Source organism: Pseudonaja textilis, chromosome 3, assembly GCF_049901715.1.
Source record: "Pseudonaja textilis isolate UNSWEBS1 chromosome 3, rPseTex1.2, whole genome shotgun sequence".
In the NCBI taxonomy this organism is placed as follows: domain Eukaryota; kingdom Metazoa; phylum Chordata; class Lepidosauria; order Squamata; family Elapidae; genus Pseudonaja; species Pseudonaja textilis.
In genome coordinates, this window is record NC_141992.1 from 131,343,850 (window position 1) to 131,453,328 (window position 109,479).

Sequence of the window (109,479 nt, forward strand, 5' to 3'; positions counted from 1 at the left end):
TACTCTATACATAAAGAAAAGGTACATTCATTAAGAATCAAGAATCATAACGTACAACACTTAATGATAGTCATAGGGTACAATCAACAATCAAATCATACTAGGAAACAGTCAATATAAATCGTAAGGATACAAGCAACAAAGTTACAGTCCTACAATCACAAGTGAGAGGGGATGGGTGATAAGGAGTGATGAGAAGATTAACAGTAATAGTAGTGTACACTTTGTAAATAGTTGAACAATGTTGAGGGAATTATTTGTTTAGCAGAATGATGGCTTTCGAGAAAAAAACTGTCCTTGTGTCTAGTTGTTCTGGTGTGCAGTGATCTATAGCATTGCTTTGAGGGAAGGAGTTGAAACAGTTTATGTCTGGGATGTGACCAGTGGGGTAATTGAAGATTTCCATGTGTGTGGCACAAATATGGATCTATCCTGGCTTAAATTGTGGGCCTTGTGCAAGTGAAAGACCGGAGGCCTGCCTGCCTCTGCTTTCTATTTAGCATTGTGATTATGGTGTTGGACTAGGAGTAGGGAAATTCGGGTTCCTCTCTTTATCAACAATAAAGCTCACAGATGCAGTTGCTTTTTCTCTGCCTATTCTTCCTCACAGGCTGATTCTGGGGACCCTCTAGAAGTGCCCTTGAGGTGCTTCAAGAAAAGACAAGAGCTGCAATGTTGAAAGTCACCGGCTTAAACTATGTTATGGTTGATCAACCTTTAGTAGGCTACATTTGATGTAAGAGTATAGATTAGGGGTGCCATATGTGTGTGAGGAGGATGTGTGTGTGTGTGTGTGTGTGTGTGTGTTCACACAAGTTTTCTCTTGCAAGGTTGAAAAGGACAACAGCTTCTTTATTCCAACTAGTTGAGAGTATGCCTCCCAATCTCACCAAACTGCTATCAAGAAGGCTCAGATGAATGTGATAGGCCTGGGAGGCATCAAGATTGTGGCTGGAGAAATTTAAAGCTTCTCTGTTTCAGAAATTCTGACTGAAATAGTTCTTCTCTCCTGTGAACTTGGCTATAGAATGCAACTGAGGTTATTGGGAAAGAGCCCGAATCCACCCTAACTCTACATGGACCAAGATTATTGACCACTGATCTTGAAGAAACATTTATTTATTTGTTTGTTTATAATGAGCAGTATCTAGCTGACCTAAGCTGAACTTTAAAAAGCTAAGCGAGATTCAACCTGGTTGGCACATTAATAAGAGACAAACATCCAAGGTATTCCAAAGCATTAGGGAAGAAGAAGAAGAAGAAGAAGAAGAAGAAGAAGAAGAAGAAGAAGAAGAAGAGGAGAAGAAGAGGAGGAGGAGAGGAGGAGGAGGAGGAGAGGAGGAGGGGAGAGGAGAGGAGAGGAGGAAGAAGAAGAAGAAGAAGAAGAAGAAGAAGAAGAAGAAGAAGAAGAAGAAGAAGAAGAAGAAGAAGAAGAAGAAGAAGAAGAATGCATCCCAGAAAGTCAGTGGCAAACCACTTTTGTACTGTTGCCAAGAAAATTATGTGCCTATATCCTTGTAGTCATTAGGAGTTGAGTTCAACTTAAGACTGTTTTTCTCTCTCCTTTTTTTCAATAAGGCACTGGCAACATCCCATTGTAGAAGCAATCTTATCCCAGTTAGAATTCTTGCTTCTCATTTATCTGAACAAACAATATTCATTTATCTTAAATCAGACTATCTGGTCCCTATTCCCAACTGTATCAACTTTCAAAGATCTACAGCTTTCCCATCCTGCTATGTGAGGTCAAGGAGTGTTTGTGTGAGACAGTGTGTCACCAGCATCTAATCAAAAATTCCTTAGCTTGATATGTATTAAAACTGCTGTTTGTACTGGGTTCCAGCTCCTTACACAGAAAATCCATCTCTACTTCTGAATCCTTCTGTTACAAGACTTTGCTTCTAAAATAAAGTGGATGGAATAGTATGTATTTGTATGTGCAGCAGGAATGAACAAGTTGTGAATCCGAGTGGACTTCTCTGAAGGAGTTAGAGTAACCAGACAAAAGTGTATAATTCCCAATTGTGCAATGGCAATACACCACCCACTTCCCAAATTATTCTTCTGAAGTGAAGAAAAGTTTGTGGGATGACAAGGATTAGAAGATGTTAAGTCTGGTGTGGAAGGACAATGACCTCCGTTCCTATTTGTTTCTCCAAACAAATTCCTGAGCTCAGATATATTCGGAATATATTCAAAATGTATGCATGTTGTATAATATTCTGATCAGTGGATCTCAGGATTCTAAGAAAAGCCAAGTCAATCCTGAAATCCTTAACCTTTGGCTTTTTTGATGTAGAATTTATTACAAGAGTCTTTTGACTGTCCTCATCCATCTTCTCTCAAATTTATCAAACTCCCATTCAAGTTAATGGCCATCGTATAAGTCACGTAGCATTGAATTCTGCAAGTCAGTTATGAACTATGCTTCATCTTTTCTGTTTTAAGTCTCTTCTTAGTCAACTCCAGAGGATTGCCCTGCTTCTTGTGTTTTGAGACGGTGGGGGGATGGGGGACGGGACAGTTTCTCCATGACTTTTTCACACTTTAATCATGTCTCCCCATAGTTGTCTTTTTCCAAACTAGAGAACTAATCATTCTAGCTTTCTCAACCTTAAAGGGTTTAGTATCATTTGAAAATCTGGTCAGTCAATTTGACTAATTATTTGACTGATGCATGCACGTAATTATTTAGTACTATGGGTTTGCAATTGTTTATACATTGATTGATTGCACCGATTTTAACATAAAAGACAGGGGTGGGATTTTACCAGTTCTGTCCACTTCTGTAGAACGGGTTGCTCTGAAAAGCAGCAAACAGAGAGCATACATAGAACTGATTCTATGTCTGCTGCTCTTTTGGCCCACCTGCCTGCCTGGGCTCTTACCTGACCTTTATTTCCTGCGTTTTCAACCGCAGCTGCTTTGCACGACACAGCTGCGGTTGAAAAAGCAGGAAAAAAGTGCCTTTTCAAACGCTGCGTACCCGCGCACAGCACTGCTCAGCTGTCCAGGCAGCTAGATGATGATATACACACGCACACAGCGCAAAATGTAAAATCACCGAACCGGTAGTTACACCGGTTGGATCCCACCCCTGATAAAAGATAAATAAATGACATTTAAACTAGAGTTGCCTCCTTACATTTTTGGACTAGCCTAAAGTTGGTTAAATTGCCTTTTCAACTTCAGGGTTTTTTTTTTTAACTGAGAAAACGCTGATAACATTCTTGACACCTTCATGATTTTTAATAAAGGCTGCGGTTTCATTTGCTAACAAGTGGTGTGTGTGTGTGTGTGTGTACAGTGGTGGGATTCAAAAAATGTAACTACCGGTTCTGTGGCCGTGGCTTGATGGGCATGGCAGGGGAACGATACTGTGAAATCTCCATTCCTACCCCACTCTTGGGGGAAGGTTACTGCAAAATCCCATTCCCTCCCCACCCCACTAACCTACTTTCCAGCTCTGTTCTCCTGTGCAGCTGAGACTCGGGAGGCAGAGAATAAAAGGGGGCGGGGACAAACAGAAGTGGCATTTGCTGGTTCTCCAGAACTGGTCAGAACCTGCTGAATACCACCTCTGTATATGTATTTATGGTATAATGCTGTATTGTGGTTAATCATTTTCATAAATGTTTTTCATACTTCCAAGTCTGCTTACACTATTTTGAGTTCGCACATGTGAAATAACAAGTACAGCTTGCCAAAAAATATATTCACCAAATGGGGTGCAAACAGTAGCTTAATCTGCACAGTTTTCCTAAATCCCTTGCATAGAATAAATGGCAGCACATGGCCAGAATATGCATATTATGTAAACTCATCTCTCCATGGTTCTGTTAGAAAAAAACTGGTTCATCTAGTCTGCTTGTCCAAGAAGGTATAATTCACAAATCAAATGGTGATTATTCATGCACATCTTTCGTGGAAGACTTGTGCTAATAAGGCTTGTTGCTTGCTTGAATTTACATCATTGATTGATCTAAATTAGAACAAAGCCTTATGAATTCAGGGGGCTTGACTTATAAAAGAAATGCTTGCTATTTGAATGGGAGGAGCAGATCATATTTCTAGTAGCTCAGTTCATTGTCACTCTCACTGGTGAAGGAGATCGAGAGTGGAGAACCTGTTCCAATTGGGTAGGATCCTGTGCATGGGATTTAAATCTGTTTTATGGACTCTTCTTTGAGGGATAGAATGTAGTATGATGAGACTGGAATACAACAAAATAACAGGGGAAATAAGACAGATTACAGCCTAGGTATGATTAAATTTGATAGTCAACATATACATATAGTTCCTTGATTAAACTCATCAGGAACTCGTACCACACAATGTTGTGTTGAATAAAATTGTCATGGCAGAAGAAAAAGCAATATTCATAGACAAATATAGACATCTTCCAGTCTTGCAAGTTGCTACTACATCTTTTCAAATAATCTTCTGCCTTGTAATGCTACTCAAATAGCCAACCACTAATGGAACATTCATGCAAATAAAGGCGAATTCATTATATGCGAGTACTGTAAGTGGCACATCCAGACAACTGGTTTAATGTACTTCCCTTCTGTAGTCCACGTCATTACGTACAGTAAACCAGTACTAAGGACCTATCTAGGGATAGAATTCAAATTTTTTAACAACCGGTTCTGTAGGTGTGGCTTAGTTGGTGGGTGTGGCTTGGTGGTCATGTGACTGGGTGGACATGGCTTGGTTATTGGCTGGGTATGGCCCACTCAATATCACTCACATCGAGGCACGGATCTCCTCGCCTGGCCTCTCATGACTATGGGGATGCTGCAACAGTCGTAAGTGTGAAAAATGGTCATAAGTCACTTTTTTCAGTGCCATTGTAACTTTGAATGGTCACTCCACACAAGCAAAGTACCAGCAAAGGAGGGGGAAAAAAACTCCAGAGAAGTTCCTGAGACAGGAAGTCTAGTCCTGCCAAAAATGTAATAACGGTTAACAGAGAGGCAGTTTCTGTAAGCAATACCAGAATGTTTCCTTCCTGCCTTCTTTACAGGATTGGGCCAGTAATTTCTTCTAACAACTGGTTCTCCGAACTGCTTAGAAAGTTAACAACCGGTTCTAGCAAATAGGTGCAAACTGGCAGAATCCCACCCCTGGACCTACCCCCACATATCTACTCCGCCTTGTTACTCAGGTGAGCAAGTTCTGCTTTCCTGATTGTTTAATGCAGCAGGCCAAGCTAAGGTGCAGCGACTGATGGATGCATTTCCTCTCTCACCTGCCAAACTGGGAGGTGGGGGGAGATGAGAGGAAGCAAGTTTGGACAGATTGCTAGGCTCATGGGTTTTTAGGCAACTGTCAGCATCTAATCCACAGGTTGGATAAGGAATTTCTGCCTCTCCTGCTTTACCAAGAAGTCTCCACTCAACTGGTGAATCAGATGCTGGAGTCCTCACCACACCACACCACACCCCATGGATGAACCTTTGGCTTTCTACTGCAGTCTTGTCCTTCCTCTCTCATTCTTTCTTGCTCATTCTTTCTTTCTCCTGCTCCCTTTCTTTCTTTTTTTTCTCACTCACACATCCGTCTTTTGAGTTAGTGCTTTGAGTTAACCTTAACCACAGCTCATCTATCACTCTCTTACTTGCCTGCTCTGTCTTGCTGGTCTCTCTGCATCATGGTGTCCTCGTGGTCCTGTGATCAAAACTCAGGCACAAAGTCATCAGCATATATGGTTGCAGTGTCCCAGGTTATAAAATCAGGCATGACTGCTCAATAAATGTACCACTTAGCACTAGAGATTCTGGTCCCAATTGTGATTCTAAGTCAATGACTACCTGTATATAAGGTTTTTCTTTGAAATATTGATTTCCCAATTATGTTGCCCAGAGAATAACTTTGAGAAGAACGGATCTCTCATAGGCTCATTATTGATAAACGTCCTCTTATAAATATTACTATCTTGTTCATTTTGGATTTTCCTTCCAAGACAGGGTTTTCCCAGCTATATCACTGAGGGAGTAAAGTTGAGAAGAATGGATTTCTAAGATCCACCAACCTCTTCTATAATTACGATAACTGTGGTTTGTTTTTAAACCTGATTTCAAGGAAGCCTCACCCTAACTCTAATCCTAGCTGGGTTTTCCTTCCAGATACTGGTTTCCCATTCATAATTCCCAGGATGTCAATTTGAAATGACTTATCAGTGGCTCATTATCCCTAAACTTCCTTTACAAATCTTTCTGTGGGGTTCATTTTTGGCCCTGACTTCAAAGAAGCCTAACTCTAACCCTAGCCCTAACCCTAACCCTAGCTAAGGTTTTTTATTCTGGATAGAGGTTTCCTGTTCACAGTGCCCAGGATATTAATTTGGAAAGAAGTTACTTCTCAGAGGCTCAGTGTCCATAAAAACTATCCATGAATCCTTCTGTGTTGTTTTTTTCATTTTAGGCCCTGACTTCAAGGTAGCTTAACCCTAGCCTTTGATGGAGTTTTCTTTCCAAATGTGATTTTTCCCTGTACAGGACCTAAGTTTGAGCAGAATGAAAATTAAGAAGCAACTATTGATAAACACTCAACCCAGATGTAACCATGAAGTTGATTTTTTTTGACCCTGACCCTAAATCCCCTCACAATAGGATTTCCCCATGCATTTTCTCTAAACTTTAAACTTCAAAAATATTTGGCAGGGTGACTCAAGGTATTCTAGACAAAACAGCACAACTTGGGCTGTGTAATTATCTGGAAGTGTTAAAACAGAAGAAAAAAAAAGACCTTTGTTACAGTTTCAATGAGGGAAATGCAAATTTATTTTAAGATTACATCAAGCATTCAACTAGCATTTTTATGACTAAACGGTCATTAGATTAGAACTGGAGAATTGCCATACCCCCCAAAATGCCATTGCATAGACGTAAAGAATGCAAAGGATAATCACAAGACACCTCTGGAAATAGATGCATTCAGTGTATTTTCATTGTGCCCTTTTTTAGTTGTTTCCTGCACAGATTCTGCCATAGTTAAAACTATATGCTAATACTATATTCTAATACTAATTTTTTAAATTCAACATTTCAGGAGATAATTAAAGATGATACCTTGCACCAGTTTGGACGTATGCGTTTTTGAAAGATGTCAATTTTACTCCTTTATTTACTAAAAGATAAAAATAAAATGAACTTTTTTAAAAGGCACTATCAAAGTTTTGGAATCAAACTAAGATAATGTCAATACAGTTGCATCATTGATCTCCATATTTATTCAGAAGTAACGATTGCTATGTGAAGGTTAACAGCAAGCCAGGGCAACTTTCAATTCTCAGCCTAATTTCCTGTTCTAATGTCAAAAGCCTTCTGCAAGCCATTTCTCTGTAAAGCACAGTCTTTTCTTCTACAGTTTAAAGCAACCTAAGAAGGCAATCCCATAGATGTTGCTCTTTTGCAAAGTCTGTCAGTTTACAAAGCATTATAGAAATATGGTAAGAATTAAGCCAGTGGTATTCAAAGTATTGTTTTCAAAACAAAGGGCAAAGATAATGCACATCATGTTGCTCCATACATCATTTTCAAATCAGTAAAATTGCATGTTTTTCTCCCTTACCTTTTTTTCCGTATTGCTCTGTAAGCTTTCTCCCCCTGTTCTTAAAATCACCAGAGGGCTGTGCTATAATAATGTAACATAAACAAATGTTGCTTTTGACATTTGGAGATCGTTTGTCTTTTATAGTCTGTCTTTTACACTTTGTTTGTATCCGATGATACTTCAAATACATTATTGCAACGATTTAGCTATGTAGGACCTCTGCATGGAAAGGTCCTTTCAAAGACTTTAAACATGGCCACAAATGGGGAACCTTCATCCTTTATGCAATTTAACAAAAATGAAAGTTTTAAAAGTGCAATTACTATTCTGAACTTCTATGCTACTTCTTGAAATGCCACTTGGCATAACTGATGGCCGCTATGAAACTTTCACTACCCTAACAAAACAAAACAAACCTTTTTAATACGTCTCTGTGAATTCTGTTCATTTACAGCAAAGAGTCGTTAAAACTAATTGCCCCAGATAAGAGCAAGCCCTTTGAAGGTTGTGAAAGGCTGCCAAGAACACAAGGTTAATTGCAGGGAAACCAAAAGTCTCCCAAAACAAACCAGAATAGACAGGACTTCCACAAGAACTTGGAGTTGATTTGCTTCCTGCAAAGAACCCAACCCCTGAGGGCTGGCTTTTATCCCTTATGGGAGGGGCCATCACCTTGCAGCCTTACTCTAGAGTTGCCTGTGCTGCTGCAGCTGCTCTTTCCTTCGAGCATGCACTGGGTACAGGCTCCTCAGGGTCCTCTGCATCACTGCTGCCAGACTCCACAAGCTCCGAAGGCAGCACTCCACTCTCTGATAATCCTGGCCCCATCCCTGAATCACACGCAGGCCCCTCCTCTGAGTCATCACTCTCAGAGACCTCAGCCATCCACACCTGCTGCCAGCGAACCACAACATCTTTGCATAATTGATATATTTTACACCATTTCAATGGTTCCTCAGATTAATTAATATGTCATTTTAGGTAACAGTCAGTGCCTTTCTAAAGAATCTAGAAATACACATCCAAATATTCTCTGTTCTATAATGGAGGTGTAATACTAAGGAGATCTCCTTGAGTTTGCAGTCCTAAACCTAGGAGCCACTTCTATGGAACTTATTTCTGCTGAGAGTACAAAAAATGGAGGCCTACTTACAGAATTACAGAATAACAAGAGTTGTAAGGGAGCTTGGAGGTCTTCTAGCCCAACCCCCTGCTCAGGTAGGGACCCTTATACTATTTCAGACAAATGGTTGTCCAATCTCTTCTTTAACGACTCCAGTGTCGAAGCACCCACATTTTCTGGAGGCAAGTTTTTCCACCGATCAATTGTTCTCACTGTCAGGAAATTTCTCCTTAGTTCTAAGTTGCTTCTCTCTTTGATTAGTTTCCATCCGTTGCTTCTTGTCCTGCCTTCAGGTGCTTTGGAAAACAGGTTGACCCCGCCTCCCCCCTTCTTTGTAGCGGCTCTTAGATATTTGAAGACTGCTATCATCTCATCCCTTGTCCTTCTTTTTATTAAACTAGACATACCCAATTCCTGCAACCATTCTTCATGTTTTAGCCTTTGGTTCTCCAACCATCTTTGTTGCTCTTCTCTGCAGTCTTTCTAGAGTCTCAACCTGTTTTTTTACATTGTGAGGAAAACTGGATGCAAATGTGGTCTTACCAAGTCATTATAAAGTGGTATTAACACTTCACGTGATCTTGATTCTATCCCTGTATGAATGCAGCCTAGGACTGCACATAAATAACTTAAGAATGACCTAAATATAAAAAAAAATGGATAATTTATTTCCTTTTTTTTAAACTTCATATTATGATGCTTGCAGTGGAGGGCAAAGAACTCATTGTAATACATTTGGAGATGATATGAATCAACTGGGAAAAGATCCATTCAAAACTAAGAACATACAATTTAATGTTGGCATGGAGGAATAAATACAGGAAAATATGCAGTACTCTGCACTCCACAAAAATAGTGCTGTCCCTTGTGACTTTCTCCATTGTGTGTAGAATAACCTAAAATGGTGTGTGTGTATGCATATGTATGTATGTATGTATGTATGTATGTATGTATGGCATTCGGCTTTGTTCAGGTATTTTCCCATGTCATTGTAGTTCTGCTTTTAATGTTGTAGCAACGTTTCAGCAGAATCTCATCTGCCACCATCAGGCTTCAGAATATTTTTATATAGATATAGATATAGATATAGATATAGATATAGATATAGATATAGATATAGATATAGATATAGATATATAAAACAAGAGTTGGAAGGGAGTTGGATTTCTCTTATATGCATATACATATATATAAAGCTACAACTTTAAAAGCACAACTATAATGACGTGGGAAAATACCCAAACAAAGCTGAATACCACACAGACACACAGACACACAGACACACACACATTTTCCCCTGAAGGGCTGAAGGAGGTGACACCAGGAGGTCTCCAATCAATCCTGAAATGTTACATTGGCCTTTCTTGTTCACAACCTTGTCCAATTATTGCTGTTTCAGGTGGCCAAAAATATGTTCCTGGTTTTTAACTTTGGAAAGTTTAGGAGGCTTAGAGCTGTACAACCTAGAATGCAGTTTGAACTCTTCAGTGTTATTCTATCATCAGAAAGGCACCGTCTTTGAGGCTTGGCCTTTTCAGAAAGTAAATTCCAGCTTGTAATACCCAGGCTGTATGTTTCAGGAAATCAGCATTAACCTATTAGTATGCCGTTTTCCTTGGAGAAGGGCCATCTTCACACTGAGCCTCTATTCCTTGCTGCAAGCTTTCCTGTCACTGTTCCGTGTCCACGACCCAGCCTGAGGCAGCCTTTGACGGCTCTCAAGCCACTTCCTGCATTCTGTTCAAGCACTAATTGAAAATTTGGGTGGCCTTGCTTATTTATTTTCATGGAATGTAGTAGGTTATATTTTCATGGCACTTTCTCAGCAGTGCAACGTTTCAATTTCAAAATCACTGCAGCATGAAGGAAAGCATACACCGAGGGTCCTATACTCACACACACACAAAAAGAGACAGCGTATCTCTGATTAGGCTTTGCAAATCTTTTTTTCATCAGTTGGGGTGGTTTTCAGAAGCCACGTTGTTTCAATGGACATTAGTGTGAACATTAATCTGAATTTTAGTTTAAAAGAAGCAGATGCCTAGAACATAGTTAAGATTGGATCCAGATGATCGATTTTTAAGTTTTTGGAGCGCTTGAAGTTTTGGTCAATATATTTTTCCATCTTGGTGAAAACAAGCAAATGTAAGTGAAAAGAATATTAGTGGTAGATTAGGAACAGTCAAAAACCTTTGTTAAATTCCATGATTTTATAAATTTTACTGAACAAACTATTTTATTACTCTTGTTTTTCATAAATTCAACGCCGACAATAACTTTAGAAGTGGATTATCAGCATACTCATTTTCTAAAAATTGATATCACTAAATGTTTGTGTTACTCCATGGGGGGGTAACTGAATTTGAAATCAGGATGTCCAGAACAACGTAAACATGTTTATCTTGTATAGAAATCACATTGCTTTTTTTCAGTGTAGCTAATTCTGCCATTTTATATTGAAATGTGGGATAATTCTAAGTTATCAAGAGTTAAATCCAATGAAGCATCACTGTTAGTTAATTATGTTTTGTGTTCCATTATTTCTTAAAAGCAACACTTCTTTCTTTTGACCACAATAATTTACAATTAAAGCAGCTTTACTGGACATTGTGGGTTAAAAACAAAAACAACTCTCTAAAAATACCCCGAATCTTCAAATTTATCGGCACATTTTTAGGAGAATGCCAGTGTTTCCAGAAGCACCAAGAATAGAATGCATTTAAGGTGGAAAAACCATCCATTCCAAACTGTCACAGAAAAGATTGAAGTTGCTCCGCAGCAGCAGAATACTAACTGTTGTTGGAAGCAAAATGAAACGAAATCCTTTAGAACAGGGGTGTCAAACTCACGGCATCATGTGACTTTTTTCCCTTTTGCTAAACCAGGCAGGGGCGGGGCCAGGGCCAGTGTCAGGGCTCCAACAAATCCACCCTCATTCAAATCAAGTCTCCAGCCGCATCTCAGAAAAAGTAAATTGGTTTTTTAGAAGTTCCCATGTTGGCGCATGGCTGGGTGCAGCCAATATTAAATTACATCATACATTTCCCCCTTGACCCTGGTCTTTCCCCCGTTCCCTGGATGTGACTTCTCCAGTGGGACACATCCATCTCCAAGAGTCATCCATCATGCTCTCTGATAACCTTCTTATGCTCGGACAACTTTGGGCTACCAAGGTGATTATCTAGGCATTTCAAGAATGTTTTGTTTTCCCCCACTTTTTCTGGCAGCTAAAAAGACAAAGGGAGTATCTTTTTAGTTGGCAGATAGCACGTGATGCACCCGCGGGCTGTGAGTTTGACACCCCTGCTGTAGAAGAACTTTGCAGCAGATTCTAGTGATGCAATAATTGTTTTAATTACAATATATCATGCTTTATGTGTGCTCTGTAGACCAAAGGCAGAATTTATACTGTTCAGTGTATGGACATCAATTTAACAAATGTTCATTGTCAACAGCCAATCATGTGTTGGGTTTCCACAGACTTCAAAGAATACCACAGTGCATTTCAACAACTGGATTTACAGAATACTTGAGGCTGTAGTTTACTTAACTTATTTTTTCTTTCGAATGAGATGCAATTAGTTGTATTTACACAATACATTAAGCCACAAATCCTAGTTTATATCCAGAATGGCTGTGAAGCCCAAGCTCCAAAACTACATTTGGTTTACTCCTAAGTATGAACCCACGAACTATCACGTGACTGTGCACATGAAAGCAATATTAACTTAAATCTGTTTACTACTTGGAAGCTCCCCAGAGTAAGTAAAGGCTCTATACTCTGGATAATAAATTAATTATAAAGAACAGTAAAAAGAAAAAGTTAAGAATCATGTTTTCTTCAAACTATCCTGAAATTAGAATATGCAAAATAATTATCAACAGGATTTTCAAGTCAGGTTTCTAGCTGCTGAACACAGATATTATACCCATTAATCTATTCCTTCTAGATACGTTTCGGTTACATTCACATTACCTTGGTTTGTTTGATTTATATGCACTGAGCCAATTGTGATTTATTCAGTTTCGTAAAATGGGCAAAATTCACTTAACAACTGTCTCGTTTAGCAACAGAACTTTTAGGCTTAATTGTGGTTGTAAGTCAAGGAGCTACTGTATCTATAGTATTATTATTACCTTTACATAGTAAGGCATAGTACATGGTGCTCTATTGCTTTAAGTTACGCAGTAAAAAATTCTCCAATAAAAAGTTTTAGCTGTTCTAATGCAGTAATTGTAATGCTATAAACCCCACAGCTGTAAGGCAGAGTGGTGGGATAGAAACAGTAAAAACACATTTTACTTAGCAACTTTCTCTTTTGAAAGTTAAGCTAAACAAATTTAAAACTAAAAAAAAAAAGTATTGGGAGTTTCATTGGGGCACTCCACTAACAGAACCCTGTAAAAATTGCAGTCTGGAAGAGAATCCTAGATATATTAATTTTTCAGGAGACTGTCTAGGTTCTTAATCTCATTTGTGTTTGCCAAACTAGTCACTGTAGGAATATGAAAGAAGCCATTTTTGCATGTGTAGCTCTTACTCCTTTGGGTCTGACTTAGACCACTGTGTTTTAAAAAAAGCTTTCAATGGGGAAAATGGGGGGGGGGGGGGTTCTGCAAAGAAAAAATTTCTACAGGAGCCAAACTACATAGGTACAAAAGCACATCGGTTTTCAATGCAATGTGTAAACGGAGGCAATATTTCCATTAGGGTTAGAAATATATGTGATTCTCAACTCTATAATATATATTGCATCACAAGCATTTTTTTCCCAAAATAATGTTTAAATTGACCCAGAAGAATTGCACGATACAGACAAACAACATTCTTACCTAATCTCTACAGTATTTAGTATTTTTAGCAGTACAAAGTAATATGAACAATTTTGCGAGATTTGTTTGGCTTCCAAAAACAATGCCTCTAGGTCAGGAGTGCAGGTTCTCCACATAAGCCTTTCAAGGGGAAAAGAGAACTGCTCTGCAGCTGACAGATAAAACAGTTGACTGGTGGATGCTCTAGATTGCAAATAGATCTAATGTCAGCAGATGCGGCAGGAAGGAAAGTGGCAGAGATTGTGTTCACTACACAATCCTCAAATATCACAAAATCTACCCACTTTGGGCTCTGGTTCACCCACCAGCAACTGTAGCCTTAATTCCCTTTTCCTGTGGTTTAATGACCTGTCATTGGAAAAATGTTCCCCTAACCTGCTGTAATCCTTTAAAATGTTTTCTCAAGTGGTTTTGATGGTTAGAATGTATTTAATGAACAATCATTAATTATCTATGATACTATCCACTACACACATTAATAGTGCAATTCTATAAATATTTATCTGGAAGGTAGTCCCGCTCCCTAAGAATGGGGCACTTCTTAATATATATTTAGGATTATGCGCTAAGACTGCTCACGCCACATATGCTAATTCAACCCCAGGCCTAGGCTCAAGCCAAATGTTATTCAATATAAATAATTCAACATGGAAGAAAAGAATCCTAATTTAAAACAATTTTGCATGCACGTTGGTGGGGTTTGAGTTGATGGAGTTTGATCAAGAAAGATATCCTGGCATCTGTGGAGTACATATCAACTGGGGTAAGACATCTGATAGCCCTGAAATCTAGTGAAGCTAAATTGCCCAGGGATGTCCTGCTTCCACCTGAGGACCGCTCAGTGGAGACAGTGGAAGGTTCCCAGGATTGTATCACTGACTATGGAAGGTGAGGAAGTAGTCTTTCAGAGATATGTCCAGCTGGGTTTCAGATGTGGCATGATGAACCAAGGCTCCCTGGAGTGGAGGTATGGCAAATGGCATTTGGATTTCTCTTATGATTTTCAAGAGTGTTGCACCACAGATCACCAGACTGGCTTGCCCCTGGCAACTGATGAACCTCAATGGGTTTCAGAGAACGTTGAGAACCATTCCTGCGGGTTGGCTGCACAGTTCGTCTGAAGGCTTGGCTGCCACCTGGTGGCTGAGGGGTTGGATCTGATCACGCCCTTGCAATCTCTCCCTTTTGTAGGATCCCATCACCCCCTGGTTCACGGAGGAGTTGAAGAAGATGAAAAGTGAAAAGAGAGCTCTAGGGTGTTGCTGGAATTCAACAAGGGACGAATCCATCCAAACATCTCATCTTCTGCAATAGTTTGAATTCAATTTATGGAATACAAATTAAAGAACCCTTTTCCAACAGTGACCACAACATGATTGACTTTTGTCTCAACATATGTCCACACAAACATCATCACAACGACAAAATCCCCAATTATAACTTCAAAAAAGGCAACTATGATCTTATAATCAACTATCTCTCTTCCCTTGATTGGCAATATCTATTCACTGGATGCAATACTGTTGAAGACCATTACAACATATTCTTACTAGAAATCAAAAGAGCCATCAATTTATATGTACCAATAACAACTCCCCAAACCTGGAAAAACAAATTACCCATAACAATAAGGAAGCTTCAATCCAAAAAGAGATCATTTTGGCGAAAAAACAAATCTGGTCACGTTGCCAACTTCAAAAGCTGATACAAAAATCTATGCCACCAGATAAAAACCGAACGCACTAATTATCACATTAAACAAGAAGAAAACCTTCTATGCACAAATTCCACCTGTGCTTTCTACAATTGCGTAAACAACAAACTAAAAGACTCAAGGTCCATCCCACCCCTGAAAGGACATAATGGTAAAGACTGCAACGACGACACCATTAAAGCCAACCTCTTTAACACATTCTTTGGCTCAATATTTGTAAACAGCAATGGATCATGCCCAGTATTTCCTAGTTGAACTACAGACAACTACAATGATCTAATACATATCGATTTTACAATAGACAATGTTCAAAAAGCACTATGCAATCTAAAACCATCTCTATCTATTGGACCAGATGGAATATGTGCCTACTTCTTAGAAAAGCTATCCACTGCCATAGCTGAACCTCTAAGCATAATCTTTGAAAAATCTTTCAGGACCAGCTCCTTGCCAAAACTATGATCACAAGCCACAGTCATCTCCATCTTCAAAAAGGGAGACCCCAGCCTAGTTGAAAATTACAGACCAATCTCCTTATGCTGCGTCACCTGTAAAGTCATGGAATCAATTATTAACCAATCCATTATCCTCCACTTAGAGACAAACAACCTACTCTCCAATAAACAATTTGGTTTCAGAAAAAAAACTATCCTGTAATCTGTAACCCTTACACTGCAAAAACATATGGACTACACAACTCAATCAGGGCAAAGCAATAGACACAATCTACATAGACTTCTGTAAAGCCTTTGATTCAGTGGTACACGACAAACTACTACTAAAACTAAAATCTTATGGTATCTCTGGACACCTACATAACTGGATAGAAGCATTCCTGTCAAACAGACAACAAATGGTCAAAATTGGGAGCGTCCTATCAAATTCTGTACCTGTCAACAGTGGTGTCCCCCAAGGCAGTGTTTTAGGACCAAATTCTTTGATACTCTACATAAATGACCTCTGTGATTATATTAAGAGCAACTTCATTCTCTTCGCTGATGATGTAAAGCTATTCAACACCACAGAAAATACTACTACCCTCCAAAAACTTGACTATGTATCAGAATGGTCAATCAAATGGCAACTTCAAATCTCAACAAATAAATGCTCTGTCTTACATATTGGCAAAAAAATCAGAAAATAAAATACAAGCTAAATAATCAAGGCCTTGTTGAGGATCCAAACTTTGTCAAGGACCTTGGAGTACTCATCTCAAATGATCTAAGTGCTAGAGTCAACTGTAACTACATAGCCAAAAAGGCATTAAGAGTTGTTAACCTAATCCTACGTAGCTTCTTCTCTGGTAATATCACACTACTAACTAGAGCATACAAAACATTTGCTAGACCTGTACTTGAATACAGCTCATCAGTCTGGAACCCATATCATGTATCTGATATTAACACAACTGAAAAAGTCCAGAAATATTTCACAAGAAGAGTTCTCCGTTCCTCTACTCATTGTGGAATACCTTATTCCACCAGACTTGAAATTCTAGACCTAGAAAACCTAGAACTATGCCCCCTCCGGTCTGATCTAAATATAGTATATAAAATCATACATTGCAATGTCCTACCTGCAAATGAATACTTCAGCTTCAATCATAACAATACAAGAGCACACAATAGATACAAACTCTAGGTTAACCACACCAAACTTGACTGCAGAAAATATGACTTCAGCAACAGAGTGGTCAATGTTTGGAATACTCTACCTGACTCTGTGGTTTCTTCCCCTAACCCCCAAAAACTTTAACCTTAGACTGTCTACTATTGACCTCACCCCCTTCCTAAGAGGCCTGTAGGGGGCGTGCATAAGCACACCCATCATGCCTACCGTCCCTGTCCTATTGTTTCTTTTTATTTTTCTTGTACATATCCATCTCATGTATTCAAAACAATGTTTATTCTTATACCTGTATCTTGTAAGCGATTGACAAATCAAATAAATACTAAAAAATACTAAATACATAGGTTAAAGTCACTATTAAGGTCTACTTTATTTCCCAGAAGACTGATAAAATTTTAAAATGGCTCCATTACTGTGATTAATATTCACTCTTGTGCTTTGTGGTTTTATATTTTAACGATGAACATTTTTTATTTTTCATAACAATAAAAATTATACAAACAATAAAATTATAAATAATTATATTTTATATATTTATTGTTTTAATTTTCATATGCTGCCCAGTCACTTTATGTGAGATGGGTGGCCAATTGTACTGAACAAACAAACAAATAAATTAAGTTTATTTAGATATATCACACAACCAAAGCTGAAATATTACATACAATCTTAGTCGCTGCACTGTAAAACCAATACTGAATGACTAGAAAAGGAAAAGGAAAGGGAAACATTATCAGGCAACTTAAGCAATTCCTATACTGAGATAATACTATGTTTTGGAAAAAGTTACATATAAGGACAGGACTTCAACATGTGGCAGCATCTGGGTTGACCTTATCTGGACTAAGGAGGTTAGGACCATTTAGTACTCAGATGGGGGATTCTCAGGGAATACTAGGGCTAAAGACTAGAGGAAGAAGTAAAAGAAATCCACAAAGTGGTAATGGCAAATATTTTCCACATTGTTGGCATAAAAAACTTCAAAGATACTTCACTAGCAATTGAGCTTGATTTGAAGGAAATCATTCCCTTAAAATAAAATAAAAAAACTAATAGAATAAAACATCTCTTCAAAAGATTGCCAAATCTGGAATTGGAGATGCTTTAGTATGAATTCTTATACAAATGGTTCCTCAAAAAACAAATCTTGAGAAAATAGTCCTGATTGGTTGCAAATCAATTATCATGCAAAAGTCATGATAATTTTCCAGGAAAAGAAAACAGAAAATGCTGCTAGAACCTTTTTGGCTGGAAAGATGAATTTCTGGATCATAACCATGTGTGGCAATGTGTTGAGGTAATTCCCCATTAGGAGAATGAGCGCATACAGGCAGACTTATCTGAGAGGAGTGTTTGAATAATACACATACAGCACACAGATACACTGTACAGTAAATGTAGGTTTTTACTTCCAGAAACGATAAGCAAAGTCCAAAATAGGCAGTCCAAAGTCATTCACAGGTAAAATCAGTCAGTTTTCATCCAGGGGTAATCTAAATATCAAATTCCAGTGTCAAAAACAGTTCAATATCAGACTTACATTAAATCCAGTAATGTCAGTCAATTAGAAGAAATGGAGCAATGGCAATACTTTCCAACAGAAGGAAACAGAGATACACTCACACTCTCTTCTGAGACTCAGACTAAGACTAAAACAACCCAGGTTTCTGGCTCCATCTTATGGCCGTTTGAGTAACCACACCCAATTGCAGTTTTTGGCATGCTCTTAAAGAGACAGTATTAAAATGTCTATCCTGGTTTATATATTTCTAACCCAAATACCTGTTAGGTGACTTATATTCCTAACACAATGTAATAAAATAGACCACCTCTGATAGATCATTCCTTTCATCACAGCATAACCACAAATTGATCTATCCATCTGGATTTAAGCAGGAGGATGTAAAAAGTGTTCATTGGTTTTACTTCTCATTCTAGCTTAACTTTGTTTTAAAGTTTTTTGCATTTTGTACAGCATTTAAATCATTCACTGTTAGACATCTTTAGCATTCCCTTGAGTTGAAAGGCGGGATATAAATCAACTAAATAATAATAATAAACTTAATTTGTCTTTCTGGTTTCTGTCATGTTCCATTAATGAGAACAATGATACTGACATAGTTTTTAACAGAATTGGTTAGCCATTGGAAATAAACAAGGTAAGTTTTAAAAAGCCCCTTTGCGCTGAACAAATAATATTTTTGAGATCCTATTAACAAAACAATGATTTTATTGTATGAAAGCCACCCATTAGACTTGGTATTTTTTTAACAACTCCCTGGATTTAATTATTTTCAGTTCTGATTAGTTTATTTTGCAGTACCCAATTCTAACCATCCTGATTTTTGCAGTTCTGTGAAAAATTATTTATATCTTCACCAAGACATATCCTTAATATTGTATTCAATATATTTCTCTTTATATGTAAGAGGATGACTTCCTTACCAAAAACTAATTAAAACTTATTTTAATCACAATAAAAATAACTGGGTTAAAATAGTTTAAAAAGTAAATATAATATTGTGACTAATTGTTTTATATAGCTTAAGGCTACTTTGCATTCATTTTTCTTTATCTTTTAATCAAAACATTCTAAGTAAACAAATACTGGCCTGTAATCAAAACTAGCCATGTTATATTTATACATTATATTGAAATGTAATTTCTTGTTGTCCAATGCATATCTATAGGTATGTTCCATGGTATTTACTTCCACATACATGCAGAGAACCCAACTGCACAAATCATTTTATGAACCCAAGAACATCTATCAATTCAGTTAATTACTGCTTAAGTACCAATCAACACTGATTTGAAAAGTAGTAAGAATAAAAGGCTAGATAAAGTAAGAATTCTACATTTGCTATATCCACAACAAAGAGGATATCTGCTAAGTGGAATAAATTGTACGTTTAAAAAATTCATTCATATATTATGGCAGAGACTTAGCAAGCTTTTTAATAACAACCACAGCTCCCCAAACAACTGGGAAGGGACTCAATTCTACACAAGCTAACCCATGGCTGAAGTACCACCTATGAATTTAATATGTGTAGGAAAGATCTTCATGGATATATTGATACAAGGATATGACTTGTTTGGAAGCTCTGTTTGTATGCGTAAATGAAGCACAAATAGTAGTTTTCACTCATGTAAAATACACAGACAATAGGACCAACACACATTGTTCTGGAGCCACCTCAGTATACAATGATTTTTGACTCAATACCTCTACAGCTAATCCTTGACTTGCAACCATTTGTTTAGCAACTATATGAAGTTACAATAACACTGAAAAAAGTGACTGACAACCGGTTGTCGCATCTACAACCGTTGCAGCATTGATCAAAATTTGGGCTTGGCAACTGGCATGTATTTACAACGGTTGTAGTGCCTTGGGTTCATGCGACCACCATTGGTGATGTCCCCAGCCAGCTTCTGACAAGCAAAGTCAATGGGGGGAAATGGAGTCACTTAACAACCTCAGGAGTCACACAACAACTGTAGTGATTGAGTGAGCATGGAAACCCTGAGAAAGAAAGGTTGTAAAATCAAGTGTAATTCACTTAACAACTGCCTTACTTAGCAACAGAAATTCTACTCCCAATTGTGATTCTAAGTCAAGTACTACTTATACTGATGTGCTCCCACAAATCCGGACTCTGAATTTTTTTCCTTATTGTTAAATATACGTGGGCATACACATATACTGGGATTTATTCCAACATGCATCCTAGGGTCAGAAAAGGTTAACTTAGTTCTTCTCTCTGAATTTCACTGGCTATGAATCTCGTCACTCCTTCTCTGTCATCACTCTGATCTTACCACCTCCATTTTTCACACCTCAATTCTCAGGAGCAGATTGAAGCAAGTTTCTGTTTGTCTTGACAACTCATGCCTTGAATCGCCAAGGAAATAACGAGCCAGCCAGTCCTCCAACTAATCTACATTTATTTATAGGTTCTGTACATTTCATTGATGATTTCCAAAACCTGAGCAGTTGCTATTGGGGCAGGTAGATGAATGCAAAGAGAGTAAGGCATGATTCCTCTGCTGCACTTTAAACTCCTATGCAATCTTGGTACAAGTACTCCCCGATTTACGACCGTAATTAAGTCCAAAATTTCTATAGTTAAGTGAACAATTTTTAGTGAATTTTGCCCCCGTTTATGACCATCTTTGCTACAGTTGTTAAATGAATCGCTGAAGTTGTTTAGTTAGTAACACAGTTGTTAAGTGGCTTCCCCGTTGACTTTGCTTGTCAGAAGGTGGCAAAAAGAGACCACATGACCTCGGGACACTGCAACTGCAATTGCTTATTGTACCCTATGACTATTCTCAAGTGTTGTACCTGATGATACTTGACTCTTGACAAACGTACCTTTTCTTTTATGTATACCGAGAACATTTGCACCAAGACAAATTCCTTGTGTGTCCAATCACACTTGTCCAATAAAAGAATTCTAATTCTAATTTTAAACTGTCATAGATATGAACTACTTGCCAAGTGCCTGAATTTGGATTACGTGACCGTGTGGATGCTACCAGGTCATAAGTCACTTTTTTCAGTGCCATTAATTTCGAACGGTCACTAAATGAACAGTTGTAAGTTGAGGATGACCTGTATCTTGGCAAGATACCACAATAGTTGAACCTCTGTAAAGGAATGAGTTTCAGCAAAGTGAAATTTTTTGGGTATGGTTTGAGTTGCACCAGGCCTGAATTAAAATAAATGGACTCAGTTAAGAAAGAGAGACAACAACATGAGGTCAATATATGCAAGTTAAGTTTAGGAGCAGTAGAAAGCCCACACACGAGGCTGTAACCCAGTGACTGTGAGGTTGTTTTTTTTTAATGAATTGGCAAGTATTGTTTTAAAATGTTATGGATTGGGGGTTGGATGTTATTTTTTATTGTTTTCATGTTATGACTGTTGCTGTGAACCGTCCAGAGTTAAAGCACGTAACATGGGTAGCTATACACATCTCTTAAATAAATAAGCATAAATAAGGAGGTCTCTCTTTAAAGTATTTATTTCATAGTTAACACCAGCATAATTCTGGTTAGTACTCAAAGGATTTTGCCCAAACTAATCACTGTCCAGGGTGGGGTGAGAATGGGGGTTTACAGGTAATCCTGATCAACTTCTCCAGCGGCTTGTCTGTGGTCTCAGGCAGGACCAGAGACCCCTAGTTTCTTCTGCAAGCCACACAGAACTCCAGCCAGCTGCAAAGATTGGAGGGGAAGGCGACAAGCAGCTTTCTTAAATACACACACACTTTCCCACCCCCCATCATCCCAATAACTCAGCTGAGTGACAGCAGCTCCATGTTGCGTGCGACTGAGTTCAGCTGGCGCTGTGTGGTCTGGGTGTGTGGTCTCCAGCTTGGCCGAGAGGCTGCTAACAGGGTGGATGAGAGAGAGCAACATTGTTTACTTTAATTTATTTCGGATGCCGGAACTGTGCCCAGGGTTTCTCCTGAGCTTGATTCCACAGTTAGTGGCAGCAATCCTTCACAGCTGCAGCACAGTCAAAAAATATGCCCTGAACTTCTTGATCAAGTGCTTTTATAGCATCTGCTTCAAGTCCAGACTGCTAATCCCCTGTGACTCAAAAATCTTAATGGCACTGCTGAGTGCTGTGATTATTTTGGTTTTCCTATGTCAAAATAGGCTCCCTCTATATCCTGGATGATGAACTTGGGGGCAGGGGATTATTTAAAGGGGAAATTAAGACATTCGCTTTATGGGAATTATACATATTTGTTACAGTGTTTAAGATTTTAAATATCTCCTTTGGAGCCAAAGACATTTCAATTTAGATGCTATCTCTCTTTGGATCACATAATGGAACAAGGGTTGTATTAGAGCACGATATTAAATTGGGTGACCTCAAATCCTTATTCTTTTTTTTTTTACCAATTTTTCTGTTTTTGTGGTCATGTATTCAACTTCCATAAATTGGTTCATGAGATCTTGATTGTTTCTTTGAACTCAAATGTTAGAAAAAAAATGTAGTAATATACAATTGTGTTATATTTTATAATATATTTGGGGAATCTATTATATTATTGTTGATAATATTCTTGAGAACTGATTAGAAATTAGAAGGATTGCACTGTTAAAAAAAAGGTACTGAAACCAACACGTCAGTCATTTGCAGCTATTACCTTGACACAAATGTAGCTTATAAGAAGAGAAATTAATTCCAATCATGTCTTTTCCTGTACTATAATTTACCTTGTACTTTATCTTTTCATTTCAAGTAGCTTAAGGCTATATAGAGGGTTTAAGTGAAATTTAAGATTCATCACCAATTCTTGTTCAAAATGACAACTTTCCTTACTTTTTAAACAAACATGCAACTTCATAAAATGATTTGGAAATCAATCATTGTTTAGCTTATTCATTCCAAGCTTCTGCTGGACAACCTGTAGAAATAAATTTATTATGCAACAAGATTTATAATATTCATAACATCAAGGAAAGCTGTTATGAATCTGGCTCTACAATTCTTTAGAGGGATTAAAATTAGATTTTTCAGATAACTAGAATTGCAGACTACCTTAATTTACAACAATTGGTTTAATGGCCATTCAAAGTTACAACAGCACTGAAAAAAGTAACTTACAAGCAGTCCTTGGACTTATGACCATCATAGCATTCCCAGAGTCACATGATCAAATTTTGAATGCTTGGCAACTCATATGTATTTATGATGGTCGCAGTGTCCTGGAATCATGCGACCATCATTTTCAACCTTCCCAGCCAGGTACTGACAAAGTCAATGGAAGAGACTGGATTTGCTTAACAACCAAGGTTTCAGTTAAACAACTGCAGGATTAGAATGTTTTCCCTTTTAGGGAATTTAATGCATGTAATTTTTAATTCATTTTCTTTGAAAATTCCAGAACGTTATATGTTCTCTTCAGGTTTGCATCTGATTTTTGGTAGCATGATCTTGGAGGCCTGGGAGGTATGCCCATACATAGATTTAAATTACTATGTCTTGTTTTTGTCTCCTAACAGGGGACTATTAATGCCTGGTCATTAATTATTAATTGGATGAATTAAGGAAATTACCTAATTTAAATTTTAATTAATTAATTTCATACGATAGCATCTTCTTTTACCCCATTTTCTTCATCTCAATAAAATATTTTTAATCCAGCTTTTTGGAATTCAATTGCTAAGCAAACCTATCTAGGAAAGAAAGCTGCAACCTGGGTGGCATTGCTAGGAATTTCTGCTGGAAATATCCAAGTTCCTGTTACAAGTCTCTGCTTCCTGCACAGTTAAGGAAAGGGTACACTGATAATAGAAGCAGCAAAAAAGAAACTTTGTGATGCAGGAGAGAGGACAAGACAATCAAAATGAGCAGACATAATCAACGGGTATAAGAAATTCATTGCAGGCAAAAAGCTTGTGGCAGCTTTTGACACCACAAATAATTATAGGTGGCGGTGGGGAGAATCAAAATCTATATGAAGACTTTTGTAGACAAAGGTTGTCCAAGCTTTTCATGTTTATTTTTTAAAAATACCAATCCTGTTAGCTTATCTGTTTCAAACAGTGGTCAAACAAAAAACCTTAATGCTTTAAGTCTGCTTCATGCTCATCATTCCAGTGAGGATTTTTTTCAAGTGTTCTGCAATAAGCATGAAAACAGTTAATTAGAAAAAGACTTTATGAAGCTCAACATTTTTATTACATGTATCCATATCATAATGGAAAGACATACAGTGTGCCAATTTTTAAAATCCTCTAAAGTGTACTGCTATTAGCTCTAATGTTATTATGTAGTTCCATCTTAATTCCACTGATTATCTGTCCTAAATACTTTGCCACCACAGACTAGAGCATGAAAAAAGAATGGAGTGAATAACACACACACACAGCCACATACATATGTTTTTTCTTCTTGTTATTTATTTTAACCCACCAGATTTGTAGTCTTGTATTTGTTTTATGGTACTATAACTTCATTCCAAATGTGCGAATAATCTTCAGTTGGGCACCTGTTTTGATGTAATTAATGTCTATAGTGTATTGTATTGCTGTATTCTCAGTAACATTCCTTGCTTTATAGATATCAGAAATATATAGATGTTTTCTTGTAATATTGTTCCATTCTTTTCTTATACATAGGTCTACTAATTTTAAACACAAATTTTGTTGAAGCATTTTTCAATCAGCACGTCTGAAAAATGTATCACTTTCCTACCCAAACTATCAATTCAATGTCAAATATCTGAGTAATTTAACTTTAGTTGAATTCTGTTTTACTGTGTAAATCCTTTATTATTCTGTGCATCTATTTTCATAATGCCATTTTTAAAAAGAAGCATTAAGATATTTGCCAAGCAAATCAAATGGGGATGTCTTGCGTGAGATTTTTGAACTCTTCTTCTAATTCGATTTTTGAACTCTTCTTCTAATTCGGAAAAAGCAGCTGAGGGAATGAACAGCACTTCACCATCACCACCATTAATTAACAATCTAAAAGTTCATCTATTGCTAAATATTGTTTACAGGCCACTCTTTTGGTAATTCAGTACTAACTGCTCTCATCAGCATACAAAACGATGACAAATGAATTATTCTCCCAGAGATCCAAATTCCAATTTATCCTAAGTCATGGAAGTATACTGGGTGACTTTAAGCAAGTCATCCTCTGTCATCCAAATGTATCTCATTGGATTGTGTTAGACATACAGCACAGATACAAAGAGGAATATTACGTATGCAGCCTCGAGCACCTTGAACATAGGATGTGAGTTTAAGCGCTACATTTTTAGTCCTTTAAAAAAAAAAACATCTGCCAAAATCAATGTGCACTTTTTCCACCTCATTTTTTCCAGTCTGTTTTTCGGAAGCATAGAGCAACATCATGTGTGATGTTTTGTTTTTTTTAACTACATGAAAAATTTCTATGGAGATGCTCAGTCATCCAGATCATGGTTATCCTAAAGGTGCTTTTTCAAGGGGCAACTGGATTTTCTTGTTTTTCTTTGAAGACGTTTCACTTCTCATCCAAGAAGCTTCTTCAACTCAGAGCTGAAGAAGCTTCTTGGATGAGAAGTGAAACGTCTTCAAAGGAAAACAAGAAAATCCAGTTGCTTGTTGAGACAACCATGATCTGAATGACTTGAGAATCTCCTTAGATCAGAGGTCTCCAAACTTTCAGCATAGGGCTGAGGAATTCTGGAAGTTGAAGTCCACAAGTCTTAAGGTTGCCAAGTTTGGAGACCTCTGCCTTAGATCTTTGGCTGTACAGAATTGAAGAAGCTTCTTGGATGAAAAGAAAAACAAGAAAGTCCAGTTGCCTCTGAAGAAGCACCTTTGGCACATAAAAAAATCTTTTGTATTTTATGTTTTACTCTTTAAATGGCAATAAAGAAAAAAAAATAGCATCCATTTTGGTCCTGTGGATTATGGTTAACGAACTGACAGCTTTCTGAAATAAAATACTACGATTCCAACCACCTCCCCTCACAGACAGCAACTCCCACCTTTTCTTACCCCCCTCCCTCCCTCTTCCTTTTGCCCTCTCCGTCCCTAACTAGAAGAATAGGAACGTCCGCTCACTTTCCCGCCCCCTTCTGCCAAGCCACTGGCTGGAAGTCACCGAGTGACAGCTCGGCCTCAGCCAGCTACAACACTTCCCTTTGAGTCTCGTCACGTGCGCTCTCCTGGTTTACGCGCAGGCTTCGCCGTCTTTGGCTGTCACGTGCCTTTCCTGCTCCGCTCGGCGGATTGGGCCAATCGGAAGTCTCCGCCCCTTCCGAACGCTGGGGGCGGGCGGGGGAGGGAGTCAGGCTGCCTCCTTCGCTAACCGGTAGGTCGGCTTAGGTGGGAATGCGGGGCGGGGTGGGGGAGCTGGGGAGGCGGGTGGCGTGAAGGGAGAGGCTGGGATTGTGTGGCGGTGTTGTGTGGCGTTGCGGTGTCTTTTTTTTTTTTAATGGTGAGCCTCTTGTCAGCGAAGCGAGAATGGGCGTCGACTGAGCCTTATTTTGCCTTAAACGACGCGGAGGGTGCCTTATTTTGCTTTAAAAAGGAGGCAAGGAACGCTTTTGTACCTACCGTAGTAAACGATGAGCAGGCTTGGCGCCTCCAAAGTCTATTGCCAGCTCCTGGGACTCAGCGTTATTTTAGGTAGAAGCAGGAATCTCACGGAATCAAGTTAAACCTGTCAACAAGCACTCCACCCCTTGGTTTGATGATCTTGAGGTTGGAGAGGGTTTGACATGAAGCAACTGAAGGAGCTTTACATATTATACCTGATCTCTGTCCATTTTATTTTTGTTTATGGTGGCAGGCAGTTTTGCAGATAATCTTTATGGTTTAGGGTCAGAAGATTATTCGGTCCTAGTTTTATGTTTAAATGAAGCTACTAGCGATCTTAATAGAGAGCGCTGGAGAATTTGTGACCTTTCAGATATTGTTTGAATTACAATTACAGTCATCTCCAAATAGTAATTTGGTCTCGTGGGAGTTGGGGGCCAACATTTCAAGGGTACAATATCTCCTGTTGGGAGTGAACAGACCATAGAATAAAGGTGTGTTTTAAAAATCTAAATACATATAATTATGGTGGGTAAAAAATGTCCCATTGATTTGTAGGAATCAGTGCATCTATATCAAGTTAACTTTCATGAAAAAAAAACCCCAATTCACAGAGAACTGGTACCATCTGTATCACCAAATATAATCTGGAATAAAAATCTTATGATTGGGCTTTTGTTAAAAATTGCATTTATTTATTGTTATAATATCAAAATTTTATTAATCTTATAATACCTATGGGTTTTCTGGTTTAGTGACTAAACTGTAATTTTACATGTACCATTGACATTTTAATTTTCTTTTATCGTCTGATCCGTCAAGGGTTATCAGATTGCACCAAGCTAGAAATGCAACAAATAAATAATTGCAATTTAACAAGCTATAAAAATTGAGTGTTCTATGTTTATTATAAAGACGGTTTATAAGTGTATGTTTTTGCTAATTAGTTTGTGGAACATTTGCATCTTTTGATCAAAGAAGAAAGGCAACTATGTCTCATACACGTAAGCCCCCTCTTGTGACGGGCATTTCTCCTAATGAAGGCATTGCATGGACTAAGGTCACAATTCGAGGAGAAAACCTAGGAACGGGACCAACAGATCTGATAGGTAAGTTTTTACTTTTGTGGAGATTCATTTTGTGTACCAGGAGGGCACAACAGCTCATCTTGTCTTTGGATTATCAGAGTATGCACATAGGGAGTTGGCTTTGAAGACCACTGTGAAGTTATGACTGATCCAGAATACAATACTGTCAGTAGTTATGGGTATGTCCCAATACCACATATTACACTTTTTTGTGAAGTATTCCAGTGGGCTTCAAGGTGCAATACAAGATGCTGATAGTCATCTAAAAACCTGTATATAACAACCATGGATGTAGACCTTGGTATCAGCCTTCTCTGACTATTTCTGTCCATCCTTTAAGATTGGATATTTGTCAATGTAATCTGGATCCCATCAATAAAAAGATATTATACAATTATAATATAGAATAGAATAAAATAGAATAGAATAATATTATAGAATACAATTGTGTTCGTCTGTGAGTCAGGCTTTCACATCTGTTTCTCACAGAATCTGACTCACACAATACAGATGGCAGATGAGATTCTGACGAAATGTCGCTACAAATTTAAAAGCACAACTATAATGATATGGGAAAATACCTGAACAAAGCTGAATACCATACATATAGATACCCGCGAAAACTGAAGAAAATACACACACACACACACACACACACTTACTTATATACATACACACACACAAACACATACATATTGCTCAAAAAAATAAAGGGAACACTTAAACAACACAATGTAACTCCAAGTCAGTCACACTTCTGTGAAATCAAACTGTCCACTTAGGTAGCAACACTGATTGACAATCAATTTCACGTGCTGTTGTGCAAATGGAATAGACAACAGGTGGAAAGCATAGGCAGTTAGCAAGACAACCCCAATAGAGGAGTGGTTCTGCAGGTGGTGACCACAGACCACTTCTCAGTTCCTATGCTTTCTGGCTGGTGGTTTGGTCACTTGAATGCTGGTGGTGCTTTCACTCTAGCGGTAGCATGAGACGGAGTCTACAACCCACACAAGTGGCTCAGGTAGTGCAGCTCATCCAGGATGGCATATCAATGCGAGCTATGGCAAGAAGGTTTGCTGTGTCTGTCAGCGTAGTGTCCAGAGCATGGAGGCGCTACCAGGAGACAGGCCAATACATCCGGAGACGTGGAGGAGACCATAGGAGGGCAACAACCCAGCATCAGGACCGCTACCTCCTCCTTTGTGCAAGGAGGGACAGGAGGAGCACTGCCAGAGCCCTGCAAAATGATCTCCAGAGGGCCACAAATGTGCAACAGACTCCATGAGGGTGGTATGAGGGCCCGACGTCCACAGGTGGGGGTTGTGCTTACAGCCCAACACTGTGCAGGACGTTTGGCATTTGCCAGAGAACACCAACATTGGCAAATTCGCCACTGGCGTCCTGTACTCCTCACAGATGAAAGCAGGTTCACACTGACCACATGTGACAGACATGACAGGGTCTGGAAATGCCGTGGAGAACGTTCTGCTGCCTGCAACATCAGTGCCTTCGTCTTGCAGGAACTGCTGACACACTCCAGCCAAATGAGGCTTAGCATTGTCATGCATTAGGAGGAACCCAGGGCCAACCGCACCAGCATATGGTCTCACAAGGGGTCTGAGGATCTCATCTCGGTACCTAATGTCAGGCTACCTCTGGCGAGCACATGGAGGGCTATGCGGCCCCCTAAAGAAATGCCACCACACACCATTACTGACCCGCTGCCAAACCAGTCATGCTGGGGGATGTTGCAGGCAGCAGAACTTTCTCCACGGCGTCAAATGGGGCAGGAGTTAAGCTTCCCTTTGCTGCCTGATTTGTCTCCAGAAACAGAATGGAGCCCAGCAGAGAAGTAAAGCAGTGGATTCACTTTAAAAGTGTTGCCTATGAACTGATTCTTCCTCTTCTTCCACTCACTGACATAATCTGTACTTTCAGATTTATTTACATGTTATAGATCCAACATCAGGGTGTTGTATATCCAATGACAGGATAGCATCCTGTCTTGGAATCTGTTAATCCCAAAACAAAATCTCTGAATTCTAAAGATAGGGTTAAGAAGGCAGTTAACAGCATAAAAAACCCAGCAGATATTATAGTATTAACTGTAGAACCGTTTATATATAGGCAAGTTAGGGAGGGAAAGTTCTTGGGTGCTCTCTGTGAAGGGAGGGAATGGTTTTTAGGGTTTTTGTGTGTGTGTAAAAGGAGAAACAGTCTGATCTGTTGATTGTTTTGGAATTAGACTTTGCACAGATCAAACTACTTGCCGTTACAGGTAGTCGTCTACTTACAACCATTAATTTAGTGACTGTTCAAAGTTACAATGATACTGGAAAAAATGACTTATCATTTTTCTCAACCGTTACAGCAACCCAGTGGTCATGTGATCAAAATCCAGGTGCTTGGCAACTGGAATATATTACATAGACCCTGTCCCAGGGTCATGTGATCATCATTTGTAACCTTCTCAGTTGGCTTCTGACAAGCAGAGTCAATGCAGGAAGCCAGGTTTGCTTAATAATTACATGATTCACTTAGCAATAACAGTGATTCGCTTCACAATTATGGCAAAAAGACACTTTTGACTTTTACGCGTTTATATTGTGTCTTTAACTTCATTTTCAGTAGTGGGTAAAGCTGAGCATATCTAGTTTTTATATGTAGAATATCCCTTCAGATTCATTTAAGCTGTTTGTTAAAAGTGTATTTATAAACATAATTAATATGAGTAGCATTTGTAAATAAAAGCATTTCAAATATACTGGAGATAATGGCATTTTTAAAGTTCTCATGAACAAAATTTTGCTTTTCTGTTTTCTCTGAATCTTCATTAACCAAGGCTTGACAATCTGTGGACACAATTGCCTTCTCACTGCTGAATGGATGTCTGCCAGCAAAATTGTGTGTCGAGTAGGTCAAGCTAAGAATGACAAAGGGGACATTATCGTAACTACAAAGTCAGGAGGGAAAGGGACTTCTACTGTTTCTTTTAAACTTCTGAAGCCTGAAAAAATAGGTGTGTATATATCCATACTTGTATATAATTTTTCTAACACTTAATATGTTAAGCTTTTAAAAATTAACTATTGATGAGATCTGGATGTATGGTTAATTCAATAAACTCTGGGGATATAAACCTTTGCAGGTTTCTTGTTTGAAGTTCCCTGAATGAATATTTTGGAATTAAATTCAAGATTATGTAAAGTACTACTTTACCACATTTTTTGAAGTCTTCTCTGAGAAAAAGGTTTATATTCAGCATGAAGTTTTTCTTAGTTATCGATCATGATTTAATTAAGATCTTCTTGAGAGGCCAGGAGATTGCCTGCCTGTTCTCAGGCTAACATCATAATCCCCAGATTTATGAACAATCAATTTTGGTAAATTCAGATGAGAGTTCCAAATAAGAGTGATATGATGACACAACTTAACTTTACCTTTGCTCCTGTATCCTATTTGTTATCCTATCTTGAATATTTGGTTCAATTTGTGATATTAAACAATAGAAACAGGAGAGAACATGCAAGTTTTTTTTACCAGTGAGTTAGCTTTTTCCCTTTTACATTTGTGTTATAGTGCCAAAAAACAACAACCCCAAATTAAATATCTGTAGAGATTCTCAGTCATCCAGGTCATAGTGGTCCCCAAAGTGCTTGAGACTGGGCAGAGTTTATTGTTATAAGAGTGTGTGCTTGTTTTATCTAGGTATCCTAGATCAGTCTGCTGTCTGGGTGGATGAAATCAACTATTATGACATGCGTACGGACAGAAACAAAGGGATGCCCCCTTTGTCTTTACGGCCTGCTAATCCTCTTGGCATTGAGATAAACAAGTAAGTACTCAACACATGCATATTCCTAGCAATTTTTAGAATCTGGGATTTGAGGAGAGTAATATAGATAGGGAATTTGGTTTAATCATGAAAAACATTTCTTCAATTTCCCGTTTGATAGAAGAAGAAGATGGTAAATTGTTTGGAAATATATATTCAGGTAAATTTGTTTGACATCTAGTTGCAAGTCTAATTCAGTGGAGAATGAATGATCTTAGGCTGTAATTTATTGTCAGCATGTCCCAGGCCATAATCAGATTTTGGTTTCGTATCCTGGTTTATAAAGTATAGATTACTTTTTCAGGTTTTCCCAGTTTGGAGGTGATTAAAATATCTGATTTCAGACACCACAATACCAGCATTGATTCTGAGTGTATTGAGTTAGAATTGAAGAAGGGCACTGCATTTTTAAAGGTTAATTCCAGGTCACTTTATTGGCCTAAGATTATAACATTTGAATTAGGCTTCAGTATCAGATCTTAGTTTGTTTTGCATAATCTGCAGAATGGACCTAAAATAAGGCTAATAAAATATTAAAATACCATAAAAATTGGAATATGGGTACGAGTTTCGCCTTGGTATAACACCTCTGTAAGTGACAACCTTGCCTAACAGCCAATACTCCAATTTTTGCCTTATATTTTTAATAGAATATATCGTATAGCAGAATATATTAGATAATTTATACTTTAGCTTTATATTTCAATCAGTATGCATTTCTAGCAATGAAACATATTTCTAGCTATTCTGTATTTTAGTTTCATTGAAATCTTAATGGTTTTCCTAACCATAAATGCTGTAGTTCTTGGTAGTGGTCATGTTAAATTCCTACAAACATTACAACAAAGTTTCAGTAGTGACATATTGATAAATGAGTACTGATTTGTTCTTTTGTTAAGACCTGCTTTCATAGTATAGATAGCAACAGTAAACCACCGAAGGCTTGTGAGCTAGGTATAACAAGTCTTGTCATACATGCTGCAATTACAAAGTAACACTCAGAGAATACACGATTAAAATATTCTTAAAAGAGAACTAAATTATGATATAAATGCTGCATATTTTTGGTACTATTGTTCCTTATAAAATACAATAAAATCCTACCTCCAATAATCTTATTGACTTTGTAGTAGTTTTACTGCCTCTTGGAATAAATGTTAAGCATATATGTAAATTCCAACTATAGCAACTTTCACTATTTCCAGTATGTAGCTCACCAGTGGTTTTATAAGTCCCTTCAATTATGATTGATGCTTTAGAATTGCATTTCCATTAAAAAAATATTGTTAAACTTTTGATACTTTAACACTTTTCTACTAATCTCAGTGGATTATAGATTATTCAGGGTTCAACTAAAAAAAATCAGCATCTTTTGTTACAAGGACTATATAGCACTGCAACCCAAACATCCTTGGCTATTTTACAGTTTATTCTGGAAAATAATTTTATATCTAGCATAGATAAAAACATAATTAATTTTAAATGAAGACAGTATGTTTTCTTACTGTTGTATTTGTTAGCATAATAATGATTGTTGCCTTGTCTATGAGTTTATAATTATAATAGGAAGAAATGAAATGATCTTTTTCCACAGTAAAAATTGGTTTGTTTTAATATAAAGTTAGAAGGTATAACCTCATTGGCTTTTTAATTTTTGTCCATATTCTGGAATATACAAACTTTTCTGTATTCTGAATGTTTTCCCCAAAGGATTATTATCCTCTCTTAAATTATTTTGGTGCGGGTGCTCTTCACTTTAGCCCTTCAGTAGCAAAAATTATTTTATAGCCTCAAGAAACAAAAATGTGATGATCTTATTTTTATGAAGATATTTCATTCTTGATTGGTTTATGCAGTAAATATTTTTGAAACAAAAGCTTAACTATATTCATTATGGACGATTTCTTCCTGGTTCCAAGTATTACAAAGTTCAATATTTTATAGCCGAAAACATATTCAGTGGTCATTTATTTGGTGGAAACCCTTTAATGTATGTGAGAGGGCAGACAAAATAAACAGTTGCTTTTGAATGGTCAGTTGCGATTTTTTTTTTTAATATTTAAAGTACTGAATGAGATCTGAATATATCGAATGGACCTTTACAGTCATTTGAATGTTGCTTTACAGGCTCTGTTGCTTGTCAGGAATTCTTACTGTGACCTACTGAAATAAAAAGATTGTGGATGTAGCTGAGATTTATAATCAGACCCAGGTGATATGTCTACTGCTCTGTATAGTTTCACATTGCAATTGAAGGATCAAATGCTTGGCCACTTACATAAACTTCTTTTCCTTATATTGCTACAGATACATATAACCACATTAATTAATATTTTGGGAGGGAGGATTCTGATCTTTAGTTATTTCAATGTATTTATGAAAATTGGTGCATATTCTACAAAAATTCAGATTATATGAGTGTAATGTATCAATGAATGTTTTTGAAAGCTTAGCTCATTCAAAGGATATACATAAATATTTTTTTGCAAAAGCATATGAAAAAAATATACTGTATTAAAGGACAGAATGGAATATTTGAGATTGCCTGATAGTTAGAAAAAATGTCTGGGAAAGTTTTGTTAGTAAAGATTTTAAAATACAAATACACATCTCACTTTCAAGAAATGTTTGATCACTTCCCTTAATTATTAATAATGCCAAGAAATCAAGCACTGTCAAATAACCAAAGCCCCCGTGGTTTTGTAAATATGCATCTCATACACATAAGAGCAGGATATCACTTGCCTAATTTTGCCTGCCATTTTGACCTGTGGCACACAGCTCCTGTAGACACCCCGGAATCAGTTCTAACCTGTCCTGTTTAATAAGCTAGGAAAGGCAAGCATTGAACAAGCTAGTCATCATGCATCCTGTTAAAAATCTCAAAATCTAAAGGTGAACAGTAGCCACATGACTCTTAACAAGCGATTGCTGAGGTCACCTAAGCTCTGGAACTCCAAAGAAAGCAAAACTGATCACGGTTATCTGCAAAAAAACCCAATGAATGTTTCTCACATTGCACCAATTGTTCTGGCTCCCTTTCTGCAATTTATTAATGGAGATGACATACAGAATAAATAAGCATAATTGACGGGACTTATACAGATAGAATGGGGTAGCCTCTCCTTGCTGCACCATCCTAGAGAAGGATTTTGCATGAATCTGAAAGAGGATCTGATTCCATTGTGAACCTGGTTTGTCATGAAGGTTCCTCTAACCATCTTATCAAGCTGCTTTATTGGTCTCAGTTCCTTGGTAAACCCCAAGGAGCCAAGTGAGTTGTGCCAGAGGGAAGAAGTGCCTAGGAACGTGGCCTGTCTGCATCCCATAGGTCAGCCATGGGTTTCAGTAGTTTCTTGACATATGAGGTGAGAAATTCCCCAAGTGCTTTCAGCCATTCCATTAGTACCCTGATTTTAACTAGTCTTCAACTCCTGGAAATACCATACCATTACATTACCAACTGCTAATGTAAAAATTACTAGGGAATGATTTGTTCATGACAACATGAGTTGAGAAAAACTTCAGGTCACCAGCATCTCAACAAAAAGTGAAGTCCAGCATTTGCCCTGCTGTTTGCATAGGGACACATACCAGTTGGAACATGCCAGTAGCTATCATGGCAGCCTCAGCCATAAATGTCTAACTGGGCAGCCTCAGCAGGAACGCTGAACTCTCTAAAGATAAGACTCTTTCACTCAGAATTAAATTCTCAGTAAAATACATTTCTCTAGGAATGTGTTTAGTTTTAAAAAGCAGGAGCTTTAATTTGGAGGTTTCACCTTTGCAGTCTAAAAGAAAGGCTAGATACCAACTCTTTTCTGTCACTTTGAGATTGTATCTCCTCACTCTGTTTCCTCATGTCAGAGAGTACTGTAATGTTCATTTCAGGCCAAACATACACAGACACACTCTCTTCCTCTCTCCCCCCGCCAAAATAAGTCAAGAATATGAACATATCCAACACATTCTTCCTCCTATTTTCCTCACAGCAACAACCCTATGAAGTGAGTTGGGCTGAGACAGAGGGACTGGCCCAAAGTCACCTAGTTGGCTTTCATGCCTAAGGTGGAATAAGAACTCATGGTCTCCCACTTTCTAGCCTGATATTTTAATCACTAAACCTAACTGGATCTCTCCCACAATTTTCCTAACACATTCCATAAAGCCAGCAATTAAAACACCACTGGGTTTTAATTCCTTAAAACCCAGGGGTAAGGAACAATCATAAATATGCTTCATCTGGCTAGAAATAGCTAATGAATTCTTTGGGATTATGTTACTTTCATAGCAATTAACTACGAGAGAAATGTAATTACAGTGGAAGTTTGTATTTTATTAGTAGCTTGGTTTCTTCAAGGCCTAAGTTACTGATCGTGCACTGCCACCTAATGGAATAGTAGAATCCTTTTAGTAATGACATAAAAGTTGACTTTGGTAGAGGTAGAACTTTTTTAAACTTTATTTTACTTACGCATGCATGCGCACATACACACGTCATTCTTGCAAGTTCAGCTAAATTGGTGCAGTGTTCAGTTGATTGTTACAGTTTTAAAATCAAAGTATAGTCACAAGGGCATAATATTTGCTTACATAAGACCAAATATCATTATTGTTTAATAATATTGATTTCAATAGGAGAGGTTCCAATGAAATGAACAGCACAGGAATTTTCCCAGTTTATAAACAATGCCAATATTTATTAACTATTTAAGATACCAGTAACTTTTCTGTAATTTCCTCTTAACTGTAGTTTTTGGATGCGTTGAAGTGTTGTTGTCATATCATATCAATGTTTTATTTAGGCTTGGTCCAGACTTGCTATTAGTTGCTCTTGTAGACTGTTTCCAGAAAACATCCTTGTCTTCTGTCCTAGCGCTGGAGAAAGTCCCTTTTAACACCTATGGGTTTGTCCTGTTTAGTCTGCCCTAGCATCCTTTCTGTTGGTCTCCTGCATGCTTGACTAACAGAATACAGCTGGTACAACTTTTGCTCCATGGAGTCTGGCTGATACCAGACAGGGGGGAATGTGTATGGTAACTTGGTTTGTTTATGGTGGTTGCCATTCAGACTTTGTTTACTTAAAATGGCTCTTCTTGACCTATAAAATCCTCTAGAATCTAGTTCATGCTAGTTTTTGCTGACAGTATCCAGTAGAACTGCTTAGTTTTGAGTTTTAAATAGAGTTTACAGAATCATATACACAAAAATTAAGTGTTGTACCTTATGATTCTTGACTCTTGACGAATGTATCTTTTCTTTTATGTATACTGAGAGTATTTGCACCAAGACAAATTCCTTGTGTTTCCAACCATACTTGGCCAATAAAGAATTCTATTCTAATTCTATACTAAATCACTACCTACCTTTACTTGATTAATAATTACTTAAAAGCTATATTTATGAACTTTACATTTATATTTCATTTTAAATGAAAGCAAGTAAAGCTATAAAAAACTACCTTGTAAGTAATTTCCAAAAGAAACTCATACCAGTATCCAATATTTTTAAAAATGCTTGCTTATGTTGGTTATTTTCTTATAAAATGTCAAAGAATGTTAACATATTATTTGCACAGGATCTGGTTTAGACTGCTTTGGCTGGTGGTGTGGATGGATGAACATTCTGGATCTGTTATGAAATTAGTTTATCTAGTGCTATCCAACACAGGCTCAACGTATGTCTGAACTTGCTCATTTTTAAAGGCACTGGGCTAGAAACTGAAGCAATAGAGTTCATGTCCCACTTTAGGCACAAAATCAGCTGGGTGACTGGCCAGTCACCCTTTCTCAGCCCTAGAAAGCAGGTAATGGCAAATCACTCCAAAATCTTGCCAAGAAAACTCCAAGCACTTTTTCCAGATAGTGGCCAGGAATCAGTACTGAAAATTTACTGTGAAGAAAATGAAATAGAATGTACACATCTGGACTGAACCTTTAAAAATGAGGTTCTTGAGGTTTACAAGAATTACATGATTTAACACTTTAAGAAGTAACAAGATCATTTAAATTAAATAGGAAGCAGATAGCCACTATCATTAATGAGTGAAACATTCTAACTCTCTAATTTCATGATTCTGATTTATATTTCATTTTTTTTCAAAACTGTCCCTTTATTATAAATTAGACAACCTGTGCCCCATTGGGTCATTTCAGAAATATTTTTTCACTTAAGCAGAGAAACAGAATGATCGAAGTTAGGCCTCAAAACAAGCAATGGGAGCAGGAGAGACTTCTGACTTCCTGCTGATTTTCCCATGGGATTTCCTTGTGGGAATCTGGCAGGAAGCAGAAAACTTCCTTTTCCTTCTCACAGGTAAGTGGTTGCTGCTGGGTAGGAAGAGAGAGAGAGAGAGAAAGAGATGGCTGGGAAACTGTAATGGAATGTTGAAAATGAAGCAAACCATCAATTCCCCAAATTTCGTTCTCTTGGGAATCATGGGTCACGAATTTTGAATGCATTCTGTAAATAAGCCCATTTGAGGTGGTAACTTGATTCAAAAATTGTCACCCTGTGATACACCATTTTACTCAGTTAAAGATCATGACAACAAGAGTTATGGTATGACCCAAGCTGTTCTTTTTTTCTTCAAGAAACAGGTTACAACATGTAACTTGCTAAAACTAGTAAACATAGTTGATACTTGAATGTACAGGGGAAAAGAAGGGTCCCGGACCGGAGGATGTGGTAGCACAGTGGTTTAATGATGCTGGAACTGCTGACCAGAAATGGTGTATACTCTGGTAGTTTGATCCTGGCTTCACGACACAGATGAGCTCCTGTTGCTCGTTCTCTGGCTCCTGCACACCCAGCATTTTGAAAGCATATTACAAATAGATAAATGGGTACCATTCGATGATAGGTGTGTTCATGTATGCAAGAGAGTGGAAGGCAGCCCTGGGCCTAGCCGGTGAAAGGCAACGTGACATAAGGTGAGGCGAGGCTGACCGAGGAGCCCAGAAGAGCGAGCAGCCCAAGTGCTATTAGTTAGCTGGTGTAAAGCTAGTTTTCCTCTCCTCGATGCACCAAGGATAGGTGTGCAAGTGACAAACAGAATGAACTAGCAATCTATGCTGCCAGGACTGCATTGTGTCTAGCATTTGAAATTATATGCTGTATGCTAAATAAAAATAAGGATCTAAGACCATCCACAAATTTGACTCCTTCCAAGTAGACCTTATTCTAGCAAAATACACATCTGATTAATGTCACCAATTATATAAGCCACTATTGAATTGGTTCCATTACTTGGATTACCTAGACAATGTGATTATGGAAGGTGTAGTCACGCATAAAAACTAAGCTAAGAAAATCATATATGACATAATCCCTAAAACAAATTGCTTATATATCCCAATGTCACGTGAAATATAATATTTTCATTTTTATTATATTTTTAAAAAATTTAAGTAGAGAACTTGTATAATGGTAGTTGTACGTTATATTTAGCTAGTTAATTTGTGAAAATTATTACTTGATGGCAACAAAACTGTCAGTAGATGTTTCTGTGGGATGAGCTATGAAAATGCAAAATTAAGTAGTGTCACAGATATAATTAATCCTGCTGCAGTGTTTTTTCATTGAAGGCAGTTCAGATAATCTGATATAAAATGTTGAGAAATCATGTGATGATAAATCTAGTGATTTGTATGAATGTATGAATATGTGAGCAAGCTCTACAAAATATTTTTGGGGCAATTTACCAAAATTGTAAATATAACTTTGACTTTTCATATATTTTCAGTGGAGCCAGCAACACATACACACACACACACACACACACATGCCCAAATTCACAAAATTTAGGATTACATTTTTCTTGCCATGACATTTTTATTTTGCTTTTGTGATAAATTGGACTCAGAATGGCATTTATTGACATAGTTCCTTTTGGTTACCACTTGATTCTTGTCACCCAGTATTTCATTTCTTCTTACCACTGAAGTAAGATTACATCTTACTTACTCTAGCCTTGCTGTTTTCCTGATATACTGCTTGAGCCAGTAAGCAAGCATGTGGAAATTAATCTGGCAATGGATTTAATGAAAACATAAGACACTGCTGAGTATAGTTTATCTTCTCATATTGCCATCTGATCTATATGGAGGCTGAATTTTTTATCATCGAGCTAGTTACTAGATTGTACTTCTGGTTATACTATGGAACTTCTTTTTAGAGTTTTGATTCAAGATGATACTTTTTTGATCATTATTGATTTCCAAATGCACAGGTGTGGTGTATTATGGCATAGAATTCAACATTTTTTAAGACTCTGGGGTTTTATTTCTAAAAATGTATGTCATTGGAACAGTATACGAGTTCACAATAGTGAGCTGAGTAATTTTCCTTACTTACACTTCCTTCCTTACATATAATCAAAGATATTTTAAAATATAATTTTAGAATACATCTTTCTTTTATCCTGTGAAGCTAAATTTATTTCACATTCTATAGATCACACTGAAGATACAGTACCATTTGGCACAGATTGAATCTTTTTAGCAGTATAGTTTGCATATCTAAAAGGTTTATTTTTAATGCCTTTGAGAAGGATTTGATTTCATGGTTTGTATTTTATCCCAGTCTTAAAAAAACTTTTAAACCAAACATTATTGCTTTTAAAATATTTTTGAATCATTTTGTAATTGTTGGAGGCAGCATTAGATAGAATGCTTAGCATATATATCTTGTTTGTGAAAAATAAAATAACCTTTGCACATTTCATAAATAGTTATCTCACATGCTTTATTCACTTCACTGTTCTATAATAATTCTATCAGTAATGTAATCTTCATTATTTGTGCTGAGTAAAATGGTGGAATAACAATAAATATTATCCATCCTCATATTGCAGGTATGTTTCATACTTCTCTATCAACAGAAGCATTGATCTTGTTCCATACCTAGAAAGATGTAAATATTATCTGTTACCTGAATGAGAGAGGTGCATCCTAAATATTAAGCAAATGTGTAGAATTGTCACTTAATAGAGAAGGATTACCTTTTTTCTTATGTTATTTTATTTTTCATCTCTTCTTACTGGAAATTATGGGTTAAGGTTTTCTTTGTGTTAGAAGGGCACTGTTGCATGAATAGATTGTTGCTGAATTTTCTAAATCTAGAGTTTAAAATAGGTGTATAAGTAACTAGCTCTATACCCATGCTTCACTTCCAAACTATGTGATCAGCTTAGTTTTGGGGGAGGCAAATAAGGGAGGGTGGGAATTGTGCCTCTGCCTACCAGTATCCATCAATATTCTGGCTAGCGTTCTGTCAGTGTGTGAGAGAGTTGAGGGCTGTTTGGAAACTGAAACAGTATTTGCTGTGTGAGCAAGAAGGCAAGACAGCAAGGAGCCTGGGCGTGGCTTAGCTCCTGTATGAAAGCTGGTTGCTGCTGCGAAATAAATAAGAGAGAGAGAGAGAGAGAGAGAGAGAGAGAGAGAGAGAAATCTGTATATATAAAAGCGAAATACCACTCATACATCATCACAAAATCTCCAGAACCGTAAAGCCTACAAACTTAAAATTTGGCACGTATGGTCCTCTTGGCTTTTAGGTGCTTGCTAAGAAAGGATTTTTCTAAATCAGTGGTCACCAACCGGTGGGCAACGACCCACTAGTGGTCTGCGAGAAAATTTTGGTGGTCCGCAGAGAAATGTCAACCCCAGAGCAACCCCCAGAGCAATTAATCCAGGCTGCGCAGGAACACAAGGCTGTGCCGCCCACATGGCCCGCAGGAACCCTTGCCTCCCACTCACTCCTTACCTGGCAAACTTGCCTGCTAAATTGCTATTTTTCCTTTTCTTTTTTTTCTCCGACCATCAGCTGTTCTGCTGTGCGGGAGATTTAGATTAGCTAGAAAGCAGGAAATCGTTGGATTTCTTGCTTTCTAGCTAATCTTTAGATCTTCGGCTCCTCTTAAAAGCAGAGCCAAACCTTCGTTAGGACTGAAGCTTCTATTTGTCAGTGCAAACTCAGGTAGCCAATAGCAGATAGATATGATCTCTGAGTGAATCTGTGATTCTGTGAGCAACTTAATCTGCCCTCCTGCTTTGCCTGATTTTGGGTAAAAGTTGCTCTTTTTTATATTAAAAATTCAGTATTTACATACATGGTGTATTGTGAGTTAATTTTGTGAATTTGCTTGCTAGCAAATGTTATGAGTTCGCTTGCAAGCAAATTTTATGTGACAGGCTCAGGTAGTTGATGCCAGAAAGATAAATCTCTGAATGAATCTGTGATTCTATGAGCAACTCAATCTGCCTGCCTGCTTTGCCTGATTTGGGGTAAAAGTTGCTATTTTTTTAATAAAAAATTCAATATTTACATAAATATTTATAATATTTACATACAAGCCATGCCCAGCCAGTCACATGACCGCCAGGCCACACCCACAAATTAGGCCACACCCACAGAACTGGTTAAGAAATTTGAATCCCACTCCTGCCTCTGTGTGTTTGTGTGTGTGAGAAAGAGAGGGGGGGAGAGAGGTAGGATCAGATCTCTCTCCCCCTCTCTCCCCCCTTCCTCTCCCTCCCTCTCCCCCAGAGGTATATACCATGCATTATGCCCTTTTAATGCTTTTAAAATCCAGTTCCCCCCCAAATCAGCTCTGTTATTCCAATCCTTATGTTGAGGTGTAGTTAAATCCAGGGGTATTTGTGTATATTGAACTGTGTATGAGAACGCAGCCGTAATGTTTTGATATTTTAATCTTAAGGACAATATCTAGAGAATGCCTCTCCCTATGTAATGACTTACCTTCAGGCCCATCATTTAGTCTTTGTTTCCTATTGACTTATCTAGAGGAAAGATTCCACAGAAAGAGTTGGAGACACTGTTTCCTGGAAAGAGTGCTGATTTTACAAGTGAAAACTTTTCTGCTGCTTGGTATTTAATAGAGAACCATTCAACAGCCAGGTTAGTGTGAATTTTGTGTTAATATTTCTTTTTCATATTTAAGGAGTGTCAGCAATGCGTTTTGGCAAAGAATTGTGGGTGATGTAGCTGCAAGTCAGTCCCTCCGAAACGGATGAGACTTATGATCTGGATTAACTTGGTTGCATTACTTTAAGTGGAAACTACATTCTTCTCATTTAATCTGGGTTCATGTCTCTGCTCCTAATTGTTTTTCAGTGTGGATTTATTGTAAAACACAAAATAAAGAATGCAGGTTTTTAGAAATAGACATCTTTACAATAGGCAGTGCCTTGATATTAGCACATTTTTAAATAGTCCTTCAATGTTTTATTGCTTATTTAGGTGAAAATTTGTATTCTCTATTTGACAATTCCATTGTAACATCCATTATTCTGTAACTTCCCATATTTGAAACCAAAAGCTTTTTTTTTCTCCTGGAATTCAGTCATCTAGACAGTAGCCATAATTCATAATTGGAGTTCCTTGTATATATTTACTCATTCAAATTAAATATCCCTTCTCTTGGTATGTTTGCTGAACTAAATACATTTGTCATTATGACAAGAATAAACAAAAGTACAAGGATAGAAAAGCGAAAAATTAAAAGGCAAAGATCCAATTATTGTTTTAAACCAGTAACAGCAACAAGGCAGTGAGAGATTTGTATAAATGACATTTCAGTCTGCTATATCATTCAGCTGTAGGCGATTTTGTTAATTTGTCTATTTGTCAACTTCCTATTTTAGGGTGAGGGATTCTCCATTTCTCTCTTTCTCTCTCACACACATACACAGTCTCACCCACTCTCTCAGGCAGAAACACATAGAGCAAAAAAGCATTTTAGTGACTAATACAATAACTCTTGTTTCATGCTCATTTAGCAGATACTGTACAAAGCTTTTGTTGGCATGGAGACCAACAATATTCTGCTTTTTCTACCTTTCCTGAATTATTTCCATGTATTCCTTATCTTCCTGAAGGTGGAGTTTTCATGAGTTACCAAACATTAAGATATTCTTTCTCTTTGTATAAAAAGTACATACTGGAATTACCTTGCCTCCACTGGATTGGTGGATTACAGCAAGTCATCATATATTTTCTCTGTTGGGCTTGATATTTTATTAAGATAAATATGACCTGTCATTTCATCTTTATTGTCTGAATGCCATCTGTCTTTTTCTCTTTTTGGTTTTAGCTTTGATCAGCTTAAAATGGCAGTGATAAATCTGAGGAAACAAGCCAACAAGAAAAACGAGGGCAATCTACAGTATGTCAAAGGAGGTCTCAGCACTTTTTTTGAAGCACAGGATGCCTTGTCAGGTAAGTCTCAGGACTACAAAAGGAATCTATGAATTCTAATGGAGTGGAGGAATCTTAGGGGTTTAAATGATATAAGCACAAACGGCAGTGAAAATGTCTGATAAGCTCAATTGACACATCAATTGAGAGGGGAAATTGGTCAGATATTTTATAAAGTACCTGCGATTTACCATTACTAAGGATATGGCTAATTATATTTCTGTACCTGTTTATTCTACTGTGGTGATTGAGTCTTCTGCAATATTGAAGTATGAATCAGATATGTATTTTCTGTGATTAAATACATAAGTAATCCCAAATATTTACAAAATTTTACTAGAGCTATATCAAATTTCCTAAGCAAAAGATCTATACAGTGATTTATCTTAGTATTCAATCTTAAAGGTCAAGAATAGCATAACATTTCCCTCTTTTACATCTGGCAGTGCATAGAATTAGGAGGGCAGATGTAATAAAACAAGAAGTTTATTTTAAACTAATTTTAAAGTTATTTTAAAATAAAAAAATGAACCAATTCTTTCATTATGTTATATACTGAAATGTGAAAATGATTCTCACCCCTTATTAGGTGAGAACTACATTTCACAAAGGAAAGTATTTTTTCAACATTTCTTCTTTTGATGTAGTATTGTTTTATTAGATATCACTACTGTCAGTTATACATAATTTTGTCTTTCGCTTTTCATTAAATTGCATTTCTTTGCTTGACAAGGGTGCTCTGTAAGTCATGTGATCCATGCCTTTTTTTCTAATATCTATTTGTCATTTCATAGGATTTCTAGTTTTATCCAATGTATAAAATGGGCAAATAATGAACAATTTAAACCATTGCAGCTAAAATACCTAAAATTGAAGAATCTTAGATTCAAAGATGGTGTTGTGGATGGATGAACATTCTCAAATGTTCAATTACATTGTGAAGTTGGCATCATCTAACAGCAACATTTTTAGAAAATGCATATCAAGTCTTGGATTGCTCTGTCATTAATGCAGCAATTTCTCAATTTGCAGAAGCTCATTTTCCATTTGAGATTTAAAACAGTATTTTTGAAGATATTTTACATTATAAATTGCTACAGTAGCTTTGAAATAGGAGATCTGATATGATATACAGAAAACATAGCTTTTTGGTTTATTTTTGTTTCATATAATAATTTTTATTCCCAATATTTTTTGGCAATCGGGTTCAAGGAGGAGATCTGAAAAACAAAGCTCCCATTTTCCTGTAACAGAAATTAATGAAGACTTTAACCTGTCTTTGGTGGGAGTGACTTCAATAAGTATTCTTACAGTGCATTGTAATTGAGTACAATAGTCCAGTGACTAAACCAGAAGTTAAGCAAGACTTCCATTGATTAAACTAGATTGCTACAATATTATTTCAGTATCCATCTCAAAGACACAGCTACCTATGGAAATTCATGTACAGAATTCCATTCTTCATATTACTTAAAATATCCCTATCCACGCCTGCCCTTAAATTGTACTGCAGAGTAGCCAAGGAAAATATATTTAGTAAGAACCTGAGGAGAAAGGAAGCAAATAATAAAAGTTGGAATTATTTTCATATGGAAGTTACAGCGAAAACTATTCCTTCCAGATTTTTTGTTTGTTTGTTTGTACATGTACCCGGGGTGGGATTCAAATTTTTTAACAACCGGTTCTGTGGGCGTGGCTTAGGTGGTGGGCATGGCTTGGTGGTCATGTGACTGGGTGGACATGGCTTGGTGGTCATGTTATTGGTTGGGCGTGGCCAACTCAATATCAGTCACATTGAGGCACGCTTCTCCTCGCCTGGTCTCTCATGACTGTGGGGATGCTGCAACAGTCATAAGTGTGAAAAATGGTCATAAGTCACTTTTTTCAGTGCCACTGTAACTTTGAATGGTCACTCCACACAAGTTAAGTACCAGCAAAGGAGGGGGGAAAAACTCTAGAGAAGTTCCAGAGACAGGAATTCTAGTCCTCCCAACAATGTAATAAGGGTTAATGGAGAGGCAGTTTCTGTAATGAACAGCAGAATGTTTCCTTCCTGCCTTCTTACAGGATTAGGCCAGTAATTTCTTCTAACAACTGTTAGAATGTTAACAACCAGTTCTAGCGAATAGGTGCAAACTGGTAGAATCCCACCACTGCATGTACCCCGAGGTAATGTAGGAAGGCCCATAGAGCATCCAAGCCTTCAAGATGACATGACACCTGAATGTTTCAGGCACTTCCAATACTTCCTAATCCCCACCACCAGATGGGTAACAGGCCTTAGGACCTACCTTTGAAATTTTATTTAAATAAATAAATAAAGCAAGCAAGCTAAGGAGTGGGAAATTGGTAGAGTTAAGGCAGTGTTCCCAACTACTGTTTGTGGAGACCAGTGGTTGAAAAAAGAATGGAAAGGGAAATTATACAATAGTGAAATAATAATTATGTATGATTTGTCATATCCCAAAATGCCATGTTGGTATTTCTGACTTTCAAATTAGGCATATATGAACACGGCTTTACCTGCATAATGTAGCATAAAAGTCATTTACTTCTTCAAAGTCAAGTAACCAACAAGAGTTTTTAGCCAATGTAAAACTAGAGCTACTTTAAGCTCCACACAAGAAAGTGAAATATATAGCAGAACTGTCATGGTAATTAGAAGACTAAATAAGAGAACATACTCATGCCCAGATGATTAACTTTACTGCCAAAAGCATAGCATAAGCTTAGCAGCATAGTGAAGTTTAGAAGTCTGGAGGATCTGGCTCTTATCATAATGCCTCTGTCACTAGATCACAAATTATCTTGTAACAAACATGTGCTGTTCAAATCTATGATATATCTCTTTCATCCATTAAAATAGTTGGAATTTAACAAGTTGTTTTATTTCAGCTATCCATCAAAAACTAGAAGCGGATGGAACAGAAAAAGTAGAAGGATCCATGACGCAAAAACTAGAGAACGTTCTCAACAGTAAGTTTTGTACAATGCTACTTCCTTTATTTTAAAAATAATAAAATGGATTTTTTCCCAGCATTTGTTTCTGAATCTTAAAACTATATGAAACTTGATAATTTACTACTTGAATTCTGACAGTGTTGCAGAGACTGATGCTTGAAATAAAAAAAAGGTTTAAAGAGTTCTGATGCCCTGTAGTATTCTGACAGCCTTTAATGACAAAGGGGTAATGTGGGTCTATTTGTTTAAACCCTATCGTTTAAATTGAGGAAATGGATTTGAATAAATGGTGAGTTGAATCTATGTAACTGGTTTTTAAAGTAAAGTTTCCATAGAAAAAGGTTAAGTTTCAAGCAAGATATGATCAAATGCAAATTTAAAGTTTACTTTTAGGGAAAATGGGAGTGTAGAAGATGAATTCAAAGTCATCAGCCTTTTTATTTCTTTAGGCTCATCTATACTGAATTATAGGTTTCAGACTTTTTAATTTTTGCAGCTTCCTTTATAGCTTCAAGAAGTTTTATACCTGACTAGTTATTTAACACATTTAATCCAGTTATTCCTGTAGAACTGTTAAGATATAGTGTTTTTTTTTTAAATAAGCAACTCTTCCATAAATGAAAATAAGAAATTTATCTTTTTAGAATGGCATTTTGCAGATAGATATTTATGACAGATTTTAAAACATTTTTTTCAAATTAGTACTTTTTTAAAATTTTGATGGAGAGTTAATTAAACAACCTCAGAATGGCACATTTGAAAAATAGGAAAATAGCAATGAAGTCTTAGATATACCAGAAAATACATTTTCTCTAATTCACTGTTTTTCTTTGCATAGTTTTGAATATATTAGCTTTCTGTTCAGATTAAATAAAAGCAGCATGTCTCAAACCCAGAAAAGGAAGTGGCTTGTTAATTTTCCCTATACCTTTAATAATTCCATATCGCCTCTAATACTGATCGTTTGGACCCCATTAATGAAGTGGCTGAATTCAGGGAAGAAAATGCATGAAAAATACTAGTGGACAAAACTACTCTTCATAATCATATATTGAGTTCCAGTCTAAAGAAATGCAGAAATTAGCAGAGTTGTGCTCATGTGGAAGGAAGCTGTTTTGGATCTAATCTTCATTCTTGTTCCTTTCCTTTGTATCCCTCGGTGTCATGAAACCCTGTGCAGAAGGACTAAAAGATCCCCTAAGGAACATGACAAGTCCTGAAGGGCTGCAGGGAGAATGAGTGAATTGGCACAAATCCCTGCCTGCCCTGTCCTTTCAGCAGAAGAGCATGCCCCGAATCACGTTTGGCTCTGTGACTAGCCATTAACTTTCAATTGACGCATTTTTTTCCCAGTTTCTGGCAAGGAAGAAAATTTATCTGGAAAAGAACTTTATTTTCCATAGGGCTTGGACTGACTTGACCTTTCTTAGGAAATCAGGTTAATGTTATAGAGAAGGTGTATATAATACATGGGTAATAGAGTCCATCTAAATTAAGTGATTGAATTATTTAAAGTAGCAGCTGTATATAATGTTGGATTTCACTTTGCCATTTAATTCAAGAGACATGAATGCATCTAAAAGAAACAGAATGTGACGGGGAACTGCACTTGTTTCCTTTCAAGAGCTCCACTCTCTCTCCCTCTCTCTCTCCCTCTCCATATACATACATAAGCACCCACTTTTTTTTAAAGAAAGATATTTCAGTGCAAGAAAATGCACGTTGTGGGCATATCCAGATGATTTTGTTAACTTTTTTTCCGGAGAGGAAATCCTAGAGAAGCTATTTTCCTTTATTCTGTTTGTATCCCGATCTGAGGATTCTTTGCCTTAAGGTGTTATTACCAATTTTAGAATATAAGCATAGCCTGTGAAAGAGAGAGAGGGGGGTGGGAATGTTTTTTCTTCTTCATCCTTTTTGTGACATTGTGTATATTATTTGCAGCTTATAAATAGAATTACTTCATTTCAGCCATACAAAATACATGTGTTTTTGTATATCTCTAATTTATCTCAATATTTAGGTGGTTGGGTGGGAAGGGAACATACAACAATAATATGCATATTATTAATTTTTATAGAAGAATAAAGGTAATAGTTTTGAGAATCCTATAAAAAGGTGAAATTGCTATTATAAAATTAACTGAACGGGTACCAGTACTTTTGAAAGAAAGAGTTTTTTTAAAAAAAAATACAAATAACTGTTAATAAAAATTAGAAGAAGCTTTATTTTATCTGAAAGCAACAATAATTTTTACCCAAAGCATTAAACTTTGGAAAAGAGACTTTAGTTAATTATACACTAGGAATATGGTGCATTAGGAAGGTGAATTTTTATTGACTAGTTTTCTTTGTGAACATCATTTTTATTTTCATAAATCTGATAGAATATTTTTCCCCTAATTCCTGGTCTTTTTTACTGGAAGGGTACTTTATACTATTATTAGAAGGATTTTTGCAGATGTTCTTTTTAAAAGCAAGTTCTATGTAGCTTTTAACCTTTGAAACAGTTGGAAAAAAATTAAAAAAACTTAATGCTCTTGAAGTTTCCCAAGTATGATTATTCATAGTTTAAAATTTTTAAAATTAAATAACCAAAATATATCAAATCTGAAACAGTAGACAAATAATGCCATATTATTACTGTTTTTAATTAAATACCTTTTTAAAAGCATTTCTTGACCATTTTAATTATTTTACTATCTCCTAATTAGAGTGTTATTTTCCTTTCACTATTCATGTTTGCTAATCTTTTTCAATCATAAGATATTGAAAATAAAATTATAAGCAATATCATGTTTGAATATCAGGTAACTTTGTCTCCCTCTCCCTACCAAATAAAATGTAGTAGGACCAATTCTCTTGACAAAACAGAGTTACTTGCATTAGGGTCTTGAAACATCAACAGTGTTTAAACGCTATTTAGATATAACAATTATTTTACAAAGGCTACTTTTAACATGAGCAGGCCACCCACAGTGTGACGAGAGAAAATGGCATGCAAGCCACCCAGTGAGACTGATGTAATTTTTTCATCTTTGCTTAAATTATAGTCACTAGACCAGATAATGTAGAAAGTTTTACAGGCAGCCATCAAAAGGGATAGAAACATTCACTTTTTTTCTGGTAAATTAAAGGTAAGTCACAAGTTGGGGGAAAATTAACATATTTGACACATCTTTATTATGAGAAGGAAAGGAAAGGACTTTTTTTGGTGGGGTTTAACTCTGAAACATGCCCATCAAATTTTAAACACTAAATGCTCTTAAATGTAACAAGTAAATGTTTGAATATTTTATTATTTGAATAGTTTAATGCAGAATTTCTCAGTCCTTAGAATCATTCTCACATTCCTGCTTGAAACCATACAGCTCTCCTCAAAATCATGGAATTTGATACAGAGAATAGGGTCAAAATTTGCGATGTGACTAATGGTTTAAATCATTATTTTAACGAAATGTCCTAATGGAGTTCTTCAGTGAAAAAGAATAAAAAGTTCCTTTCAGATATATGTGGCTCAAACGTCACAATATTGGTACTCTGTCTTCTGTATTCAGTGAATTTTAAGTTACTCTGTTCATATCAGTAAAATTAAATTCATGCTTATTTCATTGTGTTCTGTTATGAAAGGAGAATATTACTAATAATCAAATTTCCTACAAGACATAGCTGGAACCATATAATTCAGTTTTGTAGCCAAAGGAAACTCTAAAGTTATGCAATGAATTTCAAGCATTTGCTTCAGGAATGGAAGTTGTTTTAAATGCACTTTGGTTTCTGCCGCGCAAAAAATCTAAGCAACCAATAGTAAATATTGATTCAGAACATTTATAAGCCAAAACATTTCTCATATAAACACTTACCGTTGTTGATGTATGTTTACTTGTATAAAAAGCTTGATAAATTTTTGATTAAATTTAGCAAGAGCTGCAGCTTATCTACTTCTTTGTCTCCTTTTCTTAAAAGGGGCAAGTAATACCGCAGATACATTGTTCCAAGAAGTTTTGGGCCGCAAAGACAAGGCTGATTCAACAAGAAATGCCTTAAATGTTTTACAGCGCTTCAAATTTCTTTTCAATCTTCCATTAAATATTGAAAGAAACATTCAAAAGGTACTAATACTACAAAATGCAAGTTAAAGTATTTTGCCCCAAATTTCCGATTCAAATTTCTTAAAACTTGTTTTTATGTTTTTAAGGGAGATTATGATGTAGTTATTAATGACTATGAAAAAGCAAAGTCATTATTTGGAAAGACTGAAGTTCAAGTCTTCAAAAAATGTGAGTTTGGCATTTTGTTAAATGTGATTTTAATTTTAGTAGGGAATATTCATGAGAGCAAACTCAATTCCTATCTCTGCTGAGTAGTTTTATCTTCTGCTTGTATAGCATTGTAATGTTTGAAATGCTTTCTTAAACTGTGCGTGGCAATGTTTCTGCCTCGGAAATATATATTATTTTGTACTGTGCATAACAAGACTCGTAGCTGGTAATTTTCAGGTTATGTACTTTGTGGATGTATTTTTTAATGAGTTCAAAAATTGCAGTTTGCAGTTTATAAAATAATTCAAGGCATATTTGCTTGGGATAAGGTTAAAACTGAAATTTCTTAGTTTCAAAACAGAAAAAGGGCTGTTGTTATTCTGAAAATATGCATTTCCAGATTGATCAATTAATAGTTACATGGACTTTGAAGTGAATTGAATTATAATATAAATTAAAATTTTCTGACTAAAAGATCAGAGAAATTTAGGAAGACTTGAGAGCCAACAAGTTTGATACTGAAGTAATTTCTTATACTTTGTTCATTTGAATTATAAAGGTTATAAAAATAATTTTATACTTTAGTAATTAATGGCATTCATTCTAGGGTTAATTATGGTGTTGTGTTTTGAAATTGTAGATTATGCTGAAGTTGAAACACGAGTTGAAGCATTAAGAAAACTTCTTTTGGATAAATTACTTGAGACACCATCAACATTACATGACCAAAAACGCTACATAAGGTTACCTTTTTTATTTTATTTTTTAAAAATATGTTCTTTATATAGGCAGTAACATTTCCTTGTTATTATATGAGAAAACATCCTACTAAAGAACAATTAAATATACTGTATATTTTGTATCCAGAATACTTTTCTGCAAACCAAAAAATTCTTTTTATTAATATTGTGAAGAGAACCAAAAACAGCACAAGCTCTCCATTTCAAAGAAGCAGTTGAACTGGCAATTTTAGCTTTTCTTTCTATTCATTCTCAGACTATAGTACTACCTCATACATTGCTTTCAACATTATACACAGTTTTTATTTTATTCCTTTTTTAAGATTTTGAGCAGTTTCTAGAGGCTGTACTACATTACATTATAGAATTTCATTTTCTGTGCATGTAAGACAGGGTTCACTGCTCCATTATATATAAAACAGAAATACCATTTTTATGTTTAATAGTTTAAAAGAATTTGGAGAAAATCATTTTTGAAAATGTGCTAAATTTTGTACGATTTGGGAACTTGTCTCACTGATATAATGCATTCCTTTACTACCATGTTTCTCCAACAATATGGCCTCCACCAATAGGAAGGCCCAGCATGATTTCTAGGCATGAGGTGAAATTAAGCCCCACCCCCCAAAATTAGGGCTATTTAATCCAGGGGACACACACGCACACTCCCCTCGCCGCGAGGCCGCTTCTACTGGCCGATCGAAGTGGCTGGTGACTGCCCTTGGGGAGCTTCCATCGCCTGAAAGACACTGTCTAATGGCGAGGGGACACGGGCAGTCATGCCTCGCCCCAAAGTGGCTGGGGATTCTACCTTCAGGGAGCTTTCATGGTCCGATAGAAACGGCCTGGTGGAGAGGTACGTGCATATGGGCCACTCTAGGTGGGGGAGGAAATTAAGTCACCCCCAAAAAGACGACCTAGCCATTTTTTCGGGAGTCAAAAAAAAAAAAGCCCCGACCTTATTTTGTGAGAAACACGGTATGAGCCAGACTGGAGTCATTGTTCTATGAAAGTCTAGAGCATTTGAACGGTATTCTTTACTTCAATCAGTTTTTCAGTGCATCTCCTGGTATGGGAAAAGAAAGGGACACTCTGGTCTTTACTATGTACTCTTCTGGTCTTTATCCTATTATTAAAAATAATAATGAAGTATGAATTACTGCATTAATAAATGTCTCATTGCCATACCTGTATACTTACTTCTTCATGCTGGGCAATCGTAATTCAAAGAAAACATGTAAGAGCCAAAATAGGTTTGCCACAGGAGATAATATTTAAAACCATTGCAGCAGAAGTGGGGATTTGTATGAGGTTTGAACTATAAGACCTTCTGAAGCACTTTTGAGTATACCTCATCCCATATATCCTGAAACCTCTTTATTTTTTATATAGTCGACAACTCAGAATATACACTTTCATGCTATCCTTTCCAAAATACATAACATAAGGAATATTGTAGAAGCCAGTGCTGATTTATTTAAAATTCATCCCCTGCATACATTACAAAATCTGCAGAACATCAGCCGACCATGTTTTACAGTCAAAATCTTCCCCTAAAGAAAATTCTTCACTTTTCAAAGCTATAAGGACTAATATTATAGAACGTCCAAATTGAGCATTGTTCTCTTTTTAAAATCTATATCACAAAAGTTTTGACTTAATTGTCTATTTATGGATCTTTCCTTCAGTTATGTACAGTACATGTAGGACAGATTCCCCATGCCTGACTTGATTTCAAAAAAGGGGAGCTTTGTTTAGTAGTATACAGGTAGTTCTTGACTTACAACCACAATTGAACCCAAAATTTCCATGGGTAAGCAAGGCAGTTGTTAAATAAGTTTTGCCTCATTTTATGACTTTTTTGCCACAATTATTAAAAAAGTCATTGCAATTGTTAAGTGAATCATGTAGTCGTTAAGCAAATATGGCTTCCCCCATTGACTTTGCTTGTCCTAAGCCAGCTAGGTAGGTTACAAATGGTGATCACATGACTGCGGGACAATGCAACTGTCATAAATACGTGCCAGTTGCTAAGTGGCTGAGTTTTGATCACGTGATCATAGGGATGCTGCAAGAATCCCAAGTGTGAAAACTGCTCATAAGTTGCAACTTCTGTTGTAACTTCTAGCGAATGGTTGTAAGCTGCAGGCTGCCTGTAGTTTTGAATCTCAGTTTCAGGCATCTGGAGTAGAGGAGTAAAAGAACTACCCCAGGCTAGAATAAATACTAAGTAGATGGTCAAAAAGTTTGATCTGGTATAAAGTATATGCTATTGTTGCTCTTTTAGATAAAGTATCTGAAGAATGAAATCAAATAAAAACAAGACTAAAAATAAACAAATGAGTAGATCCATGCAACATTTCCCTGAAAGTTCTTAAACTGGTCAAATTTAAATTTGATTTTTGAGTAAAACTTTGGTTCTAAGATGTATTTTTTTCCGTGCTAGGACAGTGGAAAATAGACAATTAACATCTTTAGAAAGGGGGTAGAACATTCAGGAAATTGCAAAGAATTTAACCTATTGTTTCTTCAATTGTGGAAAGAATTACTGAAAACAATAATAGACGTTTTGGAGTGTTACTGAGGTACTGAACTAAAATGCAACCTGCAGTGATAGTTCTTGTCTCACTATGCCTTTAGAGTGTCAACAGGTGAATGAAAGCAAACAATATTTAATTCTCGGACTCTTGAAAAAAGGGGCCTCACTTAGCTCAGTAATCATGAAATATTTGATTGACAACTGACTGAAGACAAGGAACAAAAAGTTTGAATAAAGTTCTTGGTTGAGTCAGATCAGACGTTTGGTTCCTTCCAAATGGGAACAAGTGCTTCCTTGACTTGTTTATAAATTACTAGTTTCTGGAATTAGGATGAATTGTAGGTTTGCTTAAAGTGATGAAGTACAAAGCAGCTGCAAAAAAAGATATCATGAATGAATATACAACATTATAGCAGATGAAGTTCAGTCAGAATTCCAAAGTAATCCTTACTGGTACAAATACAGTATTTTTATCTTCATATTAATTGATACATCTGGAAAAGGAAATTTGATAGTAAGTTAAATCAGTGAAAGCACTCGATGTAGAGAAATCTCAAAGAGAAGAAAATAATAACTGTTTTTGTATACAGTTCTGTACAAATCAAAGGCAAAAACTGCCGACAATTGCAGTTACTGTAATTGAAAACTGTATTTGGAATTGTGAGGAGGCTGAAGCAGTTTGCTCCCCCCAAAAAAGAATAATATTTTTTTTCCATTGTAAAAATGGTAGCTCTGATAAATGCCAAGAGCTGACAAGCAAGACTAGCACATTCCAGAAATTGGTGTCATAGTGGACATGCCTAGTCATAAAATATGCCAGAAATCAAACAGGATTGTGGTTGCTTCTCTACAACCAATTTAATAGTGGGAGAATAACAGCTATTTCATTTATTTCCAGAAGTATTTCAGGTTACTTCTAAGCAGATGGTCACATTTTCAAGTTAAGGAAAGTTATGTAGCCCTCCACAATATTTCTTTTATAAGATTACCCCTTGGGGCCCCATTCATATGTGCCAACATGCAGCTTTATAAAATGTTATAAATATTTTGTAGTCATCCTTGGGAATAATAATTGTGTGGGCATCTGAGTCTTTGCAGTGTTTCAGCTTTCCATTTATTTACTCGTTTTTATTTTTAAAAATCTAAAAAAATCATTATGAAACTGTTGGTTCCAAAATTATGATTATGTGTGTGAAGTTGAACGATGAAGAAAAGTACAATGGAGGACATGGATTAATTTTTGGAATATTCTAGAAAGAGCTATGGGCTATTACTAAAGACTAGTCAAAATAGTAAGCATTTGCCTATGAAGCCAGTAGGCAATGGGATTGACTCAATGGTACCTAACTTAAGACATAGTGATAGAAAGAAATTTGCTTCCTTCATTTTTAAAAAATAACAACAACTTTGAGTGAACCAGAGAAAAGAATTGACAGAATTCATGCAACCAGTGAAACAGTTTGTATGTTTTATTTTTCCAACATCAGTCGTGGTTATTAGTTTATATAATAGAAAAGGGGGAGGGAGTGGTTAGAGATGGCTTCATGACTTGTGGATAATTTCCCAATAGCATCTGCTTAAAGTTTTTGTTTTTGTGTTCTAAATCTTGTTCAAAGAGCCTCATTTAGATGTTATGCATTGCTTAGAAAAATGCTACCTTATCAAGAATGCAAAATCAGCATCAGTCTAAACTGGCAATTTGCTTCCATAAGAGGTATGATTTAACACGGGCAGAGATTACTGTTCAATTAAATCAGGATTTGAAGGAACTATTGAGTAATGAATTATTTAATGAAAAGCAACTTTAAAAAGATTAGTGGGTAATGGCATATTTATTGATAATACCAATCATGTGGAACTGCAAAAGCTTCTTTATTAAGGAACACAGGATCATTTGAAGATTCATATATTGGCCTCTCATTGTCTGTGGCTGTATATAATGCAGTGAGGATGAGGCAAACAGTGCCATCTCTTGTAATTCGTAACTATTTTAAGGAATTTACTTGCTTCAGACTCAGTAGTAATTGATGAGCAACAACACTCATGAATTCTATCATCACATTTAGTGATCTCATATATGACTGTGTGCAAAACTGTCTGTACCCAACAGTTCTTGGTGAAAGATCACCTAACATTCAGATTTGGAAATGTATGCTTGTTTTTCCAATGAAGAATACCCTGGTTCTCCAACAATACGGACTCCCCCAATAGGAAGTCCCAGCATGTTTTATAGGCATGAAATGAAATTAAGCCCCTCCCTCCCAAATTAAGGCCTATATTAAAACATGCGAAATGGGGGGGAATGGTGGGGTTTGCCATTAGGAAGTACTTTTGTGGCACATCTGGATATGATGCTGCCTGCGTTGACCCCGATATGAAGTGCCCCACCAACGCCAAGATCAACATCCAAGCCATCGCCGCCCACCCGAAGATGCAAGGGGGAGGGAATTAAGTCACCCCCGAAAAGACGGCCTAGCCATTTTTTCGGGGCTCAAAAAAAAATAAGACCCAGCCTTATTATATGAGAAACACGGTACAGTTTGCTCAAGTAACCATCTGAATGGGGGTACTATGTGTAATTTTTTCTCCCATGTCATCTTTCAAAAATGGATAATGAATAATTGTTCTGTTGATAAACTGGAGCTGCTCCAAGAGCTTAAAAGTGGGTTGGGGCCTTCTCCATCTTTATAAAACATAGAAACGAAGCGGTGCTAAGGCAGAGCAGGCAATAGACTCAACTGCTATTCTGTGCCATGTAACGAATGGCATATGTTATAACTGTGCCTCTATTTCTATCTTTAAAGGGTTAAATACATCAGTTTGTGTTGACTTTTTAGCTTTCTATTGCAAAGACAAAATCTTGAATACGTGCCAATGTTGAATGAACATGGACTGACTTAACTATATTAAATAATGCCAAAGCTTTCAAACCACATAGAATGAGGTGACTTACTGAGGCTTAAATGATTAATATTGCCTTGATATGTTACCAGGATATATCACATGAGCCCCTCCTATGTTAAAACATTACTATGCACTGGTAATATGGGTTGTCATTAGTTTGGGTCCCACTAGCTCCTCTGATTAACAATCGTAAACACCGCATGCAATATTAAGAGCCCCATGATAAACATAGCAGGTCTGGGTCTGATTAGCGCCTGGGTGGAAGCATACGCCAGAGCTCCATCTGCATCAGCTTCCATTCCATGGAAGAAAGGCAGGATATAAATCTAATAACTGCACTAGGATAAGGATGTGAAAACTACTTTACTCTTGGAAAACAGCATACTGGTATACTTGCCAATATAATTACGTTGAAACAGTTTCCATGTCACAAAGAAAAGATATATCTTATTTAACTTTAAAAAAAAAACAAGTTCATGAAATGATGGGCTGTGTTTTCGTAGCTATAAAAGGCGCTGCCTGCTTTTTGGGTGCTATTTTTTAAATGTGACCCTGACAAACACCGGGTAATGAAGGTCGCACAACTCCCATTTCAATTATGTTTTCCTAACTCTGTGCAGCTCTAAATGTGGAAACTTATTTCTGAATGCAATTAGATAAAATATTCATACATTAAGAATTATGACACACTTTGTGAAGAAACAATTTCAGATTTTTGGCTGTCCTTCTAAAGGGGTATCAGAGGTGAAAGGAGGAAAAAAAACGAAGTTCCTAATAACTTAGGAGTAATCTCAGTAAAACCTAATCATAAGTCTTGTCCATTAAAAAAAAACTGTTTCCTCTTTTTATCCATCCCTGCCCCAAATGTATGAAAATAATGAAATAGAAGCAGATTATGCATGCAAATTCATATTAAGAAGCCAGAGTTTAAAATAGTGCAGTTTAGCAAAATAAAGTAAATAAAGAGGGAAGCATATTTGTACTACATAAGAAAATTAAAATGTTTGAATGTTTAAATCCAGGTTATTTGGGTAGCAAATTATGAAAGCATCTGCCAAGTATTCTGATCAGTTCCAACTGCCTATATACAAGCAGTTCTTGACTTACAACCATTTGTTGAATGACTGTTCGAAGTTACAACAACATTTAAAAAAATGACTTATGACTGTTTTTCACACTTACAACTATTGTAGCATCTCCCTGATCATGTGATCAAAATTGGGACACTTGGTAGCTGGCATGTATTTTTGATGATTATAGTGTCCTGGGATCATGTGATCTCTTTGTATGACCTACCTAGCAAAAGCCAATGGGGAAGTCACATTCACTCAACCGCCATGTTATTAATTTCACAACTGCAATGATCCACTTAAAGTTGTGGGAAGAAAGGTCGCAAAATGGGGCAAAACCCATTTAACAACTGTCTTGCTTAGCAATGGAAATTTTGGGCTCAATTGTGATGATATCTTGAGGACTGCTTGTACCTTATTTGTAATATAGAGGAGCTAAATAGAACAGTTTCCAAAATGACTCATGGACCCAAAATGGGGCCAAGCTTTGAATAAATATTCATAGATTTTTCACTGTTGTTATGTATCAGCTTATGTATAATTAGAAGATGACACCCCAGATAAAGTGCTGGAAGCATATTTAAATAAGTGCTCATATTAGTAATTTCCAAATAATAGTCACTTTTAATCTGTTGCAGCAAAAGCTGTAAAGGACCTTGTAGTTGTTTAAAAGTCAGCAGATTTATTCAGGCTTAAGGTTTTATAGGCTACAAACTCAGTTCCTTAAAGGTTGACCTAAACTGATAGATTGCATGGTATTTTGTAATGTGAAGTTGAGGGCAATTCAGCACAGAAACTGCAAACAATGTTCATACAAAATAATCGTTTATGTTGCATAAACATTTTGGAATTCATAGCAGTAAGTTCAAAATGACTAAATACCTTTGGTAGTTATCATAGTGAAAATTAACTTTTCCTGTCAAGCACTATTTTTTGAATGATTGCTATTAATTATACAATTTTTATACTTTCTATTATTCACTTATCCTTGTTCCCAAGTTCTGTTGTCTCAGACCATATTTTTTACCCACATAAATATCTCCTATGAATAACGTTTTGTGAATCTGCAATGGGACTCTGATTAAGAAACAACGTTCAGCTAGCAAATTTTATGGGAAAACAAACATGCTACCAGTTTTTTGTTTATTTTTGGCTATAATAGACTAATACAATTCTCTTTCTACAATATAAGTTTAAGTATTTCTCAAACTAGTCTTGGATTCTGGTGACTTCACGGGAACATCCATGCAGTTTCATGCAGTGGTTTTCAATTATTCTTTTCAAGTCTTTTCTTTCAACTTCCTAGTCTAATCTACAACCTTGGAATTTCCTGGTGCTCTCCCAAGTCCTGGAAAATTCTGCCCCTGAGAACCTTTTTTTATCCCTGCTTATTTAGATTAACCAGAGGCTTCTATTTAATGGGGATTAACATAAAATAGTGTTAACAAATAATAAATGAAATCTCATCCCATACTTAATATTTAGAATAGTGTTTCTAAAAACAATTTTATACTGATTTTCCGAGAAGTAAGCTCAACTGAATTTAGTGGGAGCAAGGAAACACATTGAGGAAAAGCCTGCCAAACGTTGCATTCCAAACCTTCTTTCTTCAAAATTACAATTTTATAGATACCTTTCGGACCTCCATGCAGAGGGAGACCCAGCTTGGCAATGCATTGGTGCACAACATAAATGGATTCTGCAGCTTATGCACAACTGTAAAGAGAGCTACATTAAAGAACAAAAAGGTAATTCTATTTCTGCGTAGGGAAGTCTCTTAACACTGCAACATTTCTCTTCATTCAGTGTAAATATTTTTTTTTAACTGTAACATTTTTAATCATGGTTTGCATTTGAACTGAACTTTACAATTTTTTATGTTTCAAACCGGTACGTCTTGCAACCTTAATTATTTATAAAATTAAGATCATTCAAGTTAGGTTTACTACTAGAAGAAAGGAATTGGATCTCTCTGTATGAGAAGCAGGCTGAGACGTTTTCCACAGCTGTTTCTCTTAACTTTCTCTTCCTTTTGCTGAAAAAGACGAGCAGATTGTGTGCATCACTTGCTTCTTTGGTGTTCATCCTCAGGCTTCAGTTCCTAAATACTGTTGGAAGAAAATGAATTTGACTTATTGCAGGGTACATGAAGTTTATCATCTTGATGATAAGAGTTCTTTAATGAAAAATGTATCTTTATTGAAATAGGCTTTACCTAAGTGTCTAAAATGAAACTGTAAACAATTGTGTAGAATGAAAGCCGAATCTGTTTTTATTCCGTATCTTGATAAGCATGTTTTATTTGGGTCTTTCCCCACCCACCACCCACCCCTGGTGTACAAGAAAGAGGGGTTTTTTTTCATTGTTTTCAAGCTAAGGAACACACTCCCCCTGCAGTTGTGTTTGAACCCTTGGTTTCAGTGTTCAGAAAATCTATCAAAATGCATTTCTTTTGCCAGATTTTTAATAGATTTAAAAAAAGGCTCAATTTATTGTTAGTTTTTATTAGATTGTTTTATTTATGATTATTATGTTTGTTTTTTGTTCTTTATTTTTTTAGCGGCCTTAAATATTTACCAGAAATGGAATAATGAGGTATTAAATAAGTTGAAAAACTGCAGCTTTTTCAACCTACACCAGAACTCTAAAATACAAAGGGAGGGGAAAGAATTGAGTTCACAGGTACATGAGATTTTTTGTGGGTGAAAACAACAAATGTGAAAACAACATATCAACAATTATATTAAAGAGGATGGCTTTACACTACATTAAGCCATCATGTGACTTGATTCTAGCGTAATGGATTTATGAAACCATCCACTGGTGGTATACATAATTTCTTTCTTGGAATGAATTTACATACCAGTATTATGTTAACTCTAAAACAAACTGAATTACAATAACCACAAGAGTGCTGTCAGTCAGAATTTTCCATGCTGAGTAATGTGATAAAACTACTTCTTCCAGTTTGGGAAGAATTATAATATGACATGGCTTCTAGGTCTGTATTTTTTGTTGTTTTCATTTTTGTACTAGTAATAGAAAAAAGTCTTCAGGCTAGCTTCTCCTGATTTGTATATTATTATAAACATGTGGATAGAAGGGCTGTACAATTTAGATAAACAGTTGATGAGTTTATTTGTTAAGAAAATGTGAATTAATCCTATTATTAATTATGAAGGAAAATCACAATTCCTTTACAGTGTGTTGCATACTTTTTATTGCATACTTCTTTTTTAAAAGGAAGGCAGATTTTTCAGTTCTTCTAGTTAAAAAAAGCTTTATATTAAATTACTAACAGTTATACCTAAGGACAAAATAATCAGAATATAGTATGACTTTTTCTTGTCTTATGCAACATTTATATTCACCTTGCAATGTATGGTATATTTTTATTTGATCAGGTAGACCAATATGGTCTGTGTCAAAAAAGCTTTTAAAATTTATTATCTTAGCAACTGGTTCTATTGTTTTTGTATAGTGGGCATATGGAGGATGCACTTTTACAGCTGTGGGGTATTTTATGTTTAATCCCTATCTCCCATTCCTAATAATAAAAATATAAGAATATTTTTGTAATACCTAATGATAAGCCTTGGCATGGTATCAAACAATACATTGTTAATTATTGAAATGATTGGCAAACCTAGTAAGTCTTCATCAATTTAGCATAATTTTAAAGATTCTTGAGATGATAATTTATTTCTTTTGATTTCATTTTTAAAACAATATGAAACTAGTCATGACTGCATTAGTATAAATCTATGTAATATGGATGTTAAATGAATAATAAAGGGAAAGCTAGGGAAACTCCTATATATCTTAACTAAGAATTTTGTCAAGAAATCTGTGAAGAAATACATTCCTAAATCCTATTTAAATTAATCCAGTTTCAAATACTATGTAGTTCATGCAAATATTCATGCAAGCATTCAGAAGGAGATGCTGTATATAACTTCACATGTTAAATGTGATTGATAAATGGCTCCATTTCAAAACTGGTTAAGTTTGCTTATCCACTGGCATCAAACAAACCTGAAACCATACACTCACTACAACTTTCATAAATGCACCTAGCAGTAATTGCAGTTGGATTCAGAATATTTTCTCATCTCTTGCAGATTGGAAACAGGAGCAGAAAATTAATGCACTGAGTAACTAGATATTATTGTCCTCCATTGCTCCCTCTTCCCTGAGTCTTCCAACTCCCAGGGAATGGCCGGGGCTCAGGACCCCAGAAGGTGGTTCCGATTGGAACAAAGTTTAGGGAGTACTGGCTTAATATCAGGTTCCAAGTAATGCAACCATCATAAAACGAACTCCAAGGCATTTCAATTCCTCAAAGAACAAGTTTATTAAGATACACCATCTTGACACTAACTAGTGGAAAGCCAGTACTGAAGGCTTCCTGGCTTTCCACATCACTATAACTAAGATTTTCCAATTTTCCAAAACAATATGTCACATTGTCCAACCGGAATGTAAAACAATTGCCTGGCGACTTTGCTCCTCCTTCCTCTGGCCAGGCAGCCATTGGAACGTGGCTGACTCATTGTCCAGCTATGTTGTTTTGGCTGGAACTCCACCCACTTCAGCTCTCCTCCCTTTCAGCTCCCAAATGTGTCAAACTGAATTCATATGAATAACCCAGATATAAACCAATCCACTATCTAACCAAATTCAGGCTTGACACTTATTTTCTAATCCAGCTGTATCGTTTGGTCCCAACCCATTTGGAGCGGGGCAGGTTGGGGAAGAGTATTGTGTTTCCTATCCTCTCCACCATCTTTGAGAAGCAAAACCAAAGAATTGGCTTCTTTCACCTCGGAACTGTCATTTTCCCCGTGCAATTCAAAGACTCCCAATGAGATCTAAATAATAAATAGGAGGGTTTGTTTGCCACTGTATTATTCACTTAAAGCATTAAGAGAAGCAATTGAGAAGCAACAAAAATATTAAGAATAGGCTTTATTTCCTCTTTTCATGAAAATCTCATGGTTTTTTTTAAAAAAAACCTCCTTTATTACTACAGATACTTTTAAGTCATTGGATTGATACAAATTTAGTTATAATTAACACAAAAATGGCTTAAATTAAGATTCATTTCATTCTTGTGTGGGAGTATTTTCAGTGATGTAACTTAATCTGAATCAATACAGTTTGTTCAGTATAAAAATGTAATTTGTATTTCAAATCAATCAATTTTTTTACAGTCCTAGACCAGAGACCAGAACAAATAACACTCTGTAAATATGCAATTAAAAATTATAGAATTAAAAAAAAACAGTTAAAATATAAAATCGCTTCTTGGCCTCCTGGCTAAGATGTAATTTGTATTTTAAATCTATGTTAAAAGTTTTTTTTTAATAGAAATAATCCATAGTAATAGCAGCAAACAGCATAATGAGACTAAGTAGCCTTTTTAGTGTGCATTTTTAATATCTATCATTGTTCTTTAGATTTTAATGATACAGGGTTATAAGGATATATTAAATGATATAAATAAATATATATAGGGTACGGAATAAACCAGCATTTTAAAATGTATTATCGCTTCAGATTAATTTTAATGGAACCTCCTTAATTCTTGCTCCAGAAAATTGAAAGTCTTCCATTTGAAAGGAATCCTATCCTACTATTGTTGATGTAGACTTTAGACACTGCCTGTTTGGTCAACAAGCAACAATGGGTGGTCAGGCTGCAGCATGGGACGAGGGCCTGCTGTGCACAAGAAAAAAAATGTTCAAAGGTGTTTAAAGGCAGTGAGGAAGTCTACTACCCTTTAGAGAATCCAGCAGCTACAGATCAGATTTTTTTTTCTTTGTGTTGTACCCTTTGTGAATGCTCAGGATATAGTGCACAAAGAGTAAATATAGTAATTTTTCCTATAATTTTAATAGACAATTTAATTTTATTAGAATGAAAATTTGTTCTCCATTTATAAATTTTCCATAAAAATTATAGAGCTCCATTACCTAACAATACGTTATCTAATATTGCAGTGGTATTTTCTTTTTATCTGATGGGATTTTCCTCATTTAAATGAAGATATTCAAACCAGACTATCACATAATGGAAACAAAATGTAATAACTACTTTTAATGAATGGCAGATAGTATCTCTTAATATTAAACCTTATTCATCAGCTCTCTTCAACCACTTTCAACTATCTCATTTTAATACTTGATAAGACTGCTTAATTTTAAGGAAAAATAAATGCAAGCTAAAACGTTCTGGGGGGAAATGATTGTACAATCCTTTTAACACTAGAAGCACATGGTAAAACTATTTTTAATAAACATGTACATGGTCACATACTTAGTAAATACAGTCAAACTATTATTTTGGAGATAGTGGCAATGTTAATAGCAATTTTTTATTTGCACCTATTAAAATAAGAACCTATTGAATTCAGTCTGCATGTTACGTTCAGAGATGTTATATGTTTATTTTTCCAATGCAGCTATGACTTTGCATAACTAATACTGCTACATTGGTTGAAAATTGCAATCTCAATAAATGTCCTTGTAAGTAATATAACAAAGTGTTAAAATAAATCATATCAAGGTTTTTATTCACATTTCTTAAAATCGTCCTGATTAGTGCATTGTTTGTAGACATACATTCTTAATTTTACATCTGTGCTCGATTACATTAAGGTATCATGAATACATTTTTATGTAAACATAGCAAGGTAGGAATATTCCACCCAGAGAGAATATCATACATTTTGCATATATTATAATTGCCAAGGTTTTCCTTTTGTTTATGTCTAGAACATCTTGTATGGTTCATCCCAATAATCCCTTACGAATTAGGGGAAAAAAACGCAAACATTCCATCTATATTCAGTGCTTTAAAAAATACTCCACTTTTACTTCTTTTGAGTAAGAGATGTTTTAGGACCAATTTGTGCAGCCACTCTTTCTTTTCCATATTTGCTTTAAATATATATAGTCCTGAAGCGCTATCTTCTGGACAACTTGGAGGGGGGGAATCAGCTTTGCTAATGTACTCCAGATGTTCATTAGTCCTGAGGGTATATGTGCTTGTTGTACTTCCTTGCTTCTGTGTTGTACTTTCTTGTAATGCTAGACAACCAATTAAGAAATTAGTTTCATGTTAAACTTTCTTTTCCTGATACCACTGCGAGCTGATGATGTGGTTTCTAGTTGAACAAGGGAGTATTCTTTGCCCTGTTTTCGGTTACTAATGAATAAACAAACCAGGGGGGGGGGGGTGTTTTTGTTTTTTACTGCCAGCATAGCCATTTACTGGATTCATAATCTTCTCCTTGTTAGTATGGTATCAGACACATTATTTCAAATGATTCTGAAGAAACAGTCATGTTTTGAACTGGGTTTTTCCCCCCCTGAAATTATTACATCTCTGTATTAAACTTATGTATTTTTGAACTCTTAATCATAAAAAATAAACATAAGAAATAGGTTCATGTCATATACAGATAAAGTTTTTAGGAGGTACACTAAACAATGTATCCATTTTAAAATCAGAAGCATGCAATCTTGTTCTCTCATCTAAGCTACTATATTTCTCAGAAGCTTAATGAAAAGAACCCTTTTTGAAAATGTCTATTGCATTGGGTGTTTTATTTTTTAATGAGAATATGCAAACGGCATGTATGTGTAATTTTAATGTATGAAATAGTGCATTTCAATTGGAAAAACCCTTGCCAGCTGAATAATTTTGTTTTGTCTTGTTAGCTTTTTTCAACAATTTCAGGAAATTTACAGATTGTTTGGCTAAGCTTTTGCATACTGAGCCAAACCATATATATGTAAAGTGAGTGATTCAAAGCATTTAGAATTTCAGTGAGGTTTCTAGAATACCCATGTGAATTCTGGGTTGAAGGGAAAAACTATAATTAGTATGCTTTCCTTTTTTGTTTGTTTGAGTTGGTTTTCCTGTTTAAGAGAGGTTAGGTTAACACTAATTTAATTAGTTTAAAAATCATTCTGCAAATATTGGTTGGCTGGCCAAACTCTCAATAAATACATCTGCAGGAGTAGATGTATTTTCCAAATTATTTTCCAGATTATTCTCATTTTTTCCTTTACATTATTGGGACTGTGTTTTCTCTTGATTTTCCTTTGTTCAGTGTTATTATTAACCATATTATCTGGGGTGAACAAGGTGTTTTTCTGAGGAGGAATTTGTTAGATTCATTGATTTAATTCTGTAAAAAAAAAAAAATCCAACTATTCTGAAATCTGTATGTAGTATTAAATGCATATCAGTAATATTTGAATAAATTAAAGGGGCACTTTGGTTACATATTTATACTTTAAATATTATAAATTCACTCAGTAAACCCCAATGAAAAATATTTTTTTCTCCACTCAATGACTAGAGCATATTCAAAAATCTGTTAGTGTCTTAAAATTTCCCTCAAAGCTAAGGCTTCATATGCTTGATAGAGGGAGTCATAGAGTTTCTGTACAAGTTTCTGGTACAGAGTAGTATGAGTAGGTGAAGAAGAGTGGTATTTCACTCTGTTTAATACATACAAAAGATGAAAAGACAGTCCTAGACATATGAATACATGTCCATGCATTTCCATCACTTTCAGTTCCAGATGTTTCTGCATATACATGTATAATGTCTTGTTACAGAACAAAGGGACAGGAACATCTGTGTTGGGGTAAAAGTATTTTTTAATTATTTCTAATACGTTTCAAAATATACTGTCCTACAAATTATTAACAAAGGAAATGAAAATATAAATAATACCAACATTCTTCAGTATCAAGTGTACATGTGCACATGTGCAACTGCATGCCAATCTAAAGCAATTTAAAATATTTCAATAATCCAAAGAGCCCACATTGCTGATATTTAAGACTTTATGGAACTCAAATCGTTCATGTTCTCTTCAAACCAGACCTATCAAAACTTTAGAGATGGTTCTTGCAACATTTAGTTCTCTTTTGCCAAAACAAATTTACAAAGAAATTTGAAACACTTCATATTGAAGTCTTCAAATTTTCATTACTCAGCTTACCTTTTGATGGACAGGAGAAAATCCAACCTGTCAAAACAGTATTGTTTCAGTGTATTAAAGCAGTAACTGCTTTAATTTGATGAGATTGGTAAGTAGACTTTCAATTTCCAAATCTTGATTCTCACTTTCTTAGAAATATTAATCCCCATGGTACCATTGATACTTCTCTACTTATAACCAAAATTTACATATTCAACAAATACTTCTTTTGGTTCATAAAGAGCACTCCTAAATTACAAAGCTGTTCTTTCAAATTTATGGAGCTGTTCTTACACATTTATGGAGACCCAGATCCTGAGATTTCATATTAGCCAACATGTTGAATTTCAGCTGCTTCTTTTTCATATCTTTACTGAATAAGAAGTGGCTTTGAATAACTATGCCCCTAGTTTTGGAAAACCTTTTTTTACAATCTGCACTTATCTTCATTTTTTGTTTTGTGCTCAATTTAGCACAGGATCTTTAGTAAAGTAGGATTCTATTTTGAGTACCTAACCTTCCAGATATTATTCTAGGGAGTTCCCTCCCAGAGTTGGTGGGGCTATAATCGTTGAACACCTTTTGAGGGAATTGTGAATATAACAGACAAAATGAGTGCCGTAAGCTTTGCATAGACCTGATGTCAGACTGCATTCTGAGATGCACAGTACATATTGCCGTGAATGAAAAATGGTCTTTGGTCATGTCACAGAGACAGATTACCCTAGCCTCTCCTGTGCTAAAATTTGGGGGGGGTGGAAATGGTCTTGGTACAAAGGATAGAGCTCCACAGAAATAAAAGTGGGGACAGTTTGGGTAAAGAGCAGGATTTTCTGTCACCCAAAAAGTCTGCGATTAATATATTGAAATCTCCAAGAAACTGGAAAATGTAGGTAATTGAAGCAAAAGAGCATTGGCTTCAGGAAGCTTCTGTTTCTTTGAAAATAGATAAATACATATAGTAGGAATTTGTTTAGTTTTTGATGTTACTTTGGTGTGTTGAGCTCAATCTAATGGCTTTTATTTCTCTGTACAAATTGTGGGATTGGGTACTTAATGTCCATCCACAGTCAAATCTCAAGATGTATTTATGAGGGTAGAATTTTTATTTAGAAACTTCTTGTAATCTGTAGTAATAATTTAATAATAATATCCTGCCAAGTATCCCTGTTCAGAGATTTGGCAGAGAATGCATCATTTGTAGCACATTGGTGCCACCTTGTGGATTTTTTTTACATTTTTCTTTTCTAACAAAATTTTTAGCTGGTGTTTTGACTACGGCCTAGGTAGATGTGTGTGGAGAACTAATGTTTTAACCTAGGCAATATCCTCCATGATTCATTGGGATATAAGAAGGAGAGGTAACATCCAGTAAGGCTTGAAAGAAACTACTCTTTTAGGTAGATCAGATCAGGAAAGAGACTCCATGGGGAAAATAGATAGATAGATAGATGATAGATAGATAGATAGATAGATAGATAGATAGATAGATAGATAGATAGATAGATAGTTTGAATTGAATTGAATTGAATTTCAGAACCCTGTCAGCGACTCTTCTGAACATTATCTTGCTTCCCAGGACTTAAGAAACATTTCTGTTTTCTTTGTCTATATAACAACTTGCTTGTTTCCTTCAAGGCTGATTCTCCCTGATTCTCTACAATCTGCAATTCATCTTTTTCACATTGGATGCGTTACATTTTGATATTTGCAGTTAGAAAACTTTCATATTTTCTTTTAATAAAGCTTGATTTCTGTTTTATCTTCCAAAGTGGTGGAAGTAAGCACTCCACTTGCAATGTTCTGGCACTGTTGAAATTAGTTTACTTTTTTTCCCAATTTGGTCTTCTAATTGTCAGAAGGGTTGCCCAGTTTGAAAACCTTCACTCTCATACACTTGAGAGTTAGAGTATAGATAGTAAGTAAGATGGTCCCTAGAAGACACTTGGTAGCAGCAGAAACTACCAAGCTGCTGCCTCAAAGTAGTAGGCAGAAGCACCAAACAGGCTTTGGGGAGAGAAGATTTGAGACTTCAGCCATCTACCATTTGGGCCTCAGCAATTTGTTATAGGTAGTCCTCGACTTGCGACCACAATTCAACCCAACATTTCTTTTGCTGGTTAAGTGAATTTTGCCCCTTTTTACAACCTTTCATGCCACAGTTAAATGAATCATTGCAGGAATTAATAACCTGGTTGTTAAGTGAATCTGGCTTCTCCATTAAATTTGCTTGTCAGAAGGTCACAAAAGGGGGATCACATGACCCCAGGTCATAAATATGAGTCAGTTGCCAAGCATCTTGAATTGTGATCGCATGGCCATGGGGATGCTACAATGATCTGTAGTGTGAAAAATAGTCATAACTCACATTTTTCAATGCTGTCACTTTGTATAGTCACTAAAAATGAACTGTTGTAAGCTGAGGATTACCTGTGCAGCACTCTGTAAAAAAATCTAGCCCTCCAAAGTTGGATTGATTTTTCTAGTTGGGAAAGGGGGTAATAAAAGATCAAACTAACCTCTATTTACATGCTCACAACATTCCCTCAAACTAAAAATATATTTTTTTAAAAAAAGTGGGGGGGAGGGGTGACAAATTTGATTTGATCCTATCTTCCATAATGATGTCACATTATTATTACCATGCTCTCTTGTGATTCTTGGAAAAGTCAAAAGCTCTTACTGTGAGTCAAAAGCTCTTACTCCAAAGAGACAAAAATGGCTCATTCAGTAACTTTCTTTAATCTTGCTTTAAGCTACATTGATTGATATTTCAAGGAATTCCTTGGTATCCATATCATCTGTTTACAATATGGGCCTTTTTAAAGTACCAGGTGCAAGAACACATGTATTACATTGGATCACCTAATTCAACTTCCAGTTTCCATGAAATCAGGCAAATGCATATTAGAAATGGAAAAACAAGACTATGAAGGCAACTATTCTTCTCTAGTACTTAACCTTCTAACATAGAGAACAGAAAAGATTAAAGGGTTTAATATTTGTTTCATTTATTTTATATCATCATGTGAAATTAAATTATGGAACTTTTATGCACACCTATGCATGTAATATGGAAATATTATACACTGCTCAAAAAAATAAAGGGAACACTTAAACAACACAATGTAACTCCAAGTCAATCACACTTCTGTGAAATCAAACTGTCCATTTAGGTAACAACACTGATTGACAATCAATTTCACATGCTATTGTGCAAATGGAATAGACAACAGGTGGAAAGCATAGGCAGTTAGCAAGACATCCCCAATAAAGGAGTGGTTCTGCAAATGGTAACCACAGACCATTTCTCAGTTCCTGTGCTTTCTGGCTGATGGTTTGGTAACTTTTGAATGCTGGCGGTGTTTTTACTCCAGTGATAGCATGAGACGGAGTCTACAACCCACATAAGTGGCTCAGGTAGTGCAGCTCATCCAGGATGGCACATTAATGCGAGCTATGGCAAGCAGGTTTGCTGTGTCTGTCAGCGTAGTGTCCAGAGCATGGAGGTGCTACCAGGAGATAGGCCAGTACATCAGGAGACATGGAGGAGGCTGCAGGAAGGCAACAACCCAGCATCAGGACTGCTACCTCCTCCTTTGTGCAAGGAGGGACAGGAGGAGCACTGCCAGAGCCCTGCAAAATGACCTCCAGCAGGCCCCAAATGTGCATGTGGCTGTTCAAACAGTCAGAAACAGACTCCATGAGGGTGGTATGAGGGCCCGATGTCCACAGGTGGGAGTTGTGCTTACAGCCCAACACCGTGCAGGACGTTTGGCATTTGCCAGAGAACACCAAGATTGGCAAATTCACCACTGGCACCCTGTGCTCTTCACAGATGAAAGCAGGTTCACACTGAGCACATGTGACAGATGTGACAGGGCCTGGAGACGCCGTGGAGAACATTCTGCTGCCTGCAACATCCTCCAGCATGACCGGTTTGGCAGTGGGGGGTGGGGTGGGGTGGCATTTCTTTAGGTGGCCACACAGCCCTCCATGTGCTCGCCAGAGGTAGCCTGACTGCCATTAGGTACCGAGATGAAATCCTCAGACCACTTGTGAGAACATATGCTGGTGCGGTTGGCCCTGGGTTCCTCCTAATGCTAGACCTCATATGGCTGGAGTGTGTCAGCAGTTCCTGCAAGACGAAGGCATTGATTCTATGGACTGGCCCGCCCGTTCCCCAGACCTGAATCCAATTGAGCACATCTGGGACATCATGTCTTGCTCCATCCACCAACACCACATTGCATCACAGACTGTCCAGGAGTTGGGGGATGCTTTAGTCCAGGTGTGGGAGGAGATCCCTCAGGAGACCATCCGCCACCTCATCACGAGCATGCCCAGGCGTTGTAGGGAGTTCATACAGGCACGTGGAGGCCACACACACTACTGAGCCTCATTTTGACTTGTTTTAAGGACATTACATCAAAGTTGGATCAGCCTGTAGTGTTTTTTTCCACTTTAATTTTGAGTGTAACTCCAAATCCAGACCTCCATGGGTTGCTGAATTTGATTTCCATTGATAATTTTTGTGTGATTTTGTTGTCAGCACATTCAACTGTGTAATGAACAAAGTATTTAATAAGAATATTTCATTCATTCAGATCTAGGATGTCTTATTTTTGTGTTCCCTTTATTTTTTTTGAGCAGCGTAGAATTATATCTTGTACATTTTAGTTATAATTTTCCCCCAGTTGTTCTTGACTATAAGAAAAGCACTCAAATATAAGCATATTAGGATATATTGGAGTTCCTGATTTGAGAAAAGTATATAGGAATGTGTAAAATCAACTTTTTTCTTTATTTTCCTCAATTCTTGATGACTATAAGAAATGCAATCAAGTACCAACATATTAAGATACACTAGAGTTCCTGATTTGTGATATATTAGGCTATGTATGTATCCATGTATGCATGTATGTATGTATGTATGATTAAAGAAAACCAATCCTATTTGTTGCAATCAGCTGCAAGAATTATATACTTTGATCTGTGAGTTTTTTGTTTTATTAACTAACACCAATAATTAATATACTCTTCCATTTAGTCAATCCATTGATACATAGTCCACTGCTTGATTTGGACAGTGAAGTTCGCCCATCTTCACTTGGCCATCTCAGTCGGAGTGCCTCATTGAAAAGAGGCAGTAGTACTCAGTCCAGTCGAGATGACAGTAAGTCCAGTTGTGATCATATTACAGTTTTGTGTGTTGGATTTCCTTTCCATTCTGCAAATCATGGAAGAATAATTTGCCTTGCCTTGATAATTCATTTCATAACTTTGGTCGCAACCCAATTTGGTCGTGACCCAAACTTAATTTTGGAAATTTGGCGCTTACCCCCCCCAAAATGGAATTTTTTGGTTAGAACCCAATTTGGTTGTGGTCAAAACTGTTTGGGACTTGAGGTTTTACTGTGTAATTCATTGGGTAAACTTTGAATTACTAAGTTGAATGTCTGTTCTCATTATCTCATTATGTAATCTTAATTTGGCCTAGGATAGATAGCTGTATTTAAGTATATTGACATCAGATTTTAAATGAGTAGCTAATTGGATTAATTTATTTTGAATCTCAAATGTCAGTCAATTAAACTCTTACTATGAGTGCTTCTGTGATGCTTACATTTGCTAAGTGAAGCAGTGTGTTGCCAAGTCTTATTCAACTTTATTTAGCATATTTATTTCTTTAGCATTTATGAATTACCACTCTTGATGTCAATCACAAGTATAATTCCTCTTTAACAATTTTCCAGTAATGAATTTGTATCGTGTATTGTACCTTTTTCAGATTGGCGATTTAAAACTCCTCAGCAAGTAGCATTTGTCGAAAAGTTAACTAAACTTGTAGTAAGCCAGCTTCCCAACTTCTGGAAACTTTGGATTTCTTATGTGAATGGAAGCTTATTTAGTGAGGTATGAGTATTTACATTGGGTACTTAGACAAAATGCAGTTTATGGGGAATATAAAATAGTGTTTAGGTTATTCAAACATTCTTTTGCTTAAATATCAAGTGTGATTTAATCTCTTAATCTCTGTAATGTCTTCATAAACGACCAACTGGCCAGAAAAGTGGGGGGGGGGGATCATTCTTTGCCTTCTTATGAACCTGTTTGTTGCAGTAGCTGAATTTAGAGTAAAAGTGGGGGTATTTCTCAGATTCAAACTTCTATAACATTCACTAGGTGCCCATAATCTAATCAGCATCTCTTCACCTAACATTGAATTGGGAATTACAGGGAGATTGAGATATGAGAAGGAAAGTAGAATATAAATATATTATTGTTCCTTTCTAGTGAGGGTCTTCAAACTTGACAGCTTTAAGACTTGTGGACTTCAACTCCCAGAATCCCTCTTCCAGTCTTGTTAGCTCAGGAATTCTGGGAGTTGAAGTCCACAAGTCTTGGTAAATTTGAAGACTTTTGCTTTATAGATTGCTTCTGCTATTCCTTCTGCATCAAAAATGGTACTGTTAAGCAGCTTCCAGGGTTCAACACTCTTAAGTTGTTAAGAGTTAGTACTAGCTACTACTATTGCTCGCCTTCTCACCCTGTGTAATGGGGCCCTCCCTTATTACTAATCTGCCAGCATTTATACAATCACCTGAATAATGACCACTGCTCTTCCCAGCCATTTCTATTAAGTGTTAAGAGTTGAATGATAGTTGCACAGCAGCAAATACAAATTAACTGCTTTTTCTACTATGCTTCTGTCTCATTGGTGGACACTTGGGGATATGGAAATTAGAAGATGACTGCTTTTTATCGCCAATTCTTTTATATCCAGGCTTAAGTTCAATATTCAAGCTTGGAAGTAGTGCAAACATATATAAATGCTGCATCCATTTTGGCCAGCTGTTTCTCATGTTTGTGTTACTTTAAAACAGGGGTGTCCAATCTTGGCAATTTTAAGACTTGTGGACTTCAACTCCCAGAGTTCCTCAGCCAGCAAATGGGAGTTGAAGTCCACAAGTCTTAAAGTTGCCAAGGTTGGACACCCCTGCTTTAAAAGTAAGAAGCCAGTTGAACACAGACATAACGGTTCTCATAAAAGTTGTGTTCAAAACCCACATAGGATATAATTTAGTCATGAAAGTAATGAGCAATCATGGAAAAAAAATAGTAATAAAGAAGCTGAATGACTTAGTCTCACTAGTTACAAAGATTACATGCATATTTTTTTAAAAATCAGTTAAGGATTGCCATAGTTTTGCTAGGTTTAGAAAGTTAGTAACTGAAGTGAAGAGACTTGTTTATATATGTGGTACATGTGCAAGATGTAACCGTTGGGCTTACCTCACAAATTTCTACAGGAAGGGGTTAACATATTCAACAAAATTAAAGTGGGAAGTGGGGAAATATTTTGGTGAATATATTTATAGTTTTTGTGGATTCTGTAGATCTAAAAGGAAATCGAGATCATCTAATCTAATGCCATATTTTTTAAAAAACAAGAACTTCAATTAACCAGTCCCTTGATTCTCCCTTGATTCCCTTAATTAATGACCCCGGGGTCTAGCTTTTGTAACACAATCAGGAATTCACCAAACTAGAGAATTTTTAGATATTCAAAATGTATAGACAGGGATTCCTTTGCTCAGCTAAACATTTCTAAATTTAAGAGGCTCTTCTTTGGTTCATTCTTAATAGGCAGACTTCATTTAGTTCTTTGGAAGGCTGAAATGATGGTGGTAGTGTATATTAAAACAGTATTTTAATAAACTTTGAATTTATTGAGTGTACTTGAATATGGTATCGCAAGCTCATTTTTAGTAGTGTATAGTAGGAAAACTGTTTTGGTACTAAAAAGGTTAAAATATCAGTTAAAATATTTTTATTTCTGCTAATGCTCTCTGTTAATTTATTAAAACATGCTAGAACTTTAATTTAATCCAGTTTTAAAGATTCTTTTCCACTTGTTGCAATATCCTTACAGTAATTAGACCTTTCTGTATTTACTAGAATTGAATACATAGAATAGGTCATGTGTTCCTGATAATACTAATGTAGTAAGATGGGCATCTCTTTTTCTTTTATAAGACCGCTGAAAAATCTGGCCAAATGGAAAGATCAAAGAAGAATGCCAGGCAGAGGCAAAATGATTTCAAGGTAAAGGAACAGGCACCCACTTATTAGATGGTTTTGGAAATCAGAAGTGATTTTAAATATTTTTAAACCAGGAGTGAGCCTTGTGCATTAACATTTTAACTGTATTTGAATACAATGGCCCTGTAGGGCTTAACCTCAGAGGATGTGGACAAGCCTGGGGGGAATTGATGAAGCCAGGATCCAAGACCCAGCAGAACAAATGAAAAAAAACCTGTCCCTTGCTGTTTGGATACTTGCAATCTAGTTTCCAATCAGGACTTCCCCAGACACCTTCTATATTCACTGAGTGATGACAGCTGGTAAAGATTTAGTAGGCTAAAAAGTGCAGAAACATTGAGAGTATAGAGCAGGGCTGTCAAACTCCTGGCTCACGGGTCGGATGTGTCACGTGCTGTCCACGCCCACACCCAGTTTAGTGAAGGGGGGAAAGTCCCGATATGTCACATGATGCCACCATGATGATGTGAGTTTGACATCCCTGGTATAGACTGAAGGCTGGTTGTAATGATAATCTATTTAGCAAACCCTGCTGTTCCCAGATACACAGGGAATCTGTATTGAGCTTTATAGCATAGGCCTGAAACCTGCAGTACCATTCTGGTTAATGGGACAAAACACAACGATGGATGTGTCTTCATGTAATGTGCTCCTGTAGAGCCCTTCTCTTGTTCCCTAGACCTAATTTGTACTTTGGTCTCATTGGTTCCTGGAACCCTATTATGTATGAGTATTTTGGGGTTAACTTTTGCTGATACAAATCCTATCTCTGTTTCACTTCCTGGCTGCTGATTAGAATGAAAACTTAGCAAGAATAATCTCCCAGCAAAAAACTCTTCTGTGGTAATAGGACATTTAATCAGATTGACTAATATTAGATTGGCTAATTAAAAAAAAAAACTACCTTCCATGCATTCAGTTATTCAAATTGCTACCTTCGTCCAAGTCCTGATAGAACTTAATGAACTGTTTTATCAAAGAGAATGTTCCTTTGTTTTAATATACAATGGTTTGTGTACAACTATCATTGGCTCAATATGATGTCTTTCTTTTTCTGTCTTAGATGATGATTCAGCAAGTGATGCAATCACAGGTCAAACTGATACGTGGTGCTCTGCTTCCATTCAGCCTTGAAGAAAATGAACTAAAAGAATATGGTGGCTGGGACATGAAACCTGAGCTTTCTAGTCAGTGGTTACCCCATGTCATTCAAACTGTTAGGTTAGTTTTATCTTAAATCAATTATCAGTTTTGGTTTCTTTCAGCAAGTCCCATCTATTCTGAACCAGTTTTGAATATTCTGTATGACCCAAATAATTTGGAGTGTATCTAACTATAGATCTAATTGAGACAAAGGACTCACAAATAGATGATGATCACAGAATTGGAAAAAGACATTTAGGCAATTGTGTCCAATCTCCAGCTCAATGCTGGAATCAAAATTAAATCTTCTCACAAACCTCCTCTTGAATACATCCATTGAAGATTGACCACTGTCAACTTTAGATTCCCGTACAGTCAAGTATTCCGGCATTTCCTTCCAAAGTTCTCACTATTCTTTATGCTTGAGACAAGGAAGTCTCAAAACAACAGAGTTTAAAAATTGCAGACTGTCAACATCTATTCAAGACTAAATGGTAAAGGTGTCCAACCCAAAAATATGATAAAAATTATGAGAATTTGGGAACTACTTCCCAAGTATGGTCCACCCTGCTCTCAGCAAAAGTTGGCTTTTAGTGCTGTAATGCAGTTATGGCAGAAAGCAAAAGTTTGTGCACTCAAAACATTAGGGTTTTCACTGCTTAATTACTTGAAACTAAATCGTAATATGCACTCATAGGAGGAAAAGGTATGAATATTGAGAGTGAAATTACTGGCACCATTTTAGCCTGCTGACAAGGTAATGATACTATACTGTTTATCTATACATGGGGAGAGCTGTGTCATAAAGAAAGTGGCCATTTTCAGGCCTAGATTTCACTTAACACTGCTGTTGTGCTTTTACTTGTATCCTATTTTTTTGAGTTACAATTGTATTAAATATCATTGGGACTTTTCCTAGGCATAATGGCATTGCTGAAAGAAAGGGCTCCACTGGAGAAAGTACTTAGATGGTTTTTTGTTTTCCTATTCACACACATATTACACATCCCATCTGAAGATACTTTGTGACATCTGAATCACATAATAAACAAGTGGGACTCATTATAAATTACTTTCTTTTCTTTGGCTTTCCAGGCTTAGCTATGAATCTCTTACTGCACTTGAAATACCAAACGATATGCTTCAAATCATCCAGGATCTCATTTTTGACCTGAGAGTCCGTTGCATAATGATTACATTGCAACATACAGCTGAAGGTTGTAATTGTTGTTGTTTTGAAAATTTCTTATCAGTGATGATCTCTTACTGGCTTTTTTTTTAATTATCATCTGATTTTATTTTCACATACAGATAGTCCTTGCTTACTGATCACATTTGGGACCATCATCTTCCTCACTAAATGTAATGTGGGTTGTAAAATGAAACGTAGTGTGACCTTACAATGTCAGTCCCAGTTGCAGTTGTTAAGTGAATCACCATGGTTATTAAGTGCAGAGTCATGTGACTGCAGCCTGCAACTTCCTGCCAACTTGCCGGTTGACTTTGCTTGTTGGAAGCCAGCTGTGATAGTTGCAAAGGGTGATTCCCGAACGCTACATCTCTTATAATTGCATACCAATTGCCAAGCACATGAATTGTGATCATATTACTGTGGGCAGACTGCAGCTGCTCCCAAGTTTCAGGATTGGTTTTAAATCTCATTTGGCACCATTGTAACTTTGAAAAGCCACTGAATTAGTAGTCAACAAGCAAGAACTACCTTTACCTCTGAATTTATCTTACTGATAGTTCTGTTTTATAGTTTTTAATGAAAGAATATGTAGCACATGGAAATGGTTCATTTCAATAATTGTTTTGCCTCTTACAAACATTTCATTTGATGAAAAGAAGGACTGGGGTGACATGATAGCAGTGTTCCAATATCTCAGGGGCTGCCACAAAGAAGAGGGAATCAAGCTATTCTCCAAAGCACCTGAGGGTAGGACAAGAAGCAGTGAGTGGAAACTAATCAAGGAGAGAAGCAACTAAGAACTAAGGAGGAATTTCCTGACAGTTAGAACAATTAATCAGTGGATCAACTTGGCTCCAGAAGTTATAAATACTCCAACACTGGAAGTTTTAAAAAGAGATTGGATAACCATTTGTCTGAAGTGGTGTAGAGTTTCCTGCCTAAGCAGGGGTTCAACTAGAAGACCTCCAAGGTCCCTTCCAACTCAGTTATTCTATTCTATTTTCAAGTACAATGAACAAAGTACATTATTATTATTTGATTTTTATTCTGCCTTTTTATATATAACTCAAAGTGATGAACATAACTAGGATATTATAGCAATTAATGAATCTTTCCAATATAGATTGAGTTTTCTTGCTTTGCTTACAGTAAGCTTAATGTATAAAAACTGTTGCCATTATTTTTTAATATAACATTGACAACATTCTTAAGTGACAAATCATTTCAGTTCATAGCGTAGGTTTATGCTATGCTGAAGATAACAGTTTTGACATTGCTTTTTTACAGATGTGAAAAAATTGGCTGAGAAGGAAGATTGGATTGTTGATAATGAAAGCTTGACCAGTTTGGTGGGTAAATTACCATTTTTTCCAAATATTGGTATTATATCGTATAATGTTAAATTTGAGTTAGCATGTCTGAAAATTGAATATGGAAAAAAATCAAGTGTCATCTATTTAAAAAGACCAATCTAATGGCAGTACTAGAAGCTGTAGCCTTAGAGGCACCAGATCTGAAGAAACTGGAGGACTTCACAGGAATGAAGAGCTATACTGAGACTGAGAAAAGCTGGAGTCAAATCCCTATTCACCTGTATAGGCTATTTTTTTTCTCATGATTAACCATAATTTTTAACCTAAATCACAGAATTGTTAAAGGGAATAGAAAAGTATGTATTCTCACTGAATTTGTAGAATATATTTTATAATAGGATTGCAATTAATGAGCACTTTCTATAAAAAATGTAATCTCCTTTAAATACATTGGTTCTGCTGGATGAAGAATTCTGAAAAATAAAGGGCACCAAATTGGAAAAAGTTTGTTAGATTATTTTAGGGACCTCAATGACATTATATTATTAGATTTACGCACAGTTTTAGATATACTATTGTGTACTTGAACACTCTAATAAGTAGTAGACAAACTTGAGTTCTTCAACCTTAAATGGACAAATACTTGAAAGTATAATTGATTTAAAATGATAAAGTGATTTTATAAGTCATTTAAAAAATTATAAGTAATAAGTAATTTTATAAGTAACCTACAGTTTCCTCTTTCTCCTTTTAGCCATCACAGTTTGAACAATGTGTTATACATTCCATCCAGTCACTTAAAGGAGTTTTGGACTGTAAACCTGGGGAGACTAGCGTAAGTAATTTAATACATCTGCTTTATTCCATTTAATAATATAATGAACATAGATATCATTTGAATTTCTTTGCCATTAAAATAATGAATTCGTTTCCTACGAATTTCCAAATAAATGGAAGTGAGCATCAGTGCTATACAACCATCTCTTGTTTAGTGACTACCACAGTTAGCAATCATTCAAAAATACAGTGATAAATGAACTCATTTATGACCCAATTTTGTGTACATGACAACAACACACACCTCAGTGAGAGTAATGCTGGCATAACTGTGTGAAAGGACTTTATCAAAATAAAGAGACAGCAACTAGTGATTTTCACAGTGCTCTCAGTCACATGTTCCCTTGGCAAGCATTTTGCTTTAACAACCTGGTCATTGGAGTGGAACTTGGTTGCTAAATGAGAAGTGAGTGTCATTATTAGTGATATGAGAGTAGTAGCTCCAATATTAATTGCAATAAAAAGATTAGGTGTCTTGGGTATACTATATATCAAGATAGAATAATTCATAAAAATAATATCTGAATTTTTAATTTTAAAAAAATTGATGATAAAATTCTTGCTTGAGTTCAGAATCAGAATGACTGATAATAGCCCTTTGATATAATAATGATTCACCTAAGTGCTGTGCTTAGGATTACTTGCTTTCTATTAAGAAAAAATGCACAAACTAGAAGTGATAGCATTTAGTGTTTAGCATCATCAGTTTGCTTTCTGATGAATAATTGTTTTATGACTGATAATTCAACTTAGAGCAGCATTTTTGTACAAAAGTCCATAATACATTCTGCAGATTTCCAGCTGATTTTTACTTTATTATAAGATTCATTCCCATTTAAAAATATGAATGTTTATGCATTATTTCAAGATTACATTAACCCTTCTGTATACTTAATTTGACCCTTCAGTTGTCAGTTGCACAGTTACTATAAGCAATAGAAATTCCTCTTCTTTCAGATGTCGGTCTTCGTGCTTAAATCATTAATTTCATTAATAGCTAAATCATGTAAAGTGTGAGTTATTTTTAAAGAAAAAATAACCAAATACTAGGACAGCACTGCATTAGGCAAAACTCATAGATCACAAAAATATTCAAGCTTTCAGATATTCTCAGAAATGCAGTAGCGAACTAAAAGGATGTAGTTTATATGATTTATGCTACAAAAATAACTTTGTGTGTGCACGGTATACATGTATATATTTATAGAGAAAGAGATACTAATCAACACTCAATCCATGAAAATTGTCCGTGATTTAATCAGAATGTAAATAATTTCATAAAATCAGGGAGTTATGTTCATTAAATTTGCTAGATCAGTATAACATAATCTCCATTGTTAACCATTTCAAATGCAAAAAGCAGAATTTTAAGGTACATTTTGTAGGTGAAACTCTGCTCATATAATGTTAAATAATTAAACATTCAGTAAACATTTACCTTTTTTGCAAAGTAGAATTATTAAGATGATCCGTTCTTCAAAATTAGTATTTGATTCCAAAACTATTTCAAAATGAGAAATCACACTCAAATAAAATGAGCTAACTGTTGCAGAAAATAGATCAAGCCACAGTAGCAATTACAGTATACAATCAAAGCACTCAGATTCCTATATGTTGTCTTTTACTACATCTTGAAGAGAAAACTAGCTTTTGGCATCCTTAATTAATTTATTTTGGAAGAGAACTAACATACTGTGCATACGTATTTTCATTGATTATCTACACATCTATGTACTTTGCATCCAATAATCAATGCCTTGTAAAACATAAGATCAGACTCCTTCTGCATCTGTGTAGCAAAATATTTGAAAGATGTCATAAGAAATTAAATTAGCTTCTGGTAATTGCTACTTTTAGTCCCTATTTAGAGAGTGCATTGTGTAGCTGCAGATTGTTAGTTGAAAGCAAGACAAATGCACAGGAAATGCTTGGCTTTTTGATATGAAGCCATTTCACTCACTTGTTCCAATAATTGTTTTTCTTTAGATTTTTCAGCAGACAAAAATACAGGAAGATGTGTGCCATCTGAGCATTAATATCATGCAGGTAATGTATGACTCAAGGATCTAAATTAATAGGGTCTTCCATCCTTCCAAGGTTGATAAAATGAGGACCCAGATTGTTGGGGGCTGTAAAGCACTGTGAAGAGGTATAAAAGTCTAAGTGCTATGACTATTGCTAATAGGTTTGTTCAGTTACATGTGCTTGAGAAGTTACTGTTTATAAATATCCATTTTTTTGGCAACTAGTGAAGTTAATACTGAACTTTAGTATTAACAAATTAGTACTGATCAGAATAACTGAGGAGTTAATTTGGAGTAACTCAAAATATCAACCCTCCTCTTTGGTTTAAAGAAGCTCCAGGTCAAATTTTTCCTCAGCTCTTTGTCAACATGCACTCTGCTGTTTCTGTACTTCTTCCATGAATGAAACTTTTAACTGTAGATAACGATACAGTTATCTAGAACTGTAGAAACAATACAGTTACCTAGAACCAACTACTGAAACGAGGAAAGTTAATTAGGAGCATTTAGATTTTTGATTTTTTTTAATACATGAAGTTGCCAAACAGCTGAGAACAGATCCAAGGTGATGGTTTATTTTTTGTTCACTATGTAAATAGCGTCTAGCTGATCTTGGCAGGCCTAGACAAAAAAAAACAATAGCAAAGTAATTCTGTTTTTTGCCAAATAGAGTACATGGATGAGTCAGCAAAAAAGAGCGGAGTGTGGTAGTACCTCTACTCCGTAGAGGTGAAAAAGTTGCCAAATACTACTTAAATTCCTTATCTTGGTTAGCAATACTTGTAATAAATGATGGTATCAGATATATTGGTTTTAATTTTTTTGCAGGTATTCATAGATTGCCTGGAGCAACTGAGTACAAAACCTGACAGTGATATAGATACTACCCAGTAAGTGAAATAATTTGGTGATGAGGTTTTTTTTGACAGTAATTAATTTTACAATTTGGCAAACTTCCAGTTTTCAGTCATATTTCACCTTAAAATTATTATTAGGAACACTTTATTCATAGATCACCAATTTTAGAGATTCTACAAACAATTTGTGTCATTTATTTCACACAGTTATAAACAATTTAACAACTTTCACATTGAATCAAACTGACCAAAACATGTTTAGTATATGATGCACACAATCTATCTTGTTACAGCTTGTGGTTCTTGTTTCCAAAAAGTTGTCTTGTTACAGCTTGTGGTTCTTGTTTCCAAAAAGTTCCAAAAAGTTAATTCTTTAAAGAAGGCTTGACAAATCATAAACTGTAATTTTCATTTTTATTATATAACTATGTATTTAAATTCTCTGTCCAACTCCAGTGAACTCATGTTCTTCAATAGGGGTTCTGTGCAAAGGAAAAATAACCCTACATTAACTTCAGGCATCTTTTTTAAAAAAGTAAAAACTTTTTAGCATGGAAGATAAGAGCTTCAGTCTATATATTTAACTGTTGTCATTTTTTTAATGAATCCATGTCAGTTAAACTCACTAGGGTTATTAAGAAACAAATATAGATTTATAAGGCAGGTTTATCCTAATAACAAGATGGGTTAATCACTGACTACTTCCCTTAGTCTTCCAGGTGACATCTCATCTTCAGATTTATTTGGAAGCATCCATGAAGAGTTAAGTTTATCTGTAGTAAGTATTATTGCTCTTCATTAAACCAAAAATTAAGAAAAATTATCTAAGCAATATCTTGTAATTCATTTAGAAGTATGTTCTATTGTATATTGTACTAATTTTATTTCTTTACAATATGGAAATATTACTAGCAGAGCATGTTTTGCAAACTAATATAATAGAAATTCCCATTTGCAGTTAATTAGTTCTGCTATTTTCAAAAGTGGAAGATAGTAAAAATAATTCATTCGTTAAGATTAGCTAGCTAGATAAAAGATACTTTGCCAGGTGAACAAATACTGCTACCTTCTTTCCCTCTCCAATTGTGATTATCTTCTGTCTACTTTGCTTCTTCTAAGCAACATATTTGAAAATGAAAATAAACCACGCTTAAAAGTAGGAGAAAGCTGCAAAAAATCAAAATGCTTTCTGCAATGGAAAATCTGGAAGACCAAGAAAAATCTCTGCTAAAACTGTCACACAACTAGTCAGATCTGCAAAACAGAAGGCATGAATCACTGGAAACAACCTGCTGAAAAGTTTAGCTGACATTAGAGTAATTATCTCTAGGTCCATAGTAAAGCATTACATATACAACCAAATCTAACCTTTTCTCTGAAATCATCACAAAATAAAATATCGAAACTATGGCTTCCCCCTCAGAAAAAAAAACATTAAGCCTGAAACATTTGGGAAATACACTTCTTTGGACTAATGAAACAAAAATTGAACTGTTCAACCATGGCCACAGCCACACAAAAATTTGAGGGTGAGGAGGAATGTGAAGGAGGGTGTGAAGCATTTGAAGAAAAGACTTCAGTAGAATAGCACTAGAATAGTCCTGTCTTTTGAAGCTTTTCAATGTCCAGGAAAACAAGAAAAATTTGTGAAGCTGGAAAGAAGAATAGGTTGTAAACATCAACTTGTACATGATAGTATTCAGTATTCGATGAAGAAACCAAAGTTGAAAGGTTAGATATTTCAGTGAGACAATAGTCCAAAGCATGCGTTAAAATTAATTATGAAGTACTTACAGGAAACAAAAATGATTGTTTTGAAATGGCTTTCGAATTCCCTATGTTTGAATATTGTTGAAAATCTATGGGAATTTATACAGTATGCAGTGCATACAAAGAGTGCCAAGTATATTTCTGAGTTAGAAGAGTTATGCAAGAAAGGAGGGGGGGGTGGGAATTGCAAAATAAATATAAAAAAAACAGCATCCAACTTTTAGTTGGAAACAGGAAACATTAGGAAGCTATCAGTTCTTTAAAAAGATGTTATAAAGTACTGACTGAAAGATGTCCAGATTGCATTGCCATACTCACTGTTTTCTTCTTTTGATTGGTAAGCAGGTGTGCATTCAAATTTGATGTTTCAAATTTCAAGACACATTTGATAAACGATTCCTGTTGTGTTCCTATATATGAAGAATGATGCACCTTAAGTAACTGGTGTCTTTTGAATAGTTTTTTTACATCAATTCAGTGATGTTGCATACTCTTGTGAATATTTTACATGTCAAAGGTTCTGTTTTTTTCTGGACATATAATAAAATTAATAAAGATGTTAAATGTCCTGTTTAAAAACTATTTAAACTTTTAACTGGTTAGCATTGCCTTTTCTTGTACCATTAGGGCAAACTGCTTGGTATGTGCATTTTCTTCTTAAAGAACTTCCCTTCATTGGATCCTTTTTTGATTTAGGAACGAAGGCTTTTAATTGTCCTCAGTAATTGCTGCTATTTGGAACGTCACACATTCCTTAATCTGGCTGAAAACTTTGAGAAGCATGGTTTCCAAGGAGTGGAAAAAATTATTCAAGTAAGTATTTTCTGACTACAGGTGAGCAACATGGTGGCCTAGAGGTGAAGATGCTAACCTCCCACTCAGAAAGTTGAGAGTTCAATCCCAGGCAGTGGCAGATGTTTCTCTATCAGGGCGCAAAGAAAAAAAATATCTACTGTGAACTCCACATAGGCGTCAGAAAGGGCATCTGGCCAGTATATGCTCAGTTCAGCTCAGTCGCCCTGAAAAAAAGGGATCAGAGGATCGTAAAAAAAAAAACTGACTACAGATATTCCAATGAAGTAAATTAATACTATTAGGATAACTTACAAAAAATGAAGCCATTTTAGAACATTCTCATTTTTTAAATTGTCATATAGGTGGTCCTCAACTTATGACCAGAGTTGGGACCAAAATTTCTGTTGCTAAGCAAGGCAATTGTCATGCCCGATTTTACCATCTTTTTGTCATTGTTGTTAAGTGAATCACTGCAATTGTTAAGTGAATCAAACAGTTGTTAAGCAAATCTGACATCCTCCGTTGATTTTGCTTATCAGAAGTCAGCTGGAAAGGTTGCAGATGGCATTCACATGGCCCCTAAGACACTGAAACCATAGCCAATACAGGCTGGTTGCCAAGCAGACAAAAATTGAACATGTGACTAGGGGGATGCCAGGACTAGTCATAAGTCATAAGTTGAGGACTACCTGTAATGACTTTGTTTACTTTAATTATATATTTGTGATTTATGTGTTTTCATAGAAAAGCAGGATTTACAAATTGAAAAATGAATCAAGAAATAAATTGATCCCAACTGCTGAAACTTATCATCCACCTATTTTCAAAATACATTAGTTAAGAATGGAAAATCAAAAATTATGAAGTACAATATATTCACAGTTTGGTATCCTCCACATTAATCACATTTAAGTCTGAAGTTTAACCTAGCCTGGGTATATACAGGCTTCAATACAGGGAACCTCAAGCAAGACTATGTATTATGACGTTTTTTTTTTCTTTGAATAGCAGTAGCACTTAGACTTATATTACCGCTTCATAGTGCTTTATGGCCCGCTCTAAGCGGTTTACAGAGTCAGCATATTGCCCCCACCTATCTGGGTCCTCATTTTACCGACTTCAGAAGGATGGAAAGCTGAGTCAAACCTTGAGCCAGTGAGATTTGAACTGCTGGCAACTGGCGGTCAGCAGAAGTAGCTTGCAGTACTCCTTGCACACCCTATTGTCCACTGTATGTCAGTGTCAGAGGTATGAATACTGTTATCCATCTCACTTCTGGAAGAAAAACATACATGGCAGGGCTGTGAATGCTTCAAAAAAAGAACTTGAGCAAACAGCATTTATTCACTAGGCAGCCATATATTTTTTTTCAAGCTTTCTCACAAATTTACAGTGGTGCCTTGATAGATTACTTCAAAATCCATCATTCTTGATGCATTTTGGTATGAGGATGTTGTCTCAGTATTCAGTCTGTTTTTAGTATTTGATGTGCTGCTGTAGGAAGAAGGGGACGGTTGTATGGACGGACAGGAAGTGGGGGAATGGACAGGAAGTCAGCCATACTGGCAATGTTGCTGCAAAAGGGTGTGTGTATGGCCACGGAGGGTGAACAGGAAGTCAAGTGCGCTGGGAAAGTCACTGAAATGACTTGTTCCTTGTTCAGGAACAAGGACAGACAGAAAGGTCTTCCCAGCCAAAACAAAGGATTTGTTTGGGACTCATCTTTTCTAATGCCTATTGCAACTCCCAGAATGCCAAGTACCAAGGTATCACGGTACTTTCAGAGTTGAATTAATGATGCTGCTGCTTTAATATTTTGATTCATTGAGAAAAGCTAGATCATTTTACTTAAGCATATATCAGTTCGCGAACATTTCCCTTATTGGATGCCTCTGTCTGTCAACCTGGAATTTAATATTTCCCATTGTGAAGGAATGTGATGCCTGACTTTGCCAGTGAGGAAGGAATGAGTGAACAGTTAAGGGAGTGACTTATTTAAAATGCTTTATGTCACTTTAGTCAATCAAATTTAAGCGATGTAAGGCTATGACAATTGCTGTAACAATTGCTACACGATGCACCTTGCTTTCTGCTCTGCTGGGTATTCTTACATTGGAAAACATTGTCTCTTCCCTGTTGAAAGTTTAAAAAACAGTTTTTCTTGGGTATCATTTTTGTAGAAGGGAATTACAGGCCCAAAACCACAGTAACAATAAAGAAACGGATAAAAACCTTTACCGTGTTACTTGCTTTTCCTGTATACTAATATAATTAGATGCCTTTTTTTCATTGAACCAGATGGAATTTGTGGGGAAATTGTCCAATATTCTGTTCTTGTAACAAGTAACTTTGGTTTATATACAGCCAATATGTTTTATATTGATTGACAGAAAAATGCAATTAACCTAACTAGTACACTTGCAAGATTAAAGGATGTGACATGTAAACTCTTTCTATTAATATTATTAATGTCATGGTTATGTCTCTATTTTAGGTTAGTATGGATTCATTAAAAGAATTAGATCAGCGGCTGTTTGAAATATACATTGAGCTAAAGACTGATCCCATAGTAGGTTCATTGGAACCTGGAATTTATGCTGGTTACTTTGATTGGAAAGATTGTCTTCCTCCAACAGGTAAATCTTAGTAGAATTTTTGGAATGAATAATATGGGTAAGTATGTTTTAACAGTTTCAAATATTCCCACATCCCTGAAATCTGTATGGCATTCCTGTTACAGTACTCATTACTTGAGACCTCATAGTTCAGTGTCTGGACTGACTCATAAGAATCCTGTGCTGATTCATTTTTACATATAAGGATTCACGATACTGCTGTTGGCTGAGTGAACTAGGCATGCAACTGTTTCTGCACACATAAACCGCTTCAGTCAGTTCTGCAACTTTAGGAGTAGAAAGTTATTTAAGATAGGGGGAGGCAGAAATGAGCCAAGGAACCGGAGATCAATAGATTTCCTGATGATTTAAAGTAAATTAGCAAGAATCTCCCAACTCCCAGTTGTTTAAAAAACAGCAAAATTAGATCGTATCTCATGTAGATGCTCAGCTTCCCCAGGCTATGATAAAAACGATGGGCCAGTCGGCTAATTGAGTGACATTTCTGTTTTGAGTGGTACTTCTGAGGGACATTGACAGACTTAATCTGGATATGAGTAGAGGCCTTGCATGATCAGGAATTCTAATAATTGGTAGTCATTGACTTGTGATTATAATAGAGCTGACCCATTGCAATCATAACTTGTGATGGTTATAAAGCAAGTCATCATGTAACCCACCTTTTTTGCAGTAATCATTAAGCAAATCACCATGGTCTTAAGCAAATGCTGCCATTGTTCAATGAACCCTTTTTCGCTATGGTACATTTTTACCGAAAACCAAAAGTAAATGCCACTATTCAACAAAAACAACATAAATCACAGTCACGTGCATGGGACTGTGCAAATGGCCGTAAATGCCAGATCACATGACCACAGAGCGGGGGGAGGGGCCACCATTGGAACTTTGGAACTAGGTATCTTTTGTGGGGTCATTGTAACTTCAAACAATCAATCACTCTGTGGAGCTAGGCTTGTATGTTGCTGTTGTGGTTTGCCAGCAGCAGATGTGGATGACTGAGGTCTCGGAGAGCGAGGACTCGGGTGAGGGGCCTGCGTGTGATGCAAGGATGTGGCCAGGACTATCAGAAAGTGGAATGCTGCCTTCAGAGTTTGTGGAGACTGGCAACAGTGATGCAGAGGACCCTGAGGAGCCTGTGCCCAGTGCATGTGTGTGCAGGGCTGCTCAAAGGAAAGAGTAGCTACAGCAGCATGGGTGACTCAGGAGTAAGACTGCAAGGTAATGGCCCCTCCCCCAAGAGATAAAAGCCAGCCTGAGAGACCAGGATTCTTTGCAGGAAGCAAAGAAGTTCTTGCCCTTCAAGCCTTGTGGACGTTCGGACTATCCTGGTTTGTGTTTAGAGAATTTTTGTTTTGAGTATTTCTTGGCAATTTAATCTAGTGTTCTTGGCAGCCTTGCACAACCTTGGCAAGGCTCATTCTTATCAGAGACAATTAGTTTTAATAGCCTTTTAACTGTGAATGAACGGAATTCTCAGAACAGCATTAAAAGGTTTTGCTTTTACCTCTGTTTGGTGTTTGTTTCCTTGGAACAAGGTTTGGGTCAGAACCGTTGCATAGTATTTTTTATTAATTTTTAAATAAACATTATTTTAAACCTTCCTTCATTCCTCAGCTTCCAACCATGGTTTTGATACCTACCCTGTACTCTTCCCAAAAGTTCAGGATTTTTATTTTCACAGTGAAAATTTTGATATGTCTTGTTAGAATTTCTGGGCTGTGGTTGCTCACATTGGAGTTTGAATTTGTATACACAAGCTGGCTCAATGTATGGATAATGGACTTCAGGAGGTAATTAGTTTTGTCACATAAGGTATCCCCATATTATATCTATTTTCACTTTATGGATCTTTAGTTTTTAAAAAGTAGAATACCTTCTTTTAGAAGGCAAACCAGAACTCTGCTTTCCCACGTTACACCTAAAAATAAGATTATTAGCTATGTTAGAATGAGGCAAAACAAATTGTGTACGGGTCAGGTATGCAATGGTTGATTCCGAAGCAAAGCACAGCAGGATGATTTGGCTGTATGTACAGTATTACATTATATTCCTAATGTAAAGATTATGGCAAGAAGTACTTCAAAATGTTGTAACATTTAGCTGAGATTAGAACTTTTCATTGAAATTCTTCATAATGTTCAAATCACTAACTGTTAACAGGTTAAAAAATATTGTTTTCCAATTCTCTACTTCATTTTTAAGCTTATTAGATAAGTCTGATAATTTTTAGCTATATTTAGCTCATACCAGAAAAAAAAAATACAGCAAATATTTTATATTTCTTTCTATAGTTCTTTCAATATTCAAGCTGATGAGTTCATTTGGGTGATAGTTCTTTGATAGGAATGGAGGAATTTATGAATGAACAGGAACATTCATAATAATGTCTAAGAGACAACACGAGTAAATTATCTTGTGTTTACAACGGTAAGATAAAGTTAAAAACTCCTTCAGGATGGCCTCAGCTACATTGACATCTCCATGTTGTTTATCCTGCAACAATACGGAAAGGATTTGCCAATATCTTTTTCTGGGTGTTTTTAATTTCCCAGTCTAGCCTTCGTTTCTGGGATTTCCTGATGATCTTTCCAGCCAAAATCTGATCCTATTTTTTTTCAAGATTGGTTAATATCAGCTAAAAATTGCCTCTGAATTCAGATACAAATTTATCCATTGTTCCTGGCATTTCACTGATTGTTTATTTCTCTTGGACTTGCTGCAAATGTTCTCATCTAAACTAAAAGCTTTTCTTCCCCCCAAAATATAATCTTTGACCACCATTCTTGAATAAGTTTAAATTGACCTCCACAGAAGTATGCACATTTTCCTGCATTTTATATAATCTAGAAAATAGATAGGAGATATTATTGCTACTTGATTGCAAACAGTAAATTATTTCACAATTAAACTAAAGCAGCAGATTCTCACATTTATTACTTTGGCCCTCATTTAGCAACTACCTAAGTACCCATTCACAAACATGACAGTAATAGATGGTAATAAAAAACATTTTCTGACCAATGATCTCATATTGCTTATGATAATAAAAGCCTTTGATGTGAAACTGATTAAGTCTGGTCAGTTTCAGGCAGCTGGAAAGGGCCAGAATTCTAATCAGCTAATTGAATTCACACAGCTGGATTTTTTAAGAAAGTGTGTCACTGCTGAAAAAAAAAACAGTTCAGGAAGCAATTGATTACACTGGTCTTATAAGGAGAAAGCCTTGGAAATGAAAGTAGCTTAATTTTATCAGGTTTGGGTCACTAATAAAGGAAAATTAAGTCCTGAGAATTAATTGGCTCCAGTTTCCAAGATACAGTTTCAGGTTTGCACCGAAATAATTCAAAATTACGAGGGGGTTGTACGATTATGCTCCATAATTTTTCTGCAAAATGTGATATAGCAATGAGAATGGTGCCATACCAATCGTTATAAATATATCTGTTTATTGATATAGATAGCATCTTTCTGTTCATTTCTTGGTTTTTTCCTGTAACATTTTCATTCTTTTTGCACGAAAAACTGACAGGCTCTAACATAAGATTAACTGACAAGTTTCAATCTTTATTCGGTATCTAAAATGCGCTTTTTTGGCTTTTCTCTTGTGAAACTGCAGTAGGATCATCCCTGGGAAGTTTCCAGCAGTAATCGGCAAGCATGGACAGACTCCATTTCCCTTGGAATTTTTTTCTCCATGCCTGCGATATCCTGGTGGAATCTCTTCCCCAGATTCATCACTCACTGCCCCACATTTCAGAAGGAAATAGTCTGAATGTGAGTGTAAGAAGTGAATTTTCAGTGACATGTTTGCACCAAGTGCTTTTTAAGATCCAAGCAAATTTTCACGTGTTTTTCGTAGTCATCCGCCCTGCTATTCTAAAAGTGAAGATAAATTGATACACTTCCATGTGCTACCATTTTCATTGTTCTACCATGCTTTGTCGAGAAGTTATGAGGCATTATGATCATTAGACACCTGCCTCTCTTGTAGGCAAATATACTCGCCTGTGTATACATATTTATTGTGAAATATCTTGAAAACCTTAGCCAAGGTTTCACCTGTTTTCCAATTCATCTAATCAAAATATGTAAAATTAACACATTTTATCTCAGAGGTTGATAATTTCCCAAAATTTGTAGACCAGTGTTGTTCAAGCAACTTTCTGCCCTATAAGTGGGTATAAAGGGGGAGAAAATGAGTTAGGCACAGGTACAGCAGAACTTTATCTGATGAGATGACATGTTCACTTAGTGCCCATTTTGCTTAACAGCTGAGTTGTTGTAACCAATTGCAGTCACTTAACGAGGACTACCTGTATGGTCCAGTGCTTAAAAAGCCTCTTTGTCATCTAATTTGATTAAGTATTTTTTAAAATCCCATGATTACAAACGGAAACACTGACCCACTCCAATCAAGTGGTTCGATTATTTTCCCTGTTGTTTGGGGGTTTATTACATGTAAACTACTACGTTGCTCTGTAGAGAAAGATGACAGCACAGAATGGCCTGATTGTCTCTCTGACTCATAATTATTTATGGGGAGGGGGTATATATTTGGTCTTAAGTTTTCATGATTTTGTTCATTAAATGAAGATGAGCAGTCCTTTAACTGTTACTTAATAAGCACACAGTCACCTGACTATCTTGTTTTATGATTGGTTTGAAGGAAAAGCAAATAATATGCAGAGAGAGAAGATTAGTTAGCAAATGATCCAGGTATTTATGGCTAGGTTATACAGTATGCTGTCTATATCTTTGTCAAACAATTTGTCATTTTATGGGAAAATTCAAATATATTTTTAAGATAATTGGGCTTCTATTATCTCTATGGCATGCCAGATATATTTGTCAATGTAAACCTTTCTCAAATCAGCGGATTCCCTTTTGCATTTTCCTTAAAAGCTCCAGGGTAATATTCATAAAGTTTGAGTGACAAACAAAATAAATTCATAAACCCTACATATCTTCAAGTCCATTTTTCATTTCAAAATAGCTGTCATTTCATCTCACAAAGATGACGACAGGCCATTATTAGGGCAACCACAGGTTTATGGACATATATCATATTTAAACTGTTTATTGAAGAAATTGGTATAATAATAATAATTTTTAAAAAATCACATTGATGCAAAGCAAAAGTATAAATGAAAATTGCTCAGACTTTTTCTTAGAAGTCTGGGATAACGGAGGAACTGCCTCCAATCTGTATTGAGATTGAGGTCAACCAACAAGTACAGCTTAGTCACCTGATGAAAGCTTGGTCACTTCTTCTTTATAGCCATTACTGGTCCCTCAGTGGACTTTAATTGAGAAAATTGGTCTCACTGTTAGCATAACATTTTCTTCAAGCAAAAATTAATATTTGAATTAATTTTGATTTTATATTTTATTTGTAAACTACACCTGATATTCCAGTAGTCAGCGCTCTACATATGTAATTATATAGAAAAATAGTATTTCTTTCTAACCATTTTATTTTTAACATATAAAGGGGGGAAAACCCTGAGATATAAATAACCTGCTTTCTGAAATATATTTTTGTCAGGCAGGTAGAGCGCGTGCAAAATTTAGGGGTTAAAAACAGGAAATGTTATTATAGGTGGGTTGTCCTTATGAAGACTTTCCAGAACTTGCCTACACAGTTCACGTTTTCTTCTGACAACAATATCGAAGCAAAATTGAACTATCACTTCTTCAGATCCTTCTATGATTAGTTGGTGGAAGGTTTCCAATAAAAGCAGGAAATTACTCACACTGAAGAAAAAGAAATGAGCTTCTTATATTCAGATGATCATCACTTCCAGCAATTGTTTTTTTCTCTGCTTTAAGTAAGCCGTATTTTCTTCATACAAACTAACGCATGTTTGAAGTTTTAAATTTTAAATTGTAATACAAGATTTCCTATACAATTAAGTTTGGATTGTGCAGGCTAATAAAATTTTGTCTCTTTGACAGTATTCTTTAAAGAATAAAATCACTATCTTAAGGACTGGCTTCTTATATTGTAATCAAGGACTTTAAGCATAAATGTATCAAGCACTCTATAAATTAATCTGCTTGCTAACTGATAAATGCCAGTTATTACAAATAACTGCTGTATTTTTTTAAAATTCCGTTGGAGTTTTTCATGATAAAAAAAAAAACTTTGAAGAAGATGTTGATCAGGGCAATGTAAGTGAGATCTGTGCTGCCTTAGATTTGATAAAGGGCTTCCTCTTTCACTTCCCATCGAAACAGCATCCAATTGTAGGGCATTTCACAGAGTTAAATGTGATTTCATTGGAAATAAATGTGGCTTTAATTTCTGTTCCCTCTGACACATGCACTCCACATATTAGCTGCTCAGGTTCTTATAAGCACCAAAAGTCCCTTCAGTCTTGCAATATGGTTCGGGAGGTGCATATTTACTAATACTGGTTTGCAGATTCCTAATTCCGCAGATTTAACAAGTTTTGGCTACATCTTCAGGTTCATGAGGGAGTTCAGCACAGTATAAGTCATTTTATGCCAGTAGACAGCTTGTACAGTTTTCAGTTGTTAATTTTACACTCTTTTTTTTTTTTTTTTGCAATTGCTTAGAAAGGGGTTTTTTGTTCCCAACTAGACAAGATTTGAAAAGATTGCAAGACTTGAAGAGATTACTTTTAAATTTTATTTTTGAAGACATGAATGCATCCTGATTTTACCATCCAAATGTGATTTGAGGGGAGGAAAAGGGCTTAATAAACAGCACAGTGGAATGTTTTAGAACAGGGGTCTCCAACCTTGGCAACTAAGATTTGTGGACTAAGTCCACAATTCTTAAAGTTGCCAAGGTTGGAGACCCCTGTTAGAACATTGCAGAGTGACTCTTCCCAGTTCTTCTACTGGCAGCATGGAAAAAACTGCCCAGATGGAAAGATTAGTATTATTATTTTTAGAACTATTTCTGTTTCATGTACACTTATATCTAAATGGAGGACTCTGCTTTTTATTTCATTTGTTTTTCTGTTTTCAGCACAAATAGATTTATGCTGAAACCACATTATTTGAAACAGACATTTTTCTGGGCAGATACCGACCAGTCACCATTTTCATGTGTTCCTGGATTTCAAATGCTCAAGACCAACTTTGGCTGTCTTGTTCCTCACCATCCATTCAGCAACCTGCCAGGGCATAAACACTAATACCGTTCCTGTAAAGTAGCCTGCAGGGCTGTGCATATCTTTGCAGTAGCCTTTTTAGCAACCGTGGTTTGACACGAGTACTTTCATTGTACCATCCCTTTTCTACTGCATTAACTTTGCTGTACTAAACAAAAATGGCCTCTTGGCACAAGTGTTGCAGAAAACACTTCCCATCAAAACGAAGCAGCTTCATCTACTCCGCTTCAGTGCTTGTGTGAGATTAAACGCTCTTGTCTCCAAGAAGCATTTTGTCTTCTTAAGATGGAGCAGCGCTTCAAGGGAGATTAAATCCTAGATGACCAAGTAGCCACTTTATCTCTCCTTAAAAGGATCTGGTCAAAGGGAACATTTGGTTCTGAGATTTCACTTTCTACAAATTATTTCAGGGTGGCCCCTTCTCCAAATCCCCAATCGACTGGGGTGATTTGACTTTCCTTTTCTCTAGTCACAGGTCTCAGTGGCCTCACATAAATACAACTGAGGATGGACACTTTGGTAGCATATATTTTTAAAAACAAGACCACGAGCAGATATTTTTCTCATGCTGTTACGATTTCATGAATGCATTTATTGTGACCAGTAAATTTTGTCCCCTTGGCTTTCCAAGGATATCAAGATGGCTACTGTTAGAAAAAGAAGTGGGGAGGGTGCAGGAGTGGTTCCTCATCTCCCTCAGCAAAGCAATTGCTATATCCTGCTAGTCTTCATAATTCGTTCTTTTTATCCAGTTGCTCAGTGAGGTGGTAATGTCTGCTTAATGCCAGACAGCATATTCTGCGCGTCCCTGGGGAATTTCCAAGATAAAGTTCTGCCTTTTTTACCAAGTGAGTCAGGAGGTACGTGGGTGGGGACAGTTCTCTTGAATGCCATGACATCATATGGTGCCTATGACTGTCTTAGAGGTTTATGGTTTTTATAAACCATCACTGACCTGTAGCATAGTGGCAAAAATAATGAATAAGTAGAATCCATAGAAGCATGCATTCAGGTACAGTGAGAATATTTCTGTTTGTCACTGGCCTTGAACTGGAAGTTTGCACTCCTGTTTAAAATGCACAGGTGTAACTCTATATCTGTATAGTTCTGTGTATCTTTTTTGAAGGGGCACAGATATCTGCAGATGAATGTGATGATTTTATTTTTCTTGAACTAGACACTGTTTTTGCTGGTCTTTCCTAACAGCAACTCGGTCCCATTTCTCATACCTATCCAATATGATAGAGCTTCACTAATAAATACCAGTAGTCAAATGAAAATTTTCATGTACAGTTTACAATAATTTGCTTTGGACAGACGTTTACACATAATATATTCCTCAGTGTAACTTAGTGTAGCAGATTATCTTCAGAATTTAAGGCTTCATTTAGTTAAATGTTCTTCGCTGTAGTAGGTTGATCATGCAGGACCTAATCACTGATTTAGAAGAATTGTTTTACATGCTTGTTTTCTTAAAAGCTGAGTTATATTAGAGGTTATAGCATTTGGGGTCTTTTCAGTGGCTCTCATGTTTTTGTTTTTATAAAACGGAGAAATTGTCACAAATAGAATATTTGGAGAGTTCTTTGAATATAGTCCAAAATTAACTGTTTTCATTCATTCTCAGTATAGATATTTTAATTGCACAAACTATTTAAATACTACCAAGAGCGCCATCCTATTGAAATCTGTATCTCTTTTATTGGCAGAAATTCATCTCATAAAATAAAGTCACAACCGGTTGTCGCTGCCTTGTAGTTGTGTACTCCATAATTGTGACAATGAAGTCATCAGAATCAAATCTCCCTATTATTGAATATTTATACCCACAAACATACACAAAGTGTTTTAAAGAAGGAAGGGAAAATAATGCCAGACAAGACTAGGAACCTATGGCTAGTAATGTTTGCAATAAGGAAATGTGTCTTTTTTGGTTTTGTTTTCAAAAAGGAAATAAATGTGGTGGTGTGGTTGGAAGAAGCTTTCGCTTTCTGTATGCTGTCATTTTGCATTTTTAATCAAAGAAGCCAGCAGAGTACAAATACATTGAACAACTTTTTATGTATGTCTATGTCCTTTTTTTATTTACAGGTGTCAGAAACTATTTAAAGGAAGCTTTAGTACACATAATTGCTGTACATGCTGAGGTGAGACTTATGCAACTTATCCACAATGAGTGCCAAAAAAGTATAAGTGACCTTTGTTTTCCAGTGCCAAAAATATATTAAAAAATGTTACGCAAAAGGTAATTGGTCTTCAGTTGGTAGTTATGACCCCTTGTTTCATCTTCACCAATACTGCCGCTTTCTTTTAGAACATTTTTTCTCAATCTCAGCAAACTTAAGAATGTGGACTTCAACTCCCAGCATTTCCCAGCCAATGGGAATTCTGAGAGTTAAATCCACACATCTTAAAGCTGCTAGTTTAGAAAACCTATTTTAGAATATAGTAGAGATAAATGAGGGACAAATCTTTTTTGTTGCACATTTCTGCATGTTTAATTGTTTTTTTTTCCTTTTAAAGATTAAGTACGAGAGAAAATAATGGTGTCTGATTTCGTCCATGGGAAACCAATTTTAAAATCCACAGCAGAATAGTGCCTTTAGAAAAACCAATTGAAGGCATTTAAGTATGTGCAAGCTTTAGATTTCTCCAGAACTTTGTTAGGAAAGGGTTTTAAACCATAAGTCTATCTTTTAAAGTTGCTGTCCTGATAGCAACTGTAGGAAAATACACAGAGAGAAAAATAAATGCAGAATTTTACATTGTGTTTCTTTTGAAATCTGCAGGTATTCACTATCTCAAAGGAGCTTGTACCCAGAGTTCTGTCAAGAATTGTTGAAGCAGTTGCCGAAGAACTCAGCAGACTAATGCAGTGTGTTTCATCTTTCAGCAGGAATGGTGCTCTACAGGTAGTCAAGTTACGGGATGTTATTGTTAACAAATACGTATTTCTGCTATCAACGTTGGGCGCTTCCAGACAGACTATTCTTTTTGATGCACTGTTCCTAAAATTGCATGGCTGTAGCTGGTTGAATTCACAATAAGTGTGAGAAAAAAATATCTTTCAGTTAACCCCAAAGGTGCTTTTTCAAGAGGCAACTGGACTTTCTGGTTTTTCTTTGAAGACATTTCGCTTCTCGTCCAAGAAGTTTCTTCAGCTCTGACTGGATGGTGGGCAATGGAAGGATATATATACTCCTTGCAGACAGCTGGTCATTTGCATTCTTTTAGCCAGTCGTTGAGGTCATCTGGGATTTTATCTGTGTCATCAGGGTCACCTGAGTGGTACAAATGGGTGTGGAGCCTTCTTGGAACTGTTGAAAGGACTGTGGTAGATTGGAGATAGATGATATCGTATTCCTCTCCCTCTGTTGAGAGAGCACTTTTCAGTTTTGACATAGATGGCCTTTTTGACCCCTCTTTCAAACCAGCGGTTTTTCTCTGTCCAAAACCGTGGAGTTTACTGTCTTCACCCATGGCCTGGATGACTGAGAATCTCCATAGACATCTTTGAGTTAAGATCTGCATCAGATAGATCTGTAATAATAGAAAGAAAAAAAAACCAGACTGTCCTTAATCTAGGAACAACTCTTATGGTAGTTTATTTCACGCACAAGTCAAAAACCTAAGACAGCTTTTTTCCAAAGAGCACATCCTTTAAAATTGAATGGTTAAACTTTTGGATTTGAGCTTCTTTTCAAAACCCATTATATCAAAGTAAGATGAAATGGGCAATCTATATAGATGCACCTTAAAATCACTCACCTGAAAAGTGAGAAATGTTAGTTTTTCCCCACTGCCATTTTCCCTGGCCTAATTAATAGCCTCTGGGCATTTTAGTCTCAACATTAGGCTAGGGAAGGCTACTATAATGGAGGGGGTGGGGAGGGGAGAGAAAGAAATCTTCCTGCTTCTCTTTAGGCTTCATTCATGCATAATCATATACAAACACAGTTCCCCTCCCTCCCCACAAAAACAAAGTGCAGGTTTTACTCTCTTGAACTTCCTTCCTCTTTGGCAAATGATATATTAAGAACCCATGTCATTTCTGGGTAAAAAAAAAATATTAAGTACAGACATAAGAAACTTTATCTAATATTCAGATTGACTTTAATTGATATCTGAATGTCCAAATCTATCATTGTCCTTAAATTTGTTAAATGAGATAAGAATATAGCAACAAAAAGCTTTTTTTTTTTTTTTAGAAATTAAGGCCTCTGATTTGTGTTTGCTGCTACAAAACTATGCCTAAGGATTTATTTAGCAGATCCTAAATATTGTAAAATCAGGTGCTGAAGATGTAACACTGTAATATTTTTGTCCTTCAGGCTCGACTTGAAATTTGTGCCTTGAGACACTCCGTGTCTGTATTCCTCACCTCTGAAAGCAAGTAAGTAAGTGGGGGGGAAAGTGACACCATCAATTAACACTTGTTTTTTTTATAAAACTCATAAAATATGCCCCAAATGAAAAAGCCCTTCATAAAATGCCTTAATGTGAACATGGTTTAATTGAGATTCCCAATACCATGTTTGTGACCCCTGGAACTTCTAATCAGATACAAAAAATTAGTAGAGGTTTCCTGTTAATTTTGAGGAGGAAAACAGAGAGAGTTTATGTAAGCCTTTATGGACCCTTACTATAATTGATAAAAAAAAGTTTAAAAACTTGGACAACACCCCCTCCCCCTCAAAATGGAAGAAAAAAATAAATAAAATCTTGATTTTTACTTATTTAGCTTCTGTACCCTGATCCATTACATTCATGGTCACCACTAAGCTTTAAGTTGAGCCCTTGTAGTCAAAATGAATGTATTTTATCTGTTTCCATTTCAGCTTAAAATCGCATCTGAGTCTGTAATCATCATGCTATTTATTTGATAGTTTTATTTATTTGAGTTTGGTATGGAGTAGACTACATCCCTTCCCTAAGATGTCAGTGGGTGTTCTATAGTTTGCAATGATTTAATTTCCACTCCTAAAATCAGTCTTCCAAGCCTGTTGGATATTGGAAGTGAAGTGCCTATATATACAATAATTTCCCCACAGAAAGTCCAATAGCTTCTCATTATTAGCTTTTCATACAAGAATCTCTTCTCCCCCACCCCCCCACACACATACAGGTTCATCAGGTTTCTCCTAGCACAAGGTAGATTTTCCTAGGCAAATTCAAGCAACTCTTTATCTCACAGCACATTTTTTTTCAATACAAGATGGCTTGGATTTTTTTTTTTTTTTTTTGGCCTGGAAATAACCCAAGTCCAACACTAATAATAATGTATTTAATTCAAGGTGGGAACAACCTAATGCACCTGCCTTCTATTTTTCCTGCAACAACAATCCTGCGAAGTGGGTTGGATGTCAGCCTTGGAAGCCATTTTTTTACTTGGAAGCTTCGAGGTTGCCACATTCAGTGCCTAGGAATTTGGGAGGGGGGAGTTCATAGTGGGATAGAAGACTAGTTACAACAACATTCTTTCTCAGAGAGTCAAGGACATGTTGCCCTGCACCTGGAGGGGAGTGACTCGGGGGATGTCTCCAGTTGGGATGAAGATTTGGTTGGGGCCATGTGAATGGACTGATCAGGAGACGGATCTTTGATTTTTTTCTTTTGGGAAGGCAAAACCTAGAACTCTCAGATTCAGGTTTTCCCAGATGTGCCAATAGGACAATTCTAATAAAATGGAACTTTGGGGAATTATTTGTCTCGGAGTTTATTGGTTTGGAGTTGGTTAGCTGGAACGCTGACATTGGACTGAAGAGAAAGTGACTGGCCAAAAGCCAGCTTTCATGCCAAAGAAAGGCCCAAAGTTCACAGTCTCCAAGTTTCTAGACCAGCACCATCCCTGCTACATCAAACTGGCTTTCATGAATGGTTTCATGACCACTGAGTAACAACATACAGTTTGTTTTCTATCTGTCCTCAGGAATGTGTTTTCCTGACTATTATAAAGTCTTATGGAAAATCAGTTGAGCAAAATTTCATGTCTACCTATTACTAGTGGGAGTGCGGGGGTGGTGGAATAGTGTTTGTTATAAATGGATATTCCCTAAGAATGAAAATGCATTAGTGTCACAGAAAAAATACTTGAGCGGGGGTCATAGCCACCATTTAGACAGTTACGGATCTTCCTGAGTAAATGGCATTCCCAAATATATATTCTCCCTATTCTAACCAATTGCTATTATACTGGAGTAGTCCTTAAATTATTGGCTAAGGTTATAGTTTCATCAGTGTGCACAGAAGCTTCCTAGATGAGTTTGAAAGCCTATCACAGATGTTTAGCACAGATTGAACAATGTTCAATAGAAGCAATCCACTTGTTTTCTGTCACCAACAGTGAGGAGAGACCAGTAAGTCACGTAAAAGCAACACCTCTGTAACATAACATCCATTTTCATATTAAAAAGATTGTCTTTTTATTAAAGGATAAGGTTTAGAAATATCCACATAAGGAAGGTAGTTTCAGAAGGCGAGACAAGATTGCAAAGTCAAAATGAAACTGAAAACAGAATGATAAAAGATTTAAATTCTATGGAATAAAATGAAGACATTGTATGTACATACGTGGAGATGTGTCTCTGTGTGTATTTATGCACACTAACTCTGAATGCTCTCCAAAAATCATTCCTGTAAGTGCCTCTTAATTTGTGTTAATTGTAATGATAAATATTTTGTAGGAATTTGTAGGTTGCATGTCAAGATTCAAATGCAAACACCTATAAGGCACACACTTAAATAACATATAGAGACTGGAAATTAATAATTTTGGTCAACTTGTGTAAGGGAAATATCTGTTTAATTTACAGCTCAAGCTTTAAGCAAGCTCTGGAAGCCTTGCCTCAGCTGTCAAGTGGTGCAGATAAAAAGTAAGTTGGTATCCTTTATAATTTAGAAGGTGTATCTCGCAAATATTACAGCGGTTGAAGCATTCATTCCTCTAGGATAAACCTATTTTTGACCCAAGGCATAGCAAATACATTGATGGTGATGGTGTTTCCATCACACCATTTTCCATGCACATAGTACATCATATGGACTTTCATGTGATTTATCATTATAACAATTCTGCAAAGATTACAGATGACTTTTTTAAACAGCAAGACACTGGAGAGGAAGAAGAAATTTGTTTTTAGATTATCAATGTCCAAATAGAACTCCTTATTTAATTCATTACAGTGACCCTGAAATATTCCCTTATTTGTTCATTCCCCCTAAACAGAACAAAACAGAAAATTTTCATCTAAGTATTGGAAGAAGTTGGAATCTGAGTTGCTTCCTTCAATAGTGAGCCTCAAAGAGTTATGGATACATTAAATAATAGATTCCCCCCCAGAATGCAGTTTATCTACTAAAACATACATATGTTCTTGTTGCTTCTGAAAGATTAATTCTGATTACATAGTGGCATTTCTAATAATGAATTCAAAGGATTTAGACCTGTTGCTAGTAATGAAATAGGCTTAAGACTGACTTATGAAATACTGACTATATGTAGATGCTGTATTTGTACTCATTCCTGCAGGGTGGGGTTGAGCAAGTAGAAGTTCACATGCTTGTATCCTTGAGTCACTGGATCTAGCACAGATTATATAGTGGTGGAATTTACTGCAGCTGTTAAATACTGTTCTTTTATTTTTTTTTTCAAAAAGTAAATCAATGACGGCCTAATATATAATTTAACATTTTAATATAATATTAAATTGCCTTCCTTTTTTTAGTTCTTGTATTTTTGTCAGGGGCACTAAAATTTTGGACCATGATTTATGATTATCAAATATTTCCTGAATGCTGGATTTAACCAGTGAAGTAAACAATAAAAGGAAAACAAGACAGTAAACTAAAGGGCAGACAAAACAGTTCAATTTTGATTGTGGCACACAGTTTCTATAGAAAGCAACATTAACTAAGACTCTGAATTTAGGTCACATGACCTATCGGAATTTTCTTAAATTATTTCTGCTCTTTAAACAATATGAACCTCTAAGCTTGCAGCCTCATATATTATGGGTGTCAAACTCGCAGTGTCATATTGCTGTGACATTTTGTGACATTTTTCTCCTTCGGGAAGCTGGGATAGGGGTGGCCCGAGCATGATGGATCCGGCCTGCAGCCCAGGCTGCCAGTTTGACACCCCTGTCATATATACTTAATGTGGATAAATTCTGCAGCATTCAATGTGACTCATTTCGTAGGAAACATCAGGAGTTCCACCTAAAAGTGAAGAGGAGAGCATTTATCTCCCCATATATCAATCTACATGAAATTGTTCTTAAGAATATATCTTTGATTATTAGGAAAAAGCTAAGAATATTTGAATACAAAGATTGTGTTTTGTATTTGCAATTTATTTTGAGCACATGAAAGGCTGTTGAAATCGTTTGTGAATCTTATTCCATCAGGACTAATCTGTGTAAATGCATGTATATTCCTCAGGAAACAAAATAAGAAAGCATAAGGTTACACACCTATAACTAATGCACCTGCCTATATGTAGTCTTATTGATAATAATTCTCACATCTTGGAAAGACAAGCTAAATATTTTAGCAGAAGTGTTTGTAGATTACTCTGGGTTACTGAGATTGCAAGATAGAGAACAGGTTTGTTAGAAAACAGGTTGCATGAAAACCAAAATTAAAAAAATAGAGAGACCATGCAGGGATATTATTAACAGTAACACAGATCCGTTTTACAAATAGTATAAACTCAGCATATCATTTCATGTATCTGATAAAATGCTCTGTAGTTCTCGGGAAGCATGGCTGTAGTAAATTTGCATACTCTTTATGATGCATTGGCTTTGTTATAGATGAACTCAACAACATCTTTGAAAAGTTATTAGTGCAAGACAGATCTATTTCCCCTCCTGCCACCCCCATTCCTGCCCCCACCTTGTGTGGTAGAATTAGTGGCTGACAGGAAGGAAGCCCGATTGGGGAAGTTAAAAGATATTCCAGCGTGGACTCTATAGGTGGGAGGAAGCATATGACATCAAACAGGTCTATATCAGGCTTTCCCAGGAAAAGCAGGCAGTCTGGTGAGATTGTTGTGAGCTGGAGAACCACAAGGAAGCCTCTAAGAGTAGTTCTGGTTGCTTGTGCCTGACAAATTGGCTCCTCGTTGTTCTTGGAATGCACCTAAACTCTTCAAGTCAGTCATTATCTTAATTTTTTTTTTTTACAGATTGCTGGAAGAACTACTGAACATATTCAAGAGCAGCATGCAGTTTCAGCTCACCTGCTTTCAAGCTTCTTCTTCCACAATGGTGAAGACCTAATTCTGAAACTGAATTCTTTTCATGAAAAGGGAACCATAAATGCCATCAGTGTGGTTCTCAAGTAACTGTACTGTTCTTTTCTGGGACCTCATTTTCTTAAATCAAAATTCAGAGTAAAATTATTAATAGATCCATTGCTTCTGGAAATAGCAAACAATCCCATTTTGTTTGGATGAGAATTTATTCTGAAACATTTTAAACAGCAGTATATCTCTGTATGCTTAAAAGCTTGGCAAGCTGGTTGTATTTATTATCCTAATAAATGTTGACAAGTGATGTCACCTGATTCCTTAAATTTTTTAGCATATTTACCAAAATGTTCTAAAATTCTCCATAATGGTAGATGTTTTGGTTCATTAAATGATGGCATGTGTACTTGTATCATCATCTATCATCACACATGGACCTGAAGGCCCATGGATTGCCTGCTGGCCTCTGTGGAATGAATTCTGTATATAATGGTATGTGGGAAAGATCTTGGGAGAGTAGTCCAAGAGACACCGCCAAGGGAATGAACAGATAAGAGACAGCATAGCCCACAACTAGATAGCAGGCAGGGCAAGAAACTCAGAAGAGACCCTCCCTATTTTCTCAAGCTGTAAAGGAGATTGGGGAGGGGGGGGTGTTAAACTTTGAAGCTTGCCAGATTCTGTGAATGCAGTTTTACAGTAAAGTAGAATTAGCTCATCTATTTGTGATTTGTATCAAATTTACCCCACAGGGCCAACAACATGTTGCATTGCAGTGGAACTCTTTATTGATGAATTGATTACGTGATATCAAGTCACTATTGACTCTTAGCAGCCATATAAATAGCTCTCCGGGTTGATCCAGTTGTGCATTGTGAAATTGAGTGTAACTGAGTCCACCCACTTTTCTGCTGATCATCCTCTTCTCTTTCCTTCCACCTTTCCCAGCACTTGCAGACTTTTTCAGATCATGTGAGTTTTCACACAGTGTATCCAAGATATCTTAATTTTAGCCTTGAGTGAGAAATCTGGATTGATTTGTTCTATAATTCATTTATTTGTTTTCTTGGCTGTCCTTAATACTGTCAGAGTTTGACTTCAGCACCAGCATTAAAAAGTGTCAATCCTCTTTATATCCCGACTAAACAATTCATCAGTAAATTACCATTGAAATGGGGCACAAATTGCTTCTGTATATATCCTGAAATATTTCATGCCAGAATATTTTTTGATGTATGTTTGCTATTTCAATCTGGAAGACAGAGTATATATAATATATAAAGAAGCTGTCTCTGTGTGAGACTTTGAAAACATGCATGACATTTGGGAAAGATAACCCAAGCAAACTAAATACATAATTGTCTTTCTACATTCACATAACTGTACTTATATGCAGGTTTACAACTATTAAAACCTCTTTGAGAAGAAAATATTATAAGATTTGTAGATAAACACACGATGTATTCTAAAGAACCTGAAAAAGGATTCCATTTTTACTCAGCTTTCCAAATGTTATGAATCACAATACTAAGGGGGGAAAAATCCAGTCATCAAGGCCATTTCTATCTTTCAAATGGATTAATGTGCATGAAAAACTTATTTCAAGCCAGGCTGCTTATTATTACCTTTACAAAGTAGTAATTCAGGTTTTGAAGTTGCTGTCTCAAAATCGGACTTGAAAGCCCCAACTGTGTGTTCATAAATATCTGCTTCAGTATTTGCTTTACAATTATGTTGTGGTCTTAACAAAGTGAAGTCGGTTACCTTGATAACAACATTGAAAGAAATACAGGTATTTTCATTTGTGAACCAAGTTCAGATTTTGAAACTGTGTGTATTTCTCATCACACTTTCCTTTTTCTCTCATTCCCCAAGTGAAGCTATTCATTATACAGTAATTTCTGAACAAGGATGATTCAGTTATTGTTATTACATATGCCATGTTTTGGCACCTTTTATCAATCCCTGTCATCATCTCCTCATACAACTGCTGAACTCAAATTTTGTGTCCCTGGACAGTGTACAAAAAGACAAAAATAACCATTGCTAATACAAACTAAGCTCATTAAAACATGCAATAAAATGACAAACAGAACTGAAATCTTCCGCAAACCCACATTGGAGATCCAGCTTAACCTGATCAGGTCTCCACCACCTTCCTGGAGGGTTGTAGAGTTGTGACTAACTGTTTATATGTAGGGGAGGAAAAAGACTGTCACAGAGAAGACAGACGTCCTGGGTCCCATAAGATACTGTTTTAATGACGGGATCCAGAGTGTTTACTCTCATTGGAAAGTGTGGGACAGTGTTGTGGCCCGCCAGCGGCCAGTGAGGAGGTTGGGGAGGAACATAGGCCAGTCCTGGAATCTGGGTAAGGCTTTGATGAGTGCTCTGCATCGGCGGAAAAAATGGGGCCAGAGCTGTCTGACAGTTATTAGCTGCCTTCGCAGGTAGAGATCAGTGGGGCAGAAGAACAGCTGGAGCCTGTTCCCAGTATGCACATGCACAAAGCTGCCAGGGGAAGGGAATAGCTAAGGAACAAGGGTCGACTCAGTAAAGCCACAGATGAACAGTGAATGGGAAATAAAGAGAAGCGAAAGGGGAGTGGTGTTTGCAGGATACAATTAGTTCAATTTATTAGGTTGAAGATCTGTTCCCGACTTCTTGCCAAGTATTGTCTGCTATAGAGCGGCGTTTGGAAGATATCAGCCTGGCAGCTCTCCAAGCCTGATAAAGGTCTGTAGTTGTGAAAGTTCTTGAAGGACTGTTGGCCAGGACTTTGCTGGAGAGGAATTCACTTTAACCTAAATAAAAGGGGTTTTATCTGGATGAGAAGTCAGCTTCGTGGTTTGGGAAGCCTAGGTCAGAACAGACAGGCCTATACCCTTACGAGTGAACAATCCTCTAAAAAAACCCTGATCCTATGTTATGTAAGGCTTTTGACGGTGAAATTCCAACTAATTTCTTCAATCCAACAGGGATGGTCTACATAATGCTCTGGAAAAACTATAATAATAATGATGGCATTCTTTGAAAAGAATAATACATGTAAACATCTCAGTTTGCTGCACTAATTGTCTGACCTGAATGTCCTTTTCTTCCTTATAAAGACGAATAGTCCTCAATGACCACAATTAGGATGGGCAACTCTGTCACTAAATGCCATGGTGTTCAACAAGGTCTCACATGACAGCAATATTACACACGACAGCAATGGCTTTTCCATTGACTATGCTTCCTGCGGAAGCCAGTTATGAAATGCACAAATGTCAATCCTAGGACTCTAGGATGCTCCAACAGTTGAAAATGCCCATTGGTTGAAAAGTGGTTGACTCTTGGTCACAGCACCATGGGGACTAATCAGAAAGTTCCATTTTTAGCACTGTCTTAATTTTGAATGGTCGCTAAACAGGGCAAAGATTACTTGACTACATAGACCTAAAAGAAAAAGAAAGCAAACCAAGATCTGTCATCTCCACTTCCTGCGACTGTGGCTTCTGTTACTAAATACAATCAGATTAATAATTGACGTCCACTCTGATGGACATGTGGCAAAGCAATACTGGAGTAGGATTCACATCTTAAGACGGAAGATTCTCAAAGTGAGTATAAAGATAAAACCAGAAACTTTTCTTTGGGGTTTAATGGAAAAAGACTTGGAAAAAAAACATGTTATAAATGTGGACGGCAACAAGATTATTTTATGCACAAAAATGGAAGTATATTTTGATTCCCACAATGAATGGGAATGGCTGCAGCAGTTGATGGAGTTAGCAGAGATGGTTAAACTGACTGCTTTTATTAAAGACACAAACACAACTACTTTCATTTCTACTTGGAAGCCACTACGGGACTTGAGGTGGGAAAAAAAATGAATCTTTCATTTTGGGTTTTACCAAATTACCAGTTTGTTGTTACAGAAATGGCTAGTTTATGTAAAAGTAAAAAACAGAGGTTTCATATTTTTATTCTATTGCACCAAAGGGAGCCAGAAGTCAATGCCTTTTCTTTCTTTTTCCCCTTTTTCCTACACTTTTCCCTTCTCTTTTCCCTCTCCTGTCTTTCCTACTGTCTTCTTTTGTATTTTTGACTCTTATTAATACATAAATAAACTATAAAAACATTAAAATAAATAACGCCCATTGTTTGTGCGCCTATGTATTTCTGCCTGCCTGCAAGCATGTACACACGCATACAGTCACGCTATGCATTCACGGGCACGTTTCTTTTTCACCTTATTTCTCCTTCAGCAAATCCTAGAAAATATAATTGCCTGATCTGTTTCTTCACCAAGGTTGCAACAATTGAGTTAGCATTTGTTTCTAGATAATATCTTAGTTAAAAGGTCAAGAAAATCACTTGGCATTTACCTGACCTTCAAAAGTAAACGACAGTTTTTGAAGGAGGGGTTTCATGCATTTCTTAGAAGAAAAGCTAGTTTGTTGCAGCCCTTAATGATGAGAGAAAAAAACCTAAGGGAAGCTGAATAGGAGGCTGGAGATCTGAGCATTAGATTTGTAGGCTATCTTTTTAATCAAAGTCTTTCTCTTCAATACGGTTTTTACCATACTGTTAAAGAAAACCACAGGGGACTACTTAAAGGGCAGGCCATGAACTGAGTATCAAGTGTCCATATAGTAAGAAATTCAGGAGGGAATGTATCAAGACTAATTGGAGTAGCATGTGTGGCAAATTGTAATTGGGTGGCCACATGACCTGGTTCACAGATAACAGCTCTGCCTTTACAAATGTTTCAGCTGAACGTAGCACCAACCTTACTATTATTTGAGATGTAGAGAGTGATAAGAAAAAACTAGAGGGTGCCATTAGGATGCTGATAGAACAGCTATGGTGAAATAAGATTCAATTCCA

At 36.3% G+C, this 109,479-nt stretch overlaps 1 protein-coding gene across 3 annotated transcripts; it reads left to right on the forward strand.

The window, feature by feature from the left end:
* Positions 1-26,608: 26,608 nt before the first annotated feature.
* EXOC2 (exocyst complex component 2) lies at positions 26,609-104,914 on the forward strand. 3 transcript variants are annotated; one of them, XM_026715034.2, is made up of 28 exons: positions 26,609-26,694; positions 27,869-28,030; positions 30,855-31,031; positions 31,721-31,847; positions 42,654-42,767; positions 43,963-44,087; positions 46,962-47,042; positions 50,993-51,138; positions 51,225-51,306; positions 51,929-52,031; positions 60,171-60,289; positions 72,593-72,718; positions 73,334-73,458; positions 75,583-75,651; positions 76,712-76,869; positions 77,887-78,008; positions 79,271-79,332; positions 80,051-80,131; positions 82,120-82,179; positions 82,986-83,047; positions 83,726-83,792; positions 85,481-85,597; positions 88,074-88,215; positions 97,449-97,504; positions 98,147-98,269; positions 99,689-99,750; positions 102,170-102,229; positions 104,545-104,914. In XM_026715034.2, exons 2-28 carry the CDS (start codon positions 27,913-27,915, stop codon positions 104,636-104,638), a joined length of 2,778 nt encoding a protein of 925 aa, XP_026570819.1. In that variant the 5' UTR covers positions 26,609-26,694; positions 27,869-27,912; the 3' UTR covers positions 104,639-104,914. The 3 variants fall into 3 exon arrangements, with proteins under 3 accessions (XP_026570819.1, XP_026570820.1, XP_087786901.1); XM_026715035.2 differs by lacking the exon at positions 26,609-26,694 and adding an exon at positions 26,702-27,415; XM_087930775.1 differs by lacking the exon at positions 26,609-26,694 and adding an exon at positions 26,719-26,916.
* The last annotated feature ends 4,565 nt before the right edge of the window (positions 104,915-109,479 follow it).

Coding starts and splice junctions, on each gene's coding strand:
- EXOC2 (XM_026715034.2), top strand. CDS start 27,913: ATGTCTCATACACGTAAGCCCCCTCTTGTGACGGGCATTTCTCCTAAT. Junction 52,032..60,170: donor GACCAAAAACGCTACATAAG/GTTACCTTTTTT, acceptor ACAATTTTATAG/ATACCTTTCGGACCTCCATG. Junction 73,459..75,582: donor ATGGAAGCTTATTTAGTGAG/GTATGAGTATTT, acceptor TTCTTTTATAAG/ACCGCTGAAAAATCTGGCCA.